Raw genomic sequence first — 140444 nt, 5'->3', positions numbered from 1 at the left:
TGGATACGTTGATAAGCTGAAGTAAATGGAATGGGAGAAGAGGTTATTTTTGGGGATCATGAATACCAGCAAAAATCGATTGGGCTGAATGGCCTGTGCCTGTGTTATAAATTGTATGTAGGTCTATGTAAATCTCCTCTGCACCCTCTTCTAGGCCTTTCGCATCCTTCCCAGAGTGTGATACACAAAGCAAAGAAACATAGAAGATAGGAGGAGGCCATTTGGCCCTTCAAGCCTGCTCCACCATTCATCATGACCATGGCTGATCATCCAACTCAATAGCCTAATCCTGCTTTTTCCCCATAACCTTTGATCCTGTTCGCCCCAAGTGCTATATCCAGCCACCTCTTGAATACATTCAATGTTTTGGCACTGGGAACAACACTACAGCTAAGGCCTAACCTCTAATTTAGCACCAGTTTGCTTTGTACTCTGTCTCAGAAGCCAAGGATCCTACACACTTTCTCTAAAACCCTATCAACTTGTACTACCACTTTCAAAGATTTAGGTATGGAAGAGATCAGAGCTGAAAATCGGAGTTGTAATGTTTAATAAATTTAGTTTAAACCTAAAAATTAAAAATGCAAACAAGCAAAAATATAATTTCCCGTCAAAACATTAAAGCGATACCTTAAAAAAGTCCCCCCCACCCCCAATGAGGCTGTCCAGAGTGCCATAACTGTTTCATGTTGACGAGAGCACTACTGACACCAAAGTAGTGAGATCAACCTGATATTGGACAGGAAGGGAATTCATTTAAGCAGCCCCGATATCTCCCCTCATCATCCACCTGTAAACAGAAAGGTGTTTTTTCTTATTTTTTAATTTCCTCCTTTCCAAGTGCTGGCATAATTTTCCCAACCCTTCAGTCCTGGAGTGATCCAATCCTCTATTAGTAACCCCACAGCAAACTCTAGAGAAGGGGCAATCACATTGGGTCACCACTGACACCCACCAACCTCTTTGCTGACCATTAAAAGTCCCCATAATCCATCATCTTCCTCAGAGACACCCAAAGCAACTACCCAACCCACAGCCAGGTGGCGCAGTGGTATTGTCATTGGGCTACTAAGCTAGAGACCCAGAGTAAAGCTCTGGGGACTTGGGTTCGAATCGCATCACAGTAGATGGCGAAATTTCAATCCAATTAAAGTCTGGAATTAAAAGTCTAATGAAGACCATGACGCCAGCATCGACTGTTGTAAAAATGCAGCTGATTCACGAATCATAAATGCCTTTAGGGAAGGAAATCTGTCATCCTTACCTGGTCTGGCCTGCATGTGACCCCAGACCCACAGCAACGTGGTTGACTCTTAAATGGTCTAGCAAGCTACTCAGTGAAAGATCCTTGAACACCCTCCCCAACAGCACCATTTTGGGGAGTCAGTGGCAGGGTGATAGGGGAGGTAAAAGATTGGCACACCTTATTTACTGTTTGCTGTACATTGAGACAAAAACTGCTAGAACTTTCAGGATGGTGCACCTAGATCACATGGCCTGCAGTGATTCAGGAAGGTGGCTCAAGGGCAATTAGGGATGGGCAATAAAGAAACGGCCACATATCATGAATGAATAAAAAGAATCACCCCATTCCCACCACAACCCCCTTATTGACTCCTTCCAAAAACTCCAAGTCACACCATCCCCCTCAAAGACTGTCACTACCATCCCCCATCCCCATCATGTCCTGTACTACCAACAAATCCTTGCACAATCTCTTTAAAAAGCCAAATGATGGAGACGAGTACAAGATTGATTAAGAAGAACAAAAAATTAAACTAAAACAGAACATAGAATGAAAGACAATGAAGAAAGACAGGATAGGCTTTCTCTGGAGCGTAGGAGGCTGAGGGGTGATCTTATAGAGGTCTATAAAATAATGAAGGGCACAGATCAGCTAGATAGTCAATATCTTTTCCCAAAGGTAGGGGAGTCTAAAACTAGAGGGCATAAGTTTAAGATGAGAGGGGAGAGATACAAAAGTGTCCAGAGGGGCAATTGTTTCACACAGAGGGTGGTGAGTGTCTGGAACAAGCTGCCAGAGGTAGTAGTAGAGGCGGGTACAATTTTGTCTTTTAAAAAGCATTTAGACAGTTACATGGGTAAGAAGGGTACAGAGGGATATGGGCCAAATGTGGGAAATTGGGATTAGCTGAGGTGTTTAAAAAATGGGCGGCATGGACAAGTTGGGCCGAAGGGCCTGTTTCCATGCTATAAAGCTCTATGACTCTATGACTCTAGGCAGGACTAAAAGCATTCTAATTTTAGGTCAACATTTTGTTTGTGCATATTTCAGCTCTACAGAGAGAAAATAAATCCACATATAAATGACCTCTTCCACAGCATCTATACATCCCAAAGGTAGGGGAGTCTAAAACTAGAGGGCATAGGTTTAAGGTGAGAGGGGAGAGATACAAAAGTGTCCAGAGGGGCAATTTTTTCACACAGAGGGTGGTGAGTGTCTGGAACAAGCTGCCAGAGGTAGTAGTAGAGGCGGGTACAATTTTGTCTTTTAAAAAGCATTTAGACAGTTACATGGGTAAGAAGGGTACAGAGGGATATGGGCCAAACGCGGGCAATTGGACTAGTTTAGGGGTTAAAAAAAGGGCAGCATGGGCCGAAGGGCCTGTTTCCATGCTGTAAACCTCTTTGACCTCTCTGACTCTATCCCAAAGAACTTTACAGCCAGTAATGTACTTTCATATATTTCCATAGTCATACAGTTGTAATATTATCCCTTAAAAAAGTTATTGCTGTTATTCCTGTTATTTTAGGTTGAGAGATTGAGTTAAAATAATTAATCGAGTGAAGTAGTTATGCAACGTTGCCCTCAGCAAGTAATTCCCCATCTTTCACAATCTACCTCTACAACTAGTTTGTCAACACATCAGCAGCAAACTTAGCAACAGCCGCTAACAATGGGCATAAATAGCTTTAGTCCATTACTGTCTATGGAGGTATAAAAGCACAGAATGTACAGAATGGAAAACGGGCAGCACTATTGTTACCACTCAGAATTGAAGGGATTAGAATTCATTTCTAGTTTCTGGAAGTTCCATTTCTGCATGAAATGCTCTCAAAATACAGCACCGAATATCCCATATAAGCATTTTCATGAAGTGTGCTCTTTCAGAATTTCTCCTTTGTGAAGCCAGCAATTTATATAAAAATAGCATTGCAATATCAGAATATATAAGTGAAAGGATTTGTGTAATGTTTTTTTTCTTGTAGTATTTGCTCTCGATCAGGAATGTTCTTGTCAAACAAGGTTGACAGGGCTCTTGATCTTGTCTATCATCTTTCCCGCAAGTCTACTCTCAGCCCCGCAACTCCCTCTCAAACCAGGCTCAGGTTCCCCTGTCCTCACCTTCAGCCTCACCAGCCTCCATATTCAATGGGTTATTTTCCACCAGTTCCAGCACCTCCAGCATGATACCACCAACAAACACACCCACCCCTCCCTTCCCCATAGCACCCTCTGACCTATTTCTCAATCACTCCAACCTCTCCTTCCCTTCCCATGGCACCTTCCTATGTAAAACAGGAGATGTAACACCTGTCCTATTACCTCCTCTCTTCTCATGGTCCAAGGCCCCAAATGCTCCTTCCAGGTGAGGCAGCAATTGTATTCCTTTTAATTTAGTATGCAGTATTCACTGCTCACAATGTCACCTTCTCTACACTGGGAAGACCAACCGCTGACTGGGTAGACGCTTTGCAGAACACTTCCCTTGTCCACAAACACGACCCTGAGCTTCTGGTGGCCTGCCATTTTAATTCTCCACCTTGCTTTCACACTGACATCCCTGCCCTTGGCTTGCTGTGTCAAACGTGAGGTGTTTAAAAAATGGGCGGCATGGACAAGTTGGGCCAAAGGGCCTGTTTCCATGCTATAAACCTCTATGACTCTATGACTCTAGGCAGGACTAAAACATTGAATCTAGAACCCACTTAAAATCCTGCTTGCAGTTCTGGTCCCCAAGTTATAATAAGAACATAGAAGCTCTGGGGAGGGTGCAGAAAACCTTAAAAGGATAATACCAGATATGTATAGTATACAATTCAGGTAAGGATTGACAGGCTGGGTCAAAATAAAAGCAAAACACTGCGGATGCTGGAATCTGAAACAAAAACAGAAAATACTGGAAAATCTCAGCAGGTCTGACAGCATCTGTGGAGAGAGACTAGAACCAACGTTTCAAGTCTGGATGACCCTTCAGCTCTGACGAAGGGTCATCCAGACTTGAAACATTGACTCTATTCTCTCTCCACAGATGCTGTCAGACCTGCTGAGATTTTCCAGCATTTTCTGATTTTGACAAGCTGGGTCTCTTTTCTCTTTGAAAAAAAATTGAGGGGTGACCTCATGGAGGTCTTTGGAATTCTGAGAAGTTTTGAGAGGTTGGATCCAGAGAGAATTGTTTCCTCTTGTGGGTAAGAGCATAACTAGAGGCCAGCAACATAAAATAGTCACCAAGAAATCCAGTAGAGAATTCAAAAGAAACTTCCTTATCCAAAGAGTGGTGAGAATGTGGAACTCACTACCGCAGGGAGTTTTTTGACCATGCTTCTGGCCGCCTGCCTTAATACCTCATGCGTGTTAAATTTTGACTGACAATGCTCCTGTGAAGTAGCTTGGAATATTTTATTATGTTAAAGGCACTATATAAATGCAAGTTCTGAAGTATTGTGATCTAACCAGAGGATCTAAAAGGAACTGCTGTAGGCCTCGGCAGAGATCGTTCTGAGTTTTGTATCATTTCCCATCCTATGGGTTAGAAAGGACAATGTACTCTTCCTTGCTCCATAGAACTACTGCCAGCTGCTGTCTACTCCCATTTGGACAACTGCATTTTCCTTCGTAAATATCTGGGATTCTAAATTTCGGCTACTTCACAACAAAAGTTACTGGTTTCCATGGTAACATTATGCTATTGGCCAGTAAGCTCCTGGTAGATGTTATAAAGTTATCAGCCCAATCTGACAAATAAGTGACAGAAACGAAGAACTCATCTGTAAACAAGTCTTTATTTGCAAATTTAGGATTTGTAAATTTCAGTGAAATGTTATAAATTCTTCAGAATCCATGGTTTTCCCAAGTTTGTTCAGAACAATGTTCTCCGTCAGTGTGTTCCCAGCCCAGGGAGGAAGGAGGCATTGCTGGATCTGCTTCTGGGAAATGGGGTGGGTTAAGTATCATTAGGGGAACATTTCGGAGACAGTGATCACAGTACCATGTCGTTTAGGTTGGTTATAGAAGAGGACAAGAGAAATCCAGAGTAGAAATAATCAATTGAGAAAGGACCAGTTTCAATGGAGTGAGAACAGATCTGGCCCAGGTAAAATTGGAATAAAAGATTGGTAGACATAACCATAATGAAGTATTGCCCTATATTTAAACAGGAGATGGTTTTGATACAGTGGAGGTTACATTCTGGATAGAGGAGATAGAGAAAAACTATTCCCTTTGGATGAAAAGTTGAGAGCCAGAGGACTCCAGATGAATGGCAGGGGGACCAAAGGTGAAATGAGGAAAAGTTTTTCATGCAGCGAGTGGTTAGGATTTGGGATGCACTGCCTAAGAGTGTGGTGGAGGCAGATTCAATTGTGGCTTTCAAGTGGAGAATTGCCTTAAGAGCAAAATTTGTAGGGTTATGGCATAAAGATAGGAGAGGAACTAGCTGGACTGCTTTTGCAGACCAATGACATGGACATGACAGACTGATAGGTTATCTTCCGCTTTGCAATCACGCTGATTCTTGTCTTTCGCAAAAGTCCTAATGTGTACCTCACAAATCTTTCCAGAGATGGACCAAGAAAATAACTGGTAAGACACCACCAAATGAAAATCCTTAAGCAACTTTATTTCACACCAATTAAAACATATACAGAATAACAGAACCAGGTGTAACTTGACATTGCACAATCCAAAATTAAAAATGCACTTTTCCATGTCAGTGAATCATTTTGTTCAATTTAACATTCTGGTAAATCTTGCAGTTTTCTGTTTCAAAGCCTGTCAGTATTTCTCTCCCTATTTGTGTTTCATAAACAGATTAAATGACCCACATCAGTCAACCCTTGCTGAATGGCAAGGGTGAATGCCCAAAATAGCTAATGGAATGTTGGTCCTTCTCTCAGCTGTGTTGGGATACAAAGGCTTGGAAGTTGTGCTGCAATCATATAAAGCTCGAGTTAGACTTCATTTAGGGTGGCACGGTAGCACAGCGGTTAACACTGCTGCTTCACAGCGCCAGGGACCCCGACTCGATTCCCGGCTTGGATCAGTCTGTATGGAGTTTGTACATTCTCTCCGTGTCTGCATGGGTTTCCTCCGGATGCTCCGGTTTCCTCCCATGTTCTGAAAGACGTGCCGGTTAGGTGCATTGACCCGAACAGGCGCCGGAGTGGCGACTAGGGGAATTCCACAATAACTTCATTGCAGTGTTAATGTAAGCCTTACTTGTGACTAATAAATAATAAATAAACTTTAAGAATCATATTCAGGTCTGGATAACATGTCAGGGAGGACATGTTGGCTTTGGATAATTGTGGTGCTTTAGATGAATAAACAATCTGATAGGACAGAAATAAACTATTTCTTCTGGTCTATAACATTAAAATTAGAGGGAAGCCATTCAGGGATACTTTACAGGGAGCACCCCTTCACATCCTTTGTGACTGTGACAAAAGTCAACTTTCCCTCCTCAAGCTGCCCGTAGTCTTGACGTTGTTGACCATATCTCCTTCCTCCAATGTCTCACCAGTATCGCGTAGGCGGGTGGGACTGCTTTCACCTGGTTCCATTATTATCTAATCATAACTGGAGAATCACTTGCAAAGGCTCAGCTCCTTGCTCCCACATTGTTAGCTCTACCTGTAGATCTACCTGTCCCCTGCCTTTTCTCATCTATATGCTGCCCCTTGGCAACATAATTTGAAAGCTCGGTGTTAGTTTTCACAGGTACACTAATTAACCAAGCCTCTGTTTCACTTAGCTATCTCTCTCAATTCCTCAACTGTTGCTAATTTATCAGATGCCTAACATTGGATGAGCAGATAGCTTTTACAACTGGATGTTGTATAGTATTGAATACTGAAGCCAATGCTTATGACCCCCTGCTCCAAACTTATCCAGTTACCAACTCCATCCTCTAAGCTGGCAAAAGTGATAATAAGCCAGTCGGTTCAGAATCTTGGTGCTGCACTTGAGCCAGAACTGAGCTTATATTCACACTCATTCGGAGAGCCGATGGAAACAAAAAGGGCCAAATGGCCTCCTTCTGCACTGTGACAACACTGTGATACTGCATAACAGCTGATATTTGTAATAACAGTGTGACGATAGCTGTGCTTCACCAGAGTACGGGTGGTTTTTAGGTTGTGTGCACCAGTTTAGATACCAAGCTTTTTGTTATTCCAAAATCATCGTGAATCAGTTTAGAGAGTAGCATTACTTAACCACCCTCTCAACCAGGAAATAGTACCTTACATAATAAGGGGCATGGGGAAGAAACAAAAAGTATTTAAATAAAACTACCAAACATTCAAACTTAGGTCTTTACCTACGTGAGTAAATGTATATGATGGAATGCATGCTTTCTGATTTTCTGACAGCGTTCTTTTATTTTTTTTCTGAAAAGGATAAAAGCACTGTTCTTCTACAAAGTAATATTCATCTATTGTAAAACTGAACGTTTCCCATCTTCAGCAAGTATTGGTGCCTTGTTTCCTGGGAAAAGATTCCATGACTGCCAGTCACTCTCCTCCAAAGTGCTGCCAAAGCGACAACTATTCAACATGTTGATCTTGGACTGTGGGCACTGGCATACTATTCAATCCTTAAGCTGCCTAAAATAAGCCCAAGGCTGTCATCACCTGATGTCTTTACTTATCCACTTCCAGCAGAGATCATTAAACGATCATTAACAGAGTTGGCGATTAGTCTGGGACCACTGATGCCAATTGTAAGGTTCCCACTACTGTCCATCAATCAGACTTAGGACTCTCCTCTTCCACACAGCTCGAATACTCAGAAAGTTGACCAGCTGGCGACTTATGGATGCTAGGCTATTATTCAGGTAATTACCAACTGCTATGAAGACATAAAAATGGAAATTATCAGAGCTATAAAGAAATTGTGTGTTCCTCCTCATGCAAAACAAGCAACTGCACTTTGTTACGTTGATATTTAAGAATACATTTTTGGCATCTATACTTCATGTATGTGGACACTGCCTGATCATTAAATTATTTCCTTTCATAATTTATCTCTTTTTAGGTCAATAATTAATTGTCAATGCAATAGCTTAAGTAAGGTTTGCCATGTGAAGAGCTTCTTTAACACAGTTCTTAAATGTTGTTGAATTTTGTTTTTTTTTATTCATTCGTGGGACATCACTGGCTGGCCAGCATTTATTGCCCATCCCTAGCTGCCCGAGGGCTGTTAAGAGTTAACCATATTGCTGTGGCTCTGGAGTCACATATAGGTCAGACCAGGTAAGGACGGCAGATTTCCTTTCCTAAAGGACATTAGATGCGTGCAGCTATAGTGAGGGGAGCACATTGTTTGGCATTTTTGAATTTTACCTATCAGCAATGTCATAGAGGTTTACAGCATAGAAACAGGTCCTTTGGCCCAGTTTTTACCACTAAGCTAGTCCCAATTGCCCATGGGAGAATTTTTAATATTCAACAGTTGGTTGGCTTACCCGAACTGAGCATTAAGTCCCCTCGAACCTCTCTCATATATATATATAATTAAAAATATTATAATATATATGTACTTCTCTTGCTCCAAAAACAATTTTAAATACAATAGGGTTTTTTTGCTATTTCCCCATTTCAATCACTTTCCCTTCCTGTCACCTATCATGCCATCTTTAATTTCATTTGAGCGCATTGCTTTCCTCTCCCTGGCCAATCTCTATGGGCAGCATAGTGGCACTGTTGCCTCACAGCGCCAGGGACCTGGGTTCAATTCCCTGCTTGGGTCAATGTAGGGTAGTGGTACTGTCACTGGACTAGGAATCCAGAGACCGACGGTAATGCTCTGGGGACCCTTGGGGTTCGAATCTCACCACAGCAGATACTGAAATTCAATTTCGGTAGCACAGTGGTTAACACTGCTGCTTCACAGCTCCAGGGATCTGGGTTTGATTCCCGGCTTGGGTCACTGTCTGTGTGGAGTTTGCACATTCTCCTCATGTCTGCGTGGGTTTCCTCCGGGTGCTCCGGTTTCCTCCCACAGTCCAAAGATGTGCGGGTTAGGTCGATTGGACATGCTAAAAATTGCCCCTTAGTGTCCTGAGATGCGTAGGTTAGAGGGATTAGCGGGTAAATATGTAGGCATATGGGGTAGGGCCTGGGTGGGATTGTGGTCAGTGCAGACTCGATGGGCTGAATGGCCTCTTTCTGCACTGTAGGGTTTCTATGATAATTTCTATGAATGTCTGGGTGGAGTTTGCACATTCTCCCCGTGTCTGCGTGGGTTTCCTCCAGGTGCTCCAGTTTCCTCCCACAATCCGAAAGACGTGCTGGTTAGGTGCATCGGCCATGCCAAATTTTCCCTCAGTGTACCCAAACAGGTGCTGGAGTGTGGCAACTAGGGGATTTTCACAGTAACTTCATTGCAGTGTTAATGTAAGCCTACTTGTGGCACTAATAAATAAACTTTAAACTTTATTCCAGCCCATCACTAATCCTCAGCCTTGTTATTCGCCTGCCATTGTTTAAGGTGTGAATTCCTATCATATAAACCAAGAGTTACTGCCTCATTGCATTCTCCGAAGCTCTCATCCATGCCCTGCCTCTTTATGAGCAGAAACCTCAAAAGCCTTATCTTTCTGATTTACTTACTTTGGAGATAACCTTGAAACTTGCTTACCATCTGGCTCAACCCACTTATCACTGCCCCTTTGACAATGCCAGCAATTGACCAACATTGCCCCTGTGCATTTCTGTCCATAATATCCTTGCTCTGGATGACAGCATTGAACTTTGCCCCTTCCTCTCCACCTAGCTATACTGTCGACCATCTTCTCCAGCCAAGCTGCCATGGTGATGGTGGTCCCAATAATTTCCTTCCTATATTACAACAATGACCAAACCTCAAAGGTATTTCTCATGCAAGGCATGAGGAACATTCTTGATTTATTGAAAGTGTTATATAAATGCATCTTTCTTTATTGTTTCAACTTTATAACACACTCAGCTTCTTTGCTTTGTTTCATCATTTTGAACCTCCTTTAAAATCCTTGTAATTTATTATTAAAAGGATCATCCACTGCTTCTTGAAGTCCAGGACTGAGACATTCAAGCCGGTGACCCTAACCTCTGCAAGAACAACCAAAGATGCCAAGAGACTGTACCGGACCAAGCTAGAGTCCCAGGCTAGCCACACAAACAACCACCGATTATGGCAAGGTCGACACAACGTAACAGGCTACAAGGGAAAGTTGTGTGGAATTGCCGGCAACAATGCACCCCTCCCCGATGAACTCAATGCATTAATGCCCATTTTGTGCAAGAGGTCAGCAAGAAGGTGTCACCCGCCCCAGAAGCCTCGGTCGAACCAGTATCCAAGGTCACCATTGCAGATGTCAGATCAGCCTTCTGAAAGTTAACCCTCGGAAAGTGACTGGCCCCAAGGGGTACCTGGACGAGCACTCAGATCCTGCACGGACCACCTGGCAGGGGTATTCACAGACACCTTTAACCTCTGCTTACTCTGATCTGAGGTCCCTACCTGCTTCAAGAAGGCGACCATCATCCCTGTACCAAAGAAAAGCCAGGCCACGTGCCTTAATGAATACCGTCCGCTGGCTGACATCTATCATGAAGTGCTTCGAAAGGTTAATCATGGCACATATCAACTCCAGTCTCCCAGATTGCCTGGATCCACTACAGTTCGCCTATTCCTGTAATAGTTCCACAGCAGACGCCATCTCCCTGGCCACACACTCAACCCTGGAACACCTAGATAACAAGGACATTTATGTCAGACTCCTATTTATTGACTACAGCTCAGCCTTCAACATCATTATCCTAACAAAACCCACCTCCAAACTCTGTGGCCTAGGGCTCGGCTCCTGCCTGTGCAACTCAATCCTTGACTTCCTAACCTATAAACCACAATCAGTAAGGGTAGGTAACGACACCTCCTCCACAATTATCCTCAGCACTGGTGCCCCACAAGGCTGTGTCCTCAGCCCCTTACTATACTCCTTATACACCTATGACTGTGCAGCCAAATTCCCCTCCAACTCCATTTTCAAGTCTGCTGATGACACCACCGTAGTGGGTCAGATCTCAAGCAATGAAGAGACAGGGTACAGGAATGAGATAGAGAATCTGGTGAAATGGTGCGATGACAATAATCTCTCCCTCAATGTCAGTAAAACGAAGGAGATGGTCATTGGGGGCAATTCTTCCATCCCACTGCACTAATTATTTAGCGCAGCAGGCTGGGATATTCAAGTGATACCCAATACGTGGGATCAGTGCTGGGGGTCCCACCCCAATAGCGCCGCCCAACACCGGATTTCCGTGACGTCAGGTCAGCTCTGTGCTGGTTGACTGGAGCTGAGGGGAGGGTGATCAAGGCGGGCTGTGGGCGTTGGGGGGGGGCGGTGGGGAGGCTGGCCCAGCCATGCTCAGGGGGGGCCAGCGATTGGGCTATTTGGGGCAGGGGGTGGGTCAGTAAGCCAGTGAAACGGAGGTCGTGGGGCTGGCCAGCAATTGAGCTGGCCAGCAATCGGAAGGCTGGCAGACAGGGGCCACTGTGCACACGCCGATCTCGACACTGACAAATCGGTGCGTGCGCAGTGGCCCGCTCTGCGCTATGCTGCCGGCCTCTCCAGCGGCAATAGGCCCCACCCACTGATTTTTAATCGAGATTCAGGCTAGTGCACTCTGGAGAGCACAGTCTGTGGGAGATTCAGAGATAGATAGGTTCTTGATTAATAAGGGAATCAGGGGTATGGGGAAAAGGCAGGAGAATGGAGATGAGAAAAATATCAGCCATGATTGAATGGCGGAGCAGACTCGATGGGCCGAGTGGCCTAATTCTGCTCATATGTCTTACGGTTATTCATTTCGAAACTCCCACTGAAAAAACTAGCATGATTTACTCCAGTTTTCACACAAATTTGGCACTTCGAACTTTTTGGGAGAATCCCAGCCATCAACTTCAGGAAACGTAGTGGAGGACATGACCCTGTCTACATCAATGGTGATGAAGTGGAATTGGTTGAGAGCTTCAAGTTTCTAGGTGTTCAGATCACTAACAACCTGTCCTGGTCCCTCCACCCCGACGCTATAGTTAAGAAAGCCCACCAGCTTCCTACTTTGTCAGGAAGCTAAGGAAATTCAGCATGTCTGCTATGACTCTCATCAGTTTTTATAGACGTACCATAGAAAGCATTCTTTCTGGTTGTATCACAGCTTGGTATGGCTCCTGCTCTGACCAAGACCGCAAGAAAGTACAAAGGGTAGTCAGGCAGCATGATTGATGCAGGCTTTGAGGGACGAAGGGCCCGTTCCTGTGCTGTAATTTTCTTTTTTCTTTGGGTTGTGAATGAAGCCCAGTCTATCACACAAACCAGCCTCCCATCCATTGACTCTGTCTACACTTCCCGCTGCCTCGGCAAAGCAACCAGCATAATCAAGGACCCTATGCACCCCGGGAACACCCCTTTCGTCGGGAAAAAGATACAAAAGGCTGAGAACGTGTATCAACCAACTCAAGAACAGCTTCTTCCCTGCTGCCATCGGTCTCCTGAATGGACCTATTATATATTAAGCTGATACTTCTCTTCACCCTGTGACTGTAACACTACATTCTGCATCCTCTCCTCTCCTTCTCCCCTATGCACTCTATAAATGGTATGTTTTTGTCTGTATAGCTCACAAGAAACAATAATTTTCACTGCTTTCCCCTGTACGTGTGACAAGAATAAATCAAATTAATTCATCTGCTCAACCGTTCCCTCAGCTCCACCTTTGTGCCCAGAAAAACATTTACTCTTTCCCATCCAGATTATTCCCTCAATCTCCATCTTTGCTTCAAGTTCAAACTGGCCAGCAACTCACTTCAGCCATTCAGGTAGACATCAAAAGCTATCCAGTTTCATTCTCTTCTGCCAGAACTTTCGGGGTGGAGGGACCAGGATCAACCTTGAAAGCAAAGATAATGGACTGGCTTCTCTTTTCCCACTAGCAACCCAATTCTTGAACCCCTTTCCCCTGCCCCACCACCTTTCCAACAAGCCTGAGAGGTTCATGGACATTGGGGCGGCACGGTGACACAGTGGTTAGCACTGCTGCCTCACAGCACCAGGGACCTGGTTCAATTCCGGCTTGGGTGACCTTCTGTGTGGAGTTTGCACATTCTCCCCGTGTCTGTGTGGGTTTCCTCCGGGTGCTCCGGTTTCCTCCCACCATCCAAAGATGTGCGGGTTAGGTTGATTGGCCAGAGTAAATTTCCCCTTAGTGTCAGGGGGATTAGCAAACTACGAACTACGGTCTCTAGAAGCCTTGGTACACTATCCCCCCTTATCCTCGTCAACCTCTCTGCAACTTTCAACATGACCTATTTCCTTTCTTGTGCACCTTGGAAGGACTGAAATCAGCCTTTTCCAAATCTTGAATCTTTGTCCCTGTTTCACATTAATCCTTCCAAAAGCTATGCTGAAACTGGTCATAAGATCACGACTCGTAAAATGTTGATGCAGCTTTCGGCTATTAATTAAATCTTATTTCATTACTCATTAGTAAATCTGATGTGAAATCTCTCCTTGTTGGGTTTTAGGATACATTGCTGCAGTTAAGTACTCCAGACACACAATAAATTCACTGCCTTTCTGTTAATCTGCTTACCCTAATCTCTCTGCCTTTGTTACATACTGTCAATTTTCTGCATTTATACAATCTGCCACTTTATTTCTCCTATTGGGCCTCTACCCAACATTCACTACATTTGTAAATAATGTTATTTTCTTCTAATTCTACCTATAAAGTCTCTGATGAAAGCTGTGGGTTCCCTAAATCACTGACAACAAGGACTTCCAACAAAGGCAGTTTATTCCTGAGTTCAACAGCTATATACTTGCTGCACTCACGGGGAGAACTCTCGCTTTCCCACCACATGACTCCTTTGTAGACGTGTCATCACATTCTCATATGACCACTCAGTCTACAATGTCCCCGTTTAGTTGGGACACCCGATGGCATGAGATTTAACAGTGTGTGCGCAATAGGAAACGATGCAGAACATTGTGTAACGTACAATTAAACTGATAATGCATAACTATTTACATATATATGCTGAGGCACAGATTAAGCTGTAGCAAGTAGTGCATAACTCATCGAATTGGCAAGTGTTGTCTGTCATGAGTCTCTGTGGGATGCCGTGTGTAGCGAAGTGTCTCAAAGTTGATGATTACTGTTTTACTCATCATTTCTGGCAGGTAGTCGAGTTCAAGCAACCCAGAACATGAATCAACATAGATTAAATGTTGTTCACCACTCCACTCCAAGATGTCAGCTTCCATGAATGACCATGGGAGGTCTGGGACCTTGTGCAAATGCAGCAAGCAGTTCCTTTGCTTGATGCAGTTTGAGTGAATTGCATGGTGCACATCTGGAGATTTTCTTTTCCATATCTGCATACATGGAGGGCCAGTACAGTGATTCCTTGGCCCTGTATCTGGTTACTTCCAACCCAGGGTGCCCTTGGTTCAGTTGTGTGTGGTACTCTGAGGGCAGTAGGGATGATGAATCACTGGCCACGCAATATTAGTCCATCCTCTATGGTTAGTTCAACTCTGATGATGAAGAATGTGCAGAGCACATGGGAAGCTTCCTTGAGGATACTGGCCAGCCCAGCATGATGACGTCGTGCAGTTGCCTACGTGATGCCTGCCTGTAAGGCGTGTTTGAGTTTCTGAATTTGACGAGGACGGCTCCTCTGTTGCCATAATGTCTAAGTCCTCCTCATGATCCACCTGCTCTGTGGTGGGTAAGGTGGCTCTGCAGAGGGCATCAGCCAAGTACAGCTCCTTGCCACATTTGTAGCGTTGGAACTTTAGCATTGTGCATTGCAGCTATGCAGACGCAATGTGGAGAGGCTTCATTAAAGATAGTTATGAGTGACTGATGAACTGTATCAACAGTTGCAGGACAGCCATACATGGAGTCTTGAAATTTCTGACAGGCAAAGACTGTGGGGATAGGGGCTGGGTGGGATTATGGTCGATACAGACTCGATGGGCCGAATAGCCTCCTTCAGCACCGTAGGGATAAGTTTAAAGCAAGGAGTTCCTTTTCGACCTGAGCGTAACGAGTCTCCGTGTCAGCGAGGGCCCTTGAAACAAAGGTTATTTGTCTGCCAGTCTGGTCGCAGACTGCACCAAGTCCGGGCTGGGAGCATCTGCTTATGAGTACGGATGCTCAAACATCGAAGTATTGTAGCACTGGTGTAGCACTTGTTGAAGGCTGCTGTGTGGTGTTGGTGTTTTTGCCAGCACCATTCAATGAACTGGTGGAGGAGTTGAAGATGAGGTCCAGTGATCTCACTATAAGATGGGATAAACTAGAAAGATAATTTGTCATACCAAGAAAGTGCAAAGCATGCATGTTCACAGGAATGGCCATCTGTCATATAACCATTGTCGCATCTGGATTGGGCTTTACACCATTGGCTGTGAGTAAATGGCTCAAGCAAGGAACCTGGTTGACCCCAAATCTGCATTTTCAAAGGTAAGCTTTAATTGGATGGTCCTGAATCTGTCAAGGACGAGACAAAGATGTGCATTATGTTCTTGCGTAGTATGACCCCAAAACAAGGATATCATCAACAATGATCTTGCAAGGTTGGCCTGCAAAGAGTTGCTCTATTCACCACTGGAAAGCCTCACTGTCGATGGAGACCCACAGAGCAAAGAAAACAATATCGGCTTACAGGAGACATGAACGAGGTTAGTTGTGAGGGTTCCTCATCTAATGGGATCTGCCAGAATCTGCATTTCACATCGAGAATGCTGAACATCTTGACATTTGGCATATCTGCTATCACCTATTCCAGGGGTCTCCAAACGATGGCCCGCGGGCCACATTCAGCCCGCAGCAGGCTACATCTGACCCGCAGCCAGTGGGGCGGGATGGGATTCCCGCTGCCGAAAACACTCCCGCGTTCGGAACCCCACCGCTGACTCAGGATCCAGACGTGGGGACGGAAGCCACAGGCCGGACATTTGCTGCTGCTCTGCGCCGTGTCTGATGGACCCATGGGATCCCCGCCCTCTTTACCGGCCTATTGTCCAATCAGAGCTGCCGTCCTGTGACTGACAGTTCATTAAACGAATCAGCAATTGAGACATCTGTTATCCAACTGCCGCTCTGCATTGACTGAGTGACAGCTGCTTTATCCAATCCGTAAGCTCCATCTGTCTGAAATGAGCGAGAACAATGACAATGATGGCGGCAATTCAGACCAATTCAGTTATGGAAGGAAAAAAGAAAAGTGGACAGTGAGTGCCGCCTGTTTAATGAAGAATGGGGTGTAAAGTACTTCTTTGTACAAGCAGGTGATAAAACCTTGTGTGTCATATGCAACAAAACTGTTGCAGTTTTGAAGGAGTACAATGTACGTCGGCACTATGGGACCAAACATGAACTAAATTATTCCCAATTCACAGGAACACAGCGTTCGGAAAACTTTGAATCAATGCAACGCAGGTTGCTTTCCCAACAAGCTTTTTTTACGCAGAAGATAACTGAAAATGAAGCTTTAACCAGGGCCAGTTACAAACTAGCTTATGTGTTGGCTAAAAGAGGAAAGCCATTCACCGATGGAGATCTCATCAAAGAGTGTATAATGGAAGCAGTGGAAGAGTTATGCCCAGAAAAAGCAAATCTGTTCAAAATCATCAGTCTTGCGCCAAATACTGTTGCTCGTAGAATTGAGGATATAGGAAGCAATATATTTCATCAAATTACAGACAAAGCAAGAAATTTTCAGTTGTATTCTCTCACACTTGATGAATCGACTGATGTGTGTGACACATCACAACTCCTAGTATTCATCCGTGGCGTCGACAGTGAATTTAATGTGACACAAGAATTAGCATCAGTGCATAGCATACACAGCACAGTAACTGGAGAAGACATCTTCAAAGAATTACAAAAAACTGTGTTAGAATATAACCTGGAGTGGAATAAACTGCAATGCGTGACAATTGATGGAGGAAAGAACATGTCTGGGGTGAAGAAAGGTTTGGTTGGACAAATCACAAAAGCTTGTGAGGTTGATGGATTCTCAAAGCCCATGTTTCTGCATTGCATTATCCATCAACAAGCATCGTGCGGAAAATATGTGGATATGTCTTGCGTTCTGAAACCTGTTGTTTCAACAGTGAATTTCATTCGATCTCACGGGCTTAATCATCGCCAGTTTCGTGATTTTCTGCAAGAAACTGATTCTGAGTTCGGTGACTTGCCTTATTATACAGCAGTTCGATGGCTTAGTTGTGGAAAGGTTCTATCACGGTTCTTTCAGCTCAGAGAGGAAATTGATTCCTTTCTCACAGAGAAGAATCGACCCAAACCACTTTTATCAAACACTGGCTTTGGAAATTGGCATTTTTTGCAGACGTGACAGGCCATATGAATCAATTGAATCTGAAGTTGCAAGGTGAAACAAATTTGATGTGTGATCTATTCGCGCATGTCAAGGCATTCAGGGCAAAACTGATGCTATTTCAAGGACAGCTGAAAGTTCATAACTTGGTTCATTTTCCATGTTGTGAAAAATCTCACGAAGAAAGTGAAGCAGAATTTCCTTCTTCATTTGCAACAGAAATCATTAAGGACTCGCAAAAACAATTTCAGGAACGATTTTCTGCTCTTGATGGAAACACAGATGAAATAAAGCTGCTTCAAAATCCATTTGGCTGCAATGTTGAAACACTCCCAAGTCAGTTTCAAATGGAAATTATTGATCTCCAATCAGATGACATGCTGAAAGACAAGTATAAAGAAGGAAATCTGATCCAATTTTATAAATCTTTGCAGCCTGAACAGTTTTCAAATTTGAAGCGATTTGCTTGTGGATTTGTATCAGTTTTTGGTACAACATACCTGTGTGAACAAACATTTTCAAAAATGAAGTATGTCAAGTCCAAATATCGAGCAAATTTATCTGATGAGCATTTGAAGCCCATTCTAATAATTGGCTCCTCAAGCTTGAAACCTCAGTTCAGCAATATTTTGAAATTAAAAAAGCAGTTCCATCATTCCCATTAATCTTGTGCAAAACTTCATGATTTGTGGTTATGATTGAAAACTCCAATTGCCAGAATTGTGTAGAAAGGTGCAGACTGAATTTATTTTTGTTCAACCTTTATTAATGGTTCAAGTTTATTTTGAATTTCTTTGCTTTGTTTTACTGAAGTTCTTTCTTGGGGCATGTTTATTTTTCTTATTGTGTGCCACAAAATTGGACAAATTCTCATTTCAAGTAAACATTTGTAAAATTTCAGTAAATAAAATTAATTAAAAAATGAATAGCCTTCTTTTCTCATCTGCAGTTAAGTAATTGATTATTTTGTCAGAACATTTGCTAATGTTTGACATTTTTACTCATTATATATCATTTCTCAGTGTAAGCACGGCATTGTTTCTTTATAATTGGCACATTTCTTTTTTGTTCTGAACCATATCATGCTGATTACAAAGATGATCCAAATAAAAGCTATTCATTCATTTAAATTTTATTCATTCATTTATAAAACTAATTTTTTTTCTTTGGCCCCCGAAAATGTGTAAAATATACGATGTGGCCCTCGTATACTTTAAGGTTCAAAATATCACTCACCCAGAAACCAAGTAGGCATCGTTTGTGAGACTCAACACTGCAATCAGATTCCAGAATTGATATTGCATTGACAACCATAAGCTTTCAAACAACGTGTTAAATAAGTGGTCCTGGCAGCCAGTTCAAATTATGACACTTTTTGAAGAGCGGGGTCTTCTCCCAGTACCCTGGCGAGCATTGTTCTCTTAACCACCCTCACTAAAACAGAAGACCTGATCGTGTGCGCTAATTGATATGCTACAGAATAGTGATTGCACCTAAAGCACTTTGGGAAATCCTGAGGACATGACCGAAATTATAGAATCAAAAATTAATAAATGTGTTCTAATAACTGCATATCTATCTGTTAAACTTTCATGTATTAACTTTTCAGTATATTCCCCACAATAAAGCAACTCAATTGTAATTATCTGAATATTTCCTTTCTTAGAGTGGATGTCTCCCCTTCCCCCTCCCCCCCGAGAGCTGCTCCTGCCCTTCCTTGCTCCGACCTGGTGCTCCTACCTGCTATTCCTATGACCTTCTGCTTGAAAGTTGCCTTGTCAACTGTTCTAGCTACTAATCCACCTCAAAACAAGAGCATATTTAAAACAATAATTTTAGTACAGGCACCAGTTAAAATATTCATCATATTACAAAGTTTCAAAATAAGATTTATTGTAAGCTGGCATTTCATGTTATCAATTGCATAATACAAAGCTCCCATCATTAAACTATGCCCATGCACAATTATAAATTTAAATAAATTACTGCAAAATATAAATTTCCATTAAAGGCAACCTAAGTGTGTACAGCAAAATATGCATCACATTTATCTTTATGTAACAAAATATATAAGAGTGTTGTATATCAGAATAAATTAAAACAGCTTGATAAGAAACCTTTCCCACCCATAATTTGCAGTACATAGAATCTTTACCATTATATACATACAAAATGCCATTGGACACAGAAAACACATGGTCTCCGTTGATTTTTCTTTAAAAGCTGTGTTCTTCTTCATGCTTTATAAAAAGTAGCATCTTCAACAATCCTGGTTCTATACACTATTCACAGTTCTTACAACATATTGGTCTTGCGTTAATTCTAAAAAGTAGATCAACTATAATATTTGCTGAAATGAAACCAATATAAAAACCACAGTAAAACTCAATATTTCAAGTTTCTTTTTTAAAATTTTGTTCTATTCATTCTGTGAATCGAAACAATTGTATAATCTGAAGCACTATGATGTTACTTAGAAGCTGGCGATTAAAACAGAAGTTTGAAGAGTGGTTCAGGATAGAAAGGTGAGCTAACGTGAACTGTGCTGCAGGAAAAGAGAAGTTGGTGAAAAGGATTGTGTTGTGTACGTAACAACCTAATTAATATGCAGCTATTAGATGACAATTTGGACTTTATTGACTTAATTAAATGTTATAGGCTGAATATTTTTAAGGACAACCATTATTGCAGGATATTTCACTATTACTTACTGAATAGAAAAAGGCTCAAGATGAAAATCCATTTGTCAGGAATTGGAAACGTTTTCAATAAACAGCAAGCCTTAAAATGAGACAGTAATTGAAGAAGTGCACTGTGCATTTTTAAAAATAGTTGTATGGCATTTTGAGGAACAGAGAGCATTTTCCACTGCTAAGTGGGAGAATGGTACCAAATAAAGGTTTTATTTATGGAGATGAGTGCCAACAACTTAAACAGATAGACACTAACATTGAGTGCAATAGTACTAAAGGGGGAAAAATAATTTCAATATTGCTGGAAGAAAAAAATGATGTGGTTATACTGAAGAACTGGCAATAATCCTACCGAGATTATTTTCAATATTTTAAGTCAGTGCTTATGTATTTCAAAGTAGAAAATGATCTTGCCTTGAGCATCCTTTCTTCCAACTCTATCCCTATAAAGTTTTCATTTGCTAAATTGGCATTTGAAAAGGGAACTCTAGAATGGTGCAGACCAAAACAATTCTCTTACAGAACGCTCACTCAGTGACAATTGTACCATGGGGTCAAATAAATTTTCTTTATGTATTACACACTAAAAAGACGAAAATCCCAGACACACAAAATGATCTGAGAACTATTATTTAAAAAATGAGGTTTTCCAGCAGCAATCTTGGATTCCAGCCCTTCAAGGAGTTAATTGTCAAAAAGTCACCCTGGATATTTTGGTGACAAGCCTTTAGTAAGAGTTATTGTAATGATATGTAAGTATGCACATTTAGCTCTCAGACAACAGGATTGGATTTCTCCAATTGTCTATTAATTAACAATCTTGTTTGCCTTTAATACTCAATTATGAGCAATATTTGAATATAGAATACGCACTAACTGACATTGGTGAAGGTTCCCTAATTAGAATAAGCATGAGTCAATTGTTTGAGGTTCTTTTTTATGTTGACAATCTACTGTGGTCAAAAACTGAAGTGTCTCTTGAAAATTCCTCACATTTGCAGTTATGCTCTGTCCAAGAAAGTTCTGCATGATTTTTTAAAAATTGTTCTATTACAGATTTCACGTGCTGTTTCCATCAAAAATAAAAAACATAATATTTGCAATTGAACTCATTCCCCCCCCCCCCCCCTCCACATCTGTAGTTTTCTCCCACCTGTGCTGCTTAGCTTACTTATTTCATAGACATCATCAACTGCCTGATAACTCTGCAAAGTGACTATACTACATATAAACACGTAAGCAAAATATGATGATTCTGGAACTTTGAAATAAAAGGTGATTGACCTGAAACCCGATTGTTTCTCTCTCCATAGATGCTGCTTTACCTGCCAAGTATTCTAGTTTTTTTTTTCTAAACAAAAAAGCCAATTCCAATCACAGTGACCACATGAGGTACAAGCCAGAGCCAAGTTGACAAGACATTGCATCCCATCTTGGGCTCAATCAAACAAGATCCAAGCTGACAGGATGAGGCATTGCACCCCCTCCGGGCTTGATCTAACCCTTCATCTTAGCCAAAAGGCTGAAATGGCATTGAATCAGGTAAAGCCTTGGTTTAATCTTATTGACTACCCTGATCCTTTATTCTACCCTAGTTTAGGCAAACCATGATTGCAGGCGTCAGCACACCTGCACTATCCCATGGTTTCACCCCTACCAGACAAATACTTAGGACTACACACCAAATGTATCAGAGGGACTTAAGCCTTGCTCAGTCAATCCTCAACAGCAACATAAACACTTTTCAGGGACAATGAAACATGGAGGTCAATTATGACAGTTCACTGCCAGTTCAGCTCACTCATTACACATCAGCAATCTATCCTGGAACATTCCTGATCTGTTTGTACCTAAGCCTTACTACAGACAACATTTAGCCAGAGAGCCATTAGAGAAAAAAATCCATGCAAATTAGCTTCAATTGTATCAGGTCCTATCTAGCCCTAATTGATGGACTAGATTGAAGAACAAACCACCACCAAGATTGACAATTAATCCAAAATCATCACTGTTATTAGCTCACTTATTAATTAGTAAAATAAACGACTGGCTATAACTTGAATGAAGTTGTCCTTTAAACTACCGATTATAACTTTTCAGAACACATCTATTCTGGTTACGAAACAAAATAATCTTTTCAGATTGGCCACCAAGTTGAGCCAAAGGGGCAAAAGGAAGACACACACCCCCTTATTTACAAACTAGCTGCCATAAAGCAGGTAGATAAGAAAGTGCCAGCCACTTTGAGAGGCCAGGAGGAAAAACATGTGCAAGGTGGGTGGGATGGTCACAGCTTTGGGGCTGGATGGTTAGTTGGGGGCGGTGATGTGCATGAGTGATCAGGGAGGATCAGTTGATCAGTGGGGTGGGGTAACTATTATTACCCAGTGGTTTTAATGCTTCGAGCTTTTCCTGGGTAACCACTCCTGTAACAGTCAAAACTATCCAAAATCTCCAATTTAAATCGGATAATCAGATGGTTCCCAGTGCAGGGTCACCGCCCATCGGAAGATTGAGTTTCCCAGGCAATTCCTGAGCAGTCCTAGCATGGAGACCTGTGGGAGTGTCCCAAGGTGCATTGTGCGGGGTCGCTCCGGGCTACAAGCCTCTGGGGATTGGAAGATATGGGCCTAAAACTAAGATCAAGTTGGATATTTGTATAGCTCATAATCATTGTAGATCAATTAAGTGCATCAATTACTTTTAAAAAGAATGAATGCCCATTCATTTTGTCCTAAAAATCTGTGCACATCCTTCAGAAAAGAAAGTCTTAGTCAACACGGTATAAGTAACTGGCTGTCATTTTTACAGAAGATGTTCAAAATATATTTTATGATTTCTATTTCATTTATCACTGCTTTTAAAGCATAATAGCCGAAAACAATTCAAGAATACATTCCTCTGAGATATATACTTATATAAAAATAATCTGTTCACTCAGATTAAGTAACCTAGCTGAAGTGGTTCAATTCAACAAACAATGTATAAGTCCTCTTTTACATCAGAGCAAAGCTGGTATCCACATGTAAATTTCTGTGTCCAGACCCATGGGCTTATGTGTTTTTTACCTGGTGGTAACAAAAAAACCACACTTCCAGCTACAAGAATATGCCAAATGCTGTGTGTGTAATAATAGTTCTCCTTTGTTTCCAGGAATCCATAAACGGCTATAGCAATTAATGCTGCACCTATTCCTGGCAATAAGAAAAACACCCAACGCTTCCAAGTTGGAGGGTAGCAGTGTCGACGTTTCACACCACGAGACACCTGAAAGAACAACAAAAAAATATTACTTTGCCTGTTCCCTCGCTGGTAACTGCCCAATTTTAAAATGAGAAAGCTGCAAAAGTGCTAGGGATCTTGCCTCAGGTTGCAAAACTCATACCCAGAATCTATCAGCACTGCACAGACCCAATTCTGCCAGAAGTTAAATGGTGGCTGTGACCCTCCTGCTTCCCTCAAAGATTCAAAGACTAAATTTCTCAATTCAACGTAAAGATGCAAAAATATGAAACGACTTTTAAACAATAGAAACAATTGGCCTTTCACAGTGAGCCTTTATTATACCAAAATATTCCAAGGTGCTTTAGAGAACAAAAACAGTTACTGAGGCAAATGAGGAAAGATTAGAAGTTCCGTCCAAAAGCAGAGTAGGTTTTGAATACAGTGTTTTAAGAGGAGATACAATGGAATTATGGTTCTATACCATTATAGGCCAGCAAGAAAAGGAGTGATTGGAAGGTGCAAAACACGATACAAGTAGCTGAATGTGATAGAAGCTGATGTTTATGGCAGTGTAGGATATGGGAAACTGGGCAAGAGCTCGGAGTTGTCAAGGAAATTGAAGGTTTCAGCAGTTAATGGGCTGAAGTAGTGGCAGACCAGCAACATTACAAAAATAATGGCTCTTTATGGTCAGAAGCTCAGTTCAAGGTGGAATAGGATATCAAAATTAATCTGCTTCTGCCTGAGAAGGCAGTCTGGGAGAGGGATGGTGGATGTGGAAGGCAGAGTTTCATTCGAGTTCCAGATGGTTGGTTTCAATCTTTTCAAAACATTATGGGTCATTATGACTGAATTTCAGACAAGTAGTCTGACAGCAGAGAAGCAATGCAGGGGTCAAGCGAGGTAGTAAGATGTAAAACCTGGCATCAATCAACGTGAAAACTGATCCCATGATTTTCTAAATACTTCCTTGCCTCAATTTTTAACTTGTCTTCAAGAAAATTGCTTCATTATGTTCATTTCCTTTATAGCTGTTGCCTTTACTCCCTCAAGAGCCAAAATATGAATGCATCTAGCACACAACTGACTTGACCAGACTGAGTATCTGTCTCACCTGTCAAATCCATCTACTGTACTGATACAAAGAAGTGATCTAAAATGGACTTGGAATCAAGGCGATGACAGTAGAGGTATCGCAAAAAAAAAAGCAATGGGGAGGCTGTAGAATAGGAGAGCTTATGTGAGAAGAGGGCATTGATTTAAGAGGAGAGAATCAAGAGAATTTGAGATGGAGATCATAATCCTTGAGGATGTGGAATCAGACACTCGGAGCCTGAGAGGGCAAGATATCTTGGGAAAAAATCTGTAATAGGACGGTAGACAATGGTTTGAAAATGGAGAGATAAGGGAAGTGAAACAGAGTGAAGCATTTAAAGGAGGACAAGGTGCCAAGGAAATGGGAGAAGATGCCAACATGTGAGTGAGTCAGGACAAGGGCCATCCCATTAGGATACAGCTTGGTCAGGGTTGGCAGTGAAAAGTATAGGCTGGAACAGGGTTTTTAGCAAGGGTGTAATCACCCAGGAGCCAAGTTTTATAGCCAAGCTATCAATAATGAGAATCTAGAGTACGGTCATGGGAAAGAATTAGTGGGGATAGCTTGGTTTGCAAGTTAGAAAACATTTTGGAAAGAAATGGCAGTGGGACAGTGAATATTCACCCACTGACAGAGTCTAGGTACAATAGTTTATACTAGGGTTGATGGTATGAACTTCTCTTTAGTTAAGTTAAAAAGGATAGAGAGATTTTGATCAAGATACAAGTTAAAACAAGTTAAATGTGCACTTACCCATGCAATTATCAAGATGCATAGGGCAACAAGGCACGGACCCAGTAAGTTCCAAAGACCACGGCGGTCTAGTTGCATTGACATGGCAATCAACAAGGAGCCAAGAATAAAAAATACCTTCAATAATGCAAAGAAGAAAAATGTATTGTAAATGTATCATTTCTACAATAAAATATCTAAGACTAATTGTTATTAATGTTAGTTGTTAATTCAATCCCAAGCCACTTGAAGTATGAAGCTAGGCCACCAATACTTTTCTTGATAGGTTTATTCAAAATGCAGCATTAATGTCTACTTCCTACTTACCAACCCAGTGTTCCAGCAAACTCTCTTTATAAATGCTCCAAGTACTTAATTAAATAATATCCCTCACCGGTGTATCTTAACAATATAATTAATATATCATTAACACTAACCTAAACCATTGATCCAGTTTCAAAAGAATTCCAGTATCAGGACTTTTTTTCTTTGTCCCGGCTTACCCTTGCAGTTTTAAGTATGTTGCAGCCAGTCACTCAGGATAAGTGACATTAAATATTTCAGTAAGAGGACAAAATATATTTTGTTTATGGGAGTTGATTCGCACCACTCTATACCTACTTGTTAGATGGAGCTACCCAAAATAGGATCTGGACTAAGTATTTTCACACCTTTTGCCTTATGTTTCTTTAATCTCTCTGAAGGCAGACTGAGCATGTACTTGGCAAGATGTGGCCAGATACAAGTCAGCAAGTAAGGTAAAGATACAGGGCAGTAGTTACAATCAGACTAATGAATTTCAATCGACATAAACTATCAATGCATAATTATACAAAAAAGACACGTTTCCCCACATCCACCTCAAAATCAGTGGATTGTTTTACTTGACTTAAACTACATAGCTTCTAGGTAAACTTTTGATCCAAGGAAAGCTCTCAACTTAAGGGGGAAAAAAATCCAACAGCTATCACATCCTCCTAGTCCAAAGCTGTACAGGTTAGGTGGATTGACCATGCTAAATTGCCCATTAGTGTCCCAGGATGTGTAGGTTAGGAGGATTAGCAGGGTACATACTCAGAATCTCAGAAACCCTACAGCACAGAAAGAGGCCATTCAGCCCATCGAGTCTGCACCGACCACAATCCCACCCAGGCCCTATCCCCATATCCTTACATATTTACCCACTAATCCCTCTAACCTACACATCCCAGGACACTAAGGGCAATTTTAGCATGGCCAATCAACCTAACCCGCACATCTTTGGACTGTGGGAGGAAACCGGAGCACCCGGAGGAAACCCACGCAGACACGAGGAGAATGTGCAAACTCCACACAGACAGTGACCCAAGACGGGAATCGAACCCAGGTCCCTGGAGCTGTGAAGCAGCAGTGCTAACCACTGTGCTACCGTGCCGCCCTGTAACATGGAGTTACAGGGATAGGGCCTGGGTGGGATGCTCTGTTGGAGAGTTGGTGCAGACTCGATGGGCCGAATGGCCTCCTTCTGCACCATAGGAATTTTATGATTCTATTTCAAAAACCAACACTTGTTCTAATTCCTCGACTTGTTCATGGTCAGAAATGAAGTACTGCCAGATCCTTCAGGTGAGCAGCTCCAACAATGTACGAGTAGTTTATTAGTTACCAATACAAGCTTAACAAACTTTTCATTAGTCAAAGTCCATGGGAAAACAATCCCACTTATTATCACTTTAAATTCTTATGTGCTCAGAGATTCTTTAAAAAAATAACAGATCAAAAGCATTACGCTTTAAAACATTAACAGTAACTCGACATTGAAGATACATCTATGGAAAAATGGTCAAAAAAGTCCCGAAACAATCCCTATGAAAAGGAATCACTAATACTTACATATTTAAGGAGAGATTTTAACCTCGCCATACACAGAATTGTAACCCATACAGATACAACTGAGCCAAGGAAATCACAGTACTGAAGTGTATCATATTCCATAATGCACATGACAGCAATTCCTGGTTGATCACATGCATGATAAAACTGTAAGGAATAATTTTTTATATGGTCACTTAATTGCTGATTAATATTTGCCAGACTAAAAATATACTTTAAATGGCAGTTTCTTCACAGTATTTTTTATTTTCATGTAATATAGAACACAGGTACAATAGCTTTGTTGACATGGTCCTACACTGTAAATCCAGAATTACATATTCAAATTCTACCACGACAAGTGGATGAATTTGGTAGTTTCTAAGCTAGTAACCAAAAAGTGACCATGGGAGCTGGTACACTGTCATAGAAAAATCGCATTGCTTCATCGATGAATGGAACCAAACATTTCTACCTGGTCTGACTCTTCCTGCCTAATATATGAAAATGCCAGGCAAGATCCACTAGTCCATTGAGCTGCAATGCTAAGTGCATCACAATCCAGACATTCCCCATACTATAGAGTTCCCAAATCTATTTTGATGTATTCCTGGGCTTTCTCCCTTTTCCTCGCTTGTTTAAACCTGTCAGAATTTGTAACTTTTACAGCTCTGTCAGGACACCGATCTGAAATGTTCACAGATACTGCCTGACCTGCTGAGTATTCCCAGCATTTTCTGTTCATATAAGAGATTTCCAGCATCCACAGTATTTTGTCTTCATATTAATTACATCCTCCTGCACAGGCACAGAAAGCTTCCTTCGATTTAAATGCCAACATTACAAATCTTTAATATTTCATTAACTTTACATTAGTATAGTCATGCTTTTTGAATTCAGAGCAGCCTCATTAACAGAAGACAAAAAGAGTTCACAACAGCCCATGAACTTAGCTGAATAAAGGGGAAGATCATGCCACTTCATACTGGACCCTTTTCGCATTTGATATTAGGAAATAAGTATGATTTAAAATTACATTTTTAAAATTGAAAATTGAGATTTAAATCAGAAAACTCAGTTATTAAATGCCACTACTTCACGGTATCAATTATAGAAATGTTGTAACTGCAAGAGCAGGTCAAAGGTTGTGTGTTCTGCAACAAGTAACACTTCCTGACTTCTCAAAATCTTAGCAACATCGACACAGCATAAGTCGGGAGTATGATGGAATACTCTCCACTTGCCTGAATGAGCGCAGCTCCAGCAATACTCAAAAAACTTGACATTATCCAGGACAAAGCAGTCCACTTGACTGGCACCCCATTCACTGCCTTAATCAGTCACTCCCTGCGTTCACTAGTGCACTATCTACAAGATGCCCATTTCAGCAACTCACTTGATGGTACCTTCTAAACCAGTGATCTTGACCAACTAGCAGAACAAGGACAGCAGACACATGAGAACAACACCGCAAAATTCCCTCCAACTCGTACACTACTTTGACTTGGAAATAAGCTACCGTTCCTTTATCCTCACTGGGTCAAAGTTCTGGATAATCAACAGCACTTGGGTTTATCTACACCGTACAGACTGCAGTTCAAAACAGCGGTTTACCACGTTCTCAAGGACAATTAAGGACAGTAAATGCTTGCCTTGCTCGTGATGCCCACATTCCATGAGCAATTAGAAAAAAAATTGGGATAATATATTTATTGATGGGTATTATTTTTACAAAGGGCAAATATCAGACAGAAGCTGGTTACCAGAGGCAATGTCTAGTTTCCCTAGGAATGGCTTACTATATAATCTTGTCACAATAAAGACAACCTTTAAACAAATCATATTGAACAAGTTCATCAAATGGAGATTAAGATGTTATTAACAGTGAGGTACTCTAGTGCTCTTCAGTTTACCGTTGAGAAAAACATGGTGAAGATGTACACAGAAGCCTCTACAAAGTAATAGCGATGAACAGCAATCACAATCGGTGGGATGAACATGAGATTACTCAAGGTTAACAAGAGTGTTGCCAGCAATTGCTTTCCATATGACTGGGCATTGGTATCATCCGTACAGCTCCATCCGTTCCAGCCTAAGCAATTTACAAATGAGAAAAGTCAGGGGCAATGCACTAACAAAGTGTCTATAGATAGACAAGTGTTTTAAAACAATATAAAAATTATAACTTCATATGAAGTTTCATAATTATAATATACATGACACACCAGAGCCATTTAAAAGTATTGCATTACCACTCACTGTCATAGATTTAAATCTAGTGTCGATAGCTAATAGGCCCAAATGTCACTGGTCAGTTACAATAGTAATAATTTCTACATTATTTGTGAAGTATGCATTATATATGATTTGGTGTATATAATATGGACAGAGAAACAGATAGGAAGCCTTCTTTACAGGGTAATTGGTGAGCAATACTAGCAAATAGGTATATTGCCGTAGCTTCTTGTTGCTGTGCTACTTTAACCATCTGCACAATCCATGCAGTGGCAATGATTTTAAATGAAATGCAACACTGGAATTTGAATTCAAACTTCTAGTTAAGAATTCAATATTATCACTGGAGCTACATATAGCTCTCCCTTCCCCATCCCAACCTCTCCATCAAAGTTTCACTTTCCCTAATAGTTGAAGCATAATCAAAGCAGGATCGAGCACACACCCAGTAGTTTTTTTTTCGGAATAGAATGAGAAGCAAAATTTAATTAATAATTTTGCACTGGTAAAAATGGTGACTTCTCCAATTTTATCCTGTATCAATATGAACAAATTCTGTACCTCTTTAGAAAACAGAGTGAAGAGTCAACTAGGATAAGAGAACTTACTGGTAGGGTTAACATTTTACTAGTTTGAGGTATTTTGACTATATATCTTGGACAGGAAGCTTCATGGTCAATGTCTCTTTAAAATAAGGTACAGTGGTGTCGCAAAACCTGCAGCCTCACAGCCGAGGCCATGCCACATTTCAGATCTTGACAGATTTTGGGTCAGGCAGTTCAGACCAACACAAGTCGGCTGAGGTCAAGGGTCGCTCAGAATGCAAGAATACGTCAACACACAAGCGGCAAAGTGGATAACTAGTCTGGTACCACACCATACCAATGCACCACAGTCGAATTATCCAGGTGAGTTAGTTTTTAAAAATATTACTCAATTATAATTGATGCTAGGCACATTCTAAGAATGCCCAGTTTTCAGACAATTCTTGTTTTTGGAAGCCAGATTTGAGATGCTGCACTGCGCAAATTTAGATTCCTTTAATATCAAGTTATAAGCCAATTATAAACTAAGATTCTAACACACGGAACAAAAATGGAATACAAATCGGAGTACAACTTGAAAATAAGCATTTAATAATGGAACATACAATCTCAGTTCTAAAGTCCATAGAAAGAGCAAGTTCCACTTTCAGACAGAGGATGGCCATGAAACTGCTGCTCCAAGTTGACTGCAGCTTTTAACTGCAAGATCAGTGACACACTCCCTCCTCTTGTACAGTCAGACCTACCTGCTTTGCAAACACATGCAGCATAAAGATATCCATGAGTTTGAAGAAGTCTGCACTCTCCATATACACCACAATCCCCAATACAGGGGCTCAAAACAGTTGATACAATTACCCGAGCAGTAACCTTCCCACAGGTTTGATTGCTGAAAGACAAGGAAACTGATTAATATTTTCATTTACTACTGATTGTACAGAAATTATTTTTCAATGATAATATTTTAGAAAGAGGAGTCATGGAGAACAGCAAGAGTCATGTTGCAGTACCAAACAGGATTATTAAAATATGAAACTTAATACAGGATCAGTGGCGTCCCAGTTTGTGAGCACCAAGTCCCAGAATCGTCAGTTTTCTTTCAACTCCTCCAGCTACCAACTTGCATCATGATATTCTGTGTTTACTGGCCTGAAAAATGTAGTTCACGTGCCTCAGCATTTTTAAGGCCCAATTTAGATGTCCTTCAAGCATTTCTCGAATATAAAAATTCAAGTCTCTCCTCATAATTTTAAGGGTCCATTGAAAACAGAAGTGCTTTCCTTGTGTTTTGGCAAATAGTTGCATTTCAACCAATCCCACCACAACAGATTTACGATTTATTTACCTGATTTGTTACTTCTGGGACCAAGCGGTTCACAAACTTGACTGCCACACCTACCCACAGATCAGTGGGCATTTTAAAAGTAACTCATTTAATTAAGCGATTTAAAGTCTCAGGACATGAGGGGCCCTGACAAATGTACACCTATTTTTTGATTAAACTGTTGACAGAGCCTTACATTGAATAGACACAAGGTGTATGATTGAAAAAAAAACCCACAATTAACACAAGAATTAGCAGTAGGTCATTCAGCCTCTGGAGCCTGCTTCACCATAAGATCATTGTTAATCTAATTGTGGCCTCAACTCCACTTTCCTGTCTGTTCCCCTTTAAACCTGGCTCCCCTTATTGCTCAAAAATCTAAATCAACCTTGAACATATTCAATGACCTTGCCTCCACTGCTCTCTGGGGAAGAAAATTCCACAGATTAATGACCCTCAGAGGAAAGAAATTTTCATCTTAGTCTTAAATGGGAGACTCTAATTTTTAAACAATAGCCCTTAGTCCTAGACTCCCTGACAAGGTGAAGAATCCTCACAGCATGTACCCTCTCAAAGCCCCCTCAGAATCTTATCCGTTTCAATAAGATCACCTCTCATTCTTCTAAACTCCAATGGGTATAGGTCCAACCTGCTCAACCTTTCCTCCTCAGATAACCCTTTCATCCCAGGATGAAAGTTGACTTAGCTTTCTCTGAACTGCTTCTAATGCAATTAAAGGAAGGAGACCAAAACTGTTTATGATGCGTGCTCATTAAGGCCCTATATATCTGTAGCAACACTTACTTTTATACTCGATTTGCTTGTAATAAATGTCAACATTTTGTTTGCCTCCCTGATTACTCACTGTACCTGCATACAATCTTTTAGTGATTCAAGTTCACCCAGATCCCCTTCTGCAGTCTCTCTCCGTTTAAATAATATTCTATTTTTCTAAACTTTCAACCAAAGTGGACAAGTCCACGTTTTCCCAAATCATACGCCATCTGCCAAATTTTTGCCCACACACTTAACCTATCTAAAACCCTTAGTAGCCTGTATGTCCCCTTGACAACTTACTTTGCTATCTAATTATCTTGGTGTGACCAAATAATTCTGCTTCTAAATATTTACTGGAAAATAACTATTCATTGAATACTTCAAAAATTTTGTACATAATCAAATTAACTTCCATTTGTCACTCCTCTGCCTTATTGCAATGCTAGCCTGTGCCAGAAGGTGCACAGGACTGACACCTCAGTGCAATATTGCACTGTTGGAGGTACCATTTTTTTGGATTAATCTTTTAAACAGAAGCCCTATCAATCCTCCGAGGTGGGCATTTAATATCCCATAGATCAAAGAGTCTTTACACAAAGGTTGATGATTGGGCCCATCAAATCCATGCTAGCTCTCTGCAGAGCAATCCCAGTCAATCTCATTCCTGTGCTCTTTCCCCTCTGCCCAGCAAATTTATTTTCATTAAATGCTCTTCAACTTCTTTTTTGAAATTATTAATCGTCCCCTCTTCCATTATTCCCATAGTCAGTAAGTTCAAGGTCATTACCACTAAGATCAGGGGAGTTACTCTGGTCAACATTCAATTATCACTCAATACCACCAAAAGCAGATTATCTAGTAAATTTATTTCATTGATTCTTGCAGCCCTGTTGCTGTGTGAAAATAGCAGGCACATTTCTCTACATCACAACAGCAATTACACTTCAAAAGTTCTGGTAAAGCTCTTTGGGACATCCTCAGGTCTACAGAGAAACTATACAAAATAAATGTTGAGTTTTATTACTCTATGGTGGCAGGGACCTTATACATTTTTGGACAAATTTATTCAACCCACCTTTGAAACAAACATACACATCATTCGAATACTCTATTGCAATGCAAGTCAATCTGATTTTAAATGAATTATTTCATTAGTAACAATGGCCTCACCCTTTATCATTGAGGCATAGGATTTGCAAGGTGAGGTACCAACGGTCATTTTCTGGATAAGGAACATTGAGAGAGCTTGATAATATTGAAGAATTCATTTTAAGCAGGTATCCCCAAGATAAAGCTTTGAATAGAAAAACATACATTAAAAAGCATAAAAACAGAATGTGAAAAAAGGCAGTCTTAAATATATACATTTAAACAATAAAAAAAAATCGAAGGGTGGACCAATTGAATTTTGTCCTTAAAAATAATATTTTTTTCCTCCCAAAAAATTATTCCTCGTCTGTTTGATCTTCACAGCAACAAGTATCATTATATAAAAGTAATGCACGAGCTGGAACCCTGTAGATTGAATGTATTAGACTAGCTTCGAGCACTGCCGTAATAAAACACTCAGCACTCTGAGGGATTCATTCGATATTTTACGAAAATATCCAAACTGTTTCAGGTAGGTCACCTGTTTGAACAGACAAGTCTCTATTTTTGCACAGGAACACCACAGAAAGCAGCAAGAAATTAGGAAAAACCAAGTACACAAAGATATTAAAATAAGTCAGATAGAAGTTTCATACTCATGGGGATTCTTTAAAGCTGATTTTGCAAAGAGCTACTAAAAAAACTGTCCAATTTAATATTTAATTTATATTGCCTCTCCGTACATGTATTGGCTTTCCATATTCAAAGAGTGAATTGAAATTATCGTTCTGGCTTGTTGAAATAAATATCTAGTTCGAGATCCTGCTAGTCTGAAAAGATTCCAGAATCTGAATTCTCAGATGTACACCCACCATACCCATCGAAAGGAGCTCTATGTAAATTCTGTAATCCAACTGCAACCTGCATTTTGTTGGGATTCGAAGATTCCATGAGTCTTATTATGAGCACCGGACAGAGAGCTTGGAGAGGGTATTCTCCTGAACTGAACTTCAGTGATATGTTCTACCTGCAGAATGTAAAAACTAAGCTAAAACTGGCCCAAGATAATTGCTTCAACCAATGATAAACTCTGGCTACCACAAATGCAAAATACTGCGAATGCTGGAAAACTGAAATAAAACCAGTACGGGCTGGAAATAGTCAGCACCTCAAGCAGCATCTATAGAGAGAAAGAGTTAATGCTTCAAAGTCAATGACCTTTCATCAGAGCTGAAACAAAGTTTAAAAACATAGCAGATTTTAAGCTAGTGCAAAGACAAAAAAAGGTGCATGTGGGTAGGATCCATAGAGGGGAAGAAGAAAGGTAAAGCCTGTTACAGGCAGGAGACATTAAATGACAAAATAGATGATGGCACGAGCAGAGACACAGCAATGGGACAAGTAAAGAAGTGAAAGGTTGGTTTGGAGGAGGTATGAATGGCAGTAGCAGAATCATTACTAACATCTGTTGTCAAATAAAATGGGTAAGGCGGTTATGATCTGAAATTGTGGAACTCTGTGTTGAGGCTGGGAGACTGTAAAGTAGTCCCTGGCTTTACCCCCCTGAGGGCAGCACTCAATTGAATCCACATTGGGTGTGGACGATGTGGCCACCTGTTCTAGAAATGAAAGATGAGGGACAGCCCAGTTAAAGTTTATTTATTAGTCACAAGTAGGCTTACATTAACACTGCAATGGAGTTATTGTGAAAATCCCCTAGTCGCCACACTCCGGCACCTGTTCAGGTACACGGAGGGAGAATTTAGCACGGCCACTGCACATGACCAGCATGGGATTTTATAAACGAAGTACAATAATAAAAGGAACCAACTCAAAGCAGATGTAAACCTGAAAAGAGATTGCTAGAACTTTCACACAGCTTTACTTATTCTTTTAGGTTGATTTTCAATGAAAGTCAAATGCACAGTAAAATTACTACAAATTCAAAACTGAAGTATGAAAGTGCATTGGATAATTTCCAGAATTTCACTGCATTTGTGAACTAATGTGTACCTTCTCTGCAGTTTACCGAATTGACATTCAAGGACATCACAGGAGACCCAGCACTTAAACAGGCAAACACGGTTGCATTTTCATTGGATAATGAAGTCTAAAAGATTGAAAACAAATTTCTTACTCATCCCTCAATAACAAACCATCTATTTCTTTACAGAACAAAAGAATAACAGCTGGAAATATGTCCTGGTACTTTCAAATTCTAACTACTGAACAAGGCCAATCGCAAAAAATAGATATTAGCCACAACGTATGGAGGAACGCAGTTAAAGGATGTCACTGATATATATAATTATTCAAAACCGGGCAAGGAAACTCAGATCATTACGTCAAAGTTTGCTGACGAAAGTACCAGAGGACATAAATAGGGATGAGTAAAAAAATAAATCAAGAACAGATGGAAAACATTTTTACATGAAACCTTTCAACTAACAAGGTAGTTAACAACATTGAGATTACTCAAACGATAATTAAATGCTGTCAGAGAGCAAGTTCATTTGAAAACTAAGCTCCAATGGGTCAAATGGTGTTTAAGCAATCCTGATTTTTTTTCCCAACACATCCCAAATGATATTTGACATACTATTAATTTGGTACTAATTTTTCTGAAAGGGTAAGCTTCCAATTTTAATTTTGTACACAGGAAAGATTTTAAAAGTATTGCATTTTCGTCCCAGTATCAAGTCTGAACTGATCTACAGTTGAGCAGTTGTTAAACTTGCGGTCAGATAAAACCCATTTAAAATTACTAGCTTTTTCTCCAGCATAAAGCAAAGAACTCTGGATGTTGGAAATCTAAAATAGAGATAGAAATACAAATGCTGGTACTGATGAAGGTTCGGAATCCAAAACTTGCCTTTCATCTCCAAGATACTGCCTGACCTGATGAGTGTGCCAAACATTTTTTGTTTCGTTTCTGACTTCCAGCACTCAGTTTGTGAAATTATCAATGATTCAAATATCAATTTTCAATCTCAATAAAATATAAAACTCAGTGTGGATTTGTAAGGTGTTTTGAAAAAGTGCAAGACATCACAATTGAAATGCTACAAAATGCAAGTTTAAGCCCAAATTGATTCAAACTGTAAAGGTGATGCATGTGACACCAAGTAAACAGACTACAAAAACTAGCCAAATATTGCTCAAGGGAAGAGATGGGTAAAAGTTTTATACAGCCATTTAGATTAGTAAACCAACAGTTAACTGGAACCAATGGGCCAAGTTGTTAAAAGTGCAAGGTGATAATATTGGAGTAAGGTAAACAGAGCATCGGGTAGCTGAGTGAGTAAGCAATGGACTGTGCATCACCTTAACTAATCAGACTCTGAAATTGTGAAAGTAACAGCACACAAGGACTGAGAAAATGGTAAATTAGACTGGGTGAATTTAATGTCAAATCAGTTGCAGAAAGATAAATAATGGGAGGGAAAGAACAATTAGAGTGAGAGAGAAATAGAAACTAAATAAAAAACCTTAAAAAGCTTAAATAATAATTAAAACCAAAAAAAATTAGATTCCACACTTGTAAGAGTTCTATTTAGTGTTCGAGAGGGTGACAAGTACATACTTAAGAATTACTTAGATTGAAATTGACTTTATTTTCCGTGGCAAGTTTAGTTCATAACTACCACGCTAATAATCAACTTCACGAGGTTTAATGCATTTCACTGAGGCAGACAGCAAGATGTAGTTTTTCGCAAAGCTAACGGCACAATGGTGCAACTTGACGTGCAACTTTTAGATATTTCTGCTTTACTGCATACATCTGGTCCCACATCTGAAATTGCTGCACAGTTTTACATACAAATAATAGCGCCATTAGCAGCCATGTTAGCTTGACTGTAAATTATGGCTCAATAAATGTCTCTCTCCCATCCCTCCATTTCCTGTGCTCAGGAACATCTAACTTTAAATAAATAAGTTACGCAATTTCTCAGGCGCTCTGTAGTGAGACATATATGGTAGAAGTTTCCAAAATTCAGGGGAACTAAAGAAAATAGTAGAATCCAACCATTAAAAGGCATTGATCCAAATGCATCAACTGGTCCAAAATCAAAGTTTCAGCTAAATTAGCCTGATACAACACCTCAAGAGTGTAATCCAGGGAAGATACCTCACAACAAATATAAAACTATACCTTATTTAACTGTAAATTCAACATGATGGTTCCACCATTGTCCCTTCCTGTATTCAAGTTCAGCGGAAGAATTATCGGGTATTCAGAGGTGACTGGTACATCTGGTCCATTCAAAACATAAAATCTCACAGAAACAACATCCACAGCTTCTCGAAGGACAGGTTGATCACGAAAACATGATTTGCCACCGTTATTCGGTTCAGTTATATTTGGTTTTATGTACACTCCCAACATATCCAGGTCTTTCGTGGCTGTACCATTGCTTGACAGAGTGAAGTTATTAAACATAGCAAGTAGGGATCCAGCATCGACAGGTATGCACACTGCAAGAAACAAAACATTCAAAAGCTTGTACTCAAATGTCTTTGGAAAATATAGTCAATATTACCCAGAGGAGTATTGCAGACATTACATCTATAACAATTACATCTAGTGTGTTTTGAAAAATTAAACTGCAAAAAAAAGCTCCTTACATGGACCATAAGAGGACAGGCCACAACTAATTAATCTGCAGTTCAACACTAACGGAATGCAAAAGCAAAGTGAGGATCAATTGGGTTATTAAAAGATGAATCATCGATTCCTCATGTGCAATTAGGTTATTGGTAGGTGCTCAAACTCTATTTTAATAAATGATAGTAAGGAGGGATTATGGTGCTCAATTGGGCAAGAACTGATATTCTACCACAGTCCCGAAACATTCCTCAGTTGTATCATTGCAGGATATACTAAATGACGTCTAAATAGTTCCTCACAAAGACACAAAGTTAAATATTAGGAAGAATCATTTTCATCCCCAACCTAACCCGGTCACAAATTCCATAACCCTGCTAATGATTCCATCAGTTTCCCAGGCATTCCCTCAAATTGAACCAATTGTTGACATCCTACTGAGCATGCTTTTCCTAAAAAAAAAACCTACTTTCACAACTTTTCACGGAACATGCAGAGGCAACCCACCATTGGCCAGTGGCAGGATCTTCTGGTCCCGCCACTGTCAACAGGGTTTCCCGCTGAATGTACCCCTCACCACCAGGGAACCCGCAGAGGGGGGAGCGCCATCAACTGGACCGGAAGATCCCGCCAGTGCGAACAACCAGAATTCATCCACCTCCAGCTTCACAGTCATGCTATTGTTACACCCAGATTCAACTATTTCAATGCTCTCTTTCATCCTCACTTCCATCATCATTCGATGTACAGTTCAGTACATCTGATAGAGTGGTCCCACTCACCAAGTCTTTCTCACTAATAACTCTTCTAAACCCAATGCTTCTAATTTAATGTTCATGTCCTTATTTTCAGGTTGTGCTTCTTTTATATCTCCAAGAAGCCCAACAGACTTGCAAAGGACACTCCAAAACATAGAGCGATTAATTTCACTAATCCTGGCATTTCTTCCCTCAGCCTTATCACTGTTGGGTGGACTTCCAGCCACTTTAGCACCCCCTGACTTGCCAAAGCCTGTCCACAATCTACAAGGCACAAGTCTGGAGCATGGTGGAATACTCTCCCTTTGCCTGGATAAGTGCAGCTTCAACAACTCAAGAAGCTGAAAAACATCTAGGACAAAGCAACCGTCTTGATTGGCACTATAATATTCATTTCCTCCACCACCCAACAGACAGTGGTAGCAGTGTGTGCCAGCTACAAGATGCACTGCAGCAACTCACCAAGGCTCCTTCAACAACATCTTCCAAACCTGTGACCTCTACCACCTAGAATGAAAGGCAGGAGATGCATGGGAACACCAGCAGCTGCATGCTCCTCTTCAAGCAACACACCATACCAACTTGGAAGATGCTTTTCCTTCACTGTAGCTGGGTCAAAATCCTGGAACTCCTTCCCTAACAGCACAGCAGGTGTACCTACACCACATGGACTTGTAGCAGTTCAAGAAGGTAGCTCATCATCATCTTAAGGGCAGTTAGGGATGGCAATAAATGCTGGCCTCGCCATCGATGCCCACATCCCAAGAGAAAATATTTAACATGGACCTCAGCCTCTGGAATTCCCTCCCCTTACACTCTGTAACACACCCTCCCCCCCCCCCCCCCCCCACCCCCAGTCCACTGTAAAACCCAATTCTCATTCAAGATTTTGTTCATCGTCTAGGCTTTCTGTCCTTTGGTTAGGCACATTTTATTTCTCCCAAGAAATCTGAAATGTCTACATTATATAATACAATATACAGTTATTGAGGACTAGGTGATGCAGTGGGTTAGATACTTGTGTTTCACATCTGTACATTTTAAATCCAGTGAAAACTGTTGCTGGCTGCAAAAGTCCTGTGTGAAATGCAGTCTCGGTGCACAGTCGGCGATCATCTTTTAAGGTTGGATTGAGCACAGCAGTTTGTTGTGCCAGAGTGATAGGGCCTTCACTCAGATTTATTATGTTATATATTAATTGGAACTGCAGACGAGAAGGTGCTCAATTTTCTATTATTAGCATTCGGTACCTCATTAACACAGAATTGATTAAAAACTGAACACACCTGTTAAATAAGCTTCAATCTCAAAGGAGATGATCCAGTCAGTGTTGCTACTTTCAACAGTGAGTTGCAACCATTTCATCCACGGCGGAGAATCCAGTATTTTTCTGCATACCATACTTTCACTGCAATTTACAATCTTCAAGTGGGAGTTAGGTAATGCATTTGATCCCATTAAAAGGAGGACAGGACAAGGCTCCACTGGCCGGTTGTTGACAGCACAGTTTTTAAGATGAATGACCATTTCCACAGTGTGTTCAGGAACAAAAATTCTGAGGAAAGCCAAAGCAGATTTTGTATGTGTGTACAACTTAATACATTTTAAATAGTCACCCTAAGGATTCTAACTGGCACTTACTTCAAGTGTGAAACCTGATCAGTGGGAGAAAGAATCAGCTTAAATGAAGTATTTGGTTCGAGAACAGGCACATTAATCAATCGCTGAACAAGCATCTGAGGCTGAAATATGTAGGAGCACTTAGACGAGAAGCCCTGCGAGAAAAATCAAATGAATATATCTGTTATCTGACGTCTTTGCACATCAATAATTACGTGCATTTTAACAGGCATCATAGTGTACTAATAGGCTACTGAACTGGTGATCCTAAGTCCTGGACTAATATCCAGAGAGTATGGGCTCAAAGAACTGGAAATAAAAAGGAAATGTTATTGACCATGAAGCTCTCAGATTTCTTTTAAAGAAGAAACCTTGCCAGTCTGGCCTTGGTGTAACTCTAGTGCCACGCCAATGTGGTTGACTCTTAACTGCCTTCCGAAATGGACAAGCAAACCACTGTCACATTTTCAGCGCAACCAAGGATGGACATTAAATGCAAGTTGTGTCAACATCACACTTTAAAAAAAAATAAAACTAGAAAGAATTGTTGTGCAGGATCAGCAAATATATTTTGGTGCTAGAAAAGTTACACAAGTGCTCAGTTTCGAACATGAAATGTTCGACTGAAGGTGGACAAGTCCCCGAGCCCGGATGGAATGCATCCCAGGGTACTGAATGAAATGTCAGAGGTAATAGCGGATGCGTTAGTGGTTATTTATCAAAGTTCGTTGGATTCTGGGGTAGTGTCGGCGGATTGGAAAACGGCTAATGTTACGCCACTGTTTAAAAAAGGAAATAGACAAAAGGCGGGTAACTACAGGCTGGTTAGCTTAATGTCTGTAGTTGGGAAAATGCTGGAATCCATCATTAAAGAAGAAATAGCAGGCCATCTGGATAAGAACTTGTTGGATTTTTATGAAGATGTGACTAGTGCGGTGGACAGAGGGGAACCGGTGGGTGTGGTGTTTTTGGATTTCCAAAAGGCGTTTGGTAAGGTGCCTCACAAAAGGTTGCTGAAGAAGATTGGGTCACACAGAGTTGGGGGTAGGGTGTTAGCGTGGATTGAGGATTGGCTATCCGACAGGAAGCAGAGAGTCGGAATAAATGGGTGCTTTTCTGGTTGGCAGATGGTAACTAGTGGCGTGCCGCAGGGATCGGTACTGGGGCCTCAACTATTTATATAGATGATCTGGAGGAGGGGATTGAGTGTAGGGTAACAAAGTTTGCAGACGACACAAAGATAAGTGGAAAAGTGAATCGTGTGGAGGGCGTAGATGGTCTGCAGAGAGATTTGGACAGGCTGAGTGAGTGGGCGAGGATCTGGCAGATGGAGTATAATGTTGACAAATGCGAGGTTATTCACTTTGGAGGAAATAATAGCAAATTGGATTATCTAAATGGAAAAGAATTACAACATGCTACTGTGCAAAGGGACCTGGGGGTCCTTGTGCATGAGACGCAAAAACCTGCAGGTGCAGCAGGTGATCGGGAAGGCAAATGGGATGTTGGCCTATATCGCAAGGGGGATAGAATATAAAAGCAGAGATGTCTTGCTGCATCTGTACAGGGCATTGGTGAGGCCGCAGCTGGAATACTGCGTGCATTTTTGGTCCCCTTATTTGCGGAAGGATATATTGGCCTTGGAGGGAGTGCAGAGAAAGTTCACCAGGTTGGTACCAGAGATGAGGGGTGTTGATTATGAGGAGAGACTGAGCAGATTGGGTTTGTATTCGTTGGAATTTAGAAGGCTGAGGGGGGATCTTATAGAGACCTATAAGATAATGAAGGGGCTGGATAGGGTAGAGGTGGAGAGATTCTTTCCACTTAGAAAGGAAGCTAGAACTAGAGGGCACAGCCTCAAAATAAAGGGGGGTCAGTTTAGGACAGAGTTGAGGAGGAACTTCTTCTCTCAGAGGGTGGTGAATCTCTGCCCACTGAAGTGGTGGAGGCTACCTCGTTGAATATGTTTAAATCACGGATAGATGGATTCCTGATCGGTAAGGGAATTAGGGGTTATAGGGATCAGGCGGGTAAGTGGAACTGATCCACTTCAGATCAGCCAATGATCTTATTGAATGGTGGGGCAGGCTCGAAGGGCTAGATGGCCTACTCCTGCTCCTATTTCTTATGTTATGTTCTTATATTACAAAGTAATGGCAAAAAAAGTACAGAATGAAACGTTATACTGGCATAAGTTATTAAATAGGCCATTGCTGAAGAAATGTGTTGTGGCGAATCAATGTTTCACAACTGCAATCCTCAAAGTCAGAAGAGTGCTCAGTCACTACGAGCATGTGCCTAAAGACCTTAGCTACAAGAAGAAAGGGAAGAAAACACAAATTCTAATGCCAAAACTCAATGCAGAAAGAAATCATTTTAAGAGAAGTGTTAGTGAGGAACCCACAAGCAATGATGCATAAAATATTTTTAAAGTAATGCAAGAAAGCGCATCATTCCAAGAGTTAATTTTAACACAAAGATTTTCAGACAAGAGTTCTCCAACGTTTAGCACATTGTATACTATACCTTTACTTCAATTTTACCATCATCTTTTGGTAGGTGTGCAGCTATAAACCAGTCACCCGAAACAGGGTTGGAAATATTTAAAAAAGTATTAGTCTGGGCTGTGGACATCAGTGGGATAGTGAGGTTGAATGAAGGAAGAACAACTGTGTTTGTTCCAAACTTGGTTTGTAACGGATTGATTACTGGAGGGGCGCCTGCCCGAAAATGGCTGTTGAAAAAGTGGAGAGTAAATCAGATCAAAAAAGAGTCATGCAAGATATAACAAGAGATTATCTGTATTTGCCTGTACCCTTTGACTACAGAGCATAATTTTTTAAAATATATTAAGCTATATGGACAATGTAGTGATCAGAAATTTCTAGGCTGTTGCCTCAAATTTGTGACCTATGCAATAGCTAATTAAGCACATCATGAATTGCTTTCTGAATCTATTTGAATTTTTTGATTATACTTAATGATTGCTGAGCAATTCGTTCCATTTAAAATAAATGGAAGTTTAAATTCAAGTTCATAAAAGCCCACGTACACAGTGATGTTAGTATTTTGGCACTCTGGTCCCTTTCCTTTCGAGGCTTGCAAAATCCACCTCAACAGCACAGTATTCTCCGGCACTCGGAAGACAAACAGACGTGCATTTCCATACCAGCTGTATAAGGAAAGTTTCTGAGGAGTCTGAGCATAATATTCAGATATGTAGGTTGGACCTGATAAAACAAAGTAAATATATTATATACATGGGTAATTACAATTTCAAATATACAGATATACAAAACAGTCTTAAACAAAGGGTTTTCCAGTAAGAGGAAGGTAAGATAACTGGAAGAAAAAAATCTTTTGTTTCTTCATAATTTAGAGCAAAGGGCTTGAGGATTTTCCAGAAATCAGGACTATAAACTGAATGGCAAAGAGGCAGATTTGAAGCTGGTCTGAATCAAATAGGAATAACTGGGGTAAAAGCACTAACACATCTGACTGATTGATTCAAGAGCTGGAAAGGGGAAGAAGATATCTGAAAGTGTTAATGAGAAAATTATGGTAGCAATGAGTGGAAAATCTTAAACCCTTGCAAAATGTAGTTTTCAGAAATGATCACAAAGTAAATAGCTAAGAGGGAAATAAATACAAGAAAAGGTTTAAGTAAATCCAGCATAAGACGCAGCTTGTGAAAGGGGAAGGGGTTTGGGGAACAGGCAATGTAGTTAGTCACTGGAAACATTCTAAAGGTAAAAAACACATTTTCAGACAGCCTCAAGCTTTGCTTTCAGCTTCAGAACTTCACCAATCTTGGAATAGACTGCAAACTATACACAGAATTCCAGAACATCATGCCACATTATAGCTATAGTGCTGTCTGCAGTAAGGCCAGTATTAGAAGGACCAGGGAATTGGGAATGCTCTGAAGCTTTTCTCAATTATTTTTTAAAGATATTGTAAAATCAATATTTTACACCTCATGGTGTGAACACAGCATGTGCATAATCTAACTAGATGTCTAGGTAGAGAAAACAGGGACTTCACACCATCAAAACAGATAGCATTTATTGACACCGCAACACTAAGGGAGAGCACTTCATGCTTTTGTGCAGTTGCAGTATTGACAGCCTATACAGCAACATTCTGCCAAAATGAATTTTGAAGCTACCTCCTTATTCTTTAAAGTTAAAATAAGAAGCAAAAATAGAAGCATTGGGAGAAATAAGAGTACAGTGGGAATTAGACTTAAAAGTAAATGATTAAGTAAGAATTTAAAGATCGATAACAAATCCATCTTGGAACAAATCCAGTTCGACCTTGGAACTGGTACTGGCAAATAGGGATCTCAATCAACCCTGCCCCAGACTGTCAATTTATAATCTTATGAGTTTGTAAAAGTCAAAATGTACTTTGAACAAATTATGCTTTAAGAAAAAAAAATCTGTCGCCCAAAATGGGGCTTGAAACCACAATGTTGAGATGAAGAGCGTCATTATCCACCAACTGAATTAGGTCTACGCAGAAACTCCCAGCACAGGGTCTTTCCAACTTGTTCCCCAACTTTATAATGCTTTACGCACTTCATGGTTAGAGAAATTAACTATTTGCCATTTAGATATCTTTATGCATTTGTTTGGTGCTCAAAGTGGTAAAAGCAACTGTTTTGTTTTCATTTGTTCAGATCAGAGATTACACGGTGATGTAGTTGTGCAGTTGAGGTGTGGGAAGAACCAAATTTCAAACCAAAATACCGAACAAATCAGATGAAAAAAATAGTTTAACACCTAGCTGTTGACATTCTATTTGTAGTTAGAGTTTCAGTGTTAAGCTGGCTCGGGAATAAAATGGCACACACCTATCAGCTTGGTGGGAAAACCTGTGCCGCAATGCGGGCCAAGCATGCATTATGACATTTTTACAGTCAATGAATACTATTGGTGCGTGTTTACATTATAATTTTGAAAAGACAGGAGCCAATTTGAACACAAAAATCCCAAAACAGCATAACTAATGATGGTCAGATGATAAATTCTTGTGATGTTAGCTGAGGGATAAGTATTGGTCAGGATATGAGGTCTTCTTCAAAATAGTTTCACAAAATATTTTATGCCCATCCCTAGCATCTGAAATGAGGGAAGGCTCCTCTGACAGTGCAGCATTCCCTCAGCATTGCATGAGATTAACAACCTTCAAATTGTGCTCAAGTTTTGGAGCAGGGCTTCAAGCCACAATCCACTGGCTCAGAAGAATGCTAGCCCTGGGCCATGGCTCATCTCCAAGTTCCCCTCCAAATAACACACACTCATCCTGACTTAGAATCAGGGGAACCACAGAAAAGGTATGACACAGGAGGAGGACATTCAGCCCATCAAATTTCCAGGAATACCATTGCTGATAGCATTGTGGGAATACTTTCACCTCTTGGACTGCAATGGTACAAAATGGTGGCAATTATCAATGAGCAATATTTTCTCACCTTACCAACACCACTCATACCAAAATAATGATGTTTGTCTTTAATCATTCATTCTAAAAGTAAAAATCAACATTTCCCACCAAACAAATGCAAAATCCCAAGGATGAATCTGAATCTGCTCAAATCAATGCTTTTCGAAATAATTAGGGAGTGCGTCTCTCAGATTAACCAAATTCATGTATCCAGCCACTGTCTATGCCAGTGTTGTGAAAATTCTCCCAGGTCAACAAGAGCAAGAACTTCCGACATTATTATATAAAATATAGGTAGGGGAGGTCTGTTCTGCCCATTTCCTTGGGAGAGAGGGAGAAAATGAAACAAAGAGTGGTCAAATGATGAATGCATCCATCTGATCCATGGGGGTTTGATAAATAAATAGAGGTTTATGACGAAAGCTGGTTATTCTAGGGAGATAAGTACACAATTTCAGGCCCAAACAACTACCCGAGTTGCTTAGTGCGCACAGTGAAGCAACTAAGTAAAAGAACTGTTTTATTCATCCAAAAGTACATAATAAAATAAACACCTAGTAGACAAACCCTATATCACTGCTCAACAATAAGATCTGAGCTTCAGATTTCAAAGATGCAAATTTCAGAGCTCCTTATTATTTCAGTTTAATTAGATTCATAACTCAAGAAAGATCTTTCAATTTTTAAAAAGGTACTGGCATTGCCACTGGTCTAGTAATCGAGGTAATGCTCTGGGGACCTGGGTTTAAATCCCACCACAACAGATGGTGAAATTTAATAAAAATCTGGAATTAAAAGTCTAATGATAACCATTAAACCATTGTCAATTGTTGTTAAAAACCCATCTGGTTCACTAATGTCATTTAGGAAAGGAAATCTACCACCTTTACCTGGTCTGGCCTACATGTGACTCCAAACCCACAGCAATATGGTTGACTGATAAATACCCTCTGAAATGGCCTCACAAGCCATTCAGTTCAAGGACAATAAGGATGGGAAATAAATGGAGGCCTAGCTAGTAACACCCACATCCCTCGGAACGAATCTAATAATGGGCTATCTAAACAATTAACAAAAGCAAGAAGAAAACTAAAAACATATTTTAACATTTAGAAATTTAGTCAAGCTATATGAAACTTTTAGCATTATTAAATAAAACTTGCCAAAGCAATTAGGATAATAGGTTTTCATTCAGGTTGAATAATGATCTTACTAGTGAGAGAAATGTATTCGCCTGACCTGAGCATTAGTGTCCAACATCTCCAATATTGTGCTCGAGGGACTAAGACCTCACCCTGTATAGTTTCTATAAAATATATAGAGAAATGTTCATTGCCATTGCTAAAAATTTAAATCTGAAGACCCAAAATGACTGAATCTATGTCTGTCTGTGACTCTGAACAAAAGAATTGACCTGGCAGTATCAAGGAAAGTCGCCCTGTTATCACTGAAGAGCCACTAACAATCCCCCGTTAGCTGAGAGCTATACAAAGGCCATCTTCATTTCATAACCCAGGATGGCCAACAGGAGTCTGCTTGACTGCCAAGACAAATGGCCCTGCAACCTTCCTTTTAATTCTTAATGGTTGAGACATTTAACAATCTCAGGGACCCAGGCAAGGGATACACATCCTTCATCAAAGAGTGTGGAGAGGTGGGAGTCATGTGACACAAGCTTCTGGAACCAGTAATATCGCCTTGCTGAACTGCAAAGTCTCGGTCTGCTTTTTAAAAAAAAATCTGATGATGAGCCTCACAGGCAGAGAGCTCTGGCACAGGTTGGACACCTACACTGCTTCTGCTGGAAATTCTGCCCTCGAGACTGATTCATCTCTGCAGGCCTATTCTCATCACGTGAAGTCAACATCACTGAAAAGGTGAATTCTACAATGTTGGTTTTTCAGCCCACCAATCTCCATTAAGTAATATCTATCTCAGTGGCCTTTGACTCTGGAAGCCACATGAACTAATATTATTTTCTGTGCGGTAGCTCTACCATATTCTTCTTTTCTCTATCCTTCTCCTTTACTGCATGAATGCGAAGGTGGGGATGATGCAAACCTCCACATTTTGAGCACGTGCAAAACATCCTATCTCTCGAGATTGCGGTGGGGTCATTAATAGAAAATTGCATCACATCAAAAATAAGGGGTTGGGGAATATGACACTGCTTATAAAGAGAGAAATAAAATCAAAACACCTTTCCATTTACGGATGGGTGGTGAGAGGAGAAATTAGCGCTGTTTAAATTAACTCATTATATCCATTACAGCAAGCATATAAAACAAATGAACTCAAGTAGCTGCTGCTAGCCACCTGGTAGCATCATGTAGAGATTGTAAACCAACACAAAATGGGGCAATCACACCCACCAGTATTACCAAACATTGTCGCTTGCAACCCCAATTTATATAAACTGTACCACTGAAGACAGCTGACTCATAACTCAGACAAATCAGTTGTACTTCCTGAACTGTTTTTGTGGAGCATGACTCCATTGCCAGTATGAATTACCACATTCAAAAACAGCAGTTTCACCAACTCATTGAGCAAGATGAGATTTAATGACATTTTAAAATAAGGAACTCACTTTAAATGTTGCAATCAAGTCTAAAGGTTCAGACAGTACAAGCTTCAGTGTCCATAACACTGGATTATACTTTGTTAATGAATTATCCTTATGTGGTTCTGGTTCCTGCACTTTCAAACAGCCTGTTCTATTATTCCCTCATCCCATTTCCCTGCACCTGTTTGAAATCTAATATATCTTAACATTTCTGATGAAGGGCCACAGGCCTGAAATATTAACTCTGTTCCTCTCTCCACAGATACTGCCTGACCACGGAGCACATTTCCAACTTTCCTGTTTAGCTTCCTTTACCCTCAACCCTTTCCAGTCCTTGCAAGTGCTGCTAGTTCTGCTATTTTAAAAACCCTTTCCTTCCATGCCTCGTCACCTCTTCATGAAACTGCAGTTTTCCACCTCACGCAACGTCCACCATTTTTGTCATTTGCTGGGCAAAACATGCTGACAATTTCCTGTGTAACAGAAACTATATACTCTTGAATAAAACAAAAACAGTAAATCAAGTAAAACTGACTGGGGATAATGAATGGTGGGGCACTGTAATTAATACAAAACGTCAAGGGAAAATTAACTAAACCAAAACATAATTCCCCAGGGTGATGATGAACCCCAGTCCGAGGCACTCTCCAATCCCGGAAGACCTGAAGAGTACCAGTGGACACCATGTGCTCCCTCTGCAAGGCCCACTGGCCATGAACATAGCTGTAATAGAGGGGCAGAGAGTCGGGTGAAATAACCCGCCGGGAATCTCTATAGAAATGCAAGCTACTGATGGCTCTTACATGCACTATGAACCTTTTTAACAATTGTATCACATGTCCTAAAGCACATATTGCTAATTTTGTTCAATAAATAGCTTCAACCATTCAAAGGTCAGTTATCCCAAGTACACAGAATGCATGAACTTCAAACCAAGTCCTCAAATAACGCCCTTAAAACAGAAAACACTGAATTGACCTTTCCCCCTCGAGCACTATCCAAACCCACAATGCAGACCATCCCATTGACATAATGGTAAATACCCCGTATTTTGTATCGAAAATGCACTCATAAAAGCACAAAATAAATTCAGAACTAAACTAATTTTAATCCTATGCAGCACCTTAACAAACCAAAATTCCTGACCAACAATTGGCCTCAGCATTGCCTAATAGAACGCCCCCACAGGGAGAGACAGAAGGCTTGGGTTGTTTTCAATTAGGCTATGTGATCTCTCAAGGGATAGGCTAAATTAAACACAGCTGCACCCAGGTAGCAAACAGCTATGTTCAAAGCAATTCTTTTACATCTACTAGGAAAGGATCAAAGTGAAAATGCTCAAAATAAATCGTACATCATGCATTACATAGTATAATACTGCTGTAATTATGAAACAGTGTATGCTCCAACTCATCAGCAGAACTGTACCATTACACAGCAAGTCTTGTCAGATTATGAATAAAGTCATCCATCACTGACGGCACTTATCAAATTCTGCAGTCAACACAGTTCAAATTATTTTCATGAATTATTTATCCCAAGCATTTATCCTCTGTATATTTACTGTGCTCAAATTATTCTTTAACTTTCATACCTCACCAGCTCAGTAATTCAAAGTCATGAAAAATATAAAAGATATCAATGAGCTAACAAATAACATGTGACATTTAAGTATGAAGTGATACATTTTGGACGATTTTGATGAATACCCGATATATATATGGTGTAATTTTTTTTAAAGGGAGTGCAGGAAGAGATAGACCCGGAGTTACACATCTCCGAGCCCGTGAAGGCCTCAGGACAAGACAATACAGCAGTCATTTGGGATCTTTGGCTTTATAAATTGAAGCAAAGGTACAGAAGCCACAGACACGATAAACATTTATAAATCATTTGTTGGGCCGCAGCTGAAGAATGGTGTCTAACTCTGACCACTACATTTCAGGGAGGATGTCAGGCCACTGGAGAGGATGCAGAAGAGATTCAGAATCTGAGATTCAGAAATGAGATGCCCCTTCAAGGAAGGGTCTTCTCAGTTACACAGGAAGATTCGTGAAACTGGGATTGTTCTCCTTAGATCAAAGGAGGTTGGGAGAGAATTAGAGGGTGCCTTTAATTGCAAGAGGATTTGAGTACAGGATTAAAGAAGCCTTGCAGCATTTGTATAGAGCCTTGGCGAGATCGCAGACTGTAATGGACTCCTTACCTAAGGAAGGGTGCACCTATCATAGAGGGAGTAGAAGCAGAGAAACAAAGAAAATAAGAGCATCTGTAGGCCATTCAGACCTTTGAGCCTGCTCCACCATTCATTCTGATCATGGCTGATCATCCAACTCAGTAACTTGTTTTCCCGCTTTCCCCCCCATACCCTTTGATTCTTTTAGCCCCAAGAGCTATATGTAACTCCTTCTTGAAAACAAACATTGCTTTGGCCTCAACTGTTTTCTGTGGCAGAGAGTTCCACAGACTCACCACTCTCTAGGTGAAGAAATTTCTCATCTCAGTCCTAAATGGTCTACCCCATGACCCCTGGTTCTGGACTCTCTCGCCATATCCTTCCTGCATCCACCCTGTATAGTCTTGTTCAAATTAATAAGTTTCTGAGATCCCCCTTCATTCTTCTAAACTCCAGCAAATATAATCCCACCGACTCAATTCCTCCCCATCCCGCCATCCCAGGAATCAGTCTGGTAAACCTTCGCTGCACTCCCTCTATGGCAAGAGCATCCTTCCTCAAATAACAAGACTAAAAATGCACACAATATTCCAGGTGTGGTCTCACCAAGGCCCTGTATAACTGCATGAGAGTTGTGGTCACCACCAAGGCCCTGCATGACATCCCTGCTCCTTGAATTCCCACGCTATGAAGGCCATCCTCATAGCATGCCAGCGGGCAGTGCCTTCCTCACTGCCTGCTGCACCAGCATGCTTACCTTCAGCGATTGGTGTACAAGGACCCGCAGGTCTCATTGCACATTTCCCTCTCTCAATCCATAGTCATTCAGATAATAATCTGCCTCCCTATTTTTGCTACAAAAGTGGATATCCTCACATTTATCCACATTAAACTGCATCTGCCATCCATTTGTCCACTCACTCAACTTGTCCAAATCACATTGAAGCATCTCTGCATCTTCCTCACAGCTCACCCACCACCCCGCTGTGCGTTAGGACCCCAACTGTTCACATTATATATTAATGATTTGGAAGAGGGAACTGAATGTATTATCTCCAAATGTGCAGATGATCCAAAGTTGGGTGGGAGGGTGAGCTCTGAGGAGGATGCAGAGATGCTTCAGCGTGATTTAGACAGGTTGAGTGGGTGGTCATATGCATGGCAAATGCAGTATAATGTGGATAAATGTGAGGTTATCCACTTTGGTAGCAATAATAGGTGTAAACTGAGAGATGTGGATACTCCACGAGATCTTGGAGTCCTCGTGCATCAGTCACTGAAAGTAAGCATGCAGGTACAGCAGGCAGTAAAGGCGGCAAATGGTATGTTAGCATTCACAGCGAGAGGATATGAGTAAAGGGATAGGGATGTTTTGCTGCAATCGTATAGGGTGCTGGTGAGGCCACCTTAAGTGCGCAGTTTTGGTGTCCTTATCTGAGGAAGGATGTCCTTGCTATAGAGGGAGTACAGCGAAGGTTTACCAGGCTGATTTCTGGGGTGGCAGGTCTGTCATATGAGGAGAGACTAAGTTGGTTAGAATTATATTCACTGGAGTTTAGAAGAGTGAGAGGGTGCCTCATAGAAACTTATAAAATTCTAACAGGGTTAGTCAGGGTAGATTCAGAAAGGATGTTCCCAATGGTGGGGGGAGTCCAAAACTAGGGATCATAGTTTGAAGATAAGGGGTAAACCTTTTAGAACTGAGGTGAAGAGAAATTTCTTCACCCAGAGGGTGGTGAATGTGTGGAATTCACTACCACAGAAGGTAGTTGAGGCCAAAACCTTGTCTGATTTCAAGAAATTAGATATAGCCCTTGGGGCTAAAGGGATATGGGATATGGGAGGTGGAATCAGGATACTGAATTCGATGATCAGCCAAGATCAAAATGAATGGTGGAGCAGGCTCAAAGGGTCAAATGGCCTACTCCTGCTTCTAGTTTCTATGTGTTACCTGCAATTTGGAGATAATACATTTAGTTCCCTCATCTAAATCATTAATATACACTGTGAATAACTGCACTCCTAGTACTGATTCCTGCGTTTACCCTCCAGTAACTGGCTGCCACTTGGAAAAAGTCCCATTTATTCCTACTCTTTGTTTCCTGTCTACCAACTAATTTTCTATCCATCCCAATACACTTTTCCCAATCCCATGCACTTTAATTTTACACGCTAGTCTCTTATTTGGGACCTGGTCGAAAGAGTGCAACAAGGATTCACCAAACTGATCCCGATGATAGGATTGTCTTAGGAGAGACTGGGGAGAATGGGCCAATATTCTATATAGGTTAGAAGAATGAGAGATTATTGCATTGCAGCATTACAAAATTCTTACAGGGCTCAACAGATGCAGGAAGGATGCCCCCCCGTGGCTGGGATCCCAGAATAAGAGGCAGGTCTTTTAGGACTGATGAGGAATCTTTTCACTCAGAGGGTGGTGAATTCTTTGAATTCTCCACTCCTGAGAGAGGCTCATTCAGAGTATATTCAAGACAGAGATCGACAGATGTCTGGATATTAAAGATATCAAGGGATATGATAGCACTGAACAAAGATACCAAAGTTGGTCAGCCATATTCCAGCTGAAGGGCGGAGCAGGTTTGAGGGGCTGAATGGCCGACTCCTGCTCCTATTTCTGACGTTCCAATTCTGTCCTATACATTGCCATGTTCCATGACTTTCTCCAATCTCTGGCCATTCATATTATCCATGCTATTCTTTAGTTTGTCCTTTACTCCATGTTCTGATTATTTTATTGTGTTTTCAGTCATGTCTAGTAGCTCTTTCTCCCATGTGATTGGTTCAAAATCGTATTTATAGTCCTAGCTATCTTTCCACCAGGATCTTGGTCCCAACCCGCACCATCAGTACAGATTCCTTCTGTAGTTTCATGTGAACATCATGTTTTCCTGATAGCAGAACTCTTCCTTTAATGTTTGTACCTTTCCTGCTGTGCAGGTTATGAGCCCTGAGGATGAAGCAGTCATCATCAGATGTTGAACATATTTAAACAGCTCGACAAATTGAGAAATGGATTCATACAGATTACCTGTGAAAACCTACTTTTCAATTTAGTTCCTAACTCCTGATGCACATTTAGCGGAGCTTCTCTACTTTTTATGTCTGATCTGGATCATCCTCCATCCTTTTCCAGTGTTGAGATGTCCCTTACCTTGGCAGCACACCATTTGAGGCTCCCCATGTTGACTGCAAATAAAGCCATCTATCCACCCCCACAGTCTGTTCTGATCTGGAATACACTGCCTGAAAGGGTGATCTAAACAGATTCAAGTATAACTTTCAAAAGGAAATGAGACTCAAAAGAGAAAAAAAAAGTTTTTTTTATTCATGGGATATGAGCGTTGCTGACTTGCCAACATTTATTGCCCATCTCTTGTTGCCCGAGGGTAATTGAGAGTCAACCACATTGCTGTGGCTCTGGAGTCACATGTAGGTCAGACCAGGTAAGGATGGCAGATTTCCTTCCCTAAAGGATCTTAGTGAACCAGATGGATTTTTCCGACAATCAACAATGGTTTCATGGTCATCAGTAGATTCTTAATTCTGGACACTCTTTATTGAATTCAAATTCCACCATCTGCCATGGCGGGATTCGAACCCAGGTCCCCACAACATGAGCCGAGTTTCTGTATTAATAATCTAGTGATAATACCACTAGGCCATCACCTCCCCACTGGGGAAAAGGAAAGAGAGTGGGAGAAATTGGACTACTCTTGCAAAGACCTGCAACACTCAAAGAGTCACATGCTAGCTATGTGATTTAATGAATCCATTTTTTGTACATTATGTTGTACATCCCCGTAACATCAACATTGTACATTACGATCACTTTTAAAAAGTAATGCCCTATACTAGCCATGTGCTATAAAATAACAAACTATTTAAAATAGCAAAACATCCCAAAGAACTTCACAGAGGCAAAATCAGACATAAATTTGGAAAAAAAATGATCAGATCCTGTGACCAAACACTTGGTTAAAGTAGTCAGTTTTAAGCAAACTTAAGAGGAGCAGTGGCATGCCAGAGATTTGAGAAGGACATTACTGAGCTTAGGGCTAAGGTGGCTGAAGGCTGGACCACCAATGGAAGGGCCAAGAAAGTGGAATATACAAGAAGACAGAGTTAGAGAAATGCATACTCGGCAGGTTATAAGGTTAGTGAAGGTTTCAATGATAGAGAGGGGCATGATGTGCTGAAATTTGAACATTAGGAAGAGAATATTAAAATTAAAGTAGACATGATTTGACATGAATTGGTGCAAGGACAGTAACATTTTGGATGGGTTTAGAGAGGGTGGAAGATGGGAAGCAAGTCGGATAAGATGAGCTTGGAGGTAACAGTCTGGGTGAGGGTTTCAACAGCCGATAGGCTCAGGCAGGAGATATAACTGGTGACATTGCTGAAGTGTAAATAGTGAGGCAATCTTTGTGGTGGAGAGGAAATGTTCAGCTCAGAGAAAACCAGGATGTCAAAATTTCAAATAATCTGATTCAACCTATGACAGTGGTGAGGGAGTGGAACAAAGTTTCTGGTGAATGGCAATGGCAAAATACTGTGGATGCTGGAAATCTAAAATAAAAACAGAAAACACTGGAAACGTTCAGTAGGTCACTTACCAGCTGTAGAGAGAAAAGAGTTGACATTTCAGGTCAATGATCATTCATCAGAACTCTAATGGCAGTTTTGATGATAAAACCATTAACTCGAAATGTCAACTCTGTTACCTTTACCACAAATGACTTACTGAATATTTTCAGCATCTTCCAGTTTTATTCCAAAAACAATGGCTTTGCTCTTCCCGATGTTTAAGTGGAAGATATTTCAGTTCATCCAGGACAGCATGTTGGACATGCAGTCTGGGAACACAAAGGCATTGGACTGTTATAGAGTCTGGGGAGGTAAGTGTTGAAATGGGGAAAGGCAGTCACACCAGCTGGACAACAGAGGAGATGCTGGAGGAAGATGGTGTCAAAAACTGCAGACTGGTCCAGAATGATGAGGAGGGATAGTGTAACATGGTCATAGTCACAGAGGATGGGTATTTGATAGTGAGGTTTCGGTGCTGTGGGCAGGCAGAACCCAGATTGGAGAGGTTCAAAGATGGAATTGCAGAAAAGGTTGGCATGGGTTTGGGAAGCAACACAGTCAAGGTCTGCAAAAGAAAGGAAGGTTCAAACAAGTTCAATGATTCAGATCTGTTTTTCATCCAAGGCATCTAATCACTGGTAACCCCTATCTGGAAAATGGCAACTTGCCCCCAGTAGTGAGCATTAGAAAAACATTACAATTAAACTGTTTTAAACACTGAGTAAAATAAGTACAGTAAGAAGTCTCACAACACCAGGTTAAAGTCCAACAGGTTTATTTGGAATCATGAGCTTTCAGAGCACTGCTCCTTCACCAGGCGAGTCATGATTCCAAATAAACCTGGTGTCATGAGACTTCTTACTGTGCCCACCCCAGTCCAACACCCATAAAATAAGTATATGGAAACCATAAGTGCAAATGTGCATTGCATTCAAGTTTTTCTAAAACTTTGTAGTTACCTATAGCAAAACTGCATCTGATGCTTAAGCTGTAGTGTGGTCTGACATAGTACATAACTAACAAGGCAGTCAGCATAAGGGGACAGGAATCACCATGTCCCACAAATGGATTTTTAAAAATCTAATCAGCCTTAAAATAACAACTCTATCAGTTACCAGAGATATTTAGCTAGGGGGCTAGCCAAGAGCACGGACATGGTTACGGATTTCTATTTCACAAGGTGTGTCTATAAAGGGGGATTATATTTCAGTGGAGTTAGAGAGTTATCTCACAGCAGGGTGATTGTTATTGCAGGAAGTACAGTACCAAGGTGGGTGTACAGTGCCGGCCTGGCACTCCCGGGCCGGCCTGGACATTTGCAGCAGAAAAGGCTGGCTGCCTGCCCCACTGATGCCAAAGGTACCCAAGCGACAGTGGCTGAGCCCAGTGGCCAGAGAGGGCCGGGGGGCACTGGGGTTCTAACCGCGGCTGTTTGACTGAAGGTCGGCGGCTCTGGCTCCGTCCCCGTCCCCGCCCCGGGCCTTACCAGTAGCGGCTCCAGCCCAACCGCACTCCAGCACAAGGAGCAGGAGGTTCAGGAGACAAGCCAGCACCATTGCTGTCGGACTGTCACTCCGGGGAGGAGGGGGAGGGCCCGGCTTCACCACATCATCCACTCTGCCTTCCACCGATCCGCTCCCTCAGTCTCGCAGCCAGCCGCTCACCTCCTCCTCCGATCAGATTCCTATCCCCCACTCTCCTGAGGCAGCGGCTCCCTGACGTCACCGGGACCTGACGTCACCGCGCCGCGGGGTGTGTGCGTCAGGTGAGTGTTACGTCACCGCGCAGTCGGGTCTGACGTCACTGTGGCATTATGTCATGGGAGTATTGGGGGGTGGGGTGGGGGTGCGTGGGGGAATTGCATCACCATGCAGCTAGGTTTAATGCCACGGGGGTATTACATCACAGGTGTATTACATCATTGCGCAGCCAGGACTGACAACACTTAAGTATTTACGTCACGTGAGTATTGCATCCGCGCAGCCAGCTCTGACGCCACAGGGGCATTATGTCATATTTGGCCACCGCGAAGCCGGCTATGACGCCACGGGGTTATTATGTCACGGGGGATATTGCATCATTGCACAGCTGGGACTGATGTCACTTCGGTATTACGTCACACTGGGTATTACACCTACCTGGTGCACCTGATGTTTGCACAACTGTGGCTGCGAAGGGGAGGTCACCTATGTTTACTCTGCAGTGGCTCCCAAATATTCAGTCAGCAAACAAGCAGGCAATGAACCTGCCCCCATGATGGATCCATGAACAAGGTGCTACACCATTTAAATCATAGAATCGCTACAGTGCAGAAGGAGGCCATTTGGCCTATGGAGCCTGCACCGACAACAATCCAATCCTATCCCTGTAAACCCACATATTTACGCTGCTAATTAAGGGGCAATTTAGCATGGCCAATCAACCTAACCCATACATCTTTGGAGTGTGGGAGGAAACCGGAGCAAACCCACGCAGGCACGGAGAGAACGTGCAAACTCCACACAGTAATCCATAGGGATTGAAAAAACAGGAAAGGTGTGAATGAACAAAATGTGGCATTAAAATCTGGAAATGCTCCTTAGCTCCCACCAGTTGGTGGCGGCCTTGTGCATTTTCTCTGTTTTATTTTTCTAATCCCGCCTCTACAATCAGAATTTTTACTTCTGAGCTTGTATACCGCAGAGCATTTTCCACTCGGGGGTGGGAGGCGTTGAGGTAATTGTTGGTCAAACCTTGTCACCTGGGTTACAAAAGTGAAACATGGCAGACGCTGGAAATCTGAGACATAAGCAGAAAATGCTCAGCGCATCAGGAAGTAACCACAGAGAGAGGACCAGAGTTAACATTTCAAATCAATAGCCTTGCTATTGAACTGGGAAAAATTGGAGATGTAATAGATTTTAAATGTGCTGGAGTGCGGGTGGGTGTCGGTGGTGGTGTGGTGTTGGGGAGAGCAGAAGGCAAGGATTGAGATAGAGTTGAAAGTAGGAGTGATTAAGGGCTGATGATACAAGGCGAAAGGACATGGCAATGAGAAAAGAGAAGAGAAGACAGGTTTAGAGGAGGTGTGATCATGTCACTATATTTGCTGCAAGATACAAAATATATGCAATATTTCAAAAACCCAATTGCCTCTTTTTTCAGAATTGATACATTAGGAGACTAGGGGAGAGAAAAGAATCGACAAACCTCTAGATATTGGTTTCTGCACTCCTGACTCACATCTTGCTTGCACTCTGTCGCCTGCCATTTCCTAAGGTAGCATCCGTACATTTAATAAACCTTTGCCCCATTGCCAACCTGTTGTAATTTCTTCCTTAATGGCAACAGTGCCCTATGCTTTTCAATCATTAATTTCAACAGATCCATTAAGATGAAGGCTGAACACATCTGGATCATTGCTGCACTGCCCCAGTTTAGCAAAATTGCACATTTCAATTATCATTGGCAGCCATGCACATCAACTGGTTTGCAAAGGTTACCAATTACCAGCAAGTTCTTCAATTAGTGTCCCCTGTGTCACAACATTCCTAAAGAAAACATGGAGAGCAATTGGACTTCCGACATCCAGAGCTGCTTTCACAGAGTGGTCCAGCAGATCTAAATGTTTCGTCATTTAGAGGGACCCAGAGAGAACAAGTACAGAGAACTGCAGACTATATTTCTTGTTTCATTGAGTAAGTGGCTCTTTGGGTTCCAGATAACTGGAAACGCAACAACTGAACTAGCTTCTGATAAAAATAACAATGGTCTGATGGATTTGTGACTACTGTGCGACAGCAATATGATAGATTCTTCCTTGCCCTCTTCAGGACGGTTGACAAAAGCAGTCTAGTGCGTAACACCCATACTCATACCCATCCCTGAAACTTTAGCACAACTCAATATTGCGTGGCTTTGAAATTGAACAGTGTCAATAAACCGCATCTCTGTGGCTGGTTCAATACATGTGGAGAGTGGTGAACAAATTGGACAACACAGATCCAAAACACTCAGTCACCCCCTTTCTCCGAGTACTCATTCTCCTCTTTCGCCCTTTCTCCGAGTACTCATTCTGCTCAACCACACACTTATTCCCATCCCAGCTACTCTTTCTGCAACTATTAACATCCCCATTCACTATGTCAAACAGTTTACTTTGATTATATATATCCTCGAATCACCTGTATTGTTCAGTACTATGGATTGCTTCCCTTCTCAACTACTCTACGTCTTCAGGACTCATTTTCAACTAATCTGCTCCATGCCAGTTGCCCCACAGACCTTCAATACTTTCCTCCACATTACTCACCAACTGATTGTTCTCCTCATTCTTCCAGCCTCCTAAATTACTTCAGTGCCACCTCCCAAACTATTAGAAAACAATAACCCCTCCGCCCAGTCCATCACACAAACCAGCCTCCCATCCAATGACTCCATCTACATTTCCTGCTGCCTCGGAAAAGCAGCCAGCGCATTCAAGGACCCCACGCACCCCAGACAGACTCTTTTCCACCTTCTTTTGGGAAAGAGATACAGAAGTCTGAGATTATTACCAACCGACTCAAGGACAATGTCTTCCCTGCCATCAGATTTTTAGAAATCATAGAAACCCTACAGTGCAGAAACAGGCCATTCGGCCCATCGGGTCTGCACCGACCACAATCTCACCCAGGCCCTATCCCCATATCCCTACACATTTACCTGCTAATCCCTCAAACCTACGCATCTCAGGACACGAAGGGGCAATTTTAGCATAGCCAATCAACCTGACCCGCACATCTTTGGACTGTGGGAGGAAACCGGAGCACCCGAGGAAACCCATGCAAACATGGGGAGAATGTGCAAACTCCACACAGACAGTGACCCAAGCCGGGAATCGAACCTGGGTCCCTGGCACTGTGAGGCAGCAGTGCTAACCATTGTACCACCGTGCCGCCCTAGTAAATTATTTGCCTGATGTATGAAGAAAAAATGTTAAACTTTTATATTATATATTTTGATGATGATTCCCATAGAGGTGCAATTTCACAGTTCACTATAGTCAGAGATACTACTGACCAAAAACATGAGCTGTGGCTAATGTTTTTAAAAATTAAGCCTTCAGTGCTCAGGTCCACAGATTTTTTTTACACTGTACAAAGATGACCCAGTACATCAAAAACACTGGATATTCAACAACCAGGGGATTCCACAAAGAAGGTCTTCGAGCTAACAATTAATATGTGGAGGCTAAACAGCCATGGTCTGAACCATTTGAAGCCTTTGCGGTATATCCAAGTGGGTATGAAGACTTGTCATCATCTGTTGTATGTACCACATTGCCATTGTGAGTGACAAGCCCTTATCACCATCTGCTCAGTAACAAGTAGAGGAAGAGGAGGATAAGAGGAAGTGACCACAACCTACATACAAACATATAAATTAGGAGCCAGAGTGGACCACTCGACCCCCTTGAACCTGCTGCGCCATTCAATAAGATCATGGCTGATCTGTTTGTAACCTCAATTCCCCATTTTCAACCTCAACTCCACATTCCCATCAATGCCTGGGACCCTTTCACCCCCTTATCAAGAATCTACCTAGCTCTGTCTTAAAATAATCAAAGGCTTTGCTTCCACTGCCTTTTGAGAAAGAATGTTTCAAAGACTCACTGCCCTCATTTGCCTTATCTCTGTCTTAAATAACCCCTTATTTTTAAATAATGGCTCCTAGTTCTAGATTCTCCCGAAGAGAAAAATTCCCTTCCACATTTACCCCATCAAGACTCTCCAGGATCTTATATGTTTCAATCAAGTCATCTCTTACTCTTCTAAACCCCAGCAGATACAAGCCTAGGCTGTCCAAACATTCCCCATAAGACAACCCACCCATTTTAGGTATTAGTCCAGTAAACCTTTCCTGAACTGCTTCCAATGCATTTACATCTTTCATTCAATCAGCAGACTGATACTATACACTGTACTCCAAATGTGGTCTCACTAATGTCCCACATAACTGAAGTATAACCTCTGTTGTATTCGATTCCCCTCACAATAACCAATAACATTCTATTAGCTTTCCTAATTACTTGCTGTATCTACATACTAACCTTTTGTGATTCAGATACTGGGACACCCAGATCCCTCTGCAATCTCTCACCATTTAGAAAATATGCTTTTTTATTCTTCCTTATCTGCCCAAAGGGAAAAGGTCATCAAGGCTTGTTTCAGCTGAGTCAGCCTGCCCTTCCCCATTACAATTCCTCTTACAACCTTCAATTGAAACATTTTGGTTCTGTCCACAATTCACGACCAATTCAAACGCAAACACAAAATCCAAATTTAAAAGACAAACGTATCCAAGAAACCATATTGAAGTCTTACAACACCAGGTTAAAGTCCAACATGTTTATTTGGAATCACAAGCTTTCAGAGCACTGCTCCTTCATCAGGTGAGTCAGGTAAGTCACCTGCTGAAGGAGCGGCGCTCCAAAAGCTCATGATTCCAAATAAACCTGTCAGACTTTAACCTGGTGTTGTGAGACTTCTTACTGTGCCAATCCCAGTCCAACACCGGCATCTCCACATCATGTTAGTATTGAAGCATAATTGACCATTAACTGTTATGGAAGACCTTAATGTAAGTCTTGGCTTTCCTATCGTGTTCCTGCGAGTTGCTTCATCAGTGGCTGGAGCTTGTGATGTGGAAATTTGCCAAGCTTCCATTGAAATCACTTCAGATGGCCTTGGAGCCGTTCTGGGCTTCTAGAGCCTGGTTGCTGACTGCAGCATCTTGGCATGGAAGCTAGCTGGCTGAATAATACCACTTAAGTAGGTGGCAGGGGAAGCTGTTCATCTGAGAGAGGGCATCAAGTACATCTCCCATAGAGTGAAGATTTTCCTGGGAAAATGCAGAGAGTGACAACACCTGAGTGAGATATAGATTGAATGAGGAGTTGAGAATTTGGTTCAGGTGGGAATTCAGTGCAGAGAGGCAGAGAAGTGTTCCTTTTTTTCAGCTTCCAGTGGTTGTTGAGTTTCCTTTTGTGTCTCCAAGTAAGGTGGTTGTGACTTTTATTATTTTACCTGTGTAAATTATTAGCTAATTGACTTTATTATTCGCTCATGGAAGGTGCGCGTTGCTGGCTGGGTCAGCATTTATTGCCCATCCCTGAGGTCAAATAAGAGTCAACCACATTGCTGTGGATCAGGAGTCACATGGAGGCCAGACCAGGTAAGGACAACAGATTTCCTTCCCAAAAGGACATGAGTGAACCAGATAGGGTTTTCTGACAATTGACAATGGTTTCATGGTCAGCATTAGACTTTTCATTACAGATTTTTATTGAATCCAAATTTCACCATCTGTCATGGTGGGATTCAAACTCAGCTCCCCAGAGCAGGGGGTCTCTGGCTCTCTGGATTACTAATCCAGCAACAATGCCACTATGGCGGGGTGGGAGATTCAATCGGGACCGGAAGTTCCTGATCATGAAATGCTAAACATATTTAAACTACATTTAAAAAAGATTTAAATCACTTACCTGTCTTCCTGCCAGTTTCCAGCATGGTCTGGACTCCGACTGTTCTCCGGCTCTGGGAGATGCGCATGCGTTCCCGGCGCAATGAGCAAATCCTGGTTCAAGGCCGGCGACGCGCATCTCCCACCCCGACCCGCCGGAAAAGTTGCGGGTCGCGATGGGAGAATCGCCCCCTTTGTTTCAGGAAGCAGTCACTTCCTTGGGTTAGGAAGAACTTTAGAGTTGTTTGATGGCCAGAGACAGGATGGTGTCACTGTGAGTCAGGCAGGTAAGGGGAACTAGCACGTAGTGATGGAGTAGCCTCAGCCCTTGACTTTGTCCAACAGGAATGAGATGCTTCTAATTAAGTTTAAGTTATGTTTATTTATTATTGTCACAAGTAGGCTTACAATTAACACTGCAATGAAGTTACTGTGAAAATTCCCTAGTCACCACACTCCGACGTCGGTTCGGGTACACTGAGGGAGAATTTAGCATGGCCAATGTACCTAACCAGCACGTCTTTCGGACTGTGGGAGAAAACCGGAGCACCCGGAGGAAACCCACGCAGGCACGGGGAGAATGTGCAGACTCCACACAGACAGTGACTCAAGCCGGGAATTGAACCCAGGTCCCTGGCGCTGTGAGGCAGCAGTGCTAACCACTCTGCCACTGTGCTGCCCGTACTTGTGTGGATGAGGAGAAAGACTGCAAGGTGGATGATCAGACTGACCATGGCACCGTGATGAAGGGTGCCATTCAAGTGGGGGATGAAGTGAGGAATATGGTTGTGATAGGAAGCAGCATAGGCAGGGGAGTAGATACTGTTCTCTGCAGTCGAAAGCATGTTTCCATGTGGCTGTGTACCTGTATCTGCACTGAACTGGAGGGTGACATAGTGGGAAGGGGAGGATCCATTGTTTGTGGCCCATGTCGGTATGAACAACATAGATAGGAGCTAAAATAAAGTAAAATTTATTTATTAGTCACAAGTAAGGCTTACATTAACACTGCAATGAAGTTACTGTGAAATTCCCCGAGTCGCCACACTCCAGCGCCTGTTCAGGTCAATGCACCTAACCAGCACATCTTTCAGATTGTGGGAGGAAACCGGAGCACCCGGAGGAAATTGGAGCACCCGGAGGAAACCCACGCAGACACGGGGAGAACGTGCAAACTCCACACAGACAGTGACCCAAGCCAGGAATCGAACCCGGGTCCTTGGCGCTGTGAGGCAGCAGTGCCACCGTGCTGCCCAGTTAGGGGCTAAATTAGAAAGCAGAGCCTCAAAGGTACTAATACCTCTGGATTATTACCTGAGCCAAGTGCAAATTGGTGTAGGGTAAATAAGATTAGAGAGATGACTACATGGCTTAGATACTGGTGTGGGAGAAGTGGGCTTCCTTTATTGGGGCACTGGCACCAGTACTGGGGATAGTGGGAGCTGCCTACACTTGAACCATGCTGGGACCAGTATTCTATTAAGTTGTACACTGAGGAAAATAAAGAGGACTTTAAACTAACCACAGGGCGAAAGGGATCAAGTCAGGAAAGATTGAGTAATTTTAAGCGAAATGATAAGGCAATAAATTATGTAGCAATAAAGAGTATGGCAAAAGCTGTGAGTTGCTATTTTACGGCGCCCAGTGCAAGAAAAGAGCCCCGATGTGATTCTCGCCAGTAAGGGGAGGGGGGCTTCTAAGCTCGCCAGTGAAACCCCCCAATCACCACCTCAGCAGAGGTCCCCCCCAACCGTCGATCAAAACCCCATGCCTCTGCAGAGCTCCTACCTTGCCTCCCCCACCATAGCCCACCCCCACTCACGCTCCACTCCCTTGACTGCCCCTGGCACTGTTATGGTCTCTGGTGGGCAGTTCCAGGGCAACCAGTGGGCACTGCCAGGCTGATAGTGCCCCATGGGCAGTGCCCAGCTCTGCCCCCACCCCCTAGGGGCTTCAATGGCCTCTGATCGCCCCAGCGAGCCAATCACATGTGATCTCCGCCAGCTGGAGCCAGCTGTGATTCTCGCTGGTGTGAGGACTGATCAGCAAGGAGGTAAGTGTTCCCAGATAATAGCGTCCAGGACTCACTAATGACATGTAAATCATGTCATCAATATTTAAATCGGTTTTGTGCCCTGTCTGGAAGCAAAGACATTTTCGCCAGCAAAACAGGGCTGGTAAGATCAGGGGAGGTGAGGAACCGGGCGTGAACCCTATTTTTCACCTTTCACCCAATCTTACCACCTTGACAGACAAGACGAGGTCATAAGATTGTGCCCTAAGAGTGTGCCAGCAGATAGGGCCGTAGGTTACAAAAAGCGCAACAAAAAACTAATTAAGTTCTCTGTATCTGAATGCCCACAGTAGTCACAATAAAACAGATTAATTGTAAGCGCTAATAGAAATTCATCTGTATTACCCGATAGCTAGAACAGAGACATGGTACAAAGAAACCAAAGCTGGGGCCTGAATATCCAAGTGTACGTGATATGCAGGAAGGATAGGAAGCTGTATTCACTCACTCCCCTTGTTTTTAAACAATAGCTCCTAGTTCTAGATTCACCTCCTCCCCTCTGCTCACTCACTCCCTCTCTCACCTCCTCCCCTCTGCTCACTCACTCCCTCTCTCACCTCCTCCCCTCTGCTCATTCACTCTCTCAGCTCCACCCCTCTCCAAAGATGTGCAGGGTAGGTGGATTGGCCATGGTAAGTTGTCCCTTAATGTCCAAAGATGTGTATGTTAGGTGGATTAGCCGTGCCAAATGTGTGGGGGTTATGGGGATAGGATGGAGGGGAGGGCCTGGGTGGGATACTCTTATAGAGAGTCGGTGCAGACCTGATGGGCCGAATGGCTTCTTTCTGCACTGTAAAAATTCTATGGTTCCATGGCACCTTGCCCATATCTAGTGGGGATCAAAAAATGATCCTCAGAGCATCCGTTATTACTTCCCTGGCTTCCTTTAACTGCCTGGGACACAGTTGTTGAGATAGAAGATCAGCCATGATCTCTGTAAATGGCAGTGTGGACTAGAAGGGCTGAATGGCCTATTCCTGCTGCTATTTTCTAAGTCCTTATGGGTCAGTGCCTTAACACTGCTGGGCTCCGCTGGAGAACAGATGCTTCCACTTAACCATGTGGTCAGTAGTCTTTGCCACCCTAGTGTTCACATGATTTAGGTTGCAGCAGTGTTTTACCTGAGAAGAGAGTTGGTTCTCCAAAGTTACCAACATTTTCTGCCACTCTGTTACTTTTTATCTATACCTTTCCAAGTTAACTTGTCTGTTTTCCCTTCAAAGAATTCTGAACTTGTCATTCATGCTGGCTACTTCTATTTTTAAACATTATTTAGATATTTTTACCCTTAATTAAAAAACTTTGAAACTTTCCCTACCATAATTATCCAGATTAGCTCTATCTTCCTTTTTGAAAATGAGTACTGCATTGACTACACTCCAATTCTCCTGCACACATTCCTACTCAGACCTCTGAAATACAATTCCAAGGCACATTTCCTCTCTCTCCCCTCCTTTAAGATTTGCAAACGTATCCTATCAGACCCTCCTGTCTTATCTTTCATAAGCTTAACTAATTTAACAAAGATTTTCCTTTTACCTATTGCCACATTGCACCCTCAACCACTTAATAAAATCATAGAATCCCGACAGTGCAGAAGGAGGCCATTCAGCCCATCAAGTCTGTACTGACCCACCTTTTTATCTTACCTGAGCTTATCCCCCTAAGCTCACATATTTACCCCGCCAATGCCCCTAACCTACATATATTGGGACACTAAGGGGCATTAGCATGGCCAGTCCCCATAACCCGCACATCTTTGGAGTGTGTTAGGAAACCGGAGCACCCGGAGGAAACCCACGCAGACACGGCGAGAATGTGCAAACTCCACACAGACAGTGACCCAAGGCTAGAATCGAACCCGGGTCCCTGGCGCTATGAGGGAGCAGTGCTAACCACTGTGGCACCGTGCCGCCCACTTCAGGGATTAGCGTTCTTTGATATCCTTCTCTTTAAGAAAATATTAAATAAGTACACCTGCCATTTATGCTCATCATCTACAGGCTGACAAACCTCTCCTCTGAGGTCCCACCTCGCTTTTAACAGTTGTCTTCTTACTGGCATCTTCGTAAAACATTTTATTGGAAAAACATTATGATTTTAAAAACAACCACTGTTACCAACGTGTTCCTCCACCAGGTGGCAAAAAGTATCTCATTTTGAAATAACTTAAGGATTTTCAAGATTTTGATTTTTTCCTGAATTCTAGTGAACTAACAGGATGGCAATATCTTAGAGCAACTCCTTGCATTTTAGAAGAATCTTTTTTCGAAGGGTTTAATCAGGGAAAGGTTTGGTTTTAATTAGCAAAACAATTTTGGAATTGTAATGGATGGAGGGCGATTCGATGTGGCTTTAACAATAAAAGGTTTTAATGCCGACAAGATATATATATATAAATGTTAAACAAGGTCAGAATGGATGACAAATGCGACTGCTCTGTTCGACTCAGTGACTTCTGCCCAACCCATGATACACACCTTCCTACCGATTGGCTCAGCTTTCTGCCGGGCCAATCCATATGGTCCTCACCGATCACATGACCCTTGTGAAACACAGTCCCTTAAAGGGCCACGTTTCACTACACTCCTCCCCCCTAAAGTCTAAAACATTCCAAAGTAGAAACAAAAAGCAGAGTTAGTTAGGCACATCGCAGGTTCTTATATAACAAGGGTATCAGGAAGAACCACTGGAAAGCTCATCAAAGGTTCAAATGGTCCAGAGATTTCTGGGCTCTGTTCAAGCGCCTCAGTTCAGTGGCAGGCTCACCTGCATTTAAAGGGCCAGACCGGACAGACAAGGAAGGCAGGCTCATTAATCTAATCTGGATCGAGTAGCTCTTCGACAGCTTCAGGCACCTCCATCTCATCTCCTCAATCAAGGGTTGCTCAGGCCCCACATTCTCCACTGAAATTCCAGTAATCAGGCCTGGTGACCTCCAACTATCTGCAGGGATCTCCCAGGGTGGCCCTGTGTCCATTACTGCTCTCTTCCTTGGGTGGTCCACATGTTTCCTCAGCCTGCAGCCTTGTACCTCCACAACGTAGAAGACCGGTCCTGTTCTCTCCACAATTTTATCAACCTCCCCATGCTGGGCCTGCTGAAAAGTTTCTAACCAAGATTGCATCCTCCACTTTGAACACTCTGCTTTTCCTTCCTGAATCGTCATTTACCTTCTGGGAGATTTGCCTAGCCCCTGCCTAGCCTCTGGGGAAAGTTATAGAACAAAGAGATCTATGGGTACAGGTTCATAGCTCCTTAAAAGTGGAGTCAAAGGTGGACAGAGTGGTGAAGAAGGCATTCAGCATGCTTGGTTTCATTGGTCAGAACATTGAATACAGGAGTTAAGACGTTTTGTTGAAATTGTACAAGACATTGGTAAGGCCACAGTTGGAATACTGTGTACAGTTCTGGTCACCCTATTATATTATTAAACTAGAAAGAGTGCAGGAAAGATTTACTAGAATGCTACCGGGACTTGATGGTCTGAGTTATAAGGAGAGGCTGGATAGACTGGATCGCAGGAGGCTTAGGGGTGATCTTATGGATGTCTATAAAATAATGAGGGGCACAGATCAGCTAGATAGTCAATATCTTTTCCCAAAGCTAGGGGAGTCTAAAACTAGTGGGCATAGGTTCAATGTGAGAGGGGAGAGATAGAAAAGTGTCCAGAGGGGCAATGTTTTCACACAGAGGGTGGTGAGTGTCTGGAACAAGCTGCCAGAGGTAGTAGTAGAGGCGGGTACAATTTTGTCTTTTATAAAGCGTTTAGACAATTACATGGGTGGGATGGATATAGAGGGATATAGGCCAAACATGGGCAATTGGGACTCGCTTAGGGGTTAAAAAAAGGGGTGGCATGGACAAGTTGGGCCGAAGGGCCTGTTTCCATGCTGTAAACCTCTATGATTCTATAACTCTGCCCTCCCCGCCAAATTTGGGAATATCATGTCCAATCTTGTTCGTAACCAATGTTCCATGAGTAATTCGGCTGACGTGACCAAATGTTTGTACTGCATGCTCTGCCAGCCCATTTGATGTTGGGTGGTACGGTGCTGACCTCACATGGCGAATGTCACTGGACTTGAGAAATTATTGGAGTTCTTCCACTGTGAATGATGTGCCAATGTCCGTGCCATGGATAGCGACTATCTTCCTTAACTTGTCAACGGTGGCCGTGACTGTTGTAGCCTTCATCCATTACATAGCTAACCATTTGGAGTGTGCATCTACTAGTGTAAGAAACATCTGCTCTTTAATCGGGCCAGCAAAATCCAGGTGTAGCCTCGCCCATGATCGGCTTGGCCACTCCCATGTATACGAATGTGCTGGTGGTGGGTAAAGCCTGTTGAGCTTCGCAACGAGGGCACTGACTAACCGTCATTCTATTTATTTGTCAATGCTTTGCCACCACACATAACCCAGGCCTTCATTCTACTTTGACCTGGATGAAAGTCATGCAAATCTTGTAACAGGAGTTGTCTCCACTAGTGTGGGACTATAACTCTTGAACCCCACAGTATCGCTCATCTTCATAGGTTATTTCCGACCTTCTACTTTGGTAGTGTTTTAACAACTCTGACTTCTCATACTGTTTCCATTTTGAGGGCTTTTCCATTTACCAGCAAAGTTATCTCTATTGGGGGCATTTGGTTTAGCTGGATCTGGTTTAGGATGAATGACTCGGATCACTTGCTAGGCTCCTCAGGGAATTAAACATTCCTTTGCTCTGCAGCACCTCTTTAGTATGACCTTTCGTGTTACACTTGAAGCACAGATAGGTCTTGCATCAACAAACTTCTTGGGAGTATTTCCCCCAGATCAAAAATACATTTCAGCCCTCCATGTTGCACCTCTTCTATTGGCCACTGTTGTGCCCCCTCCTGGCCTGGGAACAGCCGTTTCCCGCCCCAAATGATTTACCTCATTTGGCACGCCTTGCAAACCCTGCAACTCTTGTCACCAGCTCCACAAGCTGGTCAAAAGGCTACGGGGGGGCGATTCTCCCAAAAAAGTTCAAAGTGCTGAATTCGCGGGAAAACTGGTGCAAATCACGATTGTTCACACTCGAATCTCCCACACTCTGTGCACTGCAGAGGTCACAATCGTGAATATAATAAGAAGCTCGGGGGTGGGGCCTATTCACACCACAGTCTGACAGTTCCGGGCCTCTGCCCATGCGCAATGGCCCTGAACAGTCAGCCTGCAATTTGCTGGCCAGATCGATCGCTGGGCAGAATAGGACCCTCACGGTGCCGCCCCTCCCCCTCCCCCCCCCCAACCCCACCGCTCAATCGTGGCCCCCAGCATTCCCGGGCCAACCCCATCCAGGAGTGCCCCAATCTCCAGCAACCTCCCCCCACAAGCATTGACGACACCCCCAGCAGACCCCCCTCTCCACCACAGCAGGCAGATACCCCCGGCAGTCCACCCCCTCCCCCCAGCCCGTCCCGATCGCTGGCCTCCTTCCAGCCCTGATTGATCCCAATGCAGAGTGGCACTGGGACCCGCCCACCCCACCAATCGCTCCCAGGCCCCACCCCCAGCTGGCCCTGCCCCCAGCTGGCACCGCCCTCTTGGCACTGCCCCTAGGTCCCATGCCCTTTGCACTGCCCCATGCCCGATGCTCCTTAGGCAGTGCCAGGGTGCCCATGTCTAGGGAGCACCACCCCCCCACTGCCTTGGGGTCCCTATTTCCCCCCTTCACTCCAGCAGGTTTGGGCCGCTACTTCCCCAAAAGCAGGGAACTAGTCTGAACCCGCCGGAGTGAAATTGCACTGACGGGGTGGGAGATATTAGCAGGCCCAGAGACTTCAGTCCCGGGCCCAATAATCACATTTAAATAAAATTAAAATTGATGTAAGTAACTCCTACACTTGCTAGAAGTATATATTTTTATAAACAAGATCCTCTCTTCAGCAGGCAAAAGGAACATGTTTTGAATTAAATAAAAGTGTGGGGGCAACAGATCTCTGGTGTGTTATCCTTGGCAGTATCTTGACTAATCAGAGTCAACTACCCAACCAATCAGCATCCCTTTCTCGTGCGGTATAAATTGTTGTTCCCTTTGAAATTTTGCATTCTTGGATCTGTCTGATGAGTGCAAGATGAAAAGCTTTGACAGCATGTCTCTTTATTCACCGTGTGAAGAACCCTGCTGATGTTATCTGTGAGAGTATCTCAAAACACTGGAGGATAACTTGAAACACTGGTTCTTAGTGGTGTATATGTGTTTGGAACATTGTGAGGAACTAGTCCTGTCACTGTGTGAACAATTAATAAAGAGTGTTTATTAAAATAAAAGAAAAGAAAAACACATGACAAGAAAGACCAATACACACTTAAATATATTATCAACTAAACACATCATTTTATCTGCAATTGCCTCTTATTCCCAAAATATACCATGTCCTGAACTCAACAAGACACCCCTTTTCCTGAACAACATCCACTTTAGTAACTCTATAAGGCAAGTCCAGCTATTAGTTACCACACAATACAGCTCAGATGACCAAGTCTGAGAAAATGTCTTTGCCTGATTCAGCAAAGGCACAAAACTGTGTCTTTTAGAGGAGAATATCTGCAATCTGCCGTGGCTCTAAATGTTAGATGGACCAGGCGTCCATAGCTCTGACCATCGATGGAACTGGCCTCTCTGAAGATTCTGGCCTGTCTCACTGTTGGATGGAAAACTAACCTCTTCCCCAGTGAGGATGCTACACTGTTCAGCCCCATTTTGATATCCCACCCTGTGAATTCAGCTATCTCTCAAATTCCTTGTGAAGATGGGAATGGGTTAATGAACCTTGTAACACTTAAGCATTGAGACCCAAACTCTGTAATACTTGGAGATTTGTGAGAAGCACTGTAGAGCTCATTGTTTTTGTGCATCCAAACCAGATAAGAGAAACAGCTGTCCCTGCTGTTCCCAGCTAATCGTGTTCAGGAATGTGGCTAACCCAGCTCGTATAAGCTGAGCGAGACTCCATTTTATGTCCTTTTATACTATGTACCTTTGTTTAACACGATGGAGCTGACATGTATGTCTTCTGTGACCGTATAATAATAGATTCATATATATTCATATACCATTCATCATTACTGATATAAATAGCTATATAGGCTCCTGTATTTTAGTTATCCTGTTTATGCAAACTTATGATCTTGTGTAATGGATAAACAACGCACAGGTGGCGACAAAACAGATATTTGCAGCCTTGAGATGGCCACGGTTACACGGGAAAGACGGAACTGCCGAGGCAGCAATAACCGTGGGAAGATGAGGACATGACCAGGGGTGAAAATATATGTATAAATGTTTGCTCTTGACCTGTATTCAGGGAGAAAAGTCTGGAGACTGCGTTAGGGATTGGACATCTCCCACAATTGTGAAAATAAACCACTGTACTTTGACTCATGACTAGTCTCAGAGGTATTATTTACCGACAACACCTTGCCTTTAAATTTATTCTTTTGTATAGCCCCACTGATCTTTGATAAATAAATTCTCCCATCGCACTGCGCTGCTTTTTTAGTGCAGCGGACCGGGAGACTCTAGCCAAGGCCTCCCCGCCAGGCGCCACAGCCTCCATGTCTCTGTCAGTGTCGGATTTACAGTGCCGTCAGCTCCGCGCTGGAAATTTTCCCGGAGCTGCATAATATATGCAAAGGCTCATTTTAATACTATTTGTATCTCATTAGCGGGCCCAGGACTGAAGTCCCACAGACTTACAGCTTAGTGAGAACATTAACACCACCAGATGCTCCAGACACAAAGGGGGCGACTCTCCCATCCCGGGAGAATCGCGTGTCGGCCGATTCGCAGGATTCACGCATGTGTTCCCGACGTGCGCGCATCTCTCCGTGTCGGATACCCGGTGCAGTCGGGATTACGCTGGAAGCCGGCGGGAACAGCAGGCATGTGCTTCAGTTGTGCAAAAACTGGATTTAGCTCAGCACAATGATTTTGTGTTATAATATCAATTTTTGAGTTGTTGTATGTTATAAACCTGAGATCAAACCAGCAAACTGATGAGCCTGATTTACTTTCAGATGAGTGAGAGAGGTATTGAATTAAAATCTCTCGCCTCAACTGGACTGATATTGTCGTCTATTTTTGTTCTATCTGATATAACTCAGTGATTGATTATTAAGTGAAGCTTTAAGGCATTCACCAGGTCCTCGCCTTCCAGTTTGCATATCAATCACCTTTGCCAATGCTTGGAAAAGATAAGCAAAGCAAATGAAGATGTCAGGGTGATTTGAGAACTTGATGGTTCTTATCCTTATGCAGTAGTGTATAGCAAATGGTAGGGAGCAGGCAACCTATTTTCTGATTTTTTTATTTCCATTGATGAAGGAGAGATAGAAAACAGGTTGCAATCACCTGTTTTATGCCACTGCGCAAAGTCAACAGAAATGCACTTGGAATGATCTGTTCAGAATAGCGGAGAGTTAATAGCATTCTTTTCAGGAAATCAGACTAAATTTTCAATCATGGTTGAAAACCAAGCATTCCAGAATAGACATGCTAGAAAAGGATAAAAACCTCATGCTTTCATAAGCAAGGAATATTGGGAATGCATTTTCTCTCTTAGTTGTTCAATTGTAAACTATTGAATTAGTAATTGATGTTAAGTCATGGAAGAGTCTTGTATTCAAGGCAAACATTGTGTTCCAGTCAGCAAGGGTGCAAGGTGGTGAGCAATTTGATTCCAAGGATGATTGAGGGAAATACAAATGATAACAAAGGAAAATAATAAACATTCCATTTTTGATTTCCAGTTATAAAAGAATCCAATTCATTGAACCAATTTTAATTTTCTAATAATGTTGCCAAAAGCAAAATAGTCCCATCACCATTGGGGTCAAACAATGTGGGACACTTGTGTTTCAATTGTATCATCATGGATTTTTCAGTCTTAAATTGGCAGAAAGATATTCCTTAATACCAGCGTAACAAGACACCTGGTGCTCAGTAAAAATTACTGATACCTTTAACATTTGCAACATATTTATTTAATGCATAGAAATTTTTGCGTTGGTTCCATATTACACCCAGTACACTGTCCACAGATATATATGGAATAGGCACTTTATATATGAAATGGAAATCCTGTGGCCAAGGTATAAGGCTTGGAGCAAGGCATTTAGTGTGTAATTTACTGTTGCTCCAGAGTTCTGACGTTTTGTCACTATTGATTTCCATCTTAGGGGACAAATGGGATGTAATTATGCAAACAACACATAATATTCAGTAAAAAATAATCAAAGCATTTTTTGGATGTTAATTACATTTTTTTCAGTTTTGAAAAATTAGTGGAAGTGGGAGAGATGGAGAGAGAACAGAAGGGAGTTATTTTGTGGAAATTTCAAAGCAGTTTTAATCTATTGGTAGTTATGTTATGAAATTGATGCAGATGGCCTAGTGGTATTATCGCTAGGCTATTAATCCAGAAACTCAGCTAATGTTCTGGCAACCTGGGTTCGAATCCCGCCACAGCAGATGGTGCCATTTGAATTCAATATTTAAAAAAATCTGGAATTAAGAATCTACTGACGACCATGAAACCATTGTCAATTGTCAGAAAAACGCATCTGGTTCACTAATGAACTTTAGGGAAGGAAATCTGCCATCCTTACCCATTCTGATCTACATGTGACTCCAGAGGGATGTGGGTTGACTGTTAAAGGCTTAGCAAGCCATCCAGTTGTATCAATTGCAAGAAGGCAGCTTGCCACCAGCTTCTCAAGGACAACTAGGGATGGGCAATAAATGCTGGCCAGCCAACGATGCCCATATCCCACGAATGAATAAAAAAACCTATCAGATTTTCATTCTACTAAGTTCCCGATCTCAGCCACACTCCTGTAAGGAGATACAGGTTGAAGTAACATGAGAGGAAGGAATCATTTCCATGCCGATACAGGTCTCCTTGTGGTCAGTTCAGTTACATTGCAAGGGCACCTGAAGTAGATCACCAACCATACATTTCAGCTACAAATGATTCGTGATCTGGTAGACAATAAGTAGACAATAGAACGTACATAACTTTAGCAGATAAAAAAAACTTACATCTGCTGAATTCACACATTTTATAAAACAACAGCAGACTTTGTGAAAACAGTGAAATGAGTGTAGAAGGGTGTAGTGAGGTATAACTGGAGGCAAGGCAGCACTATTTCTTTAGACAAAGGTATATAGAAAGCAAAGTAGAAGGTTTAAGCTATAATCTGAAACAAAGATAAGACATGTGGCTCAAATGTCTCATTTTGTTATAAATATCAGGTATTGGAGAGCACATCCAGGGCAGCATCTGCTCGGACATATGCTCCAGCAAGTGCATACTATGCTATTGGATCATTAGAGGCTTTATAGTCAGCAGATGGTCAAATATTCCATCAATGACTACAGCTATACTTGTAGCAAGATACCCAAATAAAACAAGGTGAAACTTCAAATTATAAATACAAATAAGTTATCAAAAGAATAAAAGATTTACATATTTTCATGCAAAAAATAATGAACATATATTTTCACCATGATGCAACTCTTGCCAGACATTTGCAACAATTCTTTAAATTGATGCAAAACAGCAAATGACGCACATATATGAAAGAAAATGCCTATTATGGTGCATTATAAAAGCACAGAAACTTATAAAATACAAATGGAACCAAATGTTACCAATTTCTAAAGGTAAATAGGTTAACTGTGCCTATTGTAATTTAGCATTAATGTAGAGATAAGAATCTACTTTTGAACACATACATGTAATATCTTACATTTGTGTGATACTGTTTCATGGTTTTTACAGGCCAGTTTTCTCACATTTTCCCTGGTATTTACAAATACTATTGCCTCCTGCAAGGCATTGTGAAAGGAATAGAAGATCAGGTACAATTGATCCATAATAAAATAACCAACTCTGCCTAAGTGATGAGAAAACACACATGTTAGCCATGACACTGTAAAGGTGGTAGAAACACAGTTAAATCAATTAATGTGAAATGGAATTGTGCTAATACTTCAAATGTTTTTTTTAAATGGCTCATCTTCCTGAAGGCAAATTTGAAGGTATGGGGACAACAGTTCTTTGCAAGTTAGAAAACCTGACCATGTGGGGCTAGGGGTGGCAGAGAACAGATAAATGATTCTGTTAGTCTATGGCACCGTTTGGGTTCATTCCATTATATGGCATAAGTCCAATATTCAATTTCAAATTTTGAAATTAACAATTCACAATCAGCTCGCGTATTTTTTTTACATCGGTGCACTCTGGATTTGTTTAAACCCAACTTTGGCACCGCCAGAAAGAATGCGAAAATAATTGTATTCTTACAGGATTGCATTGCAGAAAAAAAAATTCATAAAATTGCAAAATCAAATTCAAATACAGTTACTGCATTGTAACTCATTTCTAAATAGAACCAATGTTTGATATAATGTCATCCAAGAAATTTTTAGACCCCTCATCCCATTATGCTTGGGATGGTTTAACATTTGAAAAATTTAGCTTCCAGTTCCAACCTGCCACGTTCTCAACATGGGGAGGGAGTGGTGTAGTGGTATTGTAGCTGAACTAGTGATGCAGGATAATGCTCTGAAACCACAGGTTCAAATCCCCTTGAAATTTGAATACAACAAAAATCTGGAATTAGAAATCTAATGATGACCATAAAAAAATCCATCTGGTTCACTAATGTCCTTTAGGAAATCTGCCGCCCTTACCTGGTCTGGCCTACATGTGACCCCAGACCCACAGTAATGTGGGTGACTCTTATCTATCCCCTCAAGGGCAATTCAGAATGGGCAATAAATGCTGGCCCAGTCAACGATGCCCACATCCTAAAAATGAATTTTAAAAACGCCAACTCATAATTAATAAGTTTCTTGCAAAAGAGCCATTGAGGTGCCTGAACAACATGAACTTGCATATTTAAAGCTCTCTTAACATAACAGAAGCAGAATTGCATAAAATTTGACACCCATGCACATAAAATAACTATTAAGACCAGATGGTCATAGAGTTAGGTTTTAGGGAGAGTCTTAAAGGATGATAAAGAGTTGGAGGGGTGGGAAGGGTTAGGCAGGGAATTCCAGAGCTCTGGACCGAGGCTAATGAATACATATCTGCCAATAGGGGTGCACAAGAGGCTAGATTTGGAAGATCCCAGGGATCTTGAAGGGTTGTAGGACTGCAGGAGGTTGTAAAGATAGAGAAAGTGGAGCCACAAAGGAATGTGAAGGTAGAGATGAGGTTTCAATATTCTGGAATTGGCAGGTCAGCAAACAGAGAAGAGGTTGGATGAATCAGATTTGATTTGAATTAGGATGTGGGCAACATAGTTGAAGTTTTCAGCAGACGATGAGCTGAGGCGTGGCGGAGTTGGGCAATGTTACAGAGGTGGAAATAGGCAAGCTTAGTAATGAAGATGTCTGGTTGGAGGTTCAACTCAGGGTCAGTTAGGAGACCAAGGTTGTGAACCATCTGATTCAGTCTTATGCAGGAGTCAAGACGAGCAATAGAATCAGCGGCTGGGAAATAGAGTTTCGAGCGGGAATAGAAAACAATGGTTTTGGCCTTCCCAATTTTAATTGGAGGAAATTTCTGTTCTTCCAATATTGGATATCGGACAGCTAACGTGACTTCCAGAGGCAATAGAAGGGTTAAGGAAGTGAATGAGGATACAGCTGGCTATCAATATGTGTAGAACCTGACATTGTGTTTTCAGACTATGTTGCCAAAGGACAGCATATACAGATGGAAAGGAAGGTTCCAATTCTCATTCAAAAGTAACATGCCCTTGATGTCATCAGTGCCACTATGTCCACAGCAGGGCTAAGGAAGCCACACTAACTGTAAAAAAACTGTTTTTTGTTAGGATTTCTGGAATAACAGGAGGGGCAGGAGTCCTGAGTCTCCCCAGTCCTGGGCTCCCTCTCGCCTTGTTAGACACCACAGAATGCTTACTATTAATGTTTTGTTCTGCTTTGATATTATTTTATACTTATGCAATTGATATGTTTGATAATTAAACAACAGTATGTTAAGTGAAAATACAAATCTAAACAGAAATGCAAAAAAAGTTTGATATATTGCAAAATATCTATTAGTTTTGTTTGAACATAAAGCTGGAGCATGTTTTTGTCAAAAAGAATACATGCTTTTAAAATATGCAAATTAATTCATTGGTGTTTAATTTAATTTCAAAAACGATTTGGTTTGCTGTTTTTGTTTGGATGGATGCATGATTCCCAGACTACATTGCAGAACATTTGATCATGTAGACGTTTGCAAAATTATTACCACCCATCCTCTTTAAACACCGATTGTATGATAACAATTATGTTTCTTAAATGTGCCTACTCAACAAGTCAAAATACCATGAAATTCAATTTTACGCCTATTTGACTCAGCCCAATTTGAGCATGAATCAGAAGAGTAGATAAAGGCCCTTTGCAGGCCAGTTTTACATCTGTGACTTAGAGATTTAATAGCTGAATTTACAGGAACAGCACTTGAAAATTCCCTGGCAAGCAGACCATTAAGCAAAAGCCTATCTTCCGCCCCTCTGATTTGCTTTCTTCAACACTCTCTGGTTGCTGGGTGCTAAAACAAACCAAAGCTCTATTTACAAAGTCTACTATTACAATACTCCCACCAAATATTTGTCAAAAGTCAGTCCATGCAAAACTATAAATGCATTAATCACAGGTGTGGAACTGCTATAGCAGGGTAGCTCTTTGGTGTGCTTCCCCAGACTGAGTATATAATTCAGGTAAGAGCTTTGGAACAGCTACTACCTTTTTACTATTTTTATACAAGGTTTCCAAAACCCATTAAAACTAGAGTAATGCTCTCAACAAAACACTGTTGTTTTTTAACTTAAGGGTTAGCAGTAACGTTAGGAAAGGATGATAAACATGAAAATTGCTAATTTCTAGAAGCTGTATTAAAAAGACTTTGTGTAGTTGTTTGGGGGGTATAGACTTCATAAAACCAAGTGATGAGTATTAAAGAAGAATCAATTAAAAAGTGAACTTCTTAATGCATTAATAGATTTGAAAATGTAATATAGGTCTGTTTAAATTTGTATATTCATTTCTTAAAAATATATTTGGCTACTTTCGAGATTACTTTATTGATTTAAAAAAAGCTTTCAATATTTTAAACTATTCAACTGTTATTAATCTTGAACATAGAAATAACTGATTATTACACCAATTACCTGATTATTGATTCTAATTTATTGATAATCAACTGTTGTACATTGAAACAATATTAATGGTATTCTAATAGTGGTTTCACCTTGTACGCTTTTTAATTTCCATTCAGCCCTTTCGCCGTGCATTCAAAATCATTAAAATACAACAAGTAATTTTTTAATTGTGTTCAGGGACCGATACAAGCAAGAACCAGAAGCACACTAAAGAGAGCCATGGCAGCAGGTGTGATCAAGAACATGTCAGATTTTAGACTAGTTCCTACTTTTCAGCTTCCCATTCTGAATCTCACTGTTTATCAGGACATGGAATTCCAGGAAACATCTGAGGAAGAGGAAGATTTGGAAGATGACAGCGAAGAACGAGAACCAGGGTCTGTCACCAAATGCAATCAAAGTGAGAACTGGACTGCTGCACGCCAGTCATTCAATTCTGTAGCAAACAGCACTGACACCACATTGCAGCTACTCAGGTTTACCGAGTTAATCAACAATGACATCCAGAAGTACTTCGGTAGGAAAAACAAGGATGATGATCCTGATGCTTGCAATATTTACGAAGACAGGTTTTCTTCTGGTAAATCAGGCAGAGAGCTCTACTATGCAGATTTGATAAGAATTGCACGAGATGGAGATCAAGAGGAGGAGGAATCTCACGCGCCTTTATCACCCTCCAGAGAATTAGACATTCAGGCATTGAAACTAATTTGTGACAGGGAAAGCATTAAAAAATTAGGACCCTTGGCGGAACTTTTTGAATATGGCTTGCACAAGTACATGAAGCAAACAATCTTGAACAGGAAAGACAACAAGAGACAAAGACTGGGTAGAAAATATGCCAATATAATCCCAATGCACAGACGAAGGCTTCCTTTGTCATTTTGGAGAGAGCCTGTTTCTCCGGTGCCAGGCTGTATCCTTCACACCAGCACACCTGACTTCAGCGATCTTTTAGCCAACTGGACTTCAGAATCAAATGGACAAGAGCTCCAACAAGTTGCTAGAGAAATCTCAGCTGAAATAAATAGACAGTCACTGGAATCAGAATCTTATCAGGTTGTATAATGAAATAATGTTTCTCAGTAAATCTGCTCTTAACCTTTTGAATGAACCATCCAACCATCCTTTAAGATCCTAAACAGATACATATCAATTAGAACACTTCCGAAAATAATGTTTGTTTTTGCTGATGTGCAAAATAAATGTATATTCTGTTTGCAAGAATTTATCAAACGTATGTTCTGAAAATACATGCCTTTGGTATTCAAGAAAATTTGAGATTATTCCATTGAAATTCCTCTAAGATTAGCTTTGATGTTTTAGGTTTCAAATTTTGCAAACCTTGTTTTGTGTTTTACATATTCAGATCCTGACAAAAATACAGAATTCTAAGTGTTAATGTTACACATTTGTGGTGCTGATGTGTAAATATATGTAGTATTACATTTAATAAAACATTCATCATAATTGGAGTATCTTATGGCAATCTGTTGTATGTGTAGATTTAGTAAACTATTTGATTTATTTTGCAACTTTTAAATTGATGGATTGGGCATGGGAAAAGTGGGGGGGAGGGCTGGGGGGGCACGCGGCGGGCCTGGTAAGGTACTCTGTCAGAGACTCAGTGCAGACCCGATGGACTGAATGGCCTCTTCTGCACAGTAGGGATTATATGATTCTAGTCAATGATTCATGCCCCTCAGAATTAGGCTATTGTTTCAGATTTCCTGCATCTGCAGAATTTTGGTTTGGTACATCATCTATTATTTTGGGCTATTTATTATGGGCTGACTGACACATAGCAACATGCCAAAAAATGGTTAATTGGCTGACAGAGAAAGTGCAAATGTCCCTGGATGCAGCACTGGCATTCCTGGTGGACACGATGTGGAGATGCCAGCGTTGGACTGGGGTGGGCACAGGAAGAAGTCTCACAACACCAGGTTAAAGTCCAACAGGTTTATTTGGAATCACAAGCTTTCGGATTCACCTGATGAAGGAGCGGCGCTCCGAAAGCTCGTGGTTCCAAATAAACCTGTTGGACTTTAACCGGTTTTAGAACAAAGAACAAAGAAAATTACAGCACAGGAACAAGCCCTTCGGCCCTCCAAACCTGCACCAACCATGCTGCCTGACTTAATTAAAACCCCCTACCCTTCCGGGGACCATATCCCTCTATTCCCATCCTATTCATGTATTTGTCAAGACGCCCTTTAAAAGCCACTACCATGTCCGCTTCCACTACCTCTCCCGGCAGTGAGTTCCAGGCATCCATCACCCTCTGTGTATAAAATCTGCCTCGTACACCTCCTTTAAACCTTGCCCCTCGCACCTTAAACCTGTACCCCTCGTGATTGACTCTTCCACCCTGGGAAAAAGCTTCTGACTATCCACCCTGTCCATGCCCCTCATAATCTTGTAGATTTCTATCAGGTCGTCCCTCAACCTCCATCGTTCCAGTGAGAACAAACCAAGTTTCTCCAACCTCTCTTCATAGCCCCCCATACCAGGCAACATCCTGGTAAATCTTTTCTGTACCCTCTCCAAAACCTCCACATCTTTCTGGTAGTGTGGTGACCAGAATTGAACACTATATTCCAAATGTTGTGAGACTTCTTACTATTCCTGGTGGAGGAAGTCCAAAGGAGGAGGGATGTCCTGAACCAATGGGGTGAAAAGGGTGTCATTTCCCCATCCAGTTCCTCTCTTCCGTCAGCAGCTGGTGCTTCTCTGCCTGGTCTCATGTCCTCCTCCCATGCCCCATAGGAATATCATAGAATCCATACAGTGCAGGAGGCGGCCATTCGCCCCATTGGGTCTGCACCAACTCTTCAACAAAGCATTCTGCCCTATCCCTGTAACCCCATGTATTTCCCCACCAATCCCTCTAAACTACACATCTTGGGAGACTAAGGGGCAAGTTAGCATGGCCAATCCACCCAACCTGCACATCTTTAGATTGTGGGAAGAAACCAGTGCAGCCGAAGGAAACCCACATAAACACGGGGAGAACATACAAACTCCACACAGTTCCCCAAGTCCGGAATCAAACTAGGGTCCCTGGCGCTGTGAGGCAGCAGTGCAAACCACCGTGCCACCCATGATACCCATGTACAAGAATCCATTTTCTCCTGGTGACCCCGACAGACACATGTTCTTTTAGATGAAGTCCTCGGGGTTCTAAAAGAACATTATTTGAGCATTGGTAAAATGTGCCAGAAAGACAGCTGATGTGCTTCGGAGATTCTCTTCCCGGTAGCAATGAACATGAAACGGTGAACATCCCTCCAAGTGCTGCTTGAAATTGACATGAATGCCACATTTACTCCCTGTTGGGAAAGGGCATTTTGAAAAGTTCTGGCCACCAAAGCTGTGCAACCTCTGTAATGAGTATTAGCAAGTATTTGACAATCAGATGAATAAACTTTAATAAAGCTCCAATCAGCCGTTCCTGACATGTGCCTCAAATCCTTTTTTTAAAAAAAAAACGACCTTTTAACATTCAGAAGCAACTTGTACTGCTGGAAATGCAGTAAATGAAAACAATGGCCATTTAATGGAGAATATCAGTTTATTTAAACGTAAAACTACTCCTCAATTTGCAAATTCAAACCTTTTGATTGTGAAACAGGAAAGACTTGATAATGGCACTGGTTACTTGAACAATTACATCTTGTTAATACCATATTATTTAGACATCTTCAGTCTGTCCCAAATGCTTAATTAACTTGTCTGGAAATGACAAAAGATTTTCTGATAAAAGTCATTTTATCAATGAGTCATTTTTATTTTAATCTAAACACATAACTGTTTAAATACTTGTCAGTTACACAGAATAATGTTTCATCAAGGATTGATTACAGAAGTTTATATGATGGCCCTAGGCTAGTTTATGACACTCAAGCATGAGTGAGGGCACGCACACACGCAAAGAAGCAGGAAGAAATGTAAAGAAGCAATAGGTAGTAACCTATTGTGATCAAATGCTACTGTAATTATTTTGGTGAATTGAAACATTACATTCATTTTCCAAAAAAATAGCTGCAATGCTCTTTATTATGAAGTTTTTCTGTTCCTGACTGAAGTGTCACCAAACTGGGGAAAGAGGGCATGCACAAAGTATTACAGCCACAGCACATTGTCCAGAGTTGATTTGATTTGATTTATTATTGTCACATGTATTAGTATACAGTGAAAAGTATTGTTTCTTGCACACTATACAGACAAAGCATACCATTCATAGAGAAGGAAAGGAGAGAGTGCAGAATGTAGTGTTACATAGCTAGGGTGTAGAGAAAGATCAATGCAATGTGAGGTTGGTCCATTCAAAAGTCTGATGGCAGCAGGGAAGAAGCTGTTCTTGAGTTGGTTGGTACGTGTCCTCAGACTTTTGTATCTTTTTCCCAACGGAAGAAGGTGGAAGAGAGAATGTCCGGGTGCGTGGGGTTCTTAATTATGCTGGCTGTTTTTCTGAGGCAGCGGGAAGTGCAGACAGTGTCAATGAGTAGGAGGCTGGTTTGTGTGATGGACTGGGCTTCATTCACGACCCTTTGTAGTTTCTTGCGGTCTTGGGCAGAGCAGGAGCCATACTAAGCTGTGATACAAACAGAAAGAATGCTTTCTATGGTGCATCTGTAAAAGTTGGAGAGTCGTAGCAGACATATCAGATTTCTTAGTCTTCTGAGAAAGTAGAGATGTTGGTGGGCTTTCTTAACTATAGTGTTGGCATGGGGTGACCAGTAGAGCATGTTGGTGATCTGGACATCTAAAAACTTGAAGCTTTCGACCATTTCTACTTCGTCTCCATTGATGTGCACAGGGGCATGTCCTCCACTACGCTTCCCAAAGTCGATGACTATCTGATTTGGTTCCTCACTCAGTTAAATTTCTTCTCTGAACTTAACCTTGGAAAGGCACCATACAAAAGCCGCGGCATGGGACAGCAGGAAACCTAATGGGGTGGCCAATTTATCGCTCAAATAAATTTATACATTTGCCTGCAATTGAATAAATCCAACATTGATAACAGCCTGGCAAAAGAGTGCAGGCCCCAATTTCCTGGTTATGCAAATAAGCCACCAGTGAGAGAAATAAAAAGTTGTTTTTCAAGTTATTGACAAAATCACAGATACTATGGTTCAACTTTTATCTGTCATTCCTTATTTAAGGATAGGTATTTGTTGAGACACATATTAACATAAACCTCTGAGAAAACGAGAAGAGACGAGAGATGAAATCGCTGGGCCTCTGACGCAAATCTTTGTCTCGTCACTGGACGCAGGTGAGGTCCCAGAGGATTGGAGGATAGCTAATGTGGTCCCGTTATTTAAGAAGGGTAGGAAGGATAACCCGGGTAATTATAGGCCAGTGAGCTTGACGTCCGTGGTGGGGAAGTTGTTGGAGAAGATTCTTAGAGATAGGATGTATGCGCATTTAGAAAGGAATAAACTCATTAACGATAGTCAGCATGGTTTTGTGAGAGGGAGGTCATGCCTCACTAACCTGGTGGAGTTTTTTGAAGAAGTGACCAGAATGGTTGACAAGGGAAGGGCTGTGGATGTCATCTATATGGACTTTAGTAAAGCGCTTGACAAAGTCCCTCATGGTAGGCTGGTGAAAAAGGTTGGATCTCATGGGATAAAGGGGAAGGTGGCTAGATGGGTGGAGAACTGGCTTGGTCACAGAAGACAGAGGGTGGTAGTGGAAGGGTCTTTTTCCGGCTGGAGGCCTGTGACTAGTGGTGTTCCGCAGGGCTCTGTATTGGGACCTCTGCTGTTTGTGATTTATATAAACGATCTGGAAGAAGGTGTAACTGGGGTGATCAGTAAGTTTGCGGACGACACAAAATTGGCAGGACTTGCAGATAGTGAGGAGCATTGTCAGAAGCTACAGAAGGATATAGATAGGCTGGAAATTTGGGCAAAGAAATGGCAGATGGAGTTCAATCCTGATAAATGCGAAGTGATGCATTTTGGTAGAAATAATGTAGGGAGGAGCTATACGATAAATGGCAGAACCATAAAGGGTGTAGATACGCAGAGGGACCTGGGTGTGCAAGTCCACAGATCCTTGAAGGTGACGTCACAGGTGGAGAAGGTGGTGAAGAAGGCATATGGCATGCTTGCCTTTACAGGACGGGGCATAGAGTATAAAAGTTGGGGTCTGATGTTGCAGATGTATAGAACGTTGGTTCGGCCGCATTTGGAATACTGTGTCCAGTTTTGGTCGCCACACTACCAGAAGGACGTGGAGGCTTTGGAGAGAGTACAGAGGAGGTTTACCAGGATGTTGCCTGGTATGGAGGGGCTTAGTTATGAGGAGAGATTGGGGAAACTGGGGTTGTTCTCCCTGGAAAGACGGAGGATGAGGGGAGACTTAATAGAGGTGTATAAAATTATGAAAGGCATAGATAGGGTGAACGGTGGGAAGCTTTTCCCCAGGTCGGTGGTGACATTCACGAGGGGTCATAGGTTCAAGGTGAAGGGGGGGAGGTTTAACACAGATATCAGAAGGACATATTTTACACAGAGGGTGGTGGGGGCCTGGAATGCGCTGCCAGGCAAGGTGGTGGAGGCGGACACACTGGGAACGTTTAAGACTTATCTAGATAGCCATATGAACGGAGTGGGAATGGAGGGATACAAAAGAATGGTCTAGTTTGGACCAGGGAGCGGCACGGGCTTGGAGGGCCGAAGGGCCTGTTCCTGTGCTGTATTGTTCTTTGTTTGAAACAAACTCTACTTTGGTTCCTCACGCAGAATTGGCAGCGGACATTGCAAACGACATGTTTAGGCACTTCCAGGAACTAATTGAGTGTTATTAAAAGCCCCACTTTTTAACCAATTTATCTTGAAATAGAGTTAACGTTTCAAGTCAAATATGACACTTCATCGGAATACCCCGAAGTTCTGAAAAAGAGTCATATTCAACTCAAAACACTAAATCTGTTTCTCTGTCCACAGATGTTGCCAAACGTGAGTTTTTCCAGCACTTTGTTTACATTTCAGATTTCCAGCATCTGCCGTATTTGACATTTATTATCAATCACTCTACTGCTGATCTTTCTTTTTGTAGGCCTGTTTCAAACTGGAAACCCGAGCATTGTACATGGCTGTGATTGTCACAAATGTGCATGTGTGAACTGGGCACGTTCTAATGTAGCAATATCATGATGAAATGACAATGGACCATGCTTGGAACCAGCCCTAGTAGTCAATGTACTGTATGACACTGCATAACCAAAACAAAAGAATAGCAGAGAATGTAAGGCTCCGGGTTCAAATCCCACCATGGCAGATGGTGAAAGTTGAATTCAATAAGAGTTATTTTTTTGTTCATGGGATGTGGGTGTTGCTGGCTGGGCCAGCGTTTATTGCCCATCCCTGAGGGTGGGTAAGAGTCAATGACATTGCTGTGGCTCTGGAGTTACATGTAGGCCAGACCAGACAAAGACAACAGATTTCCTTTCCTAAAGGACATTGGTGAATCAGATGGGTTTTTATGACAATCAGAAATGGTTTCATCGTCATCATTACACTTTTAATTCCAATTTTTTTTTATTGAATTCAAATTTGTATTCAAATTGAATCAAAAATCAATCAAAATGAAAAATTTCACCATCTGCCATGGTAGGATTCTAACTTGGGTCCCCAGACCCAAGTTACTCTGCTCTGGGTCTCTGGATTACTAGTCAAGTGACAACACCATTTGCCACTGTCTCCCCCAAATGGGTGCTTAAGCCTTTGCACTTCCCCACAACACTCCCTCCCACCCCAAGCAATTGTGGCAGCTGTCATCTCTCCTGCCAAGCTCCCATCATCCTCCTTCCACCTTCAGTCAAAGCAAGATACCCTTACATGTCGCACATGATATCTGTTAACGGTCATACTTTACAAAAGGAAACACCAACGGAGAGAGGAAAAGTGAGATTATATTAACCATCCGTTCGTTATACCACAGGTCACCTTGTAGGCTGTCCATTAAGATGTACCACACCTCCAAAAACCTCGGACCTTTCCCTAGGCCAGCTGGCTCCTTCTTACACCTGTATTGCTGGAGTAACAGCCCTGTGATTACTCCATTGATCTTTCTCAGCAGTTTACTGAATTTCAAACAAACATCCGATTACAGAGCATTTTCTGTATTCCTTTCTGAATTAGGACCTATGTTAATTTTAAAATTTGCACAGACTGCAGACATTTCAGTTGCTCAGACATGAGTGGGCGATAAGAGATTAAATATAGAAATGGTTAGAATGTAGAATATGACGTGGGATGTTTAAAACTGTTAAAATGCATGTTCTCAAATCTGTTGTGTCAATTTTCAAATGTAAGTGCATCCAGTTTCTGAGATTGTACTGCTGCCGTGCAAATAGTTATCCAGAGAAGTCTGCTTCGCCCAAAAGGGAAGTCTTCCTTTCTTTCTTCACAAGTTCATTCTATTACCCTTTTCTGTATCATTTCCCAATCATTTTCCTTCATCATAACAGGAAAAACCAAAAGATCAAGGACAAATGTTTCCAAGATGGGGGCGAGGTCACACAGATCGCCTAGATTTTCTGGGGTCAGCAGCAATTTATACTATAAAATATGGTAATTATAATCGTCACATGAAAACTGAATTCCACACACTGAAATTCATTCCATTTGTTTTTTAAAAAACTATTTGCGTGAAAGGTAAAAACTAATGAGCATCATCTAAGTCAGTAATTGGTCAGCAATTGATGGTGTCCAGTGAATCACCCCAAGTAGTTTTAGGACTATTTAAGCCTTATGAAAGTATACAAGTTATCCTCATCTATCTAGCACATTCATGACACTTTGAAATAAAATGGGCAAAGTCATTGTTCTCAGCATTGTTCACATCATTAACAGAAGGCACATTGCATTTATTAGCTCAGGTTGCTTTGATTTATATTTTTCTTTCTAATATTATTGAAACAGCTTGGTTGCCTCTAATTTCCATAGTGAACCCTGATTCACTGCATGCATATGCAGCTTAAGTTTATTTATTAGTGTCACAGGTAGTCTCACATTAACACGGCATTGAAGTTACTGGTCACCACACTCCGGCGCCTGTTTGGGTACACTGAGGGTCAACTTAGCATGGCCAGTGCACCCAACCAGCACGTCTTTCGGACTGTGGGAGGAAACTGGAGCACCCGGAGGAAATCCACGCAGACACGGGGAGAACGTGCAGACTCCGCACAGACAGCGACCCAAGCCGAGAATCGAATCCGTGTCCCTGGCGCTGTGAGGCAGCTGTGCTAACCACTGTGCCACCGTGCTGCCCTACATATGCAAAACAGGCATTTTCCACTGTGTAAAGAGTAACAGTTACATCCGTAAGAAAGGCTTTGGCATAAAGTCTCATGCCCCATCGATACCTAAAATACACTGCTCACTCAAAATAAGCAAATCAGTCACTGAACTTTATAACAGCAGCATGTTTATAGAATCAGCAAAAATGGCTCATTTGCCACCAGAGTTATTTGGTCACTCATTCATGATCAAGTAGTGCCCATCACCCTCGTCTATGAAGTATTCCTACGGCATTGCGGGAGAGAAGAACTGAGTAGCCTGCAGACAAATTTTGCTCCTTAATGTTTCCTGTTTCAAATTGCTCCATTATCTTTTTTGTCAGATGATGACTCAATCCTTCGATTCTTTAACTTTGATGTCTGCGCCAAATTTTTTAGAGTATTCTTCCACTGCATCCATCTAAAAACACAGATATAAAAATCTTTACAACAGCATCACTTTAAAGAAATGCGTCTGGACCACTGGGGATTTATTTTTACGACTTATTTTGTCCCATAGCAATATGAATTGATTATAATGAATAAAATGTCATTATTCAAGCAGTTTGCGCAACTGGGCTGGCCTTTACCTGTCATGTCTGGCAACGTTTAGCCCTGATGCCTGCTGGGACAAAACGAACAACTCTGAGCAAACAAAAACAAAACTAACTTCTTTTACTGCAACACACCGCGGATTCTGGAAATCTGAAATAAAAACGGAAGATGCTGGAGGTACTCAGCAGTTCAGGTACCAGCGAAGGAGAGACATAGGGCAGAATGTTATCCTAAAACATTGAGAGGGGGGGAGTGGTCTCCAGTGTTTTGGGCTTTGGTGAATGAAGGCATGGTCGGGAAAGGTGAAGTGGTTATCACGGAAGCTCAAGAGGTCAGAACTGAAGATACAGCTACCCTAGGGGGATGCCGGGTTGGAGGAGATTGCTGAGATAGAGAAGGGAAAGGCTATGGAGGAGTTTGAAAACAAAGATGGGAACTTTTAAATCAAAACTGAGCTGGGAAACAAAGTAGACCAACAAGCACAATGGTAAATGGGAGCTGGTATGAGTTAGTTTTGGGTGAATTTAGGGTGGCAACATGGAGGCTGCTCTAGCGTTTGTTGGAATACTCAAATCTAAAGGTAATGGGGCATGGATCAGAATTTTAGCAACAGTTGAGCTGAGGTAGGGGTGGAGCCAGGTGATGTTAAGGGAATAGAAATAAGCAGTCTTATTCATGTGGCACCAGTTTTGTGAGCAGCCTCAGACAGTTGCCAGGGAAACTGTGTTTTGGAAGATGTCACAGAGAGACAGTACCTAGATCAGAAACAGGAGTTAGGGAGGGGGGGGGTGGAGGAGGAGAGATTCTCAGGAACAGAAGAGGTAATGATGTGGTAGCAGGAAGAGAAGCCATTGAAAGTGATTCTCTGGCTGTAGCTGGATAGATGAGAATGGAACAGGGTGAGTGCAGTCCCACCCAGCTGGATGACATATGGAGGGACAACTGGAGGAGAACTGGCTGGTCAAACAGGCCAAAGGCCGCAGACAGGTCGATGAGATCTTTGCCACAGTCAGGATATCATTTGTGGCTTGAAATGTCACAGAGAAAGATATTATAAAGTCCTGTGGCCAGGTTTCTTTTATAATGAGTTTGGCTGCTGAATGTCCTTGGGCAGTCATAATATGCCATTATAATGCATTTTCTTTTTAAAAAGTCTGATCAGTTGGAGATTGTGTTCAGCATATAACTTGTAAGAGGGTAGTCTTGAAATTGGTTATATTCTTGTAGCACGTAACATAAAAGCAAACACAGCAGAGACAAGTTGTGGGAGAGGGGCTTCGATAAAGGACAAAAGGAGGTGAATTGTCCACACGATTTATAACAAATGTCAGCCGTTTACAGGTAAAGTATATACGGACAAAAAGAATCAATAAACCAGCGCTATATAAAATCAATATCACTTGGTTTTCGTGAAGCAAATTGACAACACAGCCATCTGCAACCTACATCAGTAAAAGATTTGCATTACTTTTGTCATTTCTAACTAACATATGCATGAACCACACAGACACACACACACACACACACAGCACATCAATAGTTCCCTAATAAATGCAACATCCAAAAATATCTGAGTGTGTTTCCTGTACTCCAAAACAACTGTGATGAACTTTGAACCGTGGGCAGCACTCAGCCCGAAAGATAAACAAGTCAGCTCTCCTGCTCCAATAACTTAGGCCTCTGCAAACCAACTGCTACGTCGCAGTGTACATTAGTAGGGGGACAGATAGAGAACACATCTTTACATTTGTCTGCTAAAAGATATATCTATTTACACTTTTTTTCTGTCAACCTCTCTCATACCTGGCGGCTTGGTACACGCCCCATCTGTTAATCTCATTGTCCTCAGCACCACCATGTCCTTTAATAAATTGGCGACTTCTTGGAAGTGTGTCATTTCCCTGCCCTGGGTTTGCTCCAGTCTTGAGCTTGATTAAGTCACTCCTTAGCTTTTTAATTTCTTCAATGGACTGAGGAATAAATGGCGAAAATAAAGAGGGAGAGACAAAAACAGGAAAAGGAAGGAAGAGAAAGGAGGCAGACAAGAAATAATAAAAGGATAAACAAAATAGGTTGTTATCTGAGGTTATGTAGACTCCTTATATTTAAACAAGATTTTTAAAAATCTACATTAAAGTCAACAAAGAATTTCCAATCTTATCTTTTGTTGGTAATCCTTTTACTCAATCAGTACTAACATCAGACAAGCTCATCTCCGATAGAATAGAGTAAGCAGGGTCTGCCCCAGTAGTGTGATTATCCTTAATATGATGGGGCCGGTCTACTACAGTCCTATAAACCAATTTACATCAGTCTCCAGGTAATTTTCATTTTATAGATCACTCTTAATGTTACAAAGACAAACTGAGTAAATGCATGGAAATACCACTCAGAATTTCAACAGCCAGGGGAGGTGGGTTCAGGATTGAGAGGGACCAGGGGTTTTAATATTGTGCCAGTACGTTCCTGCTAACTTTCATGTTTAGCCCGGACAAGATTGCAGATGAGTGGGGAAATTATTAACATAACACCATAAACATTGCAATGCAAACCAAAGTGACTCCTCCTGGGCAACTAACTAAAAGTCTTCTGTGACCGCTCCCTATTACCTTATGTGGTGTCATCCCGGTGGATTAATTCAGCAAAGCTGGAGGCAGGAAGCTCATTTGTCAACCTTGAAGGAGCTCTGGGAGATCAAAGTCATGAATCGGTGCTGACGGGGGGACATCGTGACATCACAGTTAGTGATGACATCATTTCAACATGAATGGCTGTTAAATGCCAGGTAAAGAAGTGATAGCCAATGAAGTTACCAGGTGTATGGGCCACCCCATCCCTCCATCACCAAAACCTAGTGAGTGTCTCTCTGCCTGTCACCAAGGCGCCTTCCTCTAATGCAGTCAGGGTGGCTAAGGCTAGCGATCTACTCCTGATTCCTTGCCTCTCCTAGGGACAATGTGTACTTTCTTCCGCTTCAGTGAGAGAAAGCAAAGAGTTATGAGGGTGAAAAGTGGAACAAGTGTTGAAGATGTAGTGAGAACATCTGAGAAGGAGAACTGAGAGAAATGGGAGTGAGATGGCACAGGATGATGGTGAGAGCAAGTATTGGCTGTTCAGATGGAGATTTCAGGAGCTACCCAGGGGAACGAATACATGATGTGGAGTCACATCATGAAGTAGCAGGACAGCTAAACTGGCCCTCAAATACCTGGACCTCTTTCATTCAAGGGCAGCCGTCAGGGACAGCCCAAGAGGTCTACTCCATACTGAGTCCTGGTGTATCCATGAATTATGAACAGAGCAAGGCTGTTATCCTAAGTGCCTACCAATTAGTCCCCGAGGCACACCGACAGCAATTCCGGAACACGTACAAGAAATCCACACAAACCCACCTCGAGTTCAAACGACTGAATGAAGCAAATTGTGTTTGATCGATGGGAAAGGTCCCTATAGATCCCATGCACCAGTGAGGGATTGCGGGAATTGATGATGTTAAAGGTGCTTCCACACCAAACTGCGGATGCAGTGAGAAGAGCAGAGAATCCGGACAGTGGACAGCTGCAATCCCACTCATAGATCTGAAAACTCTGAAACTTTCCAAACTATTCCAAACCTATGAAGGTTGGAAAGAGAAGCAGGGTGACCTAGATCAGGGGTGCCTCCAACCAGATTTAAGAAACACAAAGGAGGGTGCGAGCAGCCTTCCTTCAGCCCGAAAAGAGAACCCCTGGAGGCCGGTGTGTTCCCATTGTAATAGAATGGGCCATTTAAGGCCTGGGTGCTGGGGGCTGTGAGGAAAGGCTGTAGGGCTCTATAGGAGTCGTTCCCCCAGAGGATAGTACAGCAGAGCGGGCAGGGACTCCCGTTACAAAAACTTACCCCTTGGAGAGCATGGCACCCCTACCCTTCCCAAAATCTGCTGACTGTCCCGGGCCGCTGTGGCATCTCAGTCCTTAATGCTGGAGGAAAACCCAAACCTACTACCCTCCCCCCACCATGGAGTCCTTCCTGAAAGTCAAAGTCCCAATCAGTGGAGTGCGAGGAGGATCTGAGAGGCACCCCTGCATAAGATCCACCTACAGTGTGACCTTGTTTCAGGCCTGTCACAGTCAGATAACTACCAGTGGCAGGAATCAATCTCCCCCTTGGGAAGGATTTGGCTGGCGACCAGGTGTCAGCTAGTGAAAGAGTAGAAGCTCACATCGGCCAGCAGAAATCTGCAGGCAGCTGAGGAAGATCTAGAGGCCCTTGAAGGTGAAACAGTGCCTATCAACACGGAGCAAGGGCTGTTTGAATGCAGCAAGACCAAATCCAGGCCAGTAAAGTTCGAAGGGAAATAGCCCAACAGAATATCCCCAAATTAAACAGGGACCAGAGAAGTCCAAGAGCAGGGAAAGGGATAGTGAGTGAGCTGCTCCACAGAGTTGAAGAGCCTGAAGAAAGGGAAGCTATTGAACCAGGAAAGACAAAGGTTAAGGAATTGCTGGAAGTATGGCTGGTAGAAATCTCCATTCCATTATTAAATGGGGACAAAAGGATTTCCCAACCCACCCCCCCCCACCCCCCCCCCCGCACCTCCCAGTCTAAAAGCCGCAAGAGTGTAGCCAGAGCTGCACCTCCATTCCAGAGAACATGGAACAAGAGTAGAACAGTGCCTCCTCCCAATCCGAAGGCCTCGGCTAAGAAGCCAAACAAGGGACACACATCCTTTGTCAAAGATAGTGTGGAGAGGCGGGAGTGATGTGACACAGGCTCCTGGCTTGTGGAACCAATAATATTGAGCTTTGCGGTACCACAAGGTCTGGCTGACAGCTTTATGGCAAATCTGAATGGGTCCAGGGATGTTGCAAAATTGGCCTAGAAAGAATGAAGGTGATGTCTCACCGCCCCCCCCCCCCACCACCCCCCCCCCCCCCGCCCCCCCCCCCCCCGCGCCGCCGCCACACATTAGTGCAGAATTGTGAGGCAACCGACTGCATTCAAAATGATCCAAACAACACACCAGGCTAGAACACTGTAGCCCCACCCTGTATGGACCCCTTCCTGAGGACTATTGTCATCATCTGGGTCTAGAAAGATGGCCCAAGTTCAGGAGCAGATTGTCTGTCTGTTGCTGTTCCAACCCATAGCACCTAGCAACAGTAACTGGGAACAACCAAATGGTGCTAGTGTCTGAGCCAGGCACAAAACTGGCATCCCCAAAAGTGGCCAAAGTCTCATTAAAACACCCCAGTCTCCTGACAATCAGCCTGATCACAGTCTCTGGGTTTGAACAACTGAAGCCACAAGTCACCAAGATGGACAGGAAGAAACTAAACTAAACCACAGCCGCTCAGCCCAATGGTGAAAGGAGCCAGCACTCTCAGAGTGAGACACATTGCTTTCCCCTGCCCATAGCTCTGAGCAGCTTGATCATTACACACTCCCTGTGTGCTGACCACCCTGTAAAATCCCCAGACCCTTTAGCGGACATTTAATAAGGAGTTGGACAGGCAGAGTTCTGAAACCAATGGCTTTGTCTAGTCTTGATCCCGCAGCAGAGGAACATTCAGAACTCCAACCTGATGAAACTTCCCATAAAGACAGATCTGGATCTTCCAAGGTCATGGAATCATAAGACCACATAGAAAAAAATGAAATAGAATTAATTTTTTTTCTCTGAGCATGAGGGATTAAGACTCGGTGGCACAGTGGTTAGCACTGCTGCCTCACAGCACCAGGGACTCAGGTTCGATTCCCGGCTTGGGTCACAGTTTCCTCCCACGCTCCAAAGATGTGCGGGTTAGGTGGATTGGCCATGCTAAATTGACCCTTAGTGCCAGGGGGACTAGCTAGGGTAAGTGTATGGGGTAATGGGGATGGGTCCTGGATGGGATTGTGGTCGGTGCAGACTCAATGGGCCGAATGCCCTCCTTCTGCACTGTAGTGATTCTATGAGAAATAGACAGCAGCATGGCCATTTCTAAGATTTTAAAAACAAAACAACGATCCTTAAAACGGTTGAATCTATGTCTGTCTGTGACCCCAGAACAAAAGGAACTGCCTGGCACTATCGGGGAAACTCACATACCATTATCTCTGGGGAGCCAACAAGACCTCCCTTATGGACTGCACAGGCCAACTTCAAAGAGAGCTACACAAAGGTCACCTTCATTTCATAACCCAGGCTGGCCAACTGAAGTCTGCTCGTCTGCTAAGACAAATGGCCCTACAACCTTCCTTTTAATTCTTAATGGTTGAGACATTTAACAATCTTGGGGAGCCAAACAGGGGATACACATCTTTCATCAAAGACAGTGTGGAGAGGCAGGAGTGATGTGGCACAGGCTTCTGGCTTGTGGAACCAGTAATATTGAGCTTTGCAGTACCACAAGCAGTCTGACTAGCAGGCTACACCAAATGATGTAGGACACCATCTACACTGCTTCTGCTGGAAATTCTGTACCATCGCCCACAAGACTAACTCATCTCAGCTGGCCTATTCTCATCACATGAAGTCAACATCACCACAAAAGTGGTTTCTCCAGCATCAGTTTTCACCCCACCGACCTACATGAAGGAATACCTCATTGGACTTTGATTCTGGTCTCTGGTATCCACGCGAAAAAATTTGTCTTTGCTTTGTGGTCTCTGTATGGTAAATATTTATTTTCTCTATCCCCCTCTTTACTATCTGAACAGGAGCGGAAAAGTTGCAAACCCTCGTTCGCATTTTGAGTGTGTGGAAATTAACTAACCCTTTGAGCTCATCCTATCTCAAGTTTGCTGGGAGTTATTGAAAGAGAATTGGATCGCACAAAAACTGGGGATTAGGAAATATGCCACCATTTATAAAGAGGTAAACAAATCCAAAGGGGATCAGAGGTTTATGGGGAAAAGGCAGGAGAATGGGGATGAGAAAAATATCAGACATGATTGAATGGCAGAGCAGACTCTTTGGGCCGAGTGGCCTAATTCTGCTCTTGTGCCTTATGGTCTAAATCCAAACACATTTCTGTTTATAGATGGGTGGCAAGTGGGTGGAAAAATGAGTGTTGTTTAAATTAATCACCCACTTCTTGTCTGTAACATAGAACATACACGACACATTTGCAGATAAAACACAATTTATTCCCTGTTAACAAAGGATACTTTTTTTACACCATCAACCTTGCTTATTTATTCTTGGCTTGGTAAAATGTTACCATTTTCATTTAAAGCACACAAGGCCATTGTTGTCAGGAAGCATTTAAAAATGAAATGATTAAAGGGAAACATAATAAAAATATTTTATAGGAATTTCTCAGAGTGGAAAAATCATAAACAATATAAGCTTTACAGGAAATACTGTGCATTGAGAGATTTTTTGCAATTGTGAAAAATGATAAAAACTCCCACTAAAAGAAAAAAATAAACTGCACCTTTATTTCCAAGCTAACAAAAGACTTATCAGGTACTTTACAAAATATACATCCATATTTTATAGGGGTTTAACATTTTACATTAATATCCTTATTGATCTTCCATTGCGTTACCTTTGAGAAAAAATACATATCAAACACTTTTGAATCTCTGTTCCTTTAACTATCTGAAAAACGACTTTCAATCTGAGTAAAATCTCACTGTTTAAATCTTTTCACTAATGCAGTAGATCTCCGAAGCCATCGGAAAATTTGCAAAAAGATAAAATTAATTTAAAAATGAAATCTTACCATACTGAAAGATAAACAACAATGGAATCTTGAAAGAAAATCCTTGAGAATGTTTTTCTGTTGCCCAAGATTTCATACACAGGCGATGTGTGATTTGCCCGATTATCGGCCGGGAGAATGGGAAGAGGAATTTCCTCAGGACTTCTCCCCACTCCGCCACAATAAATTGACCTCAGTTAGGAATCCGGTTATTATGCATGGATGCAATTGGTGCCAAAGTTATCATGGCAGAGCTGGAGAAACTGATGAAATTCATTCTCAGGGACTTTGTCCAACTAATTAGGTTGCATTGCCTATCAATTAAATGTTAATTCTATCCATGATATTAATTGTGGGCTCATGTAAGCACATAGATACAGCAGCTGGCCGAAAAATGTGTTTTTGCATTGGAGGTGCATGGAATGGAATGTGTCTTTCTGTAAATACAAGCTTGCAAGTGAATAAAGACTAGGCTCCAGTGTTCTATCTTTCACCACCTGGTTATCTCTGAGTTTTGACAATTTGATCTCCTGAACTAAATGAACTAACACTAGTCAAACGCCCAGTGGAAACAGAAACAAACAAAGAGAAAAAACCTACGTGAAATATCTCCCTGGCCTTAAACAAAACCAACATAACAGCATCCAATATTTAACCTCATGAATGGCTTCTGCGGGTAAAATCAATCACAACTTCAGGACCAAATGAACCATCACATGTGGCTGAACTCTACTTAAATATCAGTCACCCTTTTAACCATTCATAGCTCCATTCAGAAATAAAATCTTTTAAATTAATAATAATTTTAGAAGCGGTCATACAGTTTTAATATGAAAATATGTTTTAGAGGAAACTATCGATTAAATGCAACAATCATTTTACGTAAAATCATTTTCAGTTCTAAATTTGTTACAGCATACAGTTAAAGTATATCATCATAGAATCCCTACAGTGCAGAAGTCTGCACTGACCACAATCCTACCCAGGCCCTATCCCCATAACTCTATGTTATTTACCCTAGCTAGTCCCCCTGACACTAGGGTCAATTTAGCATGGCCAACCCACCTAACCCGCACATCTTTGGACTGTGGGAGGGAACTGGAGCACCCGGAGGAAACCCCTGCAGACACGGGGAGAACGTGCAGACTCAGCACAGACAGTGACTAAGCCGGGAATCGAACCCGGGTCCCTGGCACTGTGAGGCAGCTGTGCTAACCACCATGCCGCCATTTCATATCATTGTCCTTATCATTTTATATGAACAAAATTAGATCATAAATGTTTATTCAGAGGCCAAAATCATCATGATCTGTAATGATTCATAACCCAGCTATTTAATGTGAACATGTGAACAACATGATATAGCAACGGGGTATTTTTCCATGCAGGATTGCTTGGAGTCTGCATTTTAAGCAGTTTTTAATTGTTGGGTTTGAATACTATATTAGATGCACACTTGAGATTTTCTTTTACATTTCAGCTGGCTTCAAAACTGGAGCAAAGTGATCCGTTAGACCATTTACAGTTGTTCCTTGTGAGTGTCTTTCTAAGTTTTATAAATCTCATGCCAATCGTCATGTTGAATCCCATTTGAACTGTTTGTTTTAAAGCTTAAGATAATGTTTTTTACACAAGATAACCTGATTGTGTTTTATTTGTGGTTCAACCACAGTGCAGCGTCTCATGAATTTGCTCACTGACAACTTTCTCATGCATTGTTTCAGGACCAGTGACAGATTACCACGCCTTTTTCACGTTTTGACTGATTTTATTTGGAATCGTTTTCAAAGCCATAAGCAGACAAGGGTCTGCCAAGTTTAGAAGCTACAGCATCAAAAACATGATGCAGGTTTCAGATTACTAAATGGCAAGCTTGTGTAGTGTGGTTCTACAATGTTTACTTGGGACGTTGCCTATGTCAAAAAGCAGGCTGTCTGTACTGAGTTATTCAAGTTACTTTCAGTTATTGTTCAGGTATGCTCTGGAGTCGGTAATCCGCCCTGACCAGACGTGTGCTGCACCCGGCAGGAAGATCTCTGACAGCCTCGTGCTACTCAGGGATACAATTGTCTACGTGCGGGGACAGGGGTGTGGACACCTGCCTCATCAGCCTGGACTAGGAAAAGGCCTTTGACACAACATTGCACACCTACATCATCATAGAATCACTACAGTGCAGAAGGAGGTCATTTGGTCCATCGAGTCTGCACCGACCATAATCCCACCCAGCCCTGTTCCCATAACCCCACATATTTACCCCTGACACTAGCATCAATTTAGCATGGCCAATCAACCTAACCCACACATCTTTGGACTGTGGGAGGAAACCGGAGCACCTGGAGGAAACCCACGCAAACACGGGGAGAACGTACAAACTCCACACAAACAGTGACCCAAGGCCGGAATTGAACCCAGGTCCCTGGCGTTGTGAGGCGGCAGTGCTAACCACTGTGCCACCCCATGATAGTTGTGCTCTCCAAAATGGGGTTTGGGGAGGGAATCTGCAATTGGATCTAACTGCTCTACACAAACACCAATAGTAGTTTCAATCAACAGGTTGGACTCAGAAAGATTTCCAATTAAATCTGAAGCCTACCAGGCTGTTCTCTCTCTTCTGTGTTGGTCATATGTTGCATAGAACTCTATGTTGAGTCCATCAGGAAGGATTCGGGTGTAAGAGGAGTGACAATCCCAGCCAGCAATGGCACTCAGGTCAAAGTCTCCCTGTACGTGGATGATGTCACCGTCTTTCGCTCCGTCCATGTCAGTGCCCAGGCTGATCAACATGTGTGACTGGTTCAAACTGGCCGCAGATGCCAAGGTAAATCGTGGCAAGAGCGAGACTATGTTCTTTGGGAACTAAGCTGACTGACCCCTTGTCCCTTCACCATCAAGTCAGATGGCCTGATGGTGCTGGGGAGAAAGTTCAGAGAGACCAGGGCACGTGTTAGAAACTGGAAGGAGCAAGTAGCTAAAAACTGGGCATACGGGAGCAACTGTCTCAATTACAGATAAGAACCCGGTCATCAGGTGTGAGGCACTCTTGGTGTTACTGTACATGGCACAGGTCTGACCCATTCCTCACTCCTGCTCTGTGGCGATCACTCGAGCCATCTTCCACTTTATCGAGAGGTCAAAATGGACCACATTCACAGGAATGTGATGTGGGTGGGGGGGGGGGGGGGGGGGGGGGTGTGCATCAAGCTGTTCATAGTTCCTTGGTATGCAAACACAGGTTCCACACAGGTTCTATCCAGCCACGTTGCCACGGAATGCCCCAAGTAGTTGGAATGTGCCATAGCATCTGTCCTTTGTTGAAAAGTATATGCAGAGACCTATGCATATGACATCCTAGAGACCCTACACGGAAAGGAGATGGATGGTTCCCTGAGCAGACTGTCAATCATTTGGCAGAATGCCTCATCATCAGGACTTTCAAACAAGCACCAAGACCTAGCTTGGCTGGTGATGAGAACATAAGAGCATAAGGACTAGGAGCAGGATTAGGCCATCTGGCCCCTCGAGCCTGCTCTGCCATTCAATAAGATCATGGCTGATCTTATCATGGACTCAGCTCCACTTACCAGCCCGCTCACCATAACCCTTAATTCCTTTATTGTTCAAAAATTTATCTATCCTTGCCTTAAGAACATTCAATGAGATAGCCTCTACTGCTTCACTGGGTAAGGAATTCCAGATTCACAGCCCTTTGTGTGAAGCAATTCCTCCTCAACTCAGTCCTAAATCTGCTTCCCCTTATTTTGATGCCATGCCCCCTACTTCTAGTTTCAGTTGCCAGTGGAAACAACTTCCCTGCTTCTACCTTATCTGTTCCCTTCATAATCTTATATGTTTCTATAAGATCTCCCTCATTCTTCTCAATACCAATGAGTATAGCCCCAGTCTACTCAGTCTCTCCTCATAAGCCAACCCTCTCAACTCCAGAATCAACCTAATGAATCTCCTCTGCACCCCCTCCAGTGCCAGTATATCCTTTCTCAAGTAAGGTGACCAAAACTGTACACAGTACTCCAGTTGTGGCCTCACCAGCACCTTATACAGCTGTAACATAACCTCGCTGTTTTTAAACTCCATCCCTCTAGCAATGAAGGACAAAATTCCATTTGCCTTCTTAATTACCTGCTGTACCTTCAAACCAACTCCTTGTGATTCTTGCACAAGGACACCAAGTCCCTCAGCAGCACAGCAGAATGCTGCAATTTTTTACCATTTAAATAATAGTCCATTTTGCTGTTATTCCGACCAAAATGGATGACCTCACATTTACCAACATTGTACTCCATCTGCCAGACCCTCGCCCACTCACTTAGACTATCTATATCCCTTTGCAGACTTTCAGCGTCCTCTGCATACTTTGGTCTGCCACTCATCTTAGTGTCATCTGCGAATTTTGACACACTAACTTGGTCCCCAACTCCAAATCATTTATGTAAATCGTAAACAATTGCGGTCCCAACACTGATCCCTGAGGCACACCATTAGTCACTGATCGCCAACCAGAAAAACACCGATTTACCCCCACTCTTTGCTTTCTGTTAGTTAGCCAATCCTCTATCCATGCTAATACATTACCCATAACACCGTGCACCTTTATCTTATGTAGCAGTCTTTGGTGCGGCACCTTGTCAAATGCCTTCTGGAAATCCAGATACACCCCATCCACAGTTCCCCATTATCCACTGTGCATGTAATGTTCTCAAAGAATTTCACCAAATTAGTCAAACATGACCTGCCCTTCATGAACCCTTGCTGCATCTTACTATGGGACAATTTATATCCAGGTGTCTCGCTATTTCTTCCTTGATGATAGATTCAAGCATTTCCCCTACTATAGAAGTTAAGCTAACCGGCGTATAGTTACCCGTCTTTTGTCTTCCTCCTTTTTTAAACAGTGGCATCACATTTGCTGTTTTCCAATCTGCGGGAACCACCCCAGAGCCCAGCGAATTTTGGTAAATTACCACTAGTGCATTTGTTATTTCCCCCACCACCTCTTTTAGTACCCTGGGGTGCATTCCATCAGGACCAGGAGACTTGTCTACTTTAGCCCCATTAACTTGCCCAACACTACCTCTTCTGTGATAATAATAGTTTCTAGGTCCTCACCTGTCCTGTCATCAATTTTTGGCATGTTATTTGTGTCTTCCACTGTGAAGACCGACACAAAATACCTGTTCAATGCCTCGGCCATTTCTTCATTTCCAGTTATTACATCCCCCTTCTCATCCTCTAAAGGACCAATGTTTACTTTAGCCACTCGTTTTCGTTTTATATATTTGTAGAAACTTTTGCTATCTGTTTTTATATTCTGAGCTAGTTTACTCTCATGATCTATCCTACTTTCCTTTATAGCTTTTTTCATGGCTTTCTATTGACCTTTAAAGATTTCCCAATCCTCTAGTTTCCCACCATTCTTTGCCATTTTGTATGCATTTTCTTTCAATTTGATACCCTCCTTTATTTCCTTAAATATCCATGGCTGATTATCTCTTTTTCTACAGTCCTTCCTTATCACTGGTATATATTTTTGTTGAGCACTGTGAAAGATTGCTTTGAAAGTCCTCCACTGTTCCTCAATTGTCCACCATGAAGTTTTTGCTCCCAGCCTACCTGAGCCAACGCCTCCCATCAAATCCTTCCTACACACCCAGAGTTTCCCCCCACCTGCATGTTGCCTCGAGGTGACTATTGTGGGGAAGAGACCGTTGTCCACCTCCTTGTGGAATGTGCCTTTGCAAAGAAGGTCCAGAGAGAGATGAGATGGTTTTTGTTGAGGTTCATCCTGAGCAGTTCTGTGATGCAGGACTCTATGCTCTATGGGCTGCCCCAGGGATGTACACCGAGACAAACATTAGCTCTTGCTGGAGGATCATTGTTCTTTGGTCCGCTTCAAACCTGTTGGTCTTCCAATACAGTAAGTGTTTTAACAACACCAGGTTAAAGTCCAACAGGTTTATTTGGTAGCAAATACCATTAGCTTTCGGAGCGCTGCTCCTTCGTCAGATGGAGTGGAAATGTGCTCTCAAACAGGGCACAGAGACATCTGTTTGAGAGCACATTTCCACTCCATCTGATGAAGGAGCAGCGCTTCGAAAGCTAATGGCATTTGCTACCAAATAAACCTGTTGGACTTTAACCTGGTGTTGTTAAAACTCTTACTGTGTTCACCCCAGTCCAACGCCGGCATCTCCACATCAGGTCTTCCAATGCACAGAGTTGTTCCCAACTGAGTGTTGCAGACTGGCACGTTCCAAAGCACAAGACAATGTACTGAGGGATGTACTGAAGCTTGGAGTAGCACCCGCAGAAGTGCAGTGAGGGAACAATGCTGTCTAAGACCTTTCAACCATAGTGAACTGAGGGGATGGAATTGTATAGAACCCTCTCGGGCTGTATGATTCACATTGAATGTATACAATGAATATGAATATTACATGTAACACAATTGTATTGAAGCACCTCAGTGTGCAACTTGATCTGTGTAGAAAATGTAAATGCCTTTGCATCATTTGAAATTACCATTTTGAAATGTTTGAAATATTCCTTTGACTGTATTGAAGCATCTCAGAGTACAACATAGTCTATGTAGAAAACCAGAACATACCCCACCAACCACGGAGGTCTGAGGTGCTCCCCAACCCCACCCCTGCAATCAAGCCGGCATTTCTCACCACTCCATCCCCGTGATCATAGCTGGCATCTCCCCCTACGATCAACGCCAACATCACTCTATCCCTACACCACCAACTGTCATCGCTGGCATCACCCCCCTCTCTCTCCCCCTCATCCCGTCCCCTCAACTAACAGTCATCGCTGGCGACCCCCCCCGCCCCTGCCCCTCCTCTCCCAGATCAAAGCCGGCATCACCCTCTCTCTCCCCACCCCCAAAACAATCATCACCGGCAGCTCCAACTCCCATGTCTGCTCCCCACCACCACCACCACCACAAATAAATGAGTCTCCTCCACCAACCTCCCTTTTTCCCCCACCCCGCCCTGGAGGTCTCCCACTGGGGTCCACCCCTGGCACAGGTTTGCATGTTGCCAACCTGTGCCAGGGGCCATGCCAGGGCACAGTCTAGCCATGTCCCTTTCCAGAGAAAGGGACATGGATACTCTCCTTTGCGCCCTGGGGGAATCCCCACAACAGGTTTACGCCTGGGTGAAGCTGTTGTAAACCTCATTGAGGTTTGAAAATAATGACAGCGCGGGGAGGGGGGGGGCTATATGGCAGCAAGGTCTGATAATTATATTTAATTTTATTGAAATGCATTTAAAAGAGGTTCTCTCCCTTTGAGGATGTGAACCTCGCGACGTCACCGATCGCGTTTCCCCCGTTTCTCTCTGGATTTTCAGCTTGTGTCGCTGTTCTCTCTGATGACAAATGTGGGCTCAAAATCGCCCCCGAAATTGCGCACTCTGTGATGGCCATTTGGAAATGTTTGTAATGATGTTTCAGATATTTTATGAATGAAGAAGATTTCTGTAAAATAATAACCTAAATTAAACTAGAATCTTCAACACGCTTATTTTCAAAGCATTGTTAATGATTGTCATTTTTATCATCTGGGGTGCAGTTCCACAGATGCCTGGAACTTTCCAATAACCCACTTACATGGTAAGTAGTCTCACAACACCAGGTTAAAGTCCAACAGGTTTATTTGGTAGCACGAGCTTTCGGAGCGCTGCTGCTTCATCAGGTGAAGCGGCACTCCGAAAGCTCGTGCTACTAAATAAACCTGTTGGACTTTAACCTGGTGTTGTGAAACTACTTACTGTGCCTATCGCAGTCCAATGCCGGCATCTCCACATCATGCCCACCTACATGCTCATTCTTCATGTGTGAACAAAACACTGACTGTGGACAGGTTATCTAGATATTTTAAGCCAACTAAGTTGGATGCCTAAAGTTCACATGAATGTACATTCAAATAACAGTCAATTGATCTTATCCTTTAAAATATAATTTGTCCATAGTTTAATACTTTATAAAATTAAAGTGTTAAATTATGTAAAATATTCTATCCATAACAGTTTTATAAAGTGAGAAATTGTTCATTCTAGTGTCCTCAAAATGACCACACAGCCCTCCTTAAAGAATTAAACTTGAAAAAACACATCAATACTGTCAAAAGCTACTTACAAAACTGGTATTGAAATACAGAATATTAAGCAATAATATAAAAGCATGAGGCATTTGTAGGCTGACAGCATGATCGGAACAAAATCTTAAAATATGTAGCTCAAAAGTTACCCGAGTCTTGAAAGGATATATTTTAAGTTCAAACAATGCTGTTACATGCAACTTGCATACTCACTCAATGAAATTTTTTGTGTATCTTTGACTAAACTTCATCCAAGGTCAGTAAACCTCCTACTAAACATTCTACTGAATCCCATAGTAATACCATTATCGGTAGATAATAGCTGCAGTATGGAGTTTTATATCAGTACAGTGCGAGGGCATTATGAGTAGGCAGCAATACTGTCTTCCCCCCCCACCATGGAGAAAAACAAAACAGCAGATAAGTTGTTCAGAGATATGGCTTGTGGATATCTGAAACTCCGTGACATTTTTAATGTTGGTAAAAATCCAGCTGTTAAACTTTTAAGGACAGCTTAGGAAAATACCTACCACAGTTTAAAACTTAAATTTTGCATTGTTATACTGCGAGAAATTAAAGCATTTTGATAAAAACCTCCTTCAGGTCATCTCATCACCATCCCAAGATCCTGAACTTACCTGTTCTACTATACGTATATCACACACCTTCTGTCACTGTGGATTCTAAACTGCTTCTGTCATAGAAATACCCTAATACAGTACTTACTGCCATCATGAAAAACATGCTTACTAATGCCTCCAAGAGTCTGATGCATATTAAATATAAAGTAATTACTTAAGTACAAACAAAAATCATTAATTATGCAATAATCAGTTACAAAATTGACTCTAACTGTGGCAGGGTAAACAAAGTGCATGTCATTAGATGCCGAACTTACAATCATCAAATTTGCTTTGATCTTTGCAATTTCTCCTGGTGTCTCCTCTATAACTCGATAGATATCAGCCAACAATGTTCCCATGGTCCGGCTCACTGACTCAGCATCCCACACCCTAAATATACAGGGTCCGCGTTAAAATGTTTTACTCTGTGTTCATTTTATGCATTAAGCTACTGGAATTCATCTGTCTAGTAAAGCATTTTGCACTGTCCAATTAAATGCACAAAATTATCTGTGTTAATGCATTACCTTAAAAATCCTTGATTATCTATGAGAAAAAGATGAATAGCAGTAATCGAAATTAAAAATGTGGTTATGTTTTCACATTGTTCAAAAGATACCAAATATTTGCATTTGATTTAATTTTCATTGACCTGCAATAATATTAAGAAAAGTGAAATCCGTCATTTAAAAGTCTTCAGGCTTAGAGAATAAAAACTTGAATGTCAAGATGGTAAGCTAAAAAGTGACTTGGACAAAGACTGAAACAATTAGCAAAATGTAGGGAAGTAATTGCGTTATAATCTTTATAACAATAGAATTGACATCTGCTTCAAGATAACTGTGGCTATAGTTGATCAAGGGGAAATTTGATCTTTTCTATATTTACAAGGAATCTGTCACTGAGAACCTATTCAAATAGTTTTATCTCAATTTTGCCCTGCCCAATGGATCTTTACAGTGTTAAATGTTAAGGTGTTTAAAGAGTTTCTGAACATATAGTTCCCTAAACTTTATATTTTACAAAATTGAGGGGAAAACAGGGCTACTTTTATACTTTTGCACTCATTTTACATAATGTTGCTAAAATTAATCTTGTAAAATAGTGCAGAAATAATCTAATGGAACACACAAGAAAACAAAGAGAATATGTGTTCGATGATACTCGGAGGTACACAGACTTTACTCAGCAAAAAACATTACCAAGTTTCAGCAGAATTAAGGACAGTGAAAGTATTTTTCGCCATTTACACTAATAATGAATTAAGATAATGAACACTGAGGGAATTTAATTTCTCTTGAAGCAAACTAAAAGAAGGAAAAAGTTAAGAAACGCGAGAAATAAATGACAGATATGGCTATCCATCCGTAATGTTTTGTTAAATTAATGTGACTACAAATTGAGTTGAGACTAAAATAAAATAATGTAGGCAAAAGTGTTTTCCCGTATCAGGAATAACAATAACATAGCCACATAGAGGGCTGTCAGATTTTAGCAGTGAAGGGAAAAGGCTGGCTATTTCACCATAATAGTGTTGGGACCATTGTCCTCCACACCTTACAAAAGCATACACTGAGAATTAGCTCACAGACAGAAAACAGAGAGTTGGAATACATGGATCTTTTGCAAAGTAGCAGGAGGTGACTCGTGGGGTCCGATATGGATCAGTGCTTGGGCCCCAGCTATTCACAATATATATCAATGATTTGGATGAGGGGACCAAATGTAATATTTCTATATTTGCTGATGACACAAAACTTGATCTGAAGGTGAGGGATGAAGAGGTTTCAAGGTGATTTAGACAGGTTTAATTAGTGGGCAAATACATGGCGGATGCAATTCAACATGGATACATGTAAAGTTATCCACTTTGGATGGAGAAACAGAATGGCGGAGTTTTATTTAAATGGTGATAGATCGGGAAATGTTGACGTACAAAGGGACCTTGGTGTCCTTGTACACAACGATGAAAGAAAGCATGCAGATACAGCAAACAGTTAGGAAGGCAAATGGTACGTTGGCTTTCATTACAAGAGGACAAGGATGTCTTCCTGAAGCTGCACAGGGTCTTGGTGAGACCACACGTGGAGTACTGTGTACAGTTTAGGTCTCCTTGTCTAAGAAAGGATATACTTTCCATAGGAGGAGTGCAGCAAAGGTTCACCAGACTGATTCCTGGGATGGCAAGCTTGTCGTATGAAGAGAAATTGGATTGATTGAGCCAAAATTCACTGGTGTTTAGAAGAATGAGGGGATCAAATGGAAACATATAAAATTCTGACAGGGCTGGACAGGCTGGATGCAAAGGTGCTGTTTCCACTGGCTGGGGTGGTCTAGGGCAAGGGACCACAGTCTCAGGATATGGGTTAGGCCATTTAGAACCGAGATGAGGAAAACCACTTCACTCAGAGGGTGGTGAACCTGTGGAATTCTCTACCACAGAAGGCTGTGAAGGCCAAGTCACTGAGTATATTTAAGAAGGCAATAAGTAGATTTCTAAACTCTAATGGTGTCAAGGGGTATGGGGAGATTGTGGGAGGATGGTATTGAGATAGAGGATCAGCCATGATTATACTGAATGCCAGATCAGGCTCCAAGGGCCAAATGGCCTACTCCTGCGCCGATTTTCTATTTTTCTAATCTGGACTCAAGAATCAGACACACAATTTATGAATTTGTAAATATCAAATGGGAGGTGGGGGGGGCATAGTTAATACTGAGGAGGACTGCTTTAAACTACAGGAAAACATTAATAACCTTCAGAATGGGCATGCAATTGGCAAGTGAAATTCAACGTAAATAACTGAAGTAGGAAGAATAAGGTGGCCACACAGTCCTTGGAAATGAAGTGTCCTAGTGGAGTATAGCAAAAAGGGCACAGGGGGTAAACTACATAAATTACTAAAAGAACAAAGGAGGTTAAAAAGATGATGGGAGAAACCAAACAAAGGTGTTCATTTCTAGAGGGGTAGACTTGGAAAATAAAGAAGTTCCATTAAATTGTAAAAAATGTTAAATTGATTAGTATCAAGGACAGTTGGCTCCAAATTATGAAAAGGATATGGAGGCACTGGAGGAAGAACAAGAATGATTCACTAGGAGATACCAGAACTTAAAGGTTATACCTACCACAGAAGACTGAACTGGAAAAAATATTCAGGGATGGCCAAATAGAGTGCTGTTAGATTTTAACGGGCTTGATGAAGATAGGCGTAATATTATGTTTCCACTTCCACTGATATGAGAACTTTGGAATCATAAATACAAGATCGTCATTAATAAATCCAATAGAGGATTCAGGAGAATCTTCTTCACTCAGAGTGGTTAGCACCTGGAACTTAGTATCACTTGAAATACCTCAGATTACTAGCACAGATGCATTTAAAGGGGAAACTAGACAAATATATGAGGAAGCGCAAGACATGTTGACGGGGTTAGATGAGGAGAAGTAAGAGGGGTTTTGTGTGAGGTGCTGGTTGGCCAATTTGCCTGCTTCTGTGAGATATGGGCAGCACGATGGCACAGTGGTTAACACTGCTGCTTCACAGCGCCAGGGACCCAGGTTCAATTCCGGCCTCGGGTCACTGTCTGTGTGGAGTCTGCACGTTCTCCCTGTGTCTGCGTGGGTTTCCTCCGGGTGCTCCAGTTCCCTCCATACTCCAAAGATGTGTAGGTTAAGTTGATTGGCCATGATAAATTGCTCCTCAGTGTCCCAAGATATATATAAGTTAATGAAGTAAATACGTGGGGTTACAGTGTAAGCCTGGGTAAGAGTCGGTGCAGACTCAATGGACTGAATGGTCTTGTTCTGCACTGAGGTAATTCTATGAAGCTCCAAGTGCATCATTGTTGTACCTTTGCCAGTGCTTCCATATCCTTTCCATAACTTGGAGAGCAACTGTCCACAATACTGCAAGAGTAATCTATAAATACAATGTTGTACGTAACTGATGAACTATGAAAACTGATAGTGGTCGCTGCTGACAACCTAAACATTTTAACCATGAAACCTTCTGAGTTGAAGTGATAGCGATAGTTTGACATTTGTTCTTTCTTTCACTCTAGATTCAGATTAATGTCTCAATGAGGACATTTATAGCATTTATTGCAGATTTTTAAAAATCTCATTTTAAAAGATCACCAAAGCAGGTCTAGTCTGATTACCTGTCGTGAAAATCTTCCTTTGCCTCAGCACTTGGTTTGGCTTTTGTCTCGGCAGATTTTGATTGCACTGCTTCAGGCTACTGTGCAAAAGTTAAGAGTTAGTCCTCACTGAACAAGACATATTTTATTTTTTTTTCTAAATCTCCTGTAACTCTTATAATTTTCTAACTTTAGAGTGCACAAAATAATCTTGGATACCCTGTTCATTCAACTTCTCCACTCTTAACATTTTATTCCTCTTCTTTAGTTATTTTTCTGGAGGACAACCAGATAATTTAGTCCTAAATCAATTCGTCTTCAGCCAGCAGCTCTTTGAATGAAGTCAATAATGGCAAGTTCTCCATTCAACAATCCCTATTTCCAGAAGAAAGGAAGGGTGACTCACAGGGAAGAGATCGTAATGCAATAGTACACATGCAAAACTCAATGGATAGTCACTTCACCAAGGCTGCCACTTTTTTATTATTCATTCGTAGGACATGGATGTCGCTGGCTGGCCAGCATTTGTTGCCCATCCCTAGTTGCCTCAGGGCAGTTGAGAGTCAACCACATTGCTGTGCTCCAGAGTCACATGTAGGCCAGACCAGGTAAGGATGGCAGATTTCCTTCCCTAAAGGACATTAGTGAACCAGATTGGTTTTTCCAACAATCAATGGTGTCATGGTCATCACTGGATTCACAATCCCAGATTTAAAAAATATTTAATTCAAACTCCACCATCTGCTGGGATTTGAACCCAGGTCCCCAGAACATTAGCTGAGTTCCCGGATTAATAGTCTAGCGATAATACCACTAGGGCCATCACCTCCTTCACCAGGACCCACCTCCTTCACCGGGGGACCGCCTGCCTCCTTCACTGGGGGGGGGGGGAGGGGGGGGCGCCTCCTTCACCTGGGGGGGGGGGCCACCTCCTTCACCGGGGGGGGGGCGCCTCCTTCACCTGGGGGGGGCGCCTCCTTCACCTGGGGGGGGGCGCCTCCTTCACCTGGGGGGGGCCGCCTCCTTCACCTGGGGGTGCCCGCCTCCTTCACCTGGGGGGGGGCGCCTCCTTCACCTGGGGGGGGCCGCCTCCTTCACCTGGAGGTGCCCGCCTCCTTCACCTGGGGGGGGCGCCTCCTTCACCTGGGGGGGGCGCCTCCTTCACCTGGGGGTGCCCGCCTCCTTCACCCGGGGGGGGGGGGCGCCTCCTTCACCTGGGGGGGGCGCCTGCCTCCTTCACCTGGGGGGGCGCCTCCTTCACCTGGGGGTGCCCGCCTCCTTCACCTGGGGGGGGGGCGCCTCCTTCACCTGGGGGGGGGCGCCTCCTTCACCTGGGGGTGCCCGCCTCCTTCACCTGGGGGGGGGCCGCCTCCTTCACCTGGGGGGGGCGCCTCCTTCACCTGGGAGGGGCCGCCTCCTTCGCCTGGGGGGGCCCCGCCTCCTTTACCTGGGGGGGGCCACCTCCTTCACCTGGGGGGGGAGCCGCCTCCTTCACCTGGGGGGGGGAGCCGCCTCCTTCACCTGGGGGGGGAGCCACCTCCTTCACCTGGGGGGGGAGCCGCCTCCTTCACCTGGGGGGGGGCCGCCTCCTTCACCTGGGTGGGGCCGCCTCCTTCACCTGGGGGGGGGGGCCGCCTCCTTCACCTGGGGGGGGCCGCCTCCTTCACCTGGGGGGGGGGCCACCTCCTTCACCTGGGGGAGGGGGCCGCCTCCTTCACCTGGGGGGGGAGCCGCCTCCTTCACCTGGGGGGGGCCGCCTCCTTCACCTGGGGGGGGGCACCTCCTTCACCTGGGGGGGGGGGCGCCTCCTTCACCTGGGGGGGGGCCGCCTCCTTCACCTGGTGGGGGGGGCGCCTCCTTCACCTGGGGGGGGGCCGCCTCCTTCACGTGGGGGGGGGGGGGCGCCTCCTTCACCTGGGGGGAGGGGCGCCTCCTTCCCCTGGGGGGGGGGGGCGCCTCCTTCACCTGGGGGGGGGCCGCCTCCTTCACCTGGGGGGGGCCGCCTCCTTCACCTGGGGGGGGGGAGGTCGCCACCTTCACCTGGGGGGGGGTCCGCCTCCTTCACCTGGGGGGGGGGCACCACCTTCACCTGGGGGGGGCCGCCTCCTTCACCTGGGGGGGGGCCGCCTCCTTCACCTGGGGGGGGGGCCACCACCTTCACCTGGGGGGGGGCCGCCTCCTTCACCTTCACCTGGGGGGGGGGGGGGGCGCCTCCTTCACCTGGGGGGGGGGGGGGGGGAGGTCACCACCTTCACCTGGGAGGGGGGGGGGCGCCTCCTTCACCTGGGGGGGTGGGGCGCCTCCTTCACCTGGGGGGGGGGGGCGCCTCCTTCACCTGGGGGGGGGGGGGGGAGGTCACCACCTTCACCTGGGGGGGGGGGGCACCTCCTTCACCTGGGGGGCCGCTTCACCAGACTGTCGCATTTCATTTTGATTGTTCAAATGCAAAAACATTTCTCCCACCTAATTAAGTGTGAGGGCTAGAAGGCGGAAGATTTACAAAAAGAATTTCACCCAAGGAGCATCAGATCATCGAAAGCCCAACTGGTCCTGATCAATTCTATTCTTAAACAGAAATCAAACCAGCTCTTTTTGTAGGAAAGGAATTATTTGATGTAGAACAGGCTGTACCATGATTTTATTCCTTACTCTGTGAGGAAAAATTCTGATCATTAAGTTATCTTGAGGTGATTTGGATTTCTATGTGTCCTTCAGTTTGGTAATCATAGTCCAAATTAAACATAAAGCTGGGTGACGTGTGGTGACATTTTGAAATGGATGGGCAGGCTATCCATACCTTCAGAAACAGAGTGGCAGATAAAGAGTGGGGGGCCAGTTACGGCTGTCCAAGAGCATCGCACTGGCTCCATAACAGGGTCAGCAGGGCAAAGGCAGACAAGGCACTTTGTAAAGGGGTGCCCAAGCTTTGAATCGGGTTGACATCTGAATGGCATCATGGGGACAGAGGAACAAGGACAAGGCTGCCAAGGACAACTGGGCAGCCACTTGGCCAGAAGGAAGGCTTCAGCTGGCATTTGGGGCATAACTGTCAGATTTGGGGCCCAGTGGCAATGAGGGACAACACCCTTTGTGGGAAGGGCAGAACCCAAGGCCACAGGAGGCCACATGAGAGAAAAGAAGGGCAAGAAGGCAACAGAAATCAAACCTACAACACAGGATATAAAGCATCTGGAGATGACTAAGAACCCGTGCTGTAGGAGACTGCAAATCTCCTGGCAGAGGTCTGAAACCTTGTCACCAAATGCCTCGCAGTACTGGTCACCATGCATTGCCAGTGACCATCATAGTCACTGTGGCCTTGAACTTCTTTGCTTCTGGCTCCTTCCAAGGATCAGCTGGGGACCTCAGTGCCATCTCAAAAACAGTTGCACATCACTGTATTTCACTGGTCACTGATGCCCTCATTTTCAGACTGGGCAGCACATTCATTTAATGACAGGTGCGACCTTGCAGGATGGGAGGGCATCGAATTTCGCCTCCATCGCTGGATTCCCCCTGATGCAGGGCATCGTCGATTGCACCCATGTGGCCACCAAGCCACAAAAAAACTACCCAGTGAGATCCATCACCAGAAAGGTTTCCACACTCTCAATGCTCAATAGTCCTCCACCACAACAAGAGCTCCTTCCATGCAGGCATTTGCTTTTCTGGCAGCTGCCATGACTCTTTCATCCTCTGCCAACCAAGTAGTCTCAGGCTCACTCCAACTCCCAAAGTGTATCAGATCCGAGAGGACAAAGGAAATCCCTTGAAGAGATAGTTACTGACCCCTCCAAGGGAGTCCCAGGTAGAGGCACAGAGGCAATGCAACCAATACAACCTGCTCAGCAGGACAACCATTCAGCGGGCCATCAGAGGGTTGGATTCCAGTGCCAGTCAGGTGGTACCCTCCAATGCAGCTTTCAGTTTTAACGGGCCATTTATTCCCATGGAAACCCCATGGAAGAAAACCTTACTGATTCTATAAGGGTGGGGTGGGGGGGAGAGAAATCAACTGTGTCAGGTTACGGGTGGTAAACATGAAACTACTCCTGCATGCGTGCTATTTCAAAAGAATATATACTATCCAAATGAAAGGCAGGGTTAGTAAATTTCTGTAAACACTGCTAATTGCACATTAGTAATAACTGCCCATTGCAAAATTACTATATCAATATTAGCACGTTGTATCGTGAGGAGAACAAATGGCAGCAATACAGTTAACATGTGACCACGCTAAATAGAAGTTTCATTTTATGACTATTGTAGTTACCGACTGAAGCTCCATCAAAACATTGATTCATATATTTTCCTTTGCTTTCTTTCCCGCTCAGTTAGAACAATTTCATTTTGTCTCTATCTCGGTAAATGTTCAACATGCAAAGGTTATTTGATACGCAGAAAATTAAGTTCAAAAATTAAGTATTATGCGTGATCTAATTAATCAATCTCCTTTGTGTGATTATTCAAGATTTGCACATGCTAATTCAGATGTTCTTGTACTGGAGTGGTTTAATATTATCCAACTTCTAGACACTGGCCTAGAAGTTCACATTTTTATCAACATCAGACACGCATGGAGTTAGAATCATAGAATCCGACAGTGTAGAAGGAGGCCATTCAGCCCATCGAGTCTGCATCAACCACAATCCCACCCAGACCCTATCCACATAACCTCATGCATTTACCCTAGCTAGTCCCTCTAACACTAAGGGGCAATTTAGCATGGCCAATCCACCTAACCCGCACATCTTTGGACTGTGGGAGGAAACTGGAGCACCCGGAGGAAACCCATGCAAACACGGGAAAAATGTACAAACTCCACGCAGACAGCGGCCCAAGCTGGGAATCAAACCTGGGTCCCTGGCACTGTGAGGCAGCAGTGCTAACCAATGTGCCACCATTACGCGTGCTGTACCTGTTCGTGGGTCCCAAGCAGCATTGAAAATTTGTGCTAAGACCTAGAATCCCTACAGTGCAGAAGAGGCCATTTGGCCCATTGTGTCTGCACCAACTCTCTAACAGTATCTTACCCAGGGCTCTCCCCATAACCCAACACATTTCCCATGGCTAATCCACCTAACCTACACATTTTGGGACACTCAGGGGCAATCTTTTACCATGACCAACCCACCTAACTTTGGACTGTGGGAGGAAACCGGAGTATCTGGAGGAAACCCACGCAGACACAGGGAGAACGTGCAGACTCCACACAGACAGTGACCCAAGGCCGGAATTGAACCCGGGTCCCTGACACTGTGAGGCAGCAGTGCTAACCACTGTGCCACCTTGCCGCCCTAAAATTATTCAGCCATACGGCAGGCTGTGTGCAAATGGGCTGCTGTGTTACAACAATTACGTTTCTTCAAAGTACTTTTGGACATCCCAAACTCGTGACAGGACTTGCATAAAAGTAAGTCTTTCTTTGTATCTTTTTTACTGATTGAGGGCATGTCTGTTTGGGGAGGGGCTTGGTGAGGTGCCAATCGGGCACCTCTGAAAATTTTAAAAGTAGCCAGAACTTCATAAAGCGGTACATGTCTGTACATTCTGATGCAAAAATGTTTTAAATGTCAAACTTCAACATAAGCCATTTCAAACCCAGTTACAATGGAGGGGGAGTAAAAGGCAAACCCTCTGCACTCCTGAAGAAACAGAACTCTGATGTTACAATGGTTTCATGGTGAATGAGCCAGTGAGATGCAGCTTTGTACTTAGCTTGAAACAGACTCTGCTCTTTTTCAACAGCGTAATAAAATATAGCAAAGTTGGTTATCATGTGAGTCAGTTATGAGGAATCGTCCCCAACGCAGATTTTGAAACAACGAGTCACCACTTTCTAGGACTAAAGTGATGATAGTGCAAGAAAATAAAACTTCGTACAACAACGAGAAGTAACAAAACAGTTTCCACTTTTTTTCTTGCAGATCAGAGACCAAATTCAATTGCTAGTCTATCCCGATTTTGGTCAGGGCAATAGCTGGGTCACCAATTATCCTTAGGACCTTTCAGCTAAATGTCTCATTTCTGATTACTATTGCCATGGATCTGCCTAGTAACAGCAGGCACAGGAATTTGACAAGGAATGAAAGGATATAATCTGCCCAGCAACAGGTTAAAAACCTGCCTGGTGACAGCAGTGGCCAGCATTCAAAGGGGATGATGAGATGCAACTTTTCCCAGTAATGAGATTAGCAGGCATCCAGACAGAATAAGGTGTAAACAACCATATCATAAGGAAAAAGCTGACTGAGATGACTGAAAGATTAGTGGAGGTATACAGATGGTAATTTCAAGAGTCATGGAATGTGAGAGCTGTAGACAGCCCAAATATACAGAGGGGAGAATCAAAGAGGAACCAGGGTATAATTGCCAGCACCTGCTGAAGTAGGTAGGCTAGTTTAACATCTCACAGCCGAGAGGCCATCCAAGAAGTCTTAGAGCCCAGATAGTGCAGGATGCTTCATAAAGGTAATTTAAATATCTTGGTTGGACCAGGAAAAAATGTTTTCCACACTTGATCATCCACTTTGTATTGTGTGGGAACTATACACTGGATTTGACTTATAGATCTATTTAATTTGAATGTTGTTTGGGAACAGGAATATCTTAAGAAGTTTAGGGATTGCAGATATATATTGGAACAAGGAATAATTTCTATATAAACTGTGTGTTTAGTTATTCATATATTTAATTGTCTTGAGTATTATAGTCCTACTTATTTGTACTTGTCTTTTCTCTAATTTAATAAGTTGTCTTTAGTAATTGTTACACAACAACTGGGCTGGTTATTCTCACAGAGTCTCACATGACTCTTCACACCTTTCCAAAAACAAAACTATAAACCATCATGGACCAGTGTTTCAAGTTGAGACTACTTGCAGATAACATCTGTGTGGTTTGCGACACTATGTAGTAACCTGTTCAAACATATCTGCATGTGGGGGTAAATGAGAAAAAGACTGGGTCTTTTACTGCCTTCACAGTAAAATTGCCTGCTACTGTCTAGATCCACAAATGAAGAACCAGAGGACTACTAGCACCTATCGAACTGTGCTCCCGCAACAGTAAATACTTTAAGAATGAGTGGAAGGTGAAGTAGAAAAAGGGGGAACATTAAAGGAAAAATACATGTTTCCATTATTCGATCTGTTTTTCATTTTTAACCAAAATTAAATTCAGATAAGAGTGTTCTAAATGTTTCTCTAAAGGATTCATATTAGAATAACTGCAAACAGGTTTGTTTAAAAACACTTACCTTTTTTATCTTATTATGGTCTTCTTGCAAGGTGTCTACTGCTTCCTGAAGAGCTACTAAGGCAGGACTCAAACGTTCATGTAAATCATCGATTCTTTTTCCGACTTGGGTCCCTTGTTTCATTCTGTTGGGAGAAAGTTGCATCAAGTCAATGTTGCACTTGGGAGCAACTGTTAAAGATATCCAGTCACCATATCTGCAGCAGAATGGTTAATTTCGCATTTGAGGATCACCAGTAACAAATGTATTGCAGACTGACACCGACAGAATTAAGTATTCCCAAATACTAATTATACTGAACATTAATTGAATAGCTGCCTTTGCGGCTACGACCGTGCAGGCACAGTGGTATTGTTTTACTCAGTGACATCACTGTGAGCAACAGGGTGTCTGACTTTACTGTAAAGGCAAAATACTGCGGGTGCTGGAATCTAAAACAAAAACAGAAAATGCTGGAAAATCTCAGCAGGTCTGACAACCCTTGTAGAGAGAGAATAGAGGCAAAGTTTCGACACTGGGATCTGACTTGTCCAGTAGTATCAGCTGGGATGGTGACAAATGGGCACTAATTCATTTCATGAAGATCGCCTGCTCCTTCAGAGGTTGCCTTTCCTAGCAATAGAAAATGTTGGGGCTGCTATAAGATCGTAAATGATCCAGACAGTGGAAGTGCTGCTTGAGCATGTGACCAGGAGTGGATTAGCAATGAAACACACCATGCCCTGACACAGGGTCCCCCCCACATGATAATGGGGGGAGGTCTCAACATGACGACAGCATCTCTCACAGTCAATCAGGGACAGAACTACTTTGAAATCTTTTTCAGAACGCACATGTCAATCGCCCTGCTGAACCAATCACAGAGGTGGGGGCAGTTCTTTCCTGACACAGTCACTGGGTGGAACTACATTACCCATGCGGTTTGTGGAGCCACACGCCAGCGCATTCATTTTACTGCATAACAACCCGACCTTCTCTTTGTAGGCAATACAGAGGCAGGAAAGCAAAGGCTGAAGACAGCAAAAACCAAGTGGGGATTTGAATGGAATGCTGTGGTGGGATTTAAAGTAACAGTTTTAACAACACCAGGTTAAAGTTCAACAGGTTTATTTGGTAGCAAATACCATTAGCTTTCTCTACAGCCAACCAATGTACAGGCATGGTACATTGGGGAAACCATGCAGACGCTACGACAACGGATGAATGAACACCGCTCGACAATCACCAGGCAAGACTGTTCTCTTCCTGTTGGGGAACACTTCAGCGGTCACGGGCATTCGGCTTCTGATATTCGGGTAAGCGTTCTCCAAGGCGGCCTTCACGACACACGACGGCGCAAAGTTGCTGAGCAGAAACTGATAGCCAAGTTCCGCACACATGAGGACGACCTAAACCGAGATGTTGGCTTTATGTCACACTATCAGTGTGACATAAAGCCTCCTGTCCTGTCTGGAGACAATACACATCTCTTTAACCTGTGCTTAATGCTCCCTCCTCCACTCACATTGTCTGTATCTTTAAGAACTGGTTGGCTGTAGAGATTTGCATTCTAATCAGTATTCTGTAACTTGATTTTGTGTCTCTGTGTCCTGTTTGAGAGCAGGTTTCCACTCCATCTGACGAAGGAGCAGCGCTCCGAAAGCTAATGGTATTTGCTACCAAATAAACCAGTTGGACTTTAACCTGGTGTTGTTAAAACTCTTACTGTGTTTACCCCAGTCCAACGCCGGCATCTCCACATCGTGGGATTTAAACCCAGAGCAGTAATCTGGGTCTCTGGGTTACTAGTTCAGTACGGTAAGGAGTCTAACAACACCAGGTTAAAGTCCAACAGGTTTATTTGGTAGCAAACGCCACTAGCTTTCGGAGCACTGCTCCTTCGTCGGGTTCCGAAAGCTAGTGGCGTTTGCTACCAAATAAACCTGTTGGACTTTAACCTGGTGTTGTTAGACTCCTTACTGTGTTTACCCCAGTCCAACGCCGGCATCTCCACATCATTACTAGTTCAGTGACATTACCACTACACAACCTTCTCTCCGAAAGAATGAATGAATGAGGCATGGCTGCTGCCGGGAAACCAGGCAGAGAGTTGCCTGTAGTCACAAACAAGCTGGATGTTGAAGGAATGGAATCCATTTGCATTCAGAAAGATGCCCCAATGGGGATGGGAAGCACACTAGGTAATTGGGTGCAGACCATGGCACCTCCCATCCTGGCAATGCCCTTCAATGCAGGCGAGGTATTATCGAAGTGCTACTTGAAGACCCACTGTAGGAATGGTTGCTTCCAAAATGCCTTCATCAGCTGCTCTTGCTCCCTTATAACTTTTATTCCCCAGCCCCAAGACAGACCCATCAGACCACCCAAACTACAATGAAACAAAGAACAAACAAAGAACAAAGAACAATACAGCACAGGAACAGGCCCTTCTGCCCTCCAAGCCCGCACCGCTCCCTGGTCCAAACTAGACCATTCTTTTGTATCCCTCCATTCCCACTCCGTTCATATGGCTGTCTAGATAAGTCTTAAACGTTCCCAGTGCGTCCGCTTCCACCACCTTGCCTGGCAGCGCATTCCAGGCCCCCACCACCCTCTGTGTAAAATATGTCCTTCTGATATCTGTGTTAAACCTCCCCCCCTTCACCTTGAACCTATGACCCCTCGTGAACGTCACCACCGACCTGGGGAAAAGCTTCCCACCGTTCACCCTATCTATGCCTTTCATAATTTTATACACCTCTATTAAGTCTCCCCTCATCCTCCGTCTTTCCAGGGAGGACAACCCCAGTTTACCCAATCTCTCCTCATAACTAAGCCCCTCCATACCAGGCAACATCCTGGTAAACCTCCTCTGTACTCTCTCCAAAGCCTCCACGTCCTTCTGGTAGTGTGGCGACCAGAACTGGACGCAGTATTCCAAATGCGGCCGAACCAACGTTCTATACATCTGCAACATCAGACCCCAAAGGAAACAGTCCCAAAGGAAGACAAAGGCAGTAGAGAACCAGCGAGGGCTTTGGAACAAAAGTCAGAATTCAGTTGCAGAAGCAGAAAAGACACTAGGAGTTAACCAACTTCCCACATGATGAACCAGCAATGAATTTATAAGTAGTGGATGAACCATTTAAAATTCACTGTTTAAAGATCCTGGCCACACTTGGCATGGAACATACGTGCCAGCCATTCTATTGAATGTTCTAGTGCCAGTTTAACACTCTAGAAATGACTGTGGCATCACAAATTTCTCAGGCTAAATTTCTGACACTTTGATATATACACATTACACCAGTCAAATTTCTAACAATGCTACTGACAGATCCTGCAATATCTTGAATTTAACTATCTAGTTTAAAATTTTCATGTCAATACGTCACTTTTTAACATTACAAAGCCCATCTTGTTTGTATGAAATCGAATTGCATGTATCCTGGTTCACCTCTATCACAGTCTCAGACTCTCGTGATTTGATCCAACTCTGAAGCCCTTCCCACCAAAGCTTCAACACCAAATGAGCTTTCAGGAATTTGAATATTCACCAAAAATAGATTTCAATCTAAATCAACCCATGAAAACCAAACCACGAGCAAAATATTAGATAACTCCAAATAAAAACTGCCTTTTAAAGCTTTAATCATCATTTTGTTTTATGTTCAAATGAACATTTCAAGGCCTTGGAGAGGATACAGATGTTACTAGAGTGGTACCAGGAATGAGGGGTTGCAGTTATCTGGAGAGACGAGAGCAGTTGGGATAGCTCCCCCTAGAGAAGAGGAGGTTAAAGGACAGGTTAAAAGAGGTATTTAAAATTACAAGCGGTTTTGATAGAGGAGACTTGGTTTCTACTGGCAGAAGGGTTAATGAAGGAGCAGTGCTCCGAAAGCTTATGGTATTTGCCACCAAATAAACCTGTTGGACTTTAACCTGGTGTTGTGAGACTTCTTACTGTGAAGGGTTAATATCCAGAGGACACGGATTTAAAACAATTGGAAAAAAGCCAGGGCGGGTAATGCTGGAAGAAGAAATATTTTACTCAGTGAACTGTTACAAACTGGAGTGCACTGTCTGAAAGAGAAATGGAAGCAGATTAAATCGTAACTTTCAAAGGGAATTGGAGCTATACTTAAAAGGGGACAATTTTAGAGGGCTATTGTGAGGGAGCAAGGGTGTCGGAATAATAGCCCCTTCAGAGAGCCAGCAGCACAATAGGAGTGCTGAATGGCTTCCTTCTCTGGCATATGTTTCTATATTCTAAAGTAATAGTTGGTTTAGCTCAGTTGGCTGGATAGCTGGAGAGTGATGCCAAAAGCATGGGTTCAATTCCTGTAAGAAGTTTAACAACACCAGGTTAAAGTCCAACAGGTTTATTTGGTAGCAAAAGCCACACAAGCTTTCGGAGCTCTAAGCCCCTTCTTCAGGTGAGTGGGAATTCTGTTCACAAACAGAGCATATAAAGACACAAACTCAATTTACATGAATAATGGTTGGAATGCGAATACTTACAACTAATCAAGTCTTTAAGAAACAAAACAATGTGAGTGGAGAGAGCATCAAGACAGGCTAAAAAGATGTGTATTGTCTCCAGACAAGACAGCCAGTGAAACTCTGCAGTTCTAGGCAACTGTGGGAGTTACAAATAGTGTGACATGAACCCAATATCCCGGTTGAGGCCGTCCTCGTGTGTGCGGAACTTGGCTATCAGTTTCTGCTCAGCGACTCTGCGCTGTCGTGTGTCATGAAGGCCGCCTTGGAGAACGCTTACCCGAATATCAGAGGCCGAATGCCCGTGACCGCTGAAGTGCTCCCCAACAGGAAGAGAACAGTCTTGCCTGGTGATTGTCGAGCGGTGTTCATTCATCCGTTGTCGCAGCGTCTGCATAGTTTCCCCAATGTACCATGCCTCGGGACATCCTTTCTTGCAGCCCCTGAAGAAGGGGCTTAGAGCTCCGAAAGCTTGTGTGGCTTTTGCTACCAAATAAACCTGTTGGACTTTAACCTGGTGTTGTTAAACTTCTTACTGTGTTTACCCCAGTCCAACGCCGGCATCTCCACTTCAATTCCTGTACCAGCTGAGGTTATTTATTCATTAAGGCCTGCCTTCTCAACCTTGCCCCTTGCCAGGTTAAATCACCACCAGTCAGCCTTCCCTTTTGAGCCCATGGTGACCTGTGACTATGGCGACTTTATCTTCACCTAACGTAACAACATACATTTGTACGGTAATGTGACTAAAACAAAAATATTTCAATCTGTACCTTACCCTAAAATGAGTCGTTGATTATAACAGTAATTATGTACTTTAGCCCATACTTTATTGAGAAAATTTACAAAACAAAATCAAGAAATTAATTTTTGAAAACCTGCAATTTGGAAAGAAAACATGCTTCCTAACCGTTCCAGTATTTCTGCTTTGAGGACTCTTTCTATATAATTCATATCATGGTTAAACGTATCCTCTAACTTCTTAATATCCTCATCCGTCTTCACAGAGTTTTCCGGCAGTCTGTATCTTGACTGCAAAAAAAAACGTTTCTAAACTTAATGGTCAGTTTTTTAATAGTTGTAAATAAATCTAAGATGGCAACGACATGTTTTACTAGAATCTAAAATAATTTTAAAACTATTGAAATGCTTAAGAGAAGAAGAAAATGTCATAACATGTTTCAAAAATGGACACTGAGCCAGGAAACAAGATACCAAGAGGGATTTAAAAAGTTAAAGTTTATTTTTTAGTCACAAGTAGGCTTACATTAACACTGCAATGAAGTTACTGTGAAAATCTCCTAGTTGCCACACTCTGGCGCCGGTTCGGGTGCACTGAGGGAGAATTTAGCACGGCCTATCCACCTAACCTGCACATCTTTTGGACTTGGGAAGAAACCAGGCACCCGGATGAAACCCACACAGACACGGGGAGAATGTGCAAACTCCACACAGACAGTGACCCAAGCCAGGAATCAAACCCAGGCCCCTGGAGCTATGAGGCAGCAGTGCTAACCACTGTGCCACCGTGGATTTTCAACTGCTTCAAAGAGTTTGGTTTTAAGGGGATGGAGGGGGAGATGAAGAGATTCAAGGAGGGGCTCCAGAATGTATCCTAAATAGGTGAAAGCAAGGCTGCCTGCCGCTTGTGAGGTCGAAGAGGATTTTACAAAAGGCTCGAGTCAGTGGACAGAGAACTTGGGGAGGTTGTAAGGCTGGAGGAGATTAGGGGGATCAGGATGGGGCAAGGCATGAATGAACTTTAACGTGAGAATGAGAATTTGAAACTGGGGGCATTGTTGGCCTGGAAACCACTCTAATATAACAAGGACAGGTGTAAGGTGGGAGGAATAGGATACATACAGGCAGCAGAATCAGCAGAAGTGAGCTGAAGGTGGAAAGGTAGGAGGCCAGCCAGGAGATTATTTGTAATATTGCTAAAAACACTGCTAAAATTAATTAATGCTTGCAAACGATCCAATTCTGAATTCCCTGTCAATTAGCACCTCATTTCAGAACTATCACAGTCACTTCAGGTAAGATTAATTACTTTAGAAAGGCAGCGACTGTTTCTGCTATTTTCTGCACAGCAGGACATCAGAAATGTCAATGAGATGAGTGATTCATTTGGTGATTCAGGGACTCACTTTAAAAATTGTCATGCAATCCTTAGCATCTATTTGAAACACCAGGGTAGATCAAGCAAATAAAAAAGACCACCGCCAATTCCTCCAGAGTTAGAATCTTAGTCCCGGATGTCTGTCTTGATAGCTTTGTAAGAAGTTTAACAACACCAGGTTAAAGTCCAACAGATAGCTCTGAGCCCACAACCTCCGGCAGACAAGAAATCATCAACAGGATCTTTCCAATTCCATAAAGTAGACTTTGCTTTTTCGATGCAGAGCTGCAAGGTTGGCCTTCTTCATCTCGAGATGTAAAAGGAGATGATAAATGTAGGCAAAATGAAGCAAAATCAAAAAGAAATTCTGGGAAACTGAGTCTGGTAGCATTTTGACTTGTTCATCATTCAGATCCAGATTAACGATAATAGGTCCCCTAATGATTCAAACGCGCCAAACAGTAAAACAAAAAGATAATAAGATGACAATATAATGTATACCTGCTTGTCCTTGAGTGCTTCGATTTCTTCCACGTGTAATTGCTGAAGAAAAGACAGATTTTTCTCATTTTCTGCCCTGAGGGCCTTTTCTTGCTCATCTCTCATACTCTCCAATCTGTGCAGATTCTTTGAGGGAGAAAAAGAAAAATGTACCGTTTCCTTAGGAACAATTCCTAAATTCTTAGGCTTCAATTCCGGCCTTGGGTCACTGTCTGTGTGGAGTTTGCACGTTTAGAGGTTTACAGCATGGAAACAGGCTCTTCGGTCCAACTTGTCCATGCCGCCCTTTTTTTTTAAACCCCTAACCAATTGCCCGCATTTGGCCCATATCCCTCTATACCCAGTTCTCCTTGTGTCTGCGTGGGTTTCATAGAAACCCTACAGTACAAAAAGAGGCCATTCGGCCCATCGAGTCTGCACCGACCACAATCCCACCCAGGCCCTCCCCCCATATCCCTATACATTTACCCACTAATCCCTCTAACCTACACATCTCAGGACACTAAGGGCAATTTTAGCATGGCCAATCAACCTAACCCGCACATCTTTGGAATGTGAGAGGAAACCAGAGTACCCGGAGGAAACCCATGCAGACACGAGGAGAATGTGCAAACTCCACACAGACAGTGACCCAAGCCGGGAATCGAACCCAGGTCCCTGGACCTGTGAAGCAGCAGTGCTAACCACTGTGCTACCGTGTCACCCTGTCCTTCGGGTGCTCTGGTTTCCTCCCACACTCCACAAAGATGTGTGGGTTAGGTTGATTGGCCATGATAAATTGCCCCTTAGTGTCAGGGAGATTAGTGAGGCAAATACATGGGGTTGCAGGGATGGGCCCTGGGTGGGATTGTTGTCAGTGCAGTCTCGATGGGCCGAGTGGCCTCTTTCTGCACTGTGGGGATTTTATGATTCTAGATGGCCAAAAGCTTCGTCAAAGAGATAAGTTTAACAGCATTGTTGAATAATGCAAAAGTGTGGCATAATGTAAAGCTCAGGGCTATTAACATGAATATAGAATGCTATATCACTGCGTCAAGCACTTCATGCGTTTTTGCAGTGCCGTATTCGGCCTACCACTAGTTTTCATATATTGCTATTTACTGGAACTGGTGAACACTTGTATCTGAGAACCAGGCAAGAGGCAAAAACTTAACTCCAATATTTCCTGCTTGCTTCTCCTTACGCTGGTGCAAGGAAATTGTGGACTCTTCCAGGCAGACTCTTCCAGAATTTATCATAATATAAATTTAAGGGGATTTATCAACTAGCAGATGGGATGCATTTTGATGATTGTCATTTATTCTGTGGCAATTGATCAGTCTACAAGTGCAGAGTTAAATGATATTATTTTGTGATGCCGTATTGGCCGGAGCCCGTTTTGGTTGTTCCAGCAGGGGGGGGAAAACGTTTGCTTTATTCATTCTTGGATGACAAAGCCAGAATTTCTTGTCCTTGCCTAATGCGTCGAGAAGATGTTGGTGGGCCTTCTTCACGAACAACATAAAAACAGTGGATTGAGTCGCCTCCTTCTGTGTTATAAATGTTTCTGTGTAACACCTGCAGTCCCTCATTTCTGTCACAATTTAATAAAACCGAGTGGTTTGCTAGGCTACTTCAAAGGGCATTTAAGCAATAATCATGTTGGTGTGTGTGGTGAACCATCGTTGGTTCCCACCAGGTAGTACTGAGCCAGGGTCTGGCCAGTACTATGAGTCTGTATATATGTTACTGTTGGGGTTAGGGTTGGGCTATTCTACATGTTACTGTTGGGGTTAGGGTTGGGCTATTCTACATGTTACTGTTGGGGTTAGGATTGGGCTGTTCTACCTGTAATATAGTTATTATGGTACATCCCAGTCGGGCTCCGCCTCCTGGGAGAGGTATAAAGGTCACTGCTCTGTCTGGGACCCTTCAGTCTGGGGTCGTGTATTATATATGGTAGCTCTATTGTAGTAGTCAATAAAAGCCTTTATTTCCTCGAGCATCTCGAGCCTCGTGAGTTATATTGCGCATCAATTTTATTGACTACTAATTGAACTCTCGTCGTTGAAAAAAAAAGAAAACGACACAGAGAGCATGGAGCAAATGCTTAAACCCGAACGGCTTACGCTGGACCCACGTGCGGCGGGCGCCTCCAACACCTTCGACCACTGGTTGAAATGTTTTCAGGATTACCTCGAAGACTCCACAGCGGTCACCACAGACGACGACAGACTCCGGGTCCTACACACGAGGGTAAGCGACGCTGTATATTTAGCGATCCGTGCGGCCACCGACTACAAAGGGGCCCTCGAGCTTCTTAAGAAGCGCTACATTAAACCGCCAAAAGAGATGCATGCTCGATATCTCTTAGCCACTCGACGACGGCAGCCCGGCGAAACGACGTAACAGTATGCATGCGAGCTCCTACAGCTAGCCAGGGGCTGTAACTGCAAAGCAGTGTCGGCAGACCAGAACATGAACGACCTCGCTCGAGATGCGTTTGTGGCGGGAATCGGATCATCTTATATCCGACTTCGGCTGTTGGAGCAAGGTAATCTCGATCTCACTAAGTCTATAGAGCTAGCGGATACGCTAGAAACGGCCTCCAAAAGCCTGGCGATGTATCCCGATGACCACGTGGAGACAGCGTGGCAGGGGCAGTCACAGACCCCACTTCATCCAGCGGGTCCGAAAAGCGGCGTGATTGCGTTCCCACCCTCGGGCCTGACGACGGCAGCAGCTCCAGGCGGCCCGCGGTGTTACTTCTGTGGGGGAGTGAAGCACACTCGGCAGCAATGTCCCGCTAAAGCGGTGTTGGGCTCTGCCTGCGGCAAGAAGGGGCATTATTCAAAGGTATGTCGATCCAAACTTTCATCCAGGAACAGCAGTGCGGCGTGTGACTCCCTGGAGCCGGTTTCCTCATCGTCGGCATCGTCAAGGGTTTCTTCCACGTGCGAGGCCAGGACGTCGCCATTCCAGACGACAGAGTCGCAAGAGACGCGCGACCACCAGGGGTCGCTGATTTTGGCGCCATCGCCCACGTGCGACCTATGGGAGCAGCCATTTTGGTCGGCACCAACCGCGAATGACCAGCAGGGGTCGTCATCACCCATCTCAGCTGCCTGCAGTGGCGCCCACGAACCAACGGTGGCGTCGATCATCCTGGACCAGGCAAAGCCCCACAGACTCGACAAGTCCATGATGGACATACAGGTAAACAACCGCACGATTTATTGTCTGTTTGACAGCGGGAGCACGGAGAGCTTTATTCACCCAGAATCCGTGAAGCGGTGTGGCCTCCAGATCCAGCCTGTCAAGCAGACAATTTCGATGGCGTCAAGGTCCCGGTCTGTCACCGTGCTAGGGAGTTGCGTGGTAAATCTAACGGTGCAGGGCACGGTTTACGAGAGCTTCAAGCTCCTGGTGTTACCGCACCTTTGCGCGCCAATACTCCTCAGGCTAAATTTCATGGTCCACTTGAAGAGTGTAACCGTACAGTACGGTGGGCCACTCCCTCCACTTTCAGTGGGAGACTCGCAGCCTCTAAATTGCCCAACGCGCTCCACCTGTAGCCTCTCGACGCTTAAGATTACCACACCCTCCTTATTCCAGAATCTCGTGCCAGGCTGCAAGCCCATCGCGACTAAGAGTAGGCGTTACAGCGCTGAGGATCGGATCTTCATTCGATCTGAGGTTCAGCGGCTCCTCAAGGAAGGGATCATACAACCTAGCGCTAGTCCTTGGAGAGCGCAGGTCGTGGTGGTCAAGAGTGGGAACAAACCCCGGATGGTCATAGACTATAGTCAGACCATTAACAGATACACGCAGCTGGATGCGTATCCCCTCCCGCGCATATCTGACATGGTCAACCAGATTGCGCAGTACCGGGTGTTCTCCACCATCGACCTAAAGTCTGCCTACCACCAGCTCCCCATTCGCCCAGAGGACCGACAATACACGGCTTTTGAGGCGGATGGTCGCTTGTACCATTTTCTAAGGGTTCCTTTTGGTGTCACCAATGGGGTCTCGGTCTTCCAGCGTGCTATGGACCGAATGGTGGACCATAACGGACTGCGGGCTACCTTCCCGTACCTGCATAACGTCACCATCTGCGGCCATGACCAGCAGGACCACGATACCAACCTTCTTAGATTCCTACGCACTGCATCTCGCCTGAATCTGACCTACAACAGGGAGAAGTGTGTATTTCGCACGCGCCGCCTAGCTATCCTCGGATACGTGGTGGAAAACGGGGTCATTGGCCCTGATCCAAACCGTATGCGTCCCCTCCTCGAACTTCCCCTGCCCACTAGCGTAAAAGCACTGAGAAGATGCTTAGGCTTCTTCTCTTACTACGCACAGTGGGTTCCCAATTACGCGGACAAAGCCCGTCCGCTCATCAAGTCTACCTCTTTTCCCCTAGCACCAGAGGCTCGTTTGGCCTTTGAAAAACTAAAAGCCGACATTGCGAAAGCCACGATGCACGCTATCGATGAGTCCATCCCCTTCCAGGTGGAGAGCGATGCATCTGATTTCGCCCTGGCCGCCACACTTAACCAGGCGGGCAGGCCCGTCGCCTTTTTCTCTCGCACCCTCCAAGGCCCTGAAATTCGACATTCGGCCGTGGAAAAGGAGGCCCAGGCCATTGTGGAGGCCGTCCGGCATTGGCGCCATTACTTGGCGGGAAAACGGTTCTCCCTGTTCACGGACCAGCGGTCCATGGCGTTCATGTTCAATAACACGTTACGGGGCAAGATCAAGAACGATAAGATCTTGAGGTGGAGAATCGAACTCTCCACCTATAATTACGACATCATGTATCGTCCAGGGAAACTCAACGAGCCCTCGGATGCCCTGTCGCGTGGAACATGCGCCAGTATGCAGGAGAATCGGTTGCAGGCTCTCCACAATGACCACTGCCATCCAGGGGTCACTCGGCTCTACCACTTCATAAAAGCCCGGAATCTACCCTACTCGGTGGAGGATGTCAGGTCCATAACCAGAAGCTGCCGGGTATGCGCGGAATGCAAACCGCCCTTTTACCGACCTGACAGGGCACAACTCGTTAAGGCCACTCGTCCCTTTGAAAGACTGAGTGTGGATTTTAAGGGCCCCCTTCCCTCGACAGATCGGAATGTGTACTTCCTCAATGTGGTTGATGAGTACTCACGATTCCCTTTTGTCATTCCCTGTTCTGATACGACCGCTGCCACGGTTATCAAGGCATTTCGTGATCTTTTCACCCTGTTCGGTTACCCCTGTTACATCCACAGCGATAGGGGCTCGTCGTTCATGAGCGATGACTTGAGGCAATACCTGCTCTCATACGGGATTGCCTCTAGTAGAACTAGAGGTAACGGACAGGTGGAACGTGAGAATGCTACAGTCTGGAAGGCTGTCTTACTGGCGTTGAAGTCAAAAGGCCTTCCAGTCTCCCATTGGCAAGAGGTGCTCCCTGATGCGCTCCACTCCATACGCTCACTCCTGTGTACGGCAACCAACGCTACTCCCCATGAGAGACTGTTTTCATTCCCTCGGAAGTCTTCCTCTGGGACCTCATTACCGTCTTGGTTGACGTACTCAGGACCTGTCCTCCTGCGGCGACATGTTAGGACCCGCAAGTCCGACCCTTTGGTTGAACAGGTCCATCTCCTCCACGCCAACCCTCAGTATGTCTATGTGGCATACCCCGACGGGCGAGAGGACACGGTCTCGATTCGAGACCTGGCGCCAGCAGGGGGCTTGGAAACCCCTGTCGCTCCCATACCTCCTGTTAGAGACCCCCCAACTATTGTTTCCCCTCCTGACACGGCACGGGCAGCATCGGGACCATCACTTAACCCTTTTACTCCCGTGTACAGCTTGCCTGAGTCCAGGAGATGGTCACCACTTCAAGGCGTGTCCGAGCTCAGCGGATTGTCACCACCTCAGGGTCTACCGGCCCGTGAAATATTGGAGGAGCCGTTGGACACCGCCTTGGGGAGAACGCCACCCTGAGTGCCTACACCGGTGTCATCGCCGGTGTTGAGGAGGTCACAACAACGGTGCGGTCCCCCAGACCGTCTGAACTTATAGACTGATGACCAATTGTTCTGTGTTTTTTTTGTACCCCGCCGGCCTTTGTCTTCAAAGGAGGGGTGAATGTGGTGAACCATCGTTGGTTCCCACCAGGTAGTACTGAGCCAGGGTCTGGCCAGTACTATGAGTCTGTATATATGTTACTGTTGGGGTTAGGGTTGGGCTATTCTACATGTTACTGTTGGGGTTAGGGTTGGGCTGTTCTACCTGTAATATAGTTATTATGGTACACCCCAGTCGGGCTCCGCCTCCTGGGAGAGGTATAAAGGTCACTGCTCTGTCTGGGACCCTTTAGTCTGGGATCGTGTATTATATATGGTAACTCTATTGTAGTAGTCAATAAAAGCCTTTATTTCCTCGAGCATCTCTAGCCTCGTGAGTTATATCGCGCATCAGTGTGTGACTGGAGTCACAGATTAGACCAGGCAAGAACAGCATGTTTCTCACCCGAAAGGACATTAGGTTTATGTAAACTGGTTCACTAACAGCTTTGTGATCATTTTTACTGATTTTTATTTCCAGAATTCAAATTCTCAAACCGCCAATGGAGGGATTTCAACGTCTGGATTATTGGTTCAGGCCTCCGTCCTGCTGGTCCAATTCCTTAACTACTAAACTATTGGACCACATCTATAGGTTTGACTCCGAATACAGCAAAGAAACAATACTGCCTCTGAGATCAAACAACGTGATCATCATTGTCATTAAAAATCACGTCAAACAGAACAATAGTTTGCAAGTGATGGAGATGCAACTTCTGTCCTTTCCGCTCATCTCCCCACACCATCCACGGCACCAAACGCTCCTTCCAGTACTTGCAAACTTTTCTGTCAACTTAATATACTGTATTCACTGATCACTATGCAGTCTGCCCTGCACTGGGGAGAACAAATGTAGACTGGCACTTTGCAGGACACCTCCATTCAAAGCTTCTCATTATTTTAACTGCACTCACCTCTCTATGGTGGGCCTGCTGCAGTGTTCTAACGCAGTTCAATGTGAGCACCTCAGTTTTCAATTAGGCACTTTGCAGCGTTCAGACTCAACACTGAGTTCAACAATTACAAATTATAATCTCTGCCCATTCATTCCACTTTTTCTTTGTGTTTCCTCTCGTTTTTCTCTTTTTGTTTTTGAATGGCAGTGGTTCTTCATTCTGCCATTCATGTCTCCTCTCAACACTTCCTTTTTACTTGTCCCATTAACTCCCTACAGTCCTCCACTACCAACTCTTCAACCTCTTCTGTTTTCCACCCTATCACAGAACTTCCCTTTGTCTCTTTCTTTAACCCTTCTGCATTTACTAGCATTAAACTTATTACGTCTCTAACTTTTCCTAATTAGAATCATAGAATCTCTACAATGCAGAAGGCGGCCATTTGGCCCATTGGCAACAATCCCACACAGGCCCTATCCCCATAACCCCACGTATTTACCCTGCTAGAGCCCCTCTCGACACTAAGGAGCGATTTAGCACAGCCAATCCACCTAACCCGCACATCTACGGACTGTGGGAGGAAACCCACGCAGACACGGGGGAGAACGTGCAAACTCCACACAGACAGTAACCCAAGCCAGAAATCGAACCCGGGTCTCTGGCAATGTGAGGCAGCAGTGCCGTGATCATTAACTTGAAAGGTTAACTCTGTTTTTTTCTCCATCCATGTTGTCTGACCTGCTGAGTATTGAGTATTTTTGCCTTTGTTGTAGCGAAGTTCTACTTTGAATAGACAGTGACTGTAATAATTTGCATGGCTTGCACGCGTTTTACAGAGTAGCATCTCCATAGTACAGCATTACTTAATTTAATTTTGAAAATGAACACAGCTTTTTAATGATATAATATGGAACTTTTTTTGCCTGCTTTTCTACGTGTAAATTATCTTGCTCTTTTATTTTCTCAGATAGAATGTGACCCTCAGGGAGGGATCAGGTTTCATCTCGACTACAGACTAAGCTAATCAATCTGCTGAGATGAGGGTGCGCATTAGACATCGCTGACATCCCGCAGCTAACAGGGGTGTGGTGAACCATAGATGGTTACCACTATGGGTACTTGTACATATGTTACTCTTGTTACTGTTGGGGTTAGGGTTTGGGTGTTCCACCTGTTATTATTGTTTATGTGGTACACTCCGTTCGGCTCCGCCTTCTTACAGGAGTATAAAGGTCACTGCTACTTCCTAATAGCCCTTAGTCTGGGATAGTATTGTTAAATAGTGTGCTCCAATCTTGTTGTGAATAAAAGCCTTTATTCCCGGTTACGTCCTAGCCTCCCGTGTGAATCAATCACGCATCAATTTTATTCACAACAAAATACTGAAAATTTTGTTCGAGGAAAAATGGAGCAGATGCTGAAACCCGATCGGCTAACCTTGGATCCGCGTGCCGCTGGGGCATCGAATACCTTTGACCATTGGTTGAAGTGCTTCGAGGATTACATTGAGGCCTCGACAGCAGTCCAGTCCGACGCCGACAGATTGCGGGTCCTCCACGCCAGGGTGAGCGACACTGTGTATGCAACAATTCGCGATTCCCAAAATTACAAAGATGCCATCGAATTACTCAAGAAGCTGTACAATAAACAGCCAAAATTCATGCTCATCACCTATTAGCCACTCGACGGCAGCAGCCTGGCGAAACTACGGGACAGTACCTGCGCAAACTTCAACAGCTAGCCAGAGCCTGCAACTGCAAGGAGGTGTCGGCTACTCAATACACCAACGATCTTATTCGGGACGCGTTCGTGGCGGGAATCGGCTCATCCTATATTCGCCTGCGGCTGCTAGAGCAGGGTAACTTGGACCTGGCTAAGACGGTAGAATTGGCCGATGCAATGCAAACGGCCTCCAGAAGTCTCGAAACCTACCCCACCGACCACGTGGGAACATCGTGGCAAGCACAGCCACTGCCTCAACTGTACTCGGCGGCTCCTCGGAACTGCGCGATAATGCTCTCAACTTCAGACCTGACGGCTGCGGCAGCTCCTGGAGGCCCACGGTGCTATTTCTGCGGATTGGCAAAGCATCCTCGCCAGAGATGTCCGGCCAGGACGGTGTTTTGCTCCGCCTGTGGGAAGAAAGGGCACTATGCAAATGTGTGCCGAGCAAAGACCCCTTCCAGGCCCAGCAGTGCTATGTGTGACTCCCCAGGATCCATCTCCTCGTCTCCGGCCTCGTCGATGTCTTCAACCACGTGCGATCCACGGGCGCCACCATTTCTTACGACGACGACGCAAGCCACGTGCGACCTCCGGGTGCCGCCGTTTTCAACATCATCGACCATGTGCGATTCGTGGGCGCAGCCATTTTGGTCGACACCGGCCGCAGAAGACCAGCAGGGTCCTCGTCGTCGGCTATCTCAGCTGCCTGCAGTTACACTCGGGATCCAACAGTGGCGTCAATCATCCTGGACCAGGCCAAGCCTCACAGACTCGACAAGTCCATGATGGACATAGAGGTAAACGGGCGCCTGGCGCATTGCCTGTTTGACAGCGGGAGCACGGAGAGCTTCATCCATCCGGATACAGTGAAACGGTGCGCTCTCCGTGTGCAAACTGTCAGGCAGACAATCTCCATGGCGTCGAGGTCCCGATCTGTCCTCGTTCTTGGGAGCTGTGTGGTAACCTTAACGGTGCGGGGCACAGTCTACGAGAACTTCAGGCTCCTCGTGCTACCGCACCTTTGCGCTCCGGTACTCCTGGGGCTAGACTTTATGGTCCACCTGAAGAGTGTGACCCTGCGGTACGATGGGCCACTCCCTCCATTTTCAGTGGGAGAACAGCAGCCTCCGAATTGTCCAGCGCGCTCCACATGCGGTCTCTCAACACTCAAAATTACCCTGCCTTCCCTATTCGAAAATCTCGTGCCAGGTTGCAAGCCCATCGCGACTAAGAGCAGGCGTTACAGTGCTGAGGATCGGATCTTTATTCGATCTGAGGTTCAGCGGCTCCTCAGGGAAGGGGTCATTCAACCTAGCACTAGCCCATGGAGAGCACAAGTCGTGGTGGTCAAGACTGGAGACAAGCCCCGGATGATCATAGACTATAGTCAGACCATTAATAGGTACACGCAGCTGGACGCGTACCCTCTCCCGCGCATATCTGACATGGTCAACCAGATTGCGCAGTACCAGGTGTTCTCCACCATCGACTTGAAGTCAGCCTACCACCAGCTCCCCATTCGCCCAGAGGACCGCAAATACACGGCCTTTGAGGCGGATGGCCGTCTCTACCACTTTTTAAGAGTCCCTTTCGGCATCACTAATGGGGTGTCGGTCTTCCAGCGTGAGATGGACCGAATGGTGGACCAAAACGGGCTACGGGCTACCTTCCCGTACCTGGACAACGTCACTATCTGCGGCCATGACCAGCAGGACCACGACGCCAACCTCCAGAAGTCTTTACGCACTGCGACTCTCCTGAACCTGACCTATAACAAGGAGAAGTGCGTATTCAGCAAGCACCGCCTAGCAATCCTCGGATACGTGGTGGAAAATGGGGTCATCGGCCCCGATCCAGACCGTATGCGTCCCCTCCTTGAACTTCCCCTACCCACTAGCATCAAAGCACTGAGAAGATGCTTAGGCTTCTTCTCGTACTATGTACAGTGGGTCCCCAATTACGCAGACAAAGCCTGTCCGCTCATAAAATCTACCTCCTTTCCCCTGACAGCAGAGGCTCGCCTAGCCTTTGAAGGGATAAAAGCCGACATCGCGAAAGCCACGATGCACGCTGTCGATGAGTCCATCCCCTTTCAGGTGGAGAGTGATGCATCGGATTTCGCCCTGGCCGCCACACTTAACCAGGCGGGCAGGCCCATCGCCTTTTTCTCTCGCACCCTCCAAGGCCCTGAAATTCGGCACTCCTCTGTGGAGAAAGAGGCTCAGGCCATCGTGGAGGCCGTACGGCATTGGCGCCATTATTTGGCTGGCAAACAATTTACCCTGCTCCGTGGCCTTCATGTTCAACAACACGTTAAAGGGAAAAATTAAGAATTATAAAATCTTGAGGTGGAGAATCGAACTCTCCACCTACAACTATGATATCATGTACCGTCCGGGGAAGCTCAATGAGCCCTCTGATGCCCTGTCGCGTGGAACATGTGCCAGTGTGCAGGAGGACCGGTTACAGGCCCTCCACAATGATCTCTGCCATCCGTGGATCACTCGGTTTTTCCATTTTGTAAAGGCTCGTAATCTGCCCTACTCCATAGAGGATGTCAGGTCGATAACTCGAAGCTGCCAGGTATGTGCAGAGTGCAAGCCGCACTTCTACCGGCCTGACAGGGCACACCTCATTAAGGACACTCGCCCTTTTGAACGACTGAGTGTCGACTTCAAGGGCCCCCTTCCTTCGACAGATCGGAATGTGTATTTCCTCAACGTGGTTGACGAATACTCCCGATTCCCCTTTGCCATCCCCTGTTCTGACATGTCCTCTGCCACAGTCATCAAAGCCCTGCAGAGTCTTTTTACCCTGTTCGGCTACCCCAGTTATATCCACAGTGATAGGGGTTCGTCGTTTATAAGCGACGACTTGAGGCAATACCTGCTCTCTAAAGGAATTGCCTCAAGTAGGACTACGAGTTATAACCCCAGGGGTAACAGACAGGTCGAGAGAGAAAACGCTACAGTCTGGAAGGCTGTTTTACTGGCGTTAAGGTCTAGGGGTCTTCCAGTCTCCCGTTGGCAAGAGGTACTTTCTGATGCGCTCCATTCAATCCGGTCCCTCCTGTGTACGGCAACCAACGCTACCCCACATGAGCGGATGTTTACCTTCCCTAGGAAGTCTTCCTCTGGGACCTCACTGCCGTCTTGGTTGACGTACTCAGGACCTTTCCTCCTGCGGCGGCATGTTAGGGCCCGCAAGTCCCACCCTTTGGTTGAACAGGTCCATCTCCTCCACGCCAACCCTCAATATGCCTATGTGGCATATCCTGACGGGCGAGAGGACACGGTCTCTATCAGAGATCTGGCGCCTGCAGGGGACCTGGAAACCCCCGTCACTCCCGCACCCCTGGTTAGGATTCCTTTGCCCATTCTCTCCCCTCCTGACACGGCGCGGGCAGCATCGGGACCTCAACTTAATCCTCTTACTCCCGTGTACAGCTTGCCTGAGTCCAGGAGATTGTCGCCACCTCGAGGTCCAGAGGCGTGTGAGGAACTGGAGGAGTCACTGGACACCACCTCGGAGAGAGGGTCGTCACCATGGTCACCAGAACCGGCACTGGGGCCAGTGCTGCGGAGGTCGCAGAGACGGTGCGGACCTCCGATACGGCTGAACTTGTGAACATATGGACAGTTCATATTGTCTCCTTACCCCACCGGCCTTTGTTTTTTTAAAGGACGGGTGGATGTGGTGAACCATAGATGGTTACCACTATGGGTACTTGTACATATGTTACTCTTGTTACTGTTGGGGTTAGGGTTGGGGTGTTCCACCTGTTATCATTGTTTATGTGGTACACTCCGTTCGGCTCCGCCTTCTTACAGGAGTATAAAGGTCACTGCTACTTCCTAGTAGCCCTTAGTCTGGGATAGTATTGTTAAGTAGTGTGCTCCAATCTTGTTGTGAATAAAAGCCTTTATTCCCGGGTACGTCCTCGCCTCCCGTGTGAATCAATCGCGCATCAAGGGGATAAAGAAAAAAATGTCCATGTTCCTAATGCTAAGCAGCACCTCCTGTTGCAAGGATGTATTTGGACCCACTATCACCTTGTATGGGTAAGTGGCGATGGCCATTAAATGTGGGCTTGCTACCATCACCCACAGATACAGAACACATTTTTAAGAAACTCAAAGCAGAAATAAAAAATGTCAATAATGTCAGTGCTTCACCAGTACTTCTTGAAGGCTCACCTTTTCAAGATCTAAAAACCTCCTCTGTATCTCTTCGCGAAGCTGAATTTCCTTTCGAAATAGTTTGTTGCTGAGATCTTCCAGAAGTTGATACATTTTGCCCTGCAACAACATTTCAAATCCTCAATGAGACAGTAACAAAAAAACAGAAGCACTGACTGAAGAAAGGTTAGCTTGGCAAATGGAACTGCCTCTCTCTACATTCCATATAAAATGCACTTGTCTCTCGGAAGGTTCTGTTCAGGTTTGACTTGCAAGAGGAGACTGGCAGAGCAAAAGTTTTTGTTGGTGAGGGGCTGGATTTTACATGTCTCCGGTGTTTTCAGCTAGGTGGGGAGGAAGAAGGGGGTGCCCAGCCCACAATCTTCCCACCCATCACTGAGTCACCCCCATAACATGGTAGGTGTGCGGGTGCCAAAATCAGCAACCCACCTGCCATATGTAGTTGAGTAATTAAGGGTCAATTGAGCTTATTACCAATCCTGGTAAAATGCTGCCGGGACCATAATATGGTTGGTGCGGGCAGGTGGATGTTAGTGGGCAACAAATTTTTTTTCAAGTTTTTAGAAGGATGGAAAGGAAGGGTTCGGACTATCTTTGTGGTGGTGTTCCTTTATCTTTTCTTCTAAAGCCGCCCACTCACTAAAACCCACACTTCCATCCCCCTCCCTAAGCCTGCCAAACGTTCCCCACCCAATGCCCCAGATTTACCTCATTCCGGATTTCACTGGGCTGTCTTTGGACTAGTTGCAGTCCTGGAGATGGCCACCACCGAGCACTAGGTGCTGCTGGGATTGCTGGAACTGCTGGCCAATCCGATTGGCTGGCCTTTCCCCAGGGCAGGATATCTTCACCAGTGATGGGCAGATGTGCCACTGTGGGCCAAATTAGCCTGCCTGCCGTGTGCATTGGCTGCGGGCAAGGTTTGCGCAGAGCAAGTTGACTTTCCTTCCGGGGAGGGGCAAGCAAACCGACCCCCACCCCCATAAAATGGAGCGCGAGGTCTGGAAAGTGCAGGAAGAATGATGTCGATCTTTAAACTAATACGTTCAGATAAAAATATGAATACAGAATGAAAACAGTCTGACTTAAACTTTAACTTAAATCAGTGATGAGAAAAATTCCCTGATCCTCAGGTTAATCAAGTACACCATTAAAGGAACCATCACCTTGTAAATATCTCAACCATTTCAATCTCTACCTATCCCTGTAGCCTCCAATCCAAACAATCCAGATTAAACTTGATCACAATCTCCCTTTCTTTTTCTCCAATTAAAAGGTCACCTCTTGGGTTTTTATCACTTACAGCTCTAAACTTTGTCCATAAACCCTCCCTATACAAAGTAAAACAACCTAGCATATTACAAACATGGCCTCATTAATGATGAAGCATCAAGTTAGAGTAATTTGTTTTAACTTGTAGTCAAACATTCTGAACAAGCATCCTGGCACTTGGGAAGAAAAGGCAAATTGGCAAATTACATTTTTCCGAATATCAAGTCATATGTTTATTTACTCACCACATTAACCAGTCTCTTGTCTCCATATCCACAGCCAGTTGTATAATGTTTTTGTTGCTAGCATGTTCCATTGGTTTGTTATCCATGTGAAACAATTCTGTCTGAATTCTGTGTTTTCTGATCGTTTAAATGATAATCTCAGTTTGAACCATTCATTACTTTGAATCATTCTGAAAACCCTATTAGGTTGCATTGAAGTGCCCTCTTCTCCAACAAAAACAAGACCAGTTTCCTCACTCCACAGCTTGGATGCTAGAAACCTGATTTCACAAAGAAATCAGTGGGTCATTTTGCTTTACTTGGAATAAAGTAACTTCTATAAACCCTCCTGCATCCTATGCTTCTAGATCTGGGAGAAAGCCTGCCCTCGCAATGTTAAGTTTCAGATCCAGACATGTCAGCCTGTGTTTTATCCATATTATATCTCCTACAGGCAGAAAGAAAAGCCTATGACGAAGAGGTTTCCCAAAAATATTGGGCATGAGGATCTTCTCAATTGCCGAGACAATCCTAGTGCTTGTTGTTTTCAGTCTTTGGAGAAACAACTTCAATGGGCAGCTCCAAGGTATTTTAATCATTTTCAACCTCTGTTTTCTTTAAGATAAACTAACTGTATGTATACACTTTGCTTTAAAACCCTGTCATTTAAATATGACTCTTTTGTGAATCCTTACTGTGGAAAATTGGTCAAAAATCCCAAAATATGATAAGTTGCATACCAATTTGATGGTTTCAACTACTCTACCACAGCAATGTACAAAACTCTGCTTTGATTGGTATACCATATATCCATTATGGTCCATCAATAGTCATCGTGTTTTTTCTTTGTTCCAAACTAATTATTTTGTCTTGATCTATTGCTAATGGCTCCATTTTCCAATCCTGTTGCATTGTGTATATTAACGGTTCTGTCTCTGTCTTTAGAACAACCTGCAAACCAGTCATGCTTTCAAACCTATTTACTAAAAGATAAATAGAAGTTCCAAGAATAAGATCTCTTGAAGGATCAAAGAGACCTTCTGATCTCTTTGCCCTCCATCCATCACATACTTGGATCTAAAAATAACATCCTTTCGTGCATTTACTGGCATGAAGTAATGTTTATGTTTATCGCAATAAGCCAATGTTTTAAAATGAAATGTCCATCTACATATGGAATACAAAAAGCGTTTCCTCAACTCCCATAAAATGATATTTTCCGTTAATACTAAACTATTGTATTGCAACAAAGACTGAATAGATATTTCATACTTACGTTTCAAGATTTAAAATATATATATTTAGGCAGTCATTACTAATACACTTACAGGAATATGATTGCATTTCACTCTCTACCAATCAGTAATTATCAAATTTATTACAGAAGTGCAGCTAATGACACAAAAACACCGTTGATACTTGGTACCGGAGTTATCCTAGCAATTAATAACCTGAACTTTGACATTGTTCTTTACTTTTGTTTTTTTTAAAAAGGTGAATGTTGCTTATTTTTTTCTCCCTAGGCTCCTTGGGTGTCACACCTACCGTGCTAGAGAGGGCACACAGGTAGTTCACTCTCGAGAGCTCCTCCAATGTTACACAGAAGCAGGACTGCACAGAGGTGCTTGATAGTAGTCAACAGATAATTTCCTATTGTGTTTTGTTCCCTTATGAGGAATCACCAGGTCTCCATTCAGCAATTCCTACAGTAATATTACTGCACAGAGTTGGAAATGAAATCAGAGTACCATTCATTCCTCCTGAGTTCTCCAAAGAACTGCACTCCTTATGATATAAACTGTAGTGTGTTGCCATTGAGATATATTGCATAAAGCACAGCAGCACCTTTACAAAATATTATTAAAATTCTTGCAATTATACTGTGTTGTTACTCTAGGTTTAGTTTTGAGGGCCACTGATTTATTTCACTATATTCACTGTTTCAAAAAAAAAAGGAAAATATTTCAAGGAAAAGTAATCTAAAGAAATTAGTATAAATGATACGAAAACCACATAGGTCAAATTACCTGAGGATAAATACTTTCTGGGGAATAGCTTGTGTCCATTTCTTTTTGGTGGAGTTTATGCCAACCGTCCTCCCTCTTGTGGTCTTGCTGAGCTATTGTAGCTGTCAATTCATTAAGCCTTGAACAAAAAGAGTTTCCTTCAAGGATATAATTGTCAAATTACAGGGCAATTGTGCTCAAGTTTCCATGCTAACTCATTAACATAAGCTCAAATGTAAAATCTCCCACCAGTCAGCACAATCAACCAGCATCCTCAAGCATAATTGATTTGTAACTGGAACAAAGTTCCATGAATCCAAGGCACTATGGTGGGATAGCATAGCAGACGAGGTCAAAGAATCGCTCGAGAGTGAGGCTGGAGACTATGAGGTATGCGGCATTTATCTCTGACCTGCATACCTTTTATGATAATTAACATCAATGCTCTGTACTGAGTCTTAAATATTTGTCAACTTCCCCC

At 43.3% G+C, this 140444-nt stretch overlaps 3 protein-coding genes across 4 annotated transcripts; 1 reads left to right on the top strand and 2 right to left on the bottom strand.

Annotated features, from left to right (window-relative positions):
* Nucleotides 1–19511: 19511 nt before the first annotated feature.
* On the bottom strand, nucleotides 19512–56680 carry pgap6 (post-glycosylphosphatidylinositol attachment to proteins 6). Of its 2 annotated transcripts, XM_078240415.1 has the most exons (13): nucleotides 56474–56680; nucleotides 43242–43419; nucleotides 42716–42923; nucleotides 40211–40344; nucleotides 39856–40124; nucleotides 37359–37681; nucleotides 35219–35315; nucleotides 33287–33410; nucleotides 30762–30904; nucleotides 29149–29327; nucleotides 27257–27403; nucleotides 25406–25522; nucleotides 19512–23598 (listed from the first exon to the last, which is right to left on the bottom strand). In XM_078240415.1, the coding sequence occupies exons 1-13, from the start codon at nucleotides 56541–56543 to the stop codon at nucleotides 23302–23304; spliced, it is 2286 nt and encodes a 761-aa protein (XP_078096541.1). In that variant the 5' UTR covers nucleotides 56544–56680; the 3' UTR covers nucleotides 19512–23301. The 2 variants fall into 2 exon arrangements, with proteins under 2 accessions (XP_078096541.1, XP_078096542.1); XM_078240416.1 differs by lacking the exons at nucleotides 43242–43419; nucleotides 56474–56680 and having other exon boundaries at nucleotides 23169–23598; nucleotides 42733–42818.
* A 7745-nt stretch (nucleotides 56681–64425) lies between these two features.
* percc1 (proline and glutamate rich with coiled coil 1) lies at nucleotides 64426–79834 on the top strand. Its single transcript, XM_078239877.1, has 3 exons — nucleotides 64426–64522; nucleotides 75361–75440; nucleotides 78944–79834. The coding sequence occupies exons 1-3, from the start codon at nucleotides 64426–64428 to the stop codon at nucleotides 79832–79834; spliced, it is 1068 nt and encodes a 355-aa protein (XP_078096003.1).
* Nucleotides 79835–88301: 8467 nt separating this feature from the next.
* Nucleotides 88302–116509, bottom strand: LOC144510700 (uncharacterized). Its single transcript, XM_078240419.1, has 5 exons — nucleotides 116442–116509; nucleotides 109205–109284; nucleotides 105316–105430; nucleotides 90426–90592; nucleotides 88302–88488 (listed from the first exon to the last, which is right to left on the bottom strand). The coding sequence occupies exons 3-5, from the start codon at nucleotides 105397–105399 to the stop codon at nucleotides 88383–88385; spliced, it is 357 nt and encodes a 118-aa protein (XP_078096545.1). The 5' UTR covers nucleotides 105400–105430; nucleotides 109205–109284; nucleotides 116442–116509; the 3' UTR covers nucleotides 88302–88382.
* Between the last annotated feature and the right edge of the window lie 23935 nt (nucleotides 116510–140444).

Source organism: Mustelus asterias, chromosome 23 (genome assembly GCF_964213995.1).
Source record: "Mustelus asterias chromosome 23, sMusAst1.hap1.1, whole genome shotgun sequence".
NCBI classification, from domain to species: Eukaryota; Metazoa; Chordata; class Chondrichthyes; order Carcharhiniformes; family Triakidae; genus Mustelus; species Mustelus asterias.
The sequence above is the reverse complement of the archived record's forward strand: the minus strand, read 5'-3'. Positions and strand labels throughout refer to the sequence as shown.

Excerpts from the sequence above, each read along its gene's own strand:
- LOC144510700 (XM_078240419.1), bottom strand. The coding sequence starts at position 105,399 with ATGGGAACATTGTTGGCTGATATCTATCGAGTTATAGAGGAGACACCA. Across the intron at positions 90,593-105,315 it reads TCAAAGCAAATTTGATGATT|TCCATTGAAGAAATTAAAAA; the intron begins GTAAGTTCGGCA and ends TTTATTCCTCAG. Across the intron at positions 88,489-90,425 it reads GGCGTGTACCAAGCCGCCAG|ATGGATGCAGTGGAAGAATA; the intron begins GTATGAGAGAGG and ends CTGTGTTTTTAG.
- pgap6 (XM_078240415.1), bottom strand. The coding sequence starts at position 56,543 with ATGGTGCTGGCTTGTCTCCTGAACCTCCTGCTCCTTGTGCTGGAGTGC. Across the intron at positions 43,420-56,473 it reads TTGGGCTGGAGCCGCTACTG|GTCCAACCTACATATCTGAA; the intron begins GTAAGGCCCGGG and ends TTGTTTTATCAG. Across the intron at positions 27,404-29,148 it reads TCACCATGTTTTTCTCAACG|TTTTATCATGCATGTGATCA; the intron begins GTAAACTGAAGA and ends TATTCCTTACAG.
- percc1 (XM_078239877.1), top strand. The coding sequence starts at position 64,426 with ATGGCCTCTGATCGCCCCAGCGAGCCAATCACATGTGATCTCCGCCAG. Across the intron at positions 64,523-75,360 it reads GAGGACTGATCAGCAAGGAG|GCCAGTTTTCTCACATTTTC; the intron begins GTAAGTGTTCCC and ends TGGTTTTTACAG. Across the intron at positions 75,441-78,943 it reads TGAAAGGAATAGAAGATCAG|GGACCGATACAAGCAAGAAC; the intron begins GTACAATTGATC and ends AATTGTGTTCAG.